This window comes from Catharus ustulatus, chromosome Z, assembly GCF_009819885.2.
Source record: "Catharus ustulatus isolate bCatUst1 chromosome Z, bCatUst1.pri.v2, whole genome shotgun sequence".
NCBI lineage: Eukaryota > Metazoa > Chordata > Aves > Passeriformes > Turdidae > Catharus > Catharus ustulatus.
Window position 1 is genome coordinate 38,199,769 of NC_046262.2, and position 144,179 is coordinate 38,343,947.

At 39.7% G+C, this 144,179-nt stretch overlaps 1 protein-coding gene across 3 annotated transcripts; it reads right to left on the reverse strand.

Moving 5' to 3' along the window:
• Positions 1-21,468: 21,468 nt before the first annotated feature.
• SLC28A3 (solute carrier family 28 member 3) lies at positions 21,469-102,740 on the reverse strand. 3 transcript variants are annotated; one of them, XM_033086052.2, is made up of 20 exons: positions 102,632-102,740; positions 98,504-98,783; positions 86,543-86,625; positions 83,984-84,075; positions 82,378-82,567; positions 80,387-80,531; positions 79,059-79,172; positions 77,627-77,704; positions 74,134-74,214; positions 73,066-73,146; positions 71,957-72,082; positions 71,518-71,648; positions 70,706-70,874; positions 68,884-69,081; positions 66,198-66,279; positions 65,265-65,363; positions 63,458-63,581; positions 39,140-39,204; positions 24,382-24,447; positions 21,469-24,275 (listed from the first exon to the last, which is right to left on the reverse strand). In XM_033086052.2, the coding sequence occupies exons 2-20, from the start codon at positions 98,558-98,560 to the stop codon at positions 24,217-24,219; spliced, it is 2,040 nt and encodes a 679-aa protein (XP_032941943.1). In that variant the 5' UTR covers positions 98,561-98,783; positions 102,632-102,740; the 3' UTR covers positions 21,469-24,216. The 3 variants fall into 3 exon arrangements, with proteins under 3 accessions (XP_032941943.1, XP_032941945.1, XP_032941944.1); XM_033086054.1 differs by lacking the exons at positions 21,469-24,275; positions 24,382-24,447 and adding an exon at positions 36,559-36,617; XM_033086053.1 differs by lacking the exons at positions 21,469-24,275; positions 24,382-24,447; positions 39,140-39,204 and adding an exon at positions 61,635-61,829.
• Positions 102,741-144,179: the final 41,439 nt, after the last annotated feature.

Below are 144,179 nucleotides of genomic sequence, written 5' to 3' on the forward strand. Positions count from 1 at the left end.
TCATCTGCTTATGGATCACCTGCTTCTTTGGGTATCTATGTTGCCTGTGTAAGCTGTAAGTCATTTAGGCTGTATCACAGATTTCATACTGTAATGCAAGTCACAGTTACTGCTGGCGTTAAAATAGTTTTACTGTAGTGACAGTGCAGATGGTAGCTAGAAGAACACTTTTGGCTAGATGATACTACTTTAAAAGCCATGTTAATATATAACTTGCTGCTTTTTGGCAGGTGAATACCAAAATATCTTTTACATTGTTTTTATGGACAAAACTAATACTGATTTCAGCGAAGTTCTGTTAATATAAAAAAAGGCAAAATGCAGGCTTCACAAATACTGTCTGAACTGGTAATACAGCGTAAATGAGAGGGGTGACCGAGTTGGGTGAACTGAGATATTCATAGGAGTTACAGATTAGAGGCCTTACAGGGTATTTCCGTATTTACCAGGGGACCTCTCACAGAGAAAGAAAGAAAATTTACCTCCGTTCTGTAGCTATTCAACAAGTAGTAGGAATTCCAATCCAGTTGACTGAGAGAGAGTATCTAATCTTCAGCTCTGTTGAGTACCTTTGTGGGGAAGTGGAAATTGGAGCTGGGAGTAATAGCTAAATCAGCATCTCCCTGCACAGTCATGCTAATTCCTTGAATTAACCTCAGAGATACCCAATACAGTTAATTTAGCTGGTACAGACCACTGTGATGTGTTAAACAACTTTTTGTTTGCATGCTTGGTAGGTTAGAATTTTCTTCTATGATGAGAATACAGTAATTTCACAACAATAAGACGCACTGGACTATAAGGCGCACCCCCCAGGAGTCGGCAACTTGCGCAACTTTGCAGATCATATAAGGCACACCGGACTATAAGGCGCACTATTTTTTTGCCGCAAAGATCTGTGCTGTGCGCAACAAAGTAACAAATTAGTAGCAGAATCCCCTGTGGAGTTTACTGGTGTGTGCTCAAATTTGAAACATTTTAACAGATTGGTGTAGCCTTTAAACGCAGCCCCAAGCGCCTTCCCCGTAGGCAGGGCCCGGCACTCCCGCCTGCCCCCAGCTGGCAAGGCAGGGCTCATGGCTGCTGTGGTTCAGGGCAGCCACGGCTCACACCTCGGGGTTGCTGCGGTTCAGGGCGGCTCAGGACTGTCCGCAGCTCGGGGCGGCACAGTGCTGCCCACTCCCTCTCTCCTTGTGGGGCTGCCGCTGGCTGGGGGCTGGGCAGTCCCTTTCAGCCCGCACGGCCACTGGGGGCTGGGACCGTGGGCTGGGCGGTCCCTCTCAGCCTGTGCGGCTGGTGGGGGCTGGGAGCGGGGGCTGGGCGGTGCCTCTTAGCCTGCGCGGCTGCCGCTGGCCAGGGGCTGGCCGCTCCTGTCTCCCGCTCGCGGCTCGGACTTTTTTTTTTGCAGCGAGGAGCTGAGCTGCATGCAACAAAGTAACAAATTACTGGCAGAGGCTCACCCTTTTTTTTTTGTGCAGCGAGGAGCTGAGCCGCGTGCAAAAAGTAACAAATTACTGGCAGTTTGCAAACATTTTTCACAGACTGGTGTAGCCTTTAAATGCAGCCCCAGGTGCCCTCCCTGTGCCAGAGCTGGGGCTGGGGGCAGCTCCCTCCCTCCCCGCGCGGCTCCTGCCGGCCATGGCTGCCCACTCCCGCCCCCCCTCGCAACTCGGAGCTCCCGCGGCACCGACCCCCATTGCAGCTCACACTTCTGGGTTTGTGAATTTTGCAACTTTGTGCATCAGATAAGGCGCACCGGACTATAAGGCGCACTTCTGGGTTCAGGGAAAAATTTTAGTCAAAAGGGTGCGCCTTATAGTCGTGAAATTACTGTAGTCTTTTCTGTAGGGGGAAGAAGAGCTCTACAAAAGGAATCTGGAGAGACTCAATCAGTGGGCTAAGAATAGCTTCATGAGGCTCAAAATACAAAGTGCCATATCGTGTGCTTGGGTCACAACCACCCCATGCAGTGCTACAGGCTAGGGGGAGGAGTGGCTGGAGAGCTGTTCAGCAGAAAGAGACTTGGGGGTGCTGGTTGAAGCTAGCTCAATATATGCCAACAGTGTGCTCTGGTGGTCAGGAATGCCAAGGGCATCCTGGCCTGTATCAAGAACAGTGTGGCCAGCAGGACCAGGATGGTGGGACTGTCCCCCTGCACTTGGCACTTGAATCCTGAGTTCAGGATTCCTTGAATCCTGGGCCCCTCTCTTTAAAAAAAGACTTTGAGGTGCTGGATAGTGTCCAGGGAAGGGCAAAAAGGCTCATGAAAGGATTAGAAATGACTTACGGCTGAGGGATCTGGGTTTGTTTAGTCTGAAGAGAGGAGGCTCAGGGATGACCTCCACTGCTCTCCACAACTCCCTGAAAGCAGGTTTAGTAAGGTGGGAGCCAGTCTCTGCTACTGTGCCTGCAGGGAGAGGACCTGAGGAGATGGCCTTAAGATGAGACAGGGGAGATTGAGATAAGATATTAGAAAAATTATTTCTCACTGTTGCTCAGGGAGGTGGTACACTCACCATCCCCAGAGATGCTCAAGAGGAGTCTGGATCTGTTGCTGCAGGTGTGGTTTGGTGATTTAGGGGTTACATTGGTAATGCTGGACAGTGGAACTGGATGATCTTAACATTTCTTGCAACTTGACAATTCTATGATTATTCTATGAAAAGCAGATTATTATTTCTGCTTAAATGGTCAAGGGTTACTTTTATTGATGTTGATAATCACTGTGCAAGAATGAGGCAAAGGTCGCACTAACTGGAGAAGATGAAAATCTGATCTCGCTTTTAAAGCATTGACAGAATAATAACCTTCAAAAGCATTCTTTCAAATTAAAAAAAAAAACCCAAACATTAAAATACTAAGGTGAAAATAGACCTATGTTCAAAGAATCTGTGGTAGAAAAGATTGTGATTTATGGTAATTAAGAGGAAGTATTGTGCTCCACTAACAGCATTTAGGAAATAAATATAATTTCAACCTAAATATTCACAACTGACTTCCCTGCTCCTAGGACAATATATCTTTATATTTACAATTACAACACAATCATCATTGAACAGATGTCTACTATATATAAAATTTGGGCTAGTATTATTGCTATTAAATAACAAATCCACCATTTATCATAAAGAGAAACAACAGCCCCTAATGTTGCTGGCTGCCTAAACACATGCTTAGGTAATTTAATCCCTTGTACCATTACTGTAATTCCCTCATAGTTTCTCTGAACTAGAAAGTGCCATTTAGTAGAAAGTGTAAATAAGGATCTACTTGTAACTTAAAACATTCAAATTATCTCTCATTAGATACTTTTTTTATGGGAACACATATTTTGTCTTAAACCTTTTATTTACAAATGGGTAACTCAAATGCAAATATTGAAAAATTTGTTTGAACTGCCAAGAATATTCTGCCAAGCATATGTGCAGTAAGGGCCTGTATAAATATATTACAGTAATTCCACGACCATAAGGCGCACCGGACTATAAGGCGCACTTTCTTTTTGCAGCAAGGCTCTGCCCCCAGCTCACCCTGCGCGGTTGCTGGCTGAGGCCCCACCTCAACCCGGCAGCCATTGGCCCCCAGCAGGGGCGGTGCCGCAAGCCACCAGGCCCGCCTTCACGCGGCAGCCATGGGCCCCCAGGACTGCCTGGACCCAGCAGGGGCAGTGCCGCGGGCCCCTGGGCCCACCTCCACCCGCCTGCCGTGGCACTGCCGGCTTCCCCCACGGCTCACAGCTCACACTTCCGGTTTGGCAAATTTCACAACTTTGTCCATCAGATAAGGCGCACTGGACTATAAGGCGCACTTCCGGGTTCGAGGGAAAATTTTAGTCAAAAGGGTGCGCCTTATAGTCGTGAAATTACTGTACTTTAAAATAAATGTTAGTGTATGGAAGAGCACTGAAACAGATTTTAGTTTTTGTTTTAGAGGTGATCAGATACAAAGGCAAGCATCTGCTGTTAAGTGCTATGGGATCACGTTGGATAGTGCAGGCAAAGACAAAACAGGAGAAAAGTAGGTTTCTTACTGATGGGGCCAATTGCTATTCATGAAAGAACATGAGGCTAATGCTCATTATATTTTTAAAATCAACATTATCTTTTATATATGACCTTATTTTCTAATACAAGTGTTGTAAAATATGAGTTATAATATTTTAATGTAAAATAAGAAAGGACAGTGTGAAATAATCCTCTGTCTCTAGCCAAGTACTTTATCTACTGACTAATATTTGGTGATGGTTGATGTCTAATCAAGAAACCAAAAAGCCCTAAAATCCAGTTTTCTTCTATCAGGTGACACCAGCTATTGCATTTAAAACTCCTGATTCAGTGACCGTTCTTCCATTCCTATTAATTGATCTAATGATATCTTCATAAAGGCCTTTATAATAATCAGTAAATTAGGCCCTGGGTACATGTACAAAAATAGAGGTAGCATAATTGTGGATATTTACAGCTCAGTAATATTTCTCATGCATCAGTATTGATTGTTAATCATTCTGCAAAACCAGAAACAAGTATACAAAATGCAACATGTCTACATATTTATATGTTTTCCATATTTTTTAGTAGTGATTTATCCATGTGACACAGAATCTGATATTTTTAATTGTATGCTATGCATTGATGAATCTTGTACAAAACCTCTGTTGCTGCTTCTTCATAGACGGAAGCTTTCTTTAAAGAAGTTTTTTTCTCATCTGAAGATACATGAAAATGTGTGCTAAGGAAAATACTGATGTTCTGATAATCTTAAAAACTGATTTAAATCCACAGCTTATGTTATGAAGACTCAGTATTTAGTGAAGTGAATAGTTTTGAATCTAAGAATCCAGTAGTATGTCTTCAGTCTAATTTACAACTTTACATCTTTCTGAGAAATGCTTCCAATACTTTTGCATTGTATTATACCAAGGGTTTAAATGTTTAAGAAAGATGTTTTGCAATGGAAGTAACTGAAACAAATTTTTATCATGACAGAAGTATATTCTAATATTGGGAAATGGTGTATCTGTTTCTGACTTCATTTTGGGAATGTAAAGGATTGTTAGAGAAGGAGAATTTTTTAGTGGAAAAGGAAAGGGTGGTTGGAGAGAAAGTCAGGTATCTTAAAGGAAGTGTATTTTAGCAAGACATTCCCTTACTTGATTGGAGGGAGGAAAAGCAAAAGCTTAAATAAAACAACTTTAAAAAAACCTGAACATCATATACTGGTTTTAATTTAATTTGGTTTCTGCAGAAAAGTCTATTTAAATGAACTAAGGTTGCTGTCCTAGGCAGGGAAGCAATGTGCTTTATACATACAGTGTGCTTGATGTTGCTCTAGTGGTATGCGCAGACCACTCAGTAGCCAAACTTTTATTGGACGCTCTCAGAGCAGAACTCATTGGCCAAAAGCTTCAAGTGGCTCTATGAGTTTTTTTACCATTCTGTAAAATTTGGAATGTTGCTGAAAGCAAAACCTTGTATATTAGTTCTACAGAAGAAGCCTGCAAACTTCTCAGATGCCTTGGGTAACCTCATGCTCTTCAGGCACAGGAAGTGAATTTGTCTGGGTTTTCTGGGGAACAGATTCAGTGCAATTAATTATTTATAGTACAGTTGATGCAGACTGACAATTGTCGTACATTGTGGTGTTGGTATAAAGATGTGTGAGCTGATGTAATTGGTGTAATTTTGCAGAAAGTTGTGTAATAACTCCAGTTAATAAAATAACAACCATGTTGCATCTAAAATTTTAGGTAGAATTTGGCTGACTGAAAAAAGATTAAGGATCTGATAACTTTATAGCTTAGTTCTGCATTTGCTTTAGATCTGTATAAACCATACTGGCCAATAAAAAAAGGTATTAAATCTTTCCTGGCCCTGTTTTCATGCTTGCATACCATCTTATATGGCTGCCTTAAAAGCAATCAAAACCATCACCGTTAGTCCCTGGGTTAAAAATTCTCTGTAGTTGTTGGATTTTAGCTTGAATCAGTTCCCTGAGCTACAAAGGAGGAAATGCTCCAGGGGTGGAAGGAAGCAGGGGGAGAGACAGTGTGCATATGCCAGTGTGTGGGTCATGGCCACTGTTCTGAAGGATAGCAACAGGCATCCTTTGGAGTTAGCAGGAGGAAAATAGGATAAAAATATACAAAGAGGGAAGTCAAGAGCAGAAGGGAAGGAAGCTAAGAGGTAGAGCTATGAATATCAAAATCAGAAAAAGCTTACTGTATCCTTTGTTTTCTTTCATGGACCAGATAATGTCTTTTTAAGGAGCTGTAAAGAATAATAAACAAAGAAGGATGGAAAAAGGGAAAATTATACCTTTCTGTGCTGTTGAAAACTATATGTGATTGTAGAAAGCCCAGTTCAACTGCAGAAACAGCTAAAAATGAAAATCATACATATTAATACTGATTAAAGCTACCACTGAAGATACACAAAATAATTGGAATAAATTGCTTAATTTGAGGGGGAGTAGTATTTTCAGTATGTTTCTTGTTGAAATTTTCCAATCAAAAGAGAAAGGAAGGTACATTATTTTCTCATAAATATTCCCCTGAACTCCAATTTCTTGCACCTGGAAGTGTTAAAGTATATACTGTACTTCTGTGAATGGGTACAACAACAACAACAACAATAATAATAATAATAATAATAATAATAATAATAATAATAATAATAATATGTTTGTCTTTCTGAGAGGTGGTAACAGAATCATTCAATTGTTTAGGTTGGAAAATGTCTCTAAGATCATCAGTCCAACTGTTAACATAATGAAACATTACCTTTAATAAACCTTTAAATAGTCATGAATTGTGCTACTAACATAAATTTTTCCTGTCAGAATTCAGAGGGGCGTGCAATGTAGGTATCACACAAGCAAAAGGAATTGTATGTTTAGGCCTTTACTTGCAAAGAAAAACAAAATATTGTGTGTCTTAGTATACTTTGAAGCTGATTCTACACCATCCTGTTCACTCACTGGGCTAAACTCAATGCCGTGAGTGCAGGGACTGTTGCAGCACTTCACTCATCCTTCCATTGGTTAGGAGCATAGCTTTCTTCTAGGTACTAATTCCTCTAAACTGCAAAAATAAAGAATAAGCTGGTTCTAATTAGAATAAAGACAAACATGCTGAATTTTGTAGCACTATTTACAACAGGGAGGGGGAGCGTGGATGAGGGTTGAGGAAGGATTCTCAGTGCTGACGTTTCCCCTGATATTTTTTAAACAATGCATTTATCTGTTCTTTATTTCTCAAAGTATCTTCTCCGGCTGTGCAGTTGTAATTCAGCACTGTCATGTGCTGTCATTTCTGCTTTAGTAAATAGTAGGACCTATTTACTGAGTAATTATGAAATAACCTCATAATGAAATGCAGGAAAGGGTTCTAATTAAATTTTAAAGTTACTAAACAGCTATTTGACTTTGAATGAGGATTTTTAATCCATGTATCCTAATGAGAATACATTACTACATTACTAAAGTATATAAACGATATGGTAAACACAAAATGTTGTTTTCCACGCTTCCAGTGTATAGAAAACAAAATATACACAAGAATTCAAATATTAACTTATGGTGGAACAGTAGGGCAGCCACATTAAATTTTTTGTACTTTTTTAATATATAACCAACAATAAAGGAAGCCTGTAGAGATTGATATGGATAACCGATGTCCTATATTTTGTCTGAAAATGCCTAGTAGTAGGTGTGGAGGGGTAGCGTGGCGAGGGTAAAGTGTTACCTCCTGGATTCTTTCAGCAATATTAGGCCTGTGGACATTCTCAGCCAGAGGTTGTATCTTTGCACTTAATAGTTCCTCGTTGGAAATCAAGAAAATGAGATAATCAGACTATACCATATAATCAGAGGTTTTAGTGAATATAAATGTTACCATTTAGTTGTTGTCTACCATCTCTGATTCTGGTACTGCAACACTTATGTGCAAAGAAAAACTATTTTTTGGATATAAGATCTTTTCCTAGTTTTCTTGAATTCTTACCTCTTTCTGTTACCACAAAAACCTTTGTCAGGTTAATCTGTTTTTTAAAAATCTGGTGTGTGCACAGTCTAATACAATTTAATGCCATAATCCATATATCATTAGTATTTACTTAATAGTAAAAACAACACCAAAAAACCCAGCAAACAAAAATCTCCACACAAGTCAATCCAAGTATGAAAACTGATTTAAAACACTAACTGAACATTTATAAGTAGCATTAATAATCACAATATTAATTAATAATAATTTGGAATTTGTAGCAAAGTTACACAAGTTGACAATTACTGTATTGTTTGCAAGATCTTTATGATAACAGATAAATTCAGTGAGGATAGATAGAGCTAATCTGAGAAAAGTGTAACCTCTTTCATTGAGGTTAGAAAAGTAAATACACAGAACTAGTTATATTGCTTAGACCAAGTATCTCAATCACACAGAAGCCTTACCAATAATGTAATCCTGTCTTCCAGTTTCTGACTCTACCATTGTGTGTACTGCTCATACTACTTTTTCTCATATTCTTTCTGGTTTTTGTTCTTGAATTGTAAATTCATTATAATTTGTACTACTTTCGTAATTGCATTTTTTTTAACTGAAGTGTCTTACACTGTTTCTCTACACTCATTGGCAGCTTTTAAGTAGGTAAGCATAAAACAAAGAAGGAAAAAGCAAGGAAACATAAACCAACCCTAATAACCCCAAATACAAAACTCTTAACACCCTAAACCAACCTCCATGATGCCTAACACTTAATCCTAACCCTAAGATATTAAATAAGGCTTTGTTTAGAATCAAAGACTCATTCCAGTTGGAAAAGATCCTTAAGATCATTGGGTCCAACCATTCATCCAGCCAAGTCCACCACTAAACCATGTCCCTAAGTTCTACATCTACATGTTTTAAATGCATCCAAGGATGGTGACTCAACCACTTCTTTGGGTAACCTGTTCCAATGCTTGACAACCCCTTCAGTGAAGGAATTTTTACTGACATCCAATCTAAACTTCTCCTGGAGCAATTTGAGGCCATTACCTCTTGTCCTGTCACTGGTTGCCTGGCAGAAGAGGCCAATCCCCATTTGGCTGCACCCTCCTGCCAGGGAGTTGTAGAGAGGGATAAGGTCCCCACTAAGCCTCCTTTTCTACAGGCTAAACAACCCCAGCTCCCTCAGCCACTCCTCATGTTCTGGACTTGTGTTCTGGACCCTCCACCAGCTCCGTTGCCCTTCTCTGTACACACTCCAACCCTTCAATGTCCTTCTGGTTGTGAGGGGCCCAAAACAACGTGCAGCTTCATCAGGGCAAAATACAGGAGGACGATTCCTTTCCTGCTGACCACACTATTGCTGATACAGACCAGGATGCCACTGGCCTTCTTGAGCACCTGGAGACATGCTGGATCATATTCGACTGCTGTCAACAAGCACCCTTAGGTCTTTTCCCCTGGGAAGCTTCTCAGCCACTCTGCCCCAAGTCTGTAGGGGTGCATGGGGCTGTTGTGATGACTCTAGTGCAGGACCACACACTCGCCTTGTTGAACTTCACAGTGTTGTTCTCAGCCTCAGTCCAGATGCCTCTGCAGACCCTTCCTGCAGTACAGCAGATCAACACTCCCACCCAATTTGTTGTCACCTGGAGACTTACTAAACGTGCTCAATCTCCCTCATCCAGATCCTTGATCAAGATATTAAAGAGCATGGTCCCAATACTGATCCGTGGGGAACACCTGTAGTTACTGGCCACCAATTGTATGCAACTCCATTCTCCAACACTCTCAGCCCAGTCATCCAGCCAATTTTTAACCCAGTGACAAGTGGACCCACCCAAGACATGAACATCCAGATTCTTCAGGAGAGTGCTGTGAGAAATGTTTCAAAGGCTTTATTAATGTCCCAGTAGACATGTTCAGAGCATTTCCCTCATTTGTTAAGTGATCACCCCCTTCACAGGGTGATCATAGGGTAAGATCAGGTTGTTCGAGCAGGACCTGTCTTTCACAAACCCCTCCTGCCTGGGCTGTCCTGCAAATGCTGTGTAATGGCACTCAGAATGATCTGCTCTATGACTTTCCCTGGTACCAAGGTCAGACTGACAGGCCTGTAGTGGTCTGGGTCTTCCTGACCCTTCTGTGGATGGACATCACATTGGCTAACTTTCAGTCATCTGAGATGCCCCATTTGAAAAGGGCTGATGATAAATGATAGAATACGGCCCAGGCAGCACTTCCAGGAGCTCCCTCAGTGTTCTCAGCTGGATTCCATATGGCCACACAGACTTGTGTGGGTCTAAGTGATCTAGTAGGCCACTAACCATTTTTCCTTGCACTGTGGGTGGTTCATTCTACTCCCTATCCCTGTCTTCCACCTCAGGGGGCTGGGTAACCCAGTAACTTATTGCTGTCTCCAGCCTGTTGCCCTTTGAGATACAGGAAATCAAGTAGAATAAATTCTTTGTCCAGAAAAATCTGGTGTTCTACTTTTTGGTTTACAATCCTGAAGACAATTTTGGGTGATTGTTTTACAAGATGATCAGAATGCTGCAGTTTTCCATCATGTTTCCTTCCTGTACTAGAATTTGAATAAGAAGTCAATGGGAAAACAATAGCAGGAGTAGAGCAGGTATTTCTGCCCCAAGACGCAGGAGACTTATGTAGCTACTTTTTTATATTGCATCTCAAAAATATTAGGTTTTTTGTTTACTTACTGATATTCAAGCCTGAGGATGCATACTCTTAAAAATTTTTCCACACTAACTTTCCTACAGAGTCAAGGATTCTGGATTTTATTCGATTTCTGGTAACCACATAACAGCTTGAAGAGAGGCAGCACTACCATCTTATTCTGGTATACTCTATATTATAGATACTCTACTGAAAGTAGAGTCTGTGTTGGTAGCCACTTTACACACACAACCCCTGCCTTTAAGGGCACTCTGCTTTAACTAGACTGCACGATGTGTGCTGCCTCTTAAACTGAAATGACTGCTGAGGACTTTCTTTGTAATTGCTGTCACTGGCACCAGTGGCACTCTGGCACTTAGCACAACAGCTAAGAGGAGAGGAGTTTTTCCTGCACTGCAGACCTCAACTTCTGAAAGAGAGAAATGGGCAAATGGAGAGGACTGAGTTTTCAGAAGACAGAAAGTAAGGAAAAGGCAGGCACTAGAGGAAAAGAAAGCATGAAAGCTACAACTCTTTTTTTTTTTTTTTTCCCCCCTGAGTACCTGGACAAAACACCAGGAAGTAAAAGCTGGATGTAAGAGGCGGGCAAGACCCTTTATGGAAATAAATAGAAGTTTGATGGTATAGCAGAAAAGGACAATGAGCCAGGACATGCAGTGTCTATAAGCATAGAGATAAGAGAGAAGAAAGATGAAGAAGGTTGATCCCTTCAAATGCATTTTCTCATGACTACAAAATTATAAGCAGCTCTAAAGTTTTTTCAGGGTCAAAATACAGTATGTTTTCCTTTTGAAGACTATCAACACTTGAAATACTCCTAAAGCTATCGCAGGGTGGATGCAGTTAGATTTACAAAATGTGGATTTAGTTTAAAGGTTTTTTTTACCCAAACAAAAGTGGACCGTGACTTGCAAATGTGCCGTTTTTGCTTATCCACAGCTTTGTAATTTCTGTATCTATCACATAGAATCACCAAGGCACTTTTTGCCAGTGGAGTCCTATTTATGCTGGGAACTTCTTCTGGCCCATCTTCTGTCCCTTAGCCATCATATTGTAAGGCATCTCTGATATAAAATAGGCTTCTTTGCATGGTTCTAATTTTAGGTCTGCAACCTGTGCAATTAATGTAATTTGTTAATTAAAATGTGCCTCTGTAAAATTTATATTTACTGACTCCTTTCTTTTTCCCTAACATCCCAACCAGGTAATTGTGAGGTACCTAGGTACTGCTGAAGTATCCACAAATACTATAACACTGATGTATCTATACCTTCCTCTTATGGTATCTAACTAATGCACTCAAATCACTATTTAGACAACTAACTGATATTTAACATTGATTTTGAATTACTGTAGATAAGATTAATACAAATTTCTGGAAGTTGCAGGTTTCTCTGATGTTTTATAACAGAGCATTGTGTAATGAGAATGTTGTTAACTATATTAATGTTTTATAAGTAGAGCTGCTGCAATTCAGAGAAATAAGCTGGCATTTTCAGTTTTTGTATTTTCTTGGTACAGATCTTAGTTATCCTACCTTAAAGCTGTAACAGTTTTTCACATTTTTGGGAACCTTTGTTTGTGTAACACAGAATTCAAGCAGTTATTCCTGAATAAATTCTTTAATTTGGTCTTGCTATAACATAGCAAATATTTTAAAGTGTCACAAGACATTGCATTTATTGCATACATTCATTGGAAGAAAACAATGTATAAAAGCATTTCAGTTTCCTAGGGAATGTGACACTGCTAGGGATGTTGTTTGTTTTCAGTATGAAATAATGAAGAATACTTAGTTCAAATATGTTTCCTTTTTGCTTCAGGGTATTTTTGAAAATACCTTTTAAAACAAGTTTTTATTTCAATAAAAAACTTAAATCATTGCACAGAATCAACTTCTGCTCCCAGAGCTGTTTTTACTGATGTTATTCTTTTTAATGCAGTTCCAGCAATTAATAGAAATGGTCCTGAGTGGAGACATGTGGAACATAAAGATAATTATGCTGTGTACTGTGACTTGATACAATGAGTGGAGTTAAGGACATGTTTTCTATCTCTCCAGCAACAAAAAGCGATCTATTTTCACATGAACAGTACTGAAAGAAATCTTATCATGATTTAAATAGGACTCTCTATTTCCTATTACAAAACCCCAAACCCTCAAACAATTCTATAAACAAATTTACAGATCCTGGGACAATCACAGAGTAAGTAGTCAGAAGAGAATAGCATATAGTTTTTGTTCCAAAGGAAATACAGGAAATGTTATTTTCTGCTCCTGATGATGAAAATTTATTAGACCTCTTAGCAAATAATTTAGTTTTACAATAGATTACCAGGAATTAGTGAGATTTGTTATGTCCCTAATTATGAGGTTTTTAAAAATGCCCTTAGTCTACTTAGAAAAATTTACAAGTGGAACTTTATTATGCTTACAGAATTGTTTAAAGGAGCATAGTACTCTCCAAATAAGGGTCACAGATGGAATGTAGTAAAGCTAATATAAAAGGTAATGGAAAAATCCACTACTTCTCTTCAGTGCTTAAATTACATGATTGGGTAAATGGATTTCTCTACTTTCTGGGAGTGTGGTTCTGCATTAGTCTAGCAGCAATTAGAGAGAAGTTGCTCTGCCAATTGTCTCCATGAATCATGTAGTTCATCTTATGATTGTGTAAAACGTAAAAAAATTGCTCCTAATCAATCCACTTCAATTTTCCATCACAAAATCATTTATCATCCCTGTTTGGCCTAGAGTACTCCTGAGATGTTTTCCTGAAATTAGGTAAAAGGAGGTGGTATTTTTATCAGTGAGCAGATTATGGCTATGTGAGGTCTATCTTACTGTGGCAGCAACAAAGACTACATTTTTTCCTTGAAAAATTCTTGACAAATTGATCGGTGCTTTTAGAATAATTAGTCCACATTTCAGATGTAATAGTGGTCTCTTATTTGATAAAGATGCATCTCTTGATTACAATAATAGACTCATAGAAAAGAATCATAAAACACCCTGAGTTGGAAGGGACCCAGAAGGTTCATCAAATTCAACTCCTGGCCCTGCAAAGGACCATCCCGAAGAGTCACACCATGTGCCTGAGTGCATTGTCCAAACACTTCTTGAGCTCTGTCAGGCTGGTGCTGTGACCATTTCTCTGGTGAGCCTGTTTCAGTGTCTAAACACCCTCTGGGGAAAGAATCTCTTCCTAATACCCAGCCCAAACCTCCCCTCACACAACTTCAGGCCATTCCCTCAGGTCTTGTCACCACAGAGAAGGGGTCAATGCTGTCCCTGCTCTTTCCCTCACAAGGAAGTTGTAACTGCAGTGAGATCTGTCCTCAGACTTCTCCAGGCTGAACAGACACAGTGACCTCAGCCACTCCTCACATCGCTTCCCTTCAAGGCCTTTCACCATCTTTGTAACCCTCCTTTGGACACTCTCTAGTAGTTTAACATCTTTCTCATACTGTGACACCCAAACCAGCCCCAGCACTGGAGGTGAGGCTGCCCCAGCTCAGAGCAGAGCAGGACAATCCCCTCCCTTGTCTGGCTGTGATGCTGTGCCTGGTGCCCCCCAGGACAGGGTTGTCCCTCCTGGCTCCAGGGCTCAGGTTCATCTTGCCATCAACCCCCAGGTCCCTTTCCATGGCACTGTTCTCCAGCATCCCATTCCCCAGCCCCAGTCCACACATTCAGGGTTGCCCCATCCCAGAGGCAGAATCCAGCACTTTGCCCTGTTGAACTTCACATGGTTGGTGATTGCCCAGACCCCTGATTTGCCAGGGTCTCTGCAGGACCTCCCTCCCCTCGAGGCAGTCACCAGCTCCTCCCCGTTTTGTATCTCTGCAGACCGGCTCAGTACCCCTTCCAGTCCTGTGTCCAGGTCATTTATGAAGATGTTGAAGAGCAGAGAGCCGAGGATGGAGCCCTGTGGAGCCCCAGCAGTGACAGGTGCCCAGTCTGATTCCCTGTAACCCTTTGTGCCTGACCCATGAGCCAGCTGCTCCCATCCCATGATGGGGTTATCCAGCATTAAGCTGGACATTTTGTCCAGAAGGATCCTGTGAGAGTACTGAAAGCTTTACTGAAATCTAGGAACATCACAACAACTGGCTTCCCTTGGTCAACTCCTATGCTCTTTAGAGGACATGCTTAAAAGGTGACCAGCATGGATGGACTCCAGCATCTTCCAAAATATTTTCCCTGTCACAGCACAGCTGGTCTGTAGCTGAGCAAATAATTTAGCTGTTAATAAGAAACCCGGTTCGGCTAGCCTGGTTTAATGAACAGGTGAGAAAGGGTGGGTTGAATTCAAACCTACACAGGGACCCTCAGCCAATCTCATGCAACCCTAAATGCAGATGTATCATGGCCAGGGAGCTGGGTGGTGTGAAGACCTCAACCAATCACATGTGTAAGCATGGGAAATTTGAAGTCCCTGTAAAAGGAGGTGTGGAACAATAAACAAGGCTTTTTTGTCATGAGGATCTGAAAGTAATGTTGTCTCTGTCTCCGACCAATGACCCTGTTGTAATATTTCCCCACAGGACCTTTCTCACTTTTCCTCTGAGCAGCTTGACATCTGCTCTGCCTCTGTCCAGGGTTGAAGTTTTGCTGGCACTTCCAATTGACAGCAGAGATTTTAAACTTGATCACTTTATGGTCACTGTGGCCAAGACAGCACCAATTAGTGCTTTGCTCAAGAGACCTTCTCTGTTAACAAGCAGCATATCAAGCAGCATTGATCAGCTTCTTTAGTATATTACCATGATGTTATCATTGCAGCAGGACTTCTGCATCTGCCACAGCAGAGCTTATCTATTGTTTCTTAACTCTGGGCATCTTTCTCTCACATAAGCCTCAGATGAGCCTTGGTGAAGTAACTCAGTCAGGATAGTTTGCCTTTTAGTGAGTTATTTCAGTGTCACATGACTGATGCTTCCAGCTGACGGTAAACATCTTGCTGTGGAAGCAGATGTGGAAAGATAAGCTGGAGTTTCTGACTGACAGACACTTCACTTCAAAAACTAAAAATGCTGCACCGTACTTTCACAAACTAAAAGTGTCCACATTCCTTGAAATGTGAGGCGTTTTCTCCCCAAAGTCAGGATGCCTACTTTGTCATTATTCTTCAGAGAGAAAGGACTATTGTCACTATTGTCAGTTTGGTGGTAAGTCGCATTGACTCCTAGTTTATACTATTTCTTTGCTAGCTATAATATAGGTACCTTTATGCCATGCACTGTTTTATGTGATCCACTAGTAGTTCTTTTTGTTTTCTCCTGTCCAGTAACTTGCTCTGTTTTAGGCCTTTTGTCTGTTAATCTCCCACCTATTCAGTAAATTAACTCATTTTATAATAGGCCTGATTTGCCACCCTTAAGAACTTGTTAGCAGAGTAATTTAGGTGCAGGGATTTAGAGCTGCTGCCAAAAATCTGATCCTAAATCAGGACTTGTCTAAAGCTCTCACTCAATCCATAACAACCATTCATCTTCTGGATGTGTTTATGCCGTCTGTGTGGTTTACCCAGTTATCATCTGGCAAGCTAACTTGTCCCCTGCCAGGACAAGGATAGTTGATTTACAGGTATTTGTTAGTTCCTAGAATAACTCCTTGGAATTATCATCCTGGCTAGGAGGTCTATAGTAGATTCTCACACTGACATCCACATTATTTGTTTGTTCCTTAATCCTTTTCCAAAGGCTCTCAGCTGTGCCAGTGATAACTTCAAGCTCCATACATTCCAGTTCTCCATAACATACAATGTCACCCACCTACATCACCTGCCTATCCCTCCTTACAATCCTGTAACCATCCAATATGGCACAAGACTCACAGGGCTCATCTCACCAGGATTCACTTATGCCAGCGATGTTATGTCTCTGGGACCAGACTAAGGCTTTGAGCTCCTTTTGCTCTCTGTTTATGCTGCATATGTGTAGAAACATTTCAAAAATGGTTCACTGTAGTTGACACCTCCTGGAGCAGACTGAAGGATGCCTCTAGCACTCAGTTCCACAAGTTTTGGCATGTCATCCCATTCCTTACCACTGGCAAGCCTGGTTTTGTCTCTTCCCCGCTTCAAAACTTGTTTAAAGTTCTACCAATGAGCGCTGCTAGCTCCTGTACTAGAACCCTTTTCCCCACTCTGAGAGAGGTGCATACCAGATGTTGGTAGACCAGGTGTTAAATACACCATCCCATAGTAAAAAAGCTCAAATTTTTTCCAGTTACATCAGACCTGTATCCATGTTTTCGACTGATCAGTCTGCCAGGTACTTTTGTTATTCTTTCTTGCTACTGGAATGACCAAGACAAACACTACCTGTGCTCCTGATCCTTGAACCAAACATCCAAGGTAATGATTCAATACTGAACTGTCTTATTTTTTAAAAAAGAAACTAAATTATTTTGAACTTTCCTACTTACACATAGCAAGTCACTTACTAAATAAGGGTTCTTTTTGACCTCTGAGACTTACAGAGACTTCTTTTGTGAACAGTAGTATTTTGTATTGCCTTAATGATAGTGATTAGCTCCTAGAATATGATATTCATTATGTTCCGGTTAAAGAACAGTTAGGAGACATAATGGGAGGCTCGTGGTTTGTCAGTTTATTAAATCTCTGTATTTTCTGTTGTATGCAGGTGTGGTGTTCATGGTTGGAATATTGCAAGGCCTGATTAATTGCTCTTGAGATGCCTTGGCAGAAGAGGTTCTAAAAATTACTGTTGTCTGTACAAATATTTTGAGTCTAGTTTTGTAATCCTCTGGAAAACAATGATGTTATTTCAGCTGGTAAAAAGCTAGAATTCCATTTCATTGTAACAGTCAAACTTCTCAAGCTTGTTTCTATTCTGTGTTGGAGTAAAACCAAAACTTTCAAAGATTTTTTGAAAAGAAAATTACATTATAGTAGTATTTTCTGAATAAATTAGACAGATTTTCAGTTTCATCTTCTCTCAGCAAAAATAACTACCTGACTCAGGACGTTTAAAACCTTTCCTACAAAAACTTCATAGAGCTAACAATGTCTTATATACACTTTGGCTTGGACAATCAGGATATTTTCTCCAAAACGTGTTTTTTGAAAATGCTGCAACCAGATTTACTGATTTAAATATTTTCTTATCAATTAGATCTTATTTGTGATGTAACTGAATACAGAAACTATGATCTAAAGTTATTCAAATTTGACTTCTGTATCCATTTTTAATTTTGCTGAAAGTAGTGACAACACAAGTAAATCATACTTTGAATGTCATGATGTTCCTATTGGTATGTAATAATCATACTTGAAAGTTCATTGAGATAGCTAGAAGTCTTCTCTAATTGTTTAAGTAAATCATGCAATCATTCTGTACAGTGTGTGTGAAACTAATGCCCACAGCATATAACGGCACCTGGCATCAGAGAACTGAGCAGTGAGCAGGTTCAATTCTGACTCATGGATGGCTACCTGCAAACCAAAATTCACATGGTTTACATGGCCAACAGCATCCATGTACAGGAAAAAAAGCATTCAAATTCATAAATTCTAGATTGAATTTTTAAGGCTAGACGATAGACTGGAAGTCTCTTGGACCAAATCAAAGTTTGTGTTGAAAATTTTCTGGGTCAAATTTCTAGGTAGAATGTTACAATATGGTGAAATAATATTTTTAGGTGAAGGCGTCCCAGAACAACAGCAGAAATTCCTTTATGCTACCAAAATTACCTTCACAGCCAGTGAAAGCTGCTTAGAAAAGCAGAAAATAAATCCTTATCTCTGGAGACCTAATATCTAATACTGATGAAAGTATTATTACTAGTGCTCGATAGGATTCTCAAAGTTATTCTGTGGTCAGCAAATGTGTCTGTGGTTCTTCAGAACACTGGAAGGAGAGATGTGGGCTGTGTTAAAAAACTTCTCATGGTGCTTGCTTATTATATCACAGAGCTTCTGAATTTGGGTTTCAAAGAGCAGATTAGAAATACTATTTATTGTCCTTCAATGATGGTACACACAGTTAGAGATAGGATACTAAATTTCTTGTAAGCGTGTGAAGAGATTTTTCAGAAATATTTGGGAAAATGTGGTGCTCCTGAGTGTAGATAAAGGGTTGGTTGGAACAGAAACAGAATGCAAACAATAAAGGTGTTAATGCCATTAGTGGTACTATGGTGGAAGATTACAGGTCCACATTATCTTGGACCTGCTTATTATAAGTTAGCTTAAGAAAGGCTTGAGAAATAAGAGTTTGTTTCCAGCATTGCAGGCATTTTGAAGGATATTACTAGGTCTTTTGAGATCTTAGATATATAAAGATGTACACTTATCTTAACTGCCACCATGCTTATCATCATGAAAATGTGGGTTTCTGTACATGAAAATGTGAAGGTAGGTGGATCTAGGGATTTTTATATGAATACAACATGTACAGTAATTTCATGCATATAAGGTGCACCCTTTTGACTAAAATTTTGGTTTGAACCCGGAAGTGCGCCTTATACCTCAGAAGCATCATATATATGGACAAAGTTCAGAAATTTGCCAACCCGGAAGTGTGAGCTGTGAGCCGAGCCACACAGCGTGGCAAGCAGAGGGGCTGGGCCAACTGGTGCGGTGGGGGAGCCGTACCGCGCGGTGGGCGGGGGGATGGTGCGGCATGGTGCGGTGGGCGGGTGGGAGTGCCAGGGCCAGGGGCACGAGAAGAGCACCTGGGGCTGCATTTAAAGGCGATGCTGATCTGTGAAAAATGTTTGCAAATTGAGCACTTGCCAGTAAACCCTGCAATTGTGCGATTTTGTTACTAATTCGTTACTTTGTTGCGCGCGCATCCTCGCTGCAAAAAAAAAGTGCGCCTTATAGTCCGGCGCTCCTTATATATGGACAAAGTTCGGAAATTTGCCAACACTCAAAAGTACGCCTTATAGTCTGGTGCGCCTTATACTCGTGAAATTACTGTACTTTTTTCATTTTTTTCCAGAAAACCAGGAGAGGCATGTAGCTGAGTTATTTACCTGTTTGTAGATATGTGGCTCGGAGAGGTGTGATATATTTTGTTTCTTGAAGACTGCAGCCACAACCCCAGTTTAGCATCCCCTTGTAAACAAAACCAACAGCTTTTTTTTCATGCACTTTGATATACTATCCCTGAGACCAAGCTACAGACTATGTAGTTTCCACTCAGAAGAGACTGCAAATGTGATTCTGTGTCTCTTTATCTACTTCCCAATCCCCAAAACCAACTAGGGCTTGGCAGGAGATTCAAGCTTACAGGAGCTGATGTTTGAACTGCTGCCATACACTTCTAGTGTTTTTCACTGGTCTCACAGGCAGAAGTATAGCAATACATATCAGATTTCCATCTTCCTAGGGATTCCTGAAAAAGTAAAAATCAAAAAGGAATGTGTTTTTCCAGCCTCTCTCTCTTATGAAAAAGAACAGAGGAGGAGCATATCAGTAAATTTTGCCTTCAGGAAATTATTTCTCCAAATAATTAAGTCAACTGGCTTTTCTGAAAAAAGGTCTGCAATTCCCTGTGGGGTACTCTCGTACCCCTTGTAGTGGTTTTGGTTTGCCAATTTGAGATTTCTTGGCCAATGTACCAATTTATTTGCTGGGTTTAGTGTTGGCAAAATCACCAGTGCAACTACTAGAATAATTTACTCATTTCCTGCTATGAGATAGGATCAGGAGACAAGTAAAGCAGGCTTTAAATAGTAATAAAACTTTATTAATAGAAACTAAAAGAAAAAAAAAATCAGATTAAAACCTTCAGAACACTTCTCCTCCCTCCACACCCTCTTTTCTTTCACATTAACAATGTACAGAGACAAATCAGTCAGTTTATCACCTCTAAAATAGTCTTTCTCCAATTTACAGTAATTTCATTATTATAAGCCGCACCATTTTGACTAAAATTTTGGTCCACACCCAAAGTGCGGCTTATAATCAGGTGTGGCTTATATATGGACAAAGAACGAAAATTTGCTGTTTTAGTTTGGAGGACAGGTGTCTGCTGAGAAAGGCAGGAGCTTCTCTTTGAAATGGAGGATGTAAAGCCCCTCCCTCCAAATTATTATAATTTTGAAATCAAGGGGCTTTCAGGCAAAAATATGGGAATTAGGAATAACAACTCTTTTCTAGGGAAATTAAAATAGAAATACAGTACTACAAAGGAACAAACTCCAAACCCTGACAAAGTCAGAGTACAACCTGACATCCCGTCAGGCAGGGTGTTGGTAGCAGTCCCATTAAATGATGGTTGCAGTCCTCGTGCAGTGACAGATGTGATTCAGTTGGAGCAGTGCTCCTGTACAAGGTGCAGTTTCCCTCCAGAGGTCCAGTGGTGATGTGGAGAAATCCGGTTTTTCTCTGGAGTCCAGTGGAGAAAGGGGCTCCCTTAGTGTCCCAAAACCTCTGTTTTTATCTTGGTAACAAATGTTGGGCTCTTCCCCCTGGCTGGAGCAACTTCCAATGGGATGCAGTAATTTTATCAGTCACACAGTGGGACTCAATGGGCCATTAGCAGAAACTGACTCGCTGGAGGAAGGATGGGTTGTGAAAAGATAAAGAACAATGGCCTGCCTGGTTTCAATGGATGGCCCATTAGCAGAATATCTGCCGTTGAGATAAGGATCACTGCCCCCACCCTCAACAGATGGTGATAGAATAGATACCTTTTATCACACTCTGTATTGTAATTTGCGGCTTATAATCAGGTGCGGCTTATGTATGGACAAAGAATGAGAAGTTGCCGACACCTGGAAGTGCGGCTTATACTCAGTGTGGCTTATAATCGTGAAATTAGGGAGAGGAGTCTCTGCTGTCATGCTATGGAGACTTCTCCACAAAAAACCAATTCTCTCATGGCTTCAGTGTCACCGTGAATCAGCCGCCAGGAGAATGAAAATCTGATCATTGTGTAAAAGCCGCTCCCCGAGATTTACAGTTTTCCCCACAACTGTTTTTGAGGGTTCAATCTTTGGCTAATGGAGTACACTTTTACGGATGAGCTGTTCAGAAGCAGAAGTTCTCTTCATCTAGCTCTGTGATCAACTTCTTCTCTGGGAGCAGAGGTCTTCTTCTTCCTTGGGGACAAAGGGTTTTCATCAGTCTTCTCTCTCTTTGTTCAAACGTCTCATGATCACATATGCTTCAACACTGGCTTTTTCACCATGGATGCCTTTGTTCATGTCTATGGTTAGAACACTTCATCCCCGCAAATGCATTTCATGACTTATAGGGAAAAAGAGTCTGATGTATCAATCGTATCTTCTCCATAGTCTTAAAAGAGGATTTCAGCCCAAGAGTGAAGCATCTCTACCAGTGCCTTCCATCTGGGACCTTCTACTTCATTGACCTTGATGTCTGCATTTTGTTCCTGTGTGTCTTAACTGTGTCACTTTTCTCTCACTCAAGAGAGGATGTAAGTTCTGCAGGTCTTATCTGTGCACTGAAAGCGTTAATATCTCACCTGAATCCTGCAGATCATCGTGTGATCTCTGCTGGATTGTGGCTGGTGCTGTTTACAGTGGAGAGTTTTCTGCTGCGGTCCTGGGGGCCCAGGCCAGGATAGTGGGCCCATCAAGAAAGAGGACAAATAACTCAGCTTATGGTCAGAATGTAATCACATGATTTTTCAGTGCAAATAAAACTTTATATGGCATCAGGATCGTCTTCTGTGGTGTGATCCTTAACATGGGGCTAGGTACACTTGACAATAAGACTGTTCTGGTTTAGGAATGGTATTCTTCAGTTTAGTAATTGTCCTAAAACCATGCTGACACTCACTTCCCCTCCCTATACCCCAACAGAATGCACAAAAGGCAGAGATCGTGTGTTGAGATTAGAACAATTTACTGTAGAGAGCAATGAGACAAGAAAATAAGCAACAATATTAATGGAAAAAAGTGTACGAAGAGAGGAAGATTTACATATTAAATGCTCACAAAGTCTGAGACAATGAAACATCTGCTTCCCTCCATTTGCTTTATTTGTTCAACTGGAAACCACGCCCTTCTTCCCAGAAACCAGAGAGACCCTAGCCCCATACCCAGCAGTGATGTAAGGTGGTGTAGAACAGCCTTTTAGCCATGCCAGCAGGGTTTCACTCTCCCATGGCTATAGCAAAAATTAACTCTGTTGTAGCTGGAACTAGGACATTATCCACTCTGTATTCTATGCCGTTTACATCATGCCAGGATCCTATACCTTCCAACTATATAGACACACATTTATATAAATATATACCAAGTCAGAAATAATTCACCCTTATGTTGCCAGTCCAGATCCTCCTGAGACATTTTAATCCTGGCAGCTCAATCCACCTGTCCATTGTTGTGATGATCTTCATCAGCCCAACTCTTGGACACGTTCGCATCTCATGATGAACTTTTACAGCCAACTTATCTACCCAGTTATATTGTAATCCCTCTATATCATATGATACAGAACAAAGATGATTTCATGATTTTATTTGCATTTAAATCATGTTCCTTTACATGTCTTTCTTTTTTCTTCCTCGTATCAGTAATCTCTAATGAGAATTTCTTTTTATTTCCTTCTCTGCCCATTCCTTTTTGAAAAACATTCTGGGTTAATTTGACATACATGGGTCAAAAGTTCAATGTTCTTGACAAATATACTATTTGGTATGCAAAGGTAGCATTGCTTTTAGTAACTAAGTCTAACTAATGTTAACTAATTGGCATTTTCATCTGTGCCACTTGTTTTATTTGCAGTCTTAGATGTGAATCTATGGAGGTTGTAACTGCTGTTCTTAACAAATAATCTATTCCTTCTAATTTTGTTCAACATTTCATTTCTTTATAAAATACTGGTGATTTGCAAAGATGACATGTCCATATGTTTCTTTCAAATCTCTAGCCTGGACATTAAAAGGGAAAGGTGTTAAATTTGGAGGCCAACGGCATAGAAAAAATCAACAGCCAGAAGATATCAAACAAACATTATCAGACTTCCATAACTTCAATTTACAGAAGAGGCTGGCTTTGTTTTGTTTGTTTTGTTTTGTTTTTTCTAACTACATTTGAAAATCAGCATGATTCAGCTCTACTGGATGATATCAGCTAGACAAAACAAAATTATTTTTGTCTGGCTATACTCTCCTGCTAGAACTCTTGACCTTGTTATTCTGTAAGCTTGAAATAAACTGACCTTTCACAATTCTTGTTAGTCTTGTTTCAAGTCTATAAAGAAATCTCATATAAACGACACTTTGAGGAAAGGTATGTAATACACAATCTTTAAAGATAAAATTTAAATCTCTCTTAATATTAGTTAAATTATTTTTGTTTCACATTTGCCTCCCTTAAACAGGTGTGCTTGCTGTTGCCTGCTGGAAATCAACATTAATAGAGATGGTAAGTAAATAGGCATCTCATCTTTCCTGTGCCAGATGTTCACTAATTGTAGAACTGAATAATGGATAATAACACATCCTAATGTATTTATTAGTCCACATATCTTTTTTACAATGCAAAGGAAGTAATCTGAGACTTTTGTAGGTTTTTTCAGCTCTTACTATGCACCAACAAGCAGCTGTCTGAAAAGGCTGCCATGTGAAAGAGAGGCCACACTACCTGGAAACAATAAGAGTGTGATATCAGATGAAACAGAATTCACTTTCACCATGACAGGGATACGGTTGCTATCATCAGTATCGCTCAGAATTAAGGTTATACTCACAAAAGGATATGAGGTGAGTTTGATTTAGCAGTGACCCAGCTAGCCTGTTACCCATGAACTCCAAACCTTTGAAAGAAGAGGAGAGAAAAAAATAGTGAGGTGATGACCATATCATTAACACCAGATTTAACAGCCTTATTGCCTGAAAAAAATGCACTGCCATTTTAGTTATCTGTAAAGGGAACAATAACAAGATAATTATCTTCAGAACACATAGACCTCTATTGCACAGTAGAACTTTGAGGCTGAAACCAAATTTAAAACACTAAAAATATTTTTTAATCCCTTCAGGAACTTCACAGATGAAACTAGAATAAGGTCTGTGAAACATGGAATCCTAATTCTGAAAGAACTGCAGTGCAGCATTACAGTAATCTATGAGGGGAGGGAGTTTAGTGTGAAAGCAGTTAACAGAAAAGCAGTTAAGCTATCCAGCTTTGCCCATGGCAAACTGGCTGTCCATCACTGATGACTTTGCACTGCTTCTTGTCCTTGATTTTCCACTAAAGCAATAAAAATGTTCCTGTTTTTCAGCAAAAGAAAACCAGCTATTCAACATATCCTAAAGTAAGCATTGTGCATATTTCTAAAGATTCCTAATCAGAAACAGTAGAGTCTAAAAATTTCTGGTGGAAGGCTAAAAGAGACAATAAAATGAAACATATTTTATTGAAACTATTATACTAAGTGTTATCATATTACACCTGGCATCTGTTTGTCTCTTTTCTTTCTCTTTTCCAGTCTCCTTGCCAAGTGTCTGCTAATAAACAGATTTAACCTGTGCCATCTGTTGTTTTACTGTAGATCTATGTGCTGCAGCCTCCTGTTTACTATAGCACTAAATTTAATCAATTTTTTTGCCAACAACATTTAAAATATACACGCATCCAGGTTAACCAGGCAGCCACTGTTAAGAAGCAAAGAGAACCTCCTCAATCATATGTTATACTACATTCTCTTTCATTAACAAGACTCACTTAGTCCTGGAGTGCACTTGGAGTGCATCTTAGTTGTGTTTGTTTACAGGTTGCTATTTATTAATGCATCTTAATGAAAAGGGCAGGGGAATCCCCATATCGTAAGAGTGAAATTTATCTTTATGTGTTAACTCTTCTGTACTTTTTCATGATTAGATTTCTTTCTTGCTTTGCAGCGTTTTTCTTTGCAAGGGGAAAAGTACTGCTGTCACTTCAGCTCCTGATAAAATAATTCGGACTTTCACAAGAAGAGGAACTGGTAGCACTGCAGTTTCTTTTCCAGAGTAGAACAGTAGATTGTAACTCCACCACCTTTCTGTCCCCATTACAGGAGCAGGAACCTAGCCAAAAGAAGCCTATGAAAGGTGGTGTGCAAACACTGAAAATGGATCCATCTTGCTGACACAATACACAGAGATTAGGCACAAATGAGTAAATACTCAAAAACTCAAAAAAGAGGTTTTTTTCCTTTTCCAAAGATTTTTAGAGCTATACCTACTTGTGTCATGAAATACAGCAATGTTCCTCTCTGGTAAAAAGATAAAATGCTTCAGATAAACAATTTGGGGAAGGTATTGCCATTATAACATTAAAAAATTTTAAATCATTTTAGTGTGGTCAGTGACTTCAAATCTGGGTGTATGGAGAGTGCTCAAATACTTGGGTGTTTTTCTCTTCTGTAAGAGACTACAGTAAGTACTTTAAGTAAAGATGGCCTGGGTTTAAGAAATTCTAAATATCTGGAGGTATTGTATGAGTAAACCAAAAGGGTTCACAAGTACCAAGTGCTATTAAACAGTGAAGATCAAGAGACAAAGTTGCTTTCCCCAACTTTTAAATGAAAATCCTTTGAAGAAGTGATGCTTCTTAACTCTTGCTCATTTCAGGGCTCAAACCTGACCACGAAAAGATTTGGCAAAGGATCTTTAAAGCAGGTGGCCAGAATGATTAATACATTATGCAACAGCACATTTTTCTGTGGTATTTCTGAGCTCAGGGAAACAGAGAGATTAGCAAATCCTAATGCTATTTAATTGTAAATAATTAGTTTCTTTATGTAAAATGTAGGCTTCTCTTAAAGATTTTGTTGTTCTTCAGATGTTCTTTAAAATAATACTTTCAAAGATAATGTAAATTCAAAGCGTGAGTTGTACTTACAGCACAAAAAATCAAAATGTGAATTGATCCTTAAAGATACCTCAAAAATATAGTTACATCATTAAATATTAATTTTAAATGAAAATTCCACATATCTTCCCTTGCTGCCAATTTTTTCATCATCCTGGTGTCCTAGTATTTAAATTCAATTAGGAGTGACACAAAATCTTCATCTATCCCTCCATTTCTTGTTCTTTTATTTGATACTGCATCATGAATCATAGAATTGTTAAAGTTGGAAGAATCATAGAATTGTTAGAGTTGGAAAAGACCTCTAAGGCCATTAAGGTCCAACTGTCTGCTTACCAACACCACCATGTTCACTTCTAAACTATGTCCTCAAATACAATACCCACACACCTTTTAAACACTTCTAGGTATGGTAACCCAACACTTCCTTGGGCAGCCTGTGACAATGCTTGACAACATTTTCCTGTTGTTCAATCTAAACCTCCATTGTTGCAACTTGAGGTAATTTCTTCTTGTTCTATCCTTGTTACCTGGCAGAAGAAAGCAACCCCCTCCTGGTTACACCCTTCTTTCAAGTGGTTGTAGAGAACTGAAACATTTGATTTAATTTCTTTCCAGATCAGGGAATATTCTGAGTTGGAGTGATAAGGTCGCCCCTAACTTCATTTCCCCCAGCTGAAACAGCCCCAGCTCCCTCAGCTGTTCTTCCTCACAGGACTTGTGCTCCAGACCCTTCAGCAGCTTTGTTGCTCTTCTCTGGACTCCAGCACCTCAATGACCTTCCTGAAGTGGTTGACCCAGATCCAGATGGAGCACTTAAGGTGTGGCCTCACCCCTCCTCTGCTCTTGCTGGCCACGCTACTGCTGATACAAGCCAGGATGCCCATGGCCTTCTTGGCCACCTGGGCATGGGCTGGATCATGTTCAGCCACTGCTGATCAGCAACCCCAGGTCCTTTTCCACTGGGCACTGTCCAGCCTCTGCCCCAAGTCTGTAGGGCTGCCTGGAGCTGTTGTGACCCAAGGGCAGGACCCCACACTTTGTTCAGCCTCACAGCACTGACCCCAGCTCATCGATCCAGCCTGTCCAGGTCCCTCTGCAGAGCCTTCCTGCCCTCCAGCAGATCAACTCTCCCACCCAGCTTGGTGTCGCTTGTAAACTTGCTGAGGGTGCACTCTCACCCATCTTGTTGATGAAGACACTAAACAGGGTTGGCCCAAGACTGAGCCTTGTGGGAAACCAGGACACAGGAAGGAATTTTTTTATTTATTTATTGCTTGAGTAATGTATTTTACTAGAAAACTGCAACCTTACAAGGTTCAAAGTACTGCACAAATTTAAAAGGTGAACTCTTCCAAGCTTTAAATTTTAAAAAAATGTGTAAAAATGTTAAACTAAGAACAATCAAGACTGCATCATATAAAAACCAACCAACCAACCAACCAACCAACCAACCAACCAACCAACCAAAAAACAAACAAAAAACCAAACCTGAAATGCAGACATGTTTTTGCTTTAATAGTGATATGGACAATAATTTTGCTGGTGCTCAAAAGCCATGACCATTTTTTAAATCTCTTTTTTCCTATATTAAAATTGAAAAAACCCTGATGCCTATAATGAAGACTAGCAATGTGCAAGGTAACTACAACAGCTATATTGGCTGATGCTCAAGAATTACCTCAAGAACATACAGGAATTAAAGCACAGATGGCAGGATACCTACAAAGATGAAAAAAGAACTCAGAACTGGGACATAAGGGAAGAATTCAAGAGAATGGAGAGAGAGACACTGCCCATAAGTGCAGGAATGGAATTAGGAAAGCCAAAACCCACCTGTTCCTTGGCTTTGGTCTTTACTGGTAGAGCTCATCTTCAGGAATGCCAGGCCCTAAGAACTGTGTGAAAATCTGAAGCATGGAAGACTTACTTTTGATGGAGAGGATTATCTTAAGGGAGTGTTTGAACAGAGTGGACACATGCAAATCCATGAGGCCTAATGGCTTGCACCCACAAGTGTGGTGAGAGCTGGCAGATGTCATTATGAGACCACTCTTAGTTCCCTTTTAAAGGGTGTGGCAAGTGGGAGAGGTTACTGAGGACTGGAAAAGAGAAAGTGTCATTCCTTTCTTCTGAAAGGGCAGGATAGAGGACCCAGGGCACTAGAGGACTCTCAGCCTCACCTCAGACCCTGGAAAGCTGATGGAGAACATAGTCCTGGAAATAATGTCTATGTGTATGGAAGCCAAGAAGGTGACTTGAAACATTCAATATGGACTTGTGAAGGGGAATCATGTACATCCAACCTGATAGCCTTCTAAATCAAAATGACTCTCTCAATAGGACTAGGTAGGCTATCAGACACAGCATCACCAGCCAGCCAAAACAAAGGCTGTAAGGTTTGTCCTGTGAGGAGCAGCAGAGGACTGTGGGTTTGGAGGGAAGGAGGCTGAGGGGTGGCCTCATTGATCCGTACAGCTTCATAAAGAGGGGAAGTAGAGAGGGAGATGCTGACCCCTTCTGCCTAGGGTCTGGTGACAGCATGCATGGGAAGCCATATCAGGGTAGGTTCCATCTGGACATTACAAAGTGTATTTACCAAGAAGGTAGATGAACATTTAAAAAGGCTTATAAAGAGGTGGTTGATGCCCGTCGATGAGTGTTTTGGAGGCGTCTGGGCAATGTCCTTAACAATGTGTTTTAACTGTTGCTCAGCCCTGAAGTGGTTAGGCAAGGGAAGGATAGATGATATATGTAGATCTCTTCCAACATAAATATTCTATCATATTTTATTGGCAGATTTTGGTTCCTGTAAAATTAGCAAATCATATGCTGTAAGATAGCTGGTGATCTGTGTCTTTAAATTTCAAACTAAAGCAGATTTTCCAGCTCAAGCACAATTCTTGGAAGTTGTGTCTGCAAGACTAAGGTGTTCTTAATGCACTCATCTGCTGTGGCCCCAAGGACTTATAGAAAGATACTTAGCTTACAGGAAACCTATTTTTCTTGGAAGATTGAGTCCACCGAACTCATATTTATCTTTTTTTGGATGGCTTTCCCCCATCCTATAATGCACAAATTCTGCCAGCGAAAGAACAATCTGAAAATAACAATAGCTATAAACCGCTTTTTGGATTCTAGCTTCATGGATGCAAGGAAAGCATTTTTCACCAGCTTTGGAGTTGGAATTTTGTAATTTCTTGCATATGTAAATGCTAAGCTTCTAAAGAAAAGCATTGTTAATGTTGTTGCTCAAGTATTTCAGCGCAACAGAGCTCAGTTCAGAAAAGTCAGTACTTAATCATCTGAAGTCCCTGAACTAGAAATGGCTGCTGAGATGGTTTTCCACTGTACCCAGGCACCATCCAAATAAATGACCTAAATGAAAGCCAGGAAAGCAAGAGAGCCCATGAAAATGTAGATGACAAAATTAATTTTGGGTCCGCTTTTCTGAGGATGTGCTCTTTTCAGTATTAACAATATTCAGCATTAAACATGCTACTAAACGTGAAGATTTATTTCTGCACACATTTGAAAGCCTACAGATTTACTGAGCCTAAGACTGCTCCCAAAATATCACTGCCCTCAAAAATATCAGGCAGTCCTATTTGGACAATTTCCAACCCCCTTTTGAAAACATCCAACAGGATATAGAACACCTGGGAACTTTGACAGCAAGGTGATTTGTTAAATTCACAAATGCTTATGCGCAAAAGAAGTGGATAGATTAAACACTTTGTGATGGGATGTTGATCTGTTGCCCTCCATATATGTGCTAAATCTGGTACAGCCGGTCTGGAGCTGAACTTGTGGGTGGCTGTCTAATGGGAAAAAAACTGAGGCAGTCTTAGTTGATGTTCTCATGACAAGTACACCTTTTAGAAGCAGCAAGCTGGCTATGCTAAGAGCTGTTCTGCACAGGGGTGGAAAGTGGAGCAAGGTGAGTATGAGCCAGTGAAGGGGTATTTCTGAACCTCAGTGAGAAAAGTCCAACAACAAGTGGCTTAGTAAGGCATCTGCTTTAATAAAGCAGAATAAGAAGATGATTACAGGTAGTGAGAATAGTCCCCTCAGATGCTGGGCACCCCACGTTTGTGCAGCATCAGGCAGGGTCCTGTGGGTTTTCCCACAGCTAGAGCAGATCCTGTTCATGGGGAAAAACTCTCCTTTTGTGTCACTCACTCACTCATGTATACTTTGCTTATAAGTAAACTGGGAAAAATTATTTAGCTGCATTATGGATTCTGTCTATCCTGCTGTTATCAAGCTTTCCCTGGTGGGTGATTATTGATACAACAGAAAATTCCTGATTTTTTTAATTCCAAAGCTATACCACAATACTGTTAGACTCTGAAAGACAATGACATGTCCCAAGGCAGAAAAAGGGGGTTGTTGTTGTTATAAATAAACAAGATGCAATTGCTAAACATTGTCAGCAATAAATACGCAGCTTTTATACTTCAGGTGAACTCTAATTAATTTCCAATATTGATTCATGCTGAAAGACCACTGTGTTGATGTCTTAGTTTGGAGGACAAGTGTCTGTTAAGAAAGGCAGGAGCTTCTCTTTGAAATGGAGAATGTAAACCCCCTCCCTCCAACTTATTATAACTTTGAAATCAAACGGCTCTCAGGCAAAGATATGGGAATTAGGAATAACAGTTCTTTACCAGGGAAATTAAAATAGAAATACAGTACTACAAAGAAACAGACCCCAAGCCCTGACAAAGTCAGAGTACAGCCTGACACCCCGTCAGGCAGGGTGTTGGCAGCAGTCTGATTAAATGGTGGCTGTAGTCCTCCTGTAGTGACAGATGTGATTCAGTTGAAGCAGTGGGCCTGTACAAGGTGCAGTTTCCCTCCGGAGGGAGGGAAATGTGGTGATGTGGAGAAATCCGGTTTTCCTCTGGAATCCAGTGAAGAAGGGGGGGAGGGGGCTACCTTGGTGTCTCCCACACCTCTGTTTTATCTTGGTAAGAAATGTTGGGCCCTTTTCCCTGGCTGGAGCAACTTCCAAGGGGATGCAGTAATTTTATCAGTCACACAGTGGGGCTTAATGGGCCAATAGCAGAAAATGACTCGCTGGAGAGAGGATGGGCTGTGAAAAGATAAAGAACAATGTCCTGCCTGGTTTCAGTGGATGGCCCATTAGGAGAACATATCCTGCGGAGATAAGGATCACTGCCTCCACCCTCAACAGATGGTGATAGAATAGATACCTTTTATCACACCCTGTATTGTAACCCAAGACAGTTGACTTTCAAATTTTCACCTCTCTTACAGGTAATACATTATAGCTAAAAGAAATGAAAATCAAGCTGGCTGGGAATCTTGTGCTTGAATTTCTAAGAGTAAAACAGAGTTCCAGGAAAAGTATATACTAGTTAAAAGACAATAATAATTTTAATTCTGACAGACACACTAACAGTAATGACATGAGTATTTTGTAATTTAATCACAAATCCTCCAACTAAATGTCTTACTTAAGGAGAGAAGTGGTATTTATCATTTTCCAAATCAATCTTTTGTATTAAAAAAAATCTGGGAATAGTAAATGTCAAAATCCTATATAGTTAGTTAGAGATGAAAAACAGTGTAGTAACTTTGGATTTCTGAAAGTTCTGAGGTTTTCTAATTTTTTTTTTTTTAGGCCATGAACCATAATCCTGCCAGGCCCAACGGTCTCTATACAAAGGGTGATTTGTAGGGACACGATAGGCATGTCCTGTGAATGAAGGTAAGGATGTAGAAGGCTGGCTGCTCTTTATAGACAAAGAGGGTCAAGGTCCTTGTGAGGAGTAGGGAGGAGAAGAAGAATGCAATTTACACAGATGTGGTTCTGGTGAGGTACTGCACGGCCTTAGTTTTCAGCTGTTTTACAGGAGCCACTTTAAAATGGCATTAGACCACTCCACTGGGCACAGCAAATTTACTAGGTCACTCATGCCACAGAGGAGCAATTAGAATAACACTAGAATAACACTAGATTTCCTGTCAGGTTTTTCAGCAAGAAATAAATGGTCTATGGCAGAAGCGACACATCAGAATTTTTCTTGCAACTCTGCAGTGATTGAGAGAGCATGCTATGCAAGCAAAAGTAACTTTTTTACACTAATCACCAGTATTTGTAGTTCTCTAAGTTCCATACAAAATTTTCCACTTGAACCCCTTTGCTCCCATTCTCACAGCAGCAAAATCTTTTTAGTTATCAAGCCCCTGTTATGTTCATTTGCACCAGCAATGTCCTTGTTGCATCTGCTCTCGTCAGAGCAATCAGAGTGACCAGACATGATGTCTTCACTTTTGTTCTTGTCTTGAGTTTTTCTCTCCCACTGCTTCCACTGTACCACAGCCAAGTGGTCAGTGGCACTAACCAGCTCAGCTTCTGTGGCTGTCCGATCTTCCACACACCTCTTAATTCTTGGTGGTCCCATTCTGTGAAAGAATCTGTTTCCTTCTTGCACAAGTAAAATTGTAAGATTCGTAGTAGTTACAAGAAACATGATGAGATCCCCTTCTTTCTCCCCTCATATGCTCCTTCTGTGAGCATGCCCCTCTCCCGGGGCCAAAGTGTAGGCTCTTACCCTTGAAAAGTCTCCCAGTCTCCACTTAGTTGCTGTGGTTACGCTGGTCTTCATCCTCCATCCTGCCCTCAGTTTCTATTCTCCCATGACAGGTTGCAGCTCAGAGATGAGCTCCTGCTCCTTGGTATCCACCATTGCATCCTGCTCCCACGTCACCAAGAGCTCCTGATGATGACCCTGCTAGTCACAGACTTGTGTGATCTCAGCCCCTTTTTGTCTTACCTCAGAAGAAATGGCCCAGTAGGGTTAGAGGTCAGTCACTGAGGACAGCTAATGTCCAGCCTTCTCTCTGTGTGGTGCCTTCTCTGGTGGCTGTTAAGTAACTTCGGATCATTTTCATAACAGAATCACATAGCATCTTCTCACAGCTATTATCTTAAAAGGCTCAGTGGCATCTTTAAAGCCACTATCATCTGTTCCTATGCTTAACTGAAAGATCCACAAGAAAATACCAGAGTCTTCTTGATTACCTGCAAAAGCCTTCCCAGGCTCTTTGGAAGAGGAAGGGTCTGAGCTGCCAAAGATTGCTGAGCTACACTGTATAACCTCCTTTGTAAAAATTAGCTTTGAGGTCACAGATAGATGGAGAAAACATGAAGAAATGTACCTAGAAACTCTTTCAAGAGCCAGCTGACAACATTTGTTGAGTTGTGCTTCGATGCACTTGGTTGCCATTGTATTATTGCCACTTATTTTTGCACCAGTGAAATAAAGTAGGCTGCATACAAAACTGCTTTGCTGGAAATAATTTCCTTCATTTTTCCTGTGCTACAGTCCTGCTACAGATTGTACAGAGGAGGTATATTGTTGCAATAATATGAGAATAGTTAAAAATACTGAGGGTTAGTAATCTTTTAAAGTCTTTGAAAATGGTCTTTGCTGGAATTTTCAGAACTTTCCTAAATATCGTGACTTATACAACAAGAATCCCACTTAAAGGATACCCAACAGTGATTCAGAGAAAAACTTCAGCAAGATGCAGACTCCCTATTCCTAATTAATTAATTATTTAATTAGCTGCTGGAGCACTAAAAAGCTCTTTCAAAAGCTGTTATAGCTCCTGTCCAAACTCAATATGATTTGAGAAATCATGAAGTTTTGCTTTAATTTTACCAGAAGAGTAATTTAGTAAGCCTTAAATGATTTCAGTGAGCCATAAGGAACAGCATTCTGCTAAAAATTTTCAAGATTTTAGAAGACTATATTTTTCTTCTCTTCCTTTTTTCACAGACTACATAAATTCCAGGATTGGACTCGAATATATTAGCAGCTAAACAGCTACTAAGTAGTTTGTCATTGCAGTTTACTTATTTAACTTTTATATCTATGAGAAATATGAAACAAATCTAGACTTCATAATAGGGAAACAGGAACATTGTGCCTCCTGGCAACAGTCCATGCAAATGGTAAGAGCATGCTGCCAATTTACAATGATTACCTCTGCAGGTAATTTTTGTCTTCCTTTATAAATAAAAGAGATTTAGAGTTTATGAATGATTGCACCTTCAGATCACATGCAGTTTCTGTGATCTGAAGGTGCTATAAAAATTTTAGGTTAATTCACACTTGGGTGATCACACTGTATACAGGTAACTACTAAGATATTTACTTTAAAATGAGGCTGACTGCCTTCAACACTTTCTACTTTTAATAGCAGCCTGACTGTCAGGTCAATCAATACTAATCAATAACCAATACCTTGAGAGCATGAGAAGTCTCTTGGGTTTTGGTTTTTGCTAGTGTATGCCACACTCAGCCTGGCTTGATACACCAAATATGCACATAAATACAGACAGGCTGATGCTGATACACCATGACCCTGGGCACACTACTCCTTCAGGTCAGAAGGAGTTTCCAAAGCGTTGTTTGCTCCTCTTCAAGCCCTGACATCCTTACACTCTAATGCCAGGGGAGCGGACACCCACACTCTAGTTCTTATATTTTAATCTTTTCAGTGGTCATGGCAGAACCCTCAGCTCATATCAATTAATTTCCTTTCCATGAGCAGACCCAGCACCTCCAGCCTGGAAAGCATCTCATCAGCTTACAAAACTTGCCACAGTAGCTTGGTTTAATTTCATAAAGCCTGGATCTCATGTTGCTGGTCTTGATTTCCTCAGACTCTCATTCAGTTGGATGGACCCATAATAAGGTTAAACATCATGCAGCTACTAGCTTTGCATTAAGCTGAAGTTGCAAAGCACAGCTTTTTAGTAAGTATAGTGCTCCAAATAATAACACGAGGATTTTAATTGTAGTCTAGATGCAAACTAATCCATTACTGAAGATAAAGAGTATTGGCCAAAGCAAGGCAAGACGAACAATTGTATAAAGGCACTTTATAGTCCCTGAGTTACATTAAAGTAACATTAAAGCACTTCAGAAAATCATAGAGAATGTGTAATTACAGAGATATGAGGGTTTATTTCTCCTGTCTGCCTCATTTATCTAGAAAACAAATTGGTATACATTTTGTTTGAGAGGTTTGCCTTATTTCACCCAGTCCAGCTTTTTTATTTTTTTTTTAATTTAAAACAAAATATGTCTATACATGTTAGTTCCATCTGGTAAAGTTTAACAAGTTCTGAGGAATGGGTCAGCTTGGAAGCTGAAACAGCTGATGGTCAAAAGAAAGGCACAATCCCAAACAGCACAGTGCGGAAACCTCATTGCAGCACTTGGGCTGAACTTCAGTGTATTTGTCCTTTGGAGAACAAGCATTTGACCATGTACTACTGACACAATTGTTTCAAACAAAAGGTCTTTTGAGCAAATTACACAAGCTTTGCCTTCAGGAAACTTGGAGCTGAAGACCTGAAACAAACCCTCTTTTGTATCAATTTCTTTTATTTCAGGGCAAGTATTTTTTGATATAGCAAAATTAATAATGTACCTTTGCCTTGCCCTTTTGCTTTATATTTCCATCAATGCCTGCCACCTGTACAGATTGCACAATTAATAGTTTAGAACCCCAGAGCAGTCAATATTAATTACGCACTTACATTATTGTTTTGAAACAGCTTTTGTGATATGGGGGACAAGTTTTTCTCTCACCTGCTCAATATTTACTTTAAGCATTTTAAACCACCTCAGGAATATTCAGGGCATGAAAACCTTTTTATATTTGAATGGATTAAATGTTCAAGTCCAAATTAAAGCTATAAATTGCATTTACACAGTTCATTTTCCACAAAGGGGAATTTGTTTTGCATGTGTAGCTTTTAATATATGCAAATGAAGATGAAAATATAAAACACATTGCTGATTTGGACAAAGCAGAGTTTTTAGACCATTTCAACCCCAGGCTGATGATCTTTCTTTCAGTAGCTGTGTTTAACAATTATGCAGCATGTACATGTGCTCTCAAATAAAAAGGGTTGTATTAAGTAAACTCAAACAGACCTCACTTTGGGTCTTAGGAATATAATAATACTTCAAAAGCTATTATTAGTATTTTGTTTTTTAGCATAAATAGGAAAAGGCAACTGGGGATAAACGTCATTGAACAGAAGGTTCACTACTGTCTTTCCTTGTTAGTTTGAAACATCTGCAAGAAAACAAAGCCAAGATCAAATACTAATTAGTATAAGGCTTTGATTTAGAAAAAACCATAAAATTTCCTAGAGTTAACCAAAGCACTTAACTATTTTGCTACATTTGAAATTGGTAGAATTTATGTGTATAAATCCACCTGTCATTTTGAAGTCACAGATGCCACTATAATTTTGAAACTATGAAGTGACTTGTACATTTGGAAAGGTTGATGTTAGCAATTTGTTTTGCAAAATAGAAAAGCCTCAATATACCCTACTGCTTAGTTTTAGAAAACCTGCCTTGTATCATACTAACAGCAAATAGTGTTCATGAGTATAAAGTATAGGCACTTGATAAGGTGTTTGATGGCCCAATCTTAAGTGATTTACATTCATTTAGATGTACTTAAGAAACCAGACTCCCATTTTTTCCTCTTGTCAACCAGTGCTAGCTTTTTAGGTCAATGCAAACATTGAAATTATCCTCTTCCTTCTGCCTTTAATATGTTTTTTCATTGATTAAGAAGAGAAACAAAATCCAAAAGTGCCTACAAGTACCTACCTGGAAATCACATAAAATACTTGGTGTCTAGGCATTATTTGAGTGAATTTGAAAGCAATATTGGAGCCAACTCATTTTTTTTAAAGATTGTTGTCTCTGTCTCTTTCAGCATGACATATGTACACAAATTCAATAATTTGAAAAGAAAATTATTCCACTCTTTTACTGATTTATGTCCTACTAACTCACACAGACACATAAGTTAAACTTAGGATGTATGTGGTCAAAAGTCCTTGAACTGTAATTATTATTATTATTATTATTATTATTATTATTATTATTATTATTATTAACCTGAGGATGTATTTCTAGATCCTGAATACTCCTGCATTGCCTTGCTTCAGCCTTGGGCCAGCTTTCATTCACTAGTGACACTTCATCATATGTAATTTCAGTTTTCATTCCAAAAATTCCCTAAATGATCATGTCCCATTAAAATTAATGCAAATTCCTCCCAAATATATAAAAGAAAACAAAATTAGATTACCAGTACAGTGAGGACACAGGCTAGCACTTTGGCACAAAATTTGATGTCATTGAATGCCCTTACACAACACCTGAATGGTCCATGTTACTGGGGCCCCTCTTGCAATGATGCTTGCCCTGGGAAACAGCTCTCATGTTTAAACACGTTTCCACCCATGACTGTGTAGGACCTCCAGTCAGCAACCATGTTCTCTTCTGGGTTTTGTCTTGTTTGGAAAACAGCTGTGGGGGTGACACAGGTAAAGTGTGCAGACACGGCAGATGGGGTCATTTCAGAAAATATACTGTGTTAAACAGAGAGTAGATGTGCTTACTGCCTTTTAGAAACTCTTTGCAATGTCTGCTTTATGTTAGAGCCCACCTCCTCCAGGGAATGACATGGTGCTTTCTGAATCTGGAGGAACTATTATCAGCAGAAAGCACATTGCAGTTTAAGGTCTTTTTTAGCTGATGGGGACCAGCTGAGGATATTCCAGCATGGCATAGGCCCCATCAGAAAGATGTGCAAGGTCTCTCTACAGATGCCTGAAAGGAGGCTGCAGCCAGGTGGGGGTTGGTCTATTCTCTCAGGGAGCCACTGACAGGACAAGAGGACAAAGTCTTAAGCTGCATCAGGAGAACTTTAGTTTGGACATTATGAAGAGGTTCTTCACAGAGAGGGTGACTGGGCATTGGAATGGGCTGCCCAGGGAGGAGGTAGAGTCACCATCCCTGGAGGTGTTTAAGGAAAGACTGGATGTGCCACTCAGTGCCATGGTCTAGGTGAAGAGGTGATGTTGGGTCATAGGTTGGATGCAGTGATCCCAGATGACTTTTCCAAACTAGTTAATTCTGTGATTCTGTCTTCCTCCTTCACTCCTGTGTTGAAGGACTGTTTGACTGAGACTGGAGCTGTTCAAGACCTTATTTAACAAGCTGTAACTAATAAGCACATATTTTACATTTTTAGGGTTTATAAATAGCTCATTGGATAAAAAATGGTTACCAACAAAATCATGCTTTCGTTGTGCTGTCTCTCAAACTGCACAGAAAGCACAAGCTGTGCTCTGAATGCCATTTGGTTTTCTGATCCCCTATGTCCTGCTGATGCACTTACTCTCTTTCTCTGTGCTGTAATATCAGATGGCTCTCCCTCTCAGCAAAACTGCTGGCAGTCAGCCATTTGGAATAGACAGCCACAGCAAGCAGAGAGAATCTTGCTCAGCTAAGTAAATGGATTCTACTGGACAAAGAATCATCAAAAGCTGGATTTTTTCAGGGAAGTGGAGTATTTTAAAGTGGCAATTTCCTCCCCACTTTTTTTTCCCTCTATTCTTCCAAGGTGCTATTCGTTTAGTAATATATTTCTGAGTCCCTCTTCAGTTTGCGAGTTTGCTAAATAGAGCTTCACTTGCACCATGATTGTTACAAAATACTTGTATTTCAGAGAGAATGACACCCCTGCTTGACAAATAAACAAATACGTAAAGTATAAGCTTTCAGTCTTACCTACAGTTCTCATTAAGGGAATGAAGAATGTCTGTATTAGTACTGGATGCAGCTTAGAGTTATATCTGAAAGAGAAGAAAATTAGTGAGTGTATAAACACTGGACTCTCAGGAAATAGTTGGAGATTGCTCTTTGTTCTGTGTGATTTACATCCTGCAGCAAATTTGCAGGAGCACAAGTACCAAAAGCAAGGAAATTCACTAGGGAAAACTCCATTCAGAATAAGGGCTGCAGAAATTACTGCCCTAGAAACCTCAGCAACAGATATTAAAGGGTAGTTTGTATGAGGATGAAGCAAATACATTTGAGTATAAAAGTGTTAATTTCCTGAATGTAATCACTAAGTTCCGTTTAGCAAACATCCTAATCTCTTTCATTTGCCATATCTGGGGCTCATTAACTGCCTTCTATTCCAGATATGCTAAATCATTCAAGGTAAAAAATATGACTATGAACTAAATTGTTTGAGTTGGACCTTCCAAGTGTCTCAGACTTCAAGAAAGGACTTTTGGTTTTGGAGTCTCTGGACCAGTTACTCATCTTTTCAGTAGCTGTTTACACATGAAGAATTTAAACTAAAAAAAAGAAAACTTTATTTTTTTTCTCTCTCCACCTTTCTTTCTTTTTTTTTTCTCTTGTGGGGGGGTGTGTGTTTTCAGCCTTTTTTTTTTTTTTTTTTTTTTTTTTTTGATCAGTGGATCAGCTTTCATTTGACAGCTTGCAATGAAACTTTTGGAGCTTGAATAAGTAAAATAGAAATGCCAAGTAACTCGAAACTGCATCTAAAAAAATAGTGAAAAGAGCATCAGAAAATAGCATACATATTGCATTGGTGTACTACAGACATAATGAGAAAGGTCCAATTAAATTGTTTTTGCTGAAGTAATATTGTTCAAATAAATAACAAACTTTTTCCGCCCCCGTACAACTGCTTTTCCTTACTCTGCTACTGTTGTATAATAACCCTGATCCAAAAGCCTCAGCTACCTATCGGACCCAGGTAGATCCCTTCTATCCTTAAATCCCACAAATTGACCTCTTGAGTCTTCTTCTTAGGTGCTGTTCACAGAATGTGGACAACCACATCTGTGTTTTCTGTTCCAGTCCTAGTACAGCACCCCAAGTACCATGAGTTGCTTGTTCTGCTTTCAGTTTGAAAGTATATTTGTGTAGCCCTGGGAGAAAATAACACACCACAGTATTGCTAACATTTTCAGGGTATTCTCAGGCCTCTGGTCTGAGATGCCCTCTGGTCACAGGGATTTTTAAAGTGCTTTAAGTTCCTGAAGTGCAGGTTATTATAGAAATGCTGACAATTATTGATCCATATCAAATCGTGATTTCTGAAATGAAGAAACCCAAGAAACATTATTGTGGTGGAGGGATAAAGCTTTCATTTTACAGCTTTTACAGAAAAAATTGCCTCCAGTTCCAATGTAGAATATGCCACACATCAGCATATAAGAGAGTAGTACTGCAAAATAAAAAACAGGCAATGAAAAACATCTGGAATGTACGCTTAGAAAATAAAGCAACAATATTAAAACAAGGTCCATTTAAATTCACGATAAAAGAAATAATGTGAAGTAAACGAAAAGATAAAACCTTTAGGCAGGCCTCTAATGATATATACTTGAAAAATTACTACTCAGATTCCATGAAAATAAAATTAATGCACTCCTTAACAGCCTCCAAGTGCCCCATATGCCAGCATACACAAAGGGCTGATGTAGAAAAAGCATTAGTTGAAGAGACCATTAATTCGCTGACTTAAGGGAAAACAGCTGGATTGGATGTTTTCCCATATAAATTCTATAAAATCTTTAAAGAAACTCTGATTTCCATTTACTATGCAACATTCACCATGGTCTTGAACACGGTGACAGCCAAGACGTTTGGCATAATCCTGGTTGAAACCGTACATATCCAACATCTATCTGGAAAGGCATTTCCAGAGGACTTAAATCTGTATTTTCCCATTACTGAAAACCACAGGTAGATAAACTTTTTTAGCAGACATTATTTGTTTAATAATGAACATATTTATGGCTTTCCTGTATTAATTAGAGTGAAAAAAAGGATCATTATTCACTAAGTCTATAAAGTATGTGGCTACAAAGTCTTAACTTTGATACAGTGGTAAAAGGCTTCTACATCCATATAAGCAAATTGCACTAGATTTTTCAAACAAAATTTTGTTCCTTAAGTATATAGAGCCTGGAAATATTCAAAGTACCCCTTTCCTCCCATAAAATGCTAATGTCTCAAACCAAAAAGTTTTTCTGAGGAAACAATCATTTCAACAAATTCTTGAGCTTGAAAAATGTTTGGAGATGTTTCAGAACTATCAAAAAAGTCTACTCAAGATCCAAATTTGAGTCTTTTTCTCCAGTGCGCAAAATACAAGTTATAGCAGCAGTTTTAATAGATTGTTGGAAGTATGCCAAAGAAATGCTTAATTGGGCCTTAATAATCAATAATCTTCAAGTTGAAGAGTAGGGTTTCCAGGCAGAACCCTTTCACTGTATTTCCCAGTTAACAGTTTAGAAAGATGCCCTGTTACACTGAGACAAGCAGCTCCTTCTGGCCTTCTTACTTTACGGATCTATGGATTGCTCATAGCAAGGGACTGAAGGTTGTCATGCACTTTGTGCAGGCCAGAACTGGCCCAAGATTTTCTTAATTGGATCATTTGCTCTCCTTTCGTCATTTTATTTCTCACAAGGAAATATACCACAGAAAGAGGTTTAATGCAAACAGAAAAAATCGTTATGTATAATCATGGCTAGCATTTGTTTTCCTGGGATTTTTAATGATTTAATGTCCTAATAGTTTCTTCTCTGATTTTTATTTCCACTTCATCATCCTGGTCCTATAAATTTAATTCTCCTACTCAATTCTGCAACTTTTCTTTCAGATTGTTCAGTTTCTTTGGGAAGCAAATTAAAAATTAAAGCAAAAGCAAATGAACACAAATGAATCGACTGTTGGAAATTAATCTTTGTCATATTAGAGGGAAAACAGGTGATGTGGTTTTAAGCCCAGCTGAAAATTAAGCTCCACACAGATACTTTCTCAACCTCCACTCTCTCCTCCTTACCCTCTCCCTGCGAAATGGAGAGGAGAATCAAGGTAAGATTTGTAGGTTGAGATAAGAACAGCTTAACAACTGAAAATAAATTTAATAAATTTAAAATAAGATACAGAATAATGCAAATAATAATAATAGCAGCAAAAAGGAAAATGAAAGTGATACACAATGCTCACTGCCCACCGAAGGATGCTAGACCCTGTTCCCACACCTAGATCAGGTGCCGTTCCAGGTAACTCCCCCAGTTTATACACTGGATCTGATGTTCTATGATGTGGGATATCCCTTTGGCCAGCTTAAGTCACCTGTGTCAGCTGTGCTCCCTCCCAGTTTCTTTTCTGCTCCTACTCACTGTCAGAGCGTGAGACACTGAACAAGTCCTTGACTCAGGATAAACACAACTTAGTAAAAAACCATAATATCAGCATGTTATTTACACCATTCTCACCCTGAATCCAAAACAGCACTGTAGCAGCTGCTGAGCAAAAATTAACTCTATCCCAGCTGAAACCAAAAGAGAAAATACTTTTTTTTAAAGGATGACAAAACCCATCAATGTGTGAACTGCACTGTGGCTGAGAGTAGTTACAAGCATTCAGCCCACAAGTCTCCAGTGTGGCAAGCTGCTTGAGAGTCACTTATGATTGTCATGTCATCAACTCCTCAATATAAAAATTACTACAGCTCCCAGTAATGATTTTTCTTTCTTTCTCAATAATATAACTAACCATCTGGGAAAATTCCATTTGAAAATCCTTAGATAGAGATCTCCTTACTTAAACTTTAAAAGATTTGTTATTCAGATATTGATGTCATTCTTTGAGTTTCTTCGGGGAAAAAGATGCAAAACCCAAAGGCTTTAACCACTAATTCAGATGTAAATCAAATAAGGAATTATGTTAGTTGCTTAGTCCTGCATAAACACATATTTGCTGTGGATATTTTCAACCTCACTTCAGAGTGACCTTGGACGGACTGTGTTAAACATCTAAGCCTACACAGTATCTGTTCCATGCAATTGCCTTCCCATCAGTTTTCCCTGACAGCGGCATCTCAAGAACCCACATACATTATGTTTTTTCCATTCATAGGCTTGCAGTTATAAAATGGCCAGTAACTTAATAAGTTTTACATATACAGATCTATTACTTCTTCATTTTACAATAACACATCACACCTCAGCTACTATCAAACTCATAAGTTCTCTGAAATTGTGACTTCCTCTGACTCTGCTTGCCTTTGAAATATTGTTGTGACTCTCTCACACAGCTGTAGACAGGAAAACTCCCTAATGCTTGGCATGGCCTTCTCCCCCTTGTATGGTCAGATATTAGTTACATGGACATTTAATTACAGATATTTACAGTGGCTCCCTATTCAAAAATAGACTAGAAAAACAGGAGAAGGATGAAATTCAGCGGTAAGTGAGGGAAGCCAAGAACTGAGGCATGACTGTGACTGGATGATCCTAACATGCTTAATTGTCAGAAAGGCTGAACTGTTTAACAGGTTTGTGAGAAGGGACTAGAAAACAGAGTGCAATGTAGCTGATGGGCTCAGAAAAAACATTTTAAAAAGTGGGGAACTACAGAAACAATGCACAGCTGAGTCAGTAGGACATGAGTGGAACAAAGTTAGCTTAAAACCAGGGAAGATGAGCAAGGAAGCAATAGTTCAAAAAAAGAGGAAATTTTAGAAGGTGTCAGAAGTTTATAAAGTAGGTGAATTTCCCATTATTCTCAGAGAATGAAGAAGCTAGAGGTAAGTTTTCAATCAGCCAGAGATGATGAAGTGACAAAAGAGGAAAAGTGCCTCTGTGAAAGTCTACATGAAATTCGGAGTGTTGGAATATTCCATTTTTTCATTGAAACTTAGAATTTTCCAGAGATGGGTGCTTTAAGTAATAGGCCTCTTTGGGCTCAAGAATGATTACTGCAGAAAATTCACTTGATGAAAAGTGAGTGCACTTGCTATTCTATCATCTTCTCTCAAATGTTGTGCTTGTCACTTCTCTTGCAAACCTGAGCTTGGAAAACTTACAATTGAATAATAGGAAGCTCAAAGTGAGAAGAGTCATTCCCACAAAGTGGTTGGCCCATGGACACAAACCAGTTTCAAGCCTTTCTTTCTAGAGTGTTTCTCATCACAGTACATATATTCTAGCTGGGTGAAGAGATGTTGTGGTAGACAAAACAAACAAGCAAACACCCATCCAGGAAGTAAAGAAGTTGGCAAAGTAAAAATTAATTCCAACTCTGGAAAACATTTCCAGTCATCCCTCTGTCTTTAATTATTTAAAATTCAAAATTATTCTTTGGAAATCAAGTGACACAAGAACCGAGGAAAATATCAGACAACAAAATTAAATATATACATCTATGAGAGATTCACAATGAGAGATGAGGGAGTCAAATTTTCAACACTGATGGGAATTATTGCACATTTTACTGGACATTTGTTAAAATGTTGTCTGAAAGCTAATTTTAAATTTAAGCCTTTGCCACCTTCTGTGTTAGGAAAAAATACAGCTTTAAACAAATTGGTTAATTAGCAGCAGTGAACCTATCTTATGCCACTTGTGTAGCACATAATAATTTTGGCAGGTTGGCAAGTCCAAACATAGAATGCTAAAAAAAAAAAATTAGTGAAGATCTAGGCCAGAAAATGGAAAACCAAAGTGTGTTCTGAAAAATCTGTCTCAGAAAATAATAGCTGCATGGAAAGTGTACAGAGTACACTGTTTTGAATTTTGTATTTCAGGTCCACATCCCAGGCTTTCTTAACTTTGGGCTGGTGAGAAATTTCAGTTATTTCTGCCTATTTCCAGAGGACACAGTGCTGACAATCCTGTTGGGGTATGACAGTCCTCATCTTATGAACAGTGCTAGGTTCTTGTTTTGCAAAGACAGCTTTGAAATTGGGTGCTCCACATGTGGTCAAAGCCTTCACTCCCATCCCACCTCACACTGTGTCCCATAGCTCCTTGTCCTACGCCCCTTCCTCCTTGCAGCACCCCTTTGCCCTCCTTTTTGTCCCCCAGACGGAAAGCAGACAACTGGGAGGCAGCAACACACTGAAAAAGGAGACAAGGAAAACAGGAAAGCACAAAGAGAGAACAGAAGAGACAGGAAAGTATCAGAGGGACAATGGAGAGAGGAACAGAGAAGCCCCCATTCCACGGATGCTGAGGGGAGGAGCAAGCCCACTGACCATTGGCAAGCTCCTTCACAAAATGGTCAGAGCAGATATGAGGGACAGAAAAGAGGTTTGAAAATCTTAAAAAGAAAGATGCCACATACTTAAAGGAATATCTGCTGAAACCACAAATGCTGAAGTGGGAGAAGGTATCCATTGTGCCTGGAGATGCACATTCTTTCCTCCTCTCCACCTTCTTACTCCTCAGGGGAAGACTGAGGCTCAGAAGCTTTCACAACATATGCTGCAACATATGTCAATGTGTCACCAATGCCATATGGATCATTACAATCTCACAGTGCAAACAGCATGGAGGGGATTTTTCAGATCTTAGTAGTAAGTGATGACTAGAAACAGCTTAAATCCGTACATATGATGGGTTAGTGGTTAGGATCCGTCAGTCGGGAGAATTCAAGCTTCTTTTCAATTGTAGCATTCATCTCCTGAGAGTATATCATTACGATAAATTCCATGGCATAAAGCTTCACGTTCCCTCCAGAAATCCTGTGAATTGCTGCTTTGTCCTTAACTAAAATGGAAATCCAGAGAAATAGGCAGCACTCTCTGCCTAGAGTAGTAGGTATACTTCAGGATACTTTAGGATACTGACGGGTGAGAGGTACAAAGCTGTCACACTGACCTCTCAACCCCGGGGAATGTTTCTCATTCAATCCTGTGTGCCCCATGCTATCATTGCTGGTTGTTTGCTGTTCTGTAAAAGTATTTTCTTTCCTGACATGTTTGGGCAAGAATCGTAGGATTCCAGTGCTCTGGCAGACTGAAGAAACCCTAAAGCCATTTTTAAGTAGAAAAATGCTGATGAGGAAGGTACCTTTGAAAAAACCCTTGGCTGATGGCAGAGACCACCACAGCTCACAAGCCTAAACTCCATGGAAAGTCTTCTTCTGACAAGCTTACCCAGGGAGCAATGTTGGTCCATAGCTAGTTTGGAAAGTGTGCAAATCTCATTTCGGCATCAGACGTACTAGACTCTGGATTCTGACCTGTCTGGCCATTCTGACCATGTGTGCCAGGATGCAAAGTGTTTGATGATGAGCATGTAAAAGTTGCCTGTAAATGAGACATGCTTGAAAAGCTGTCCCCAAACACAGCTCTTCTAACATATTCACAGCAGCATGGCAGCTCTGAGCTTGGTCACTTCTGTTGTTGTTGTGTCCAAACTTCTTGGGAGTGGAACTACAGGACAGCCCTGATATCAGCGTGGTTGAAACATCTAGGCAGGAGTGCTGGCGTGGGTGATCTTCAGAGGTCCCTTGCAATCCTAACAATTCTGTGATTCTTGGAACTCTGTAGAAATGTGTACAGGAATAGAAACAAAGCCTGCCTCTGTAGATGTTATTTTCCTTCTTTAGACTTTAACAGGCAGGTTTTAGCTATTCAAGAATACATTGGAACTTAAGTAGCTGAGATGAAAAACATATATCTTTAAAGACTCAGAGTTTATATGAGAAAAAATAGGATAGATCATGATCACAACTAATTAGAAGGGTAAGATTGGTTCATGTAGCCCCTTTTTTGTTAAATAATGCTGTTAAACAGGCTTGTTTTGTATTTCTAATGAGACAGAGGGCTAGTATAAACAGCAATATTTACATTAGTATTTTTATGTTATTTGTAATTCTTTATTAATAGACAGCATATGGAATTTGTTTACTGTTTTCTTTTTCAGGCTGCTGGGGCATTCAGACCGACTCATAACCTGCATGTTTTCTATAACTGCACATAGACAGTCTGTGGAGGTATTTTCATATACAAAATATGTGAACTCCAGTGGTGGGTCCATTTTCAAGCTTTCTGCATCTGACATGGGGACAGCCCTTGTCTCTCCTCACAGAGGTCAAAGATGCAGCTCCCTACTACCCTAACCTTGTCACATAAAAACAATATATCCCTTCCTGGGTTCTTGTGAGCTGAAACTCTAGCAAGAGCAACTCCATAACTTCGGACACTGTTTTCAGAAGAGCTCTAATGGCAGCACTTATGCTGGTTTACAGTGGTGATCTAGCACAGAGCCATCTACAGCTCATGGGCCAGTCAAGTGCAGAGCTGAACAAGATAGCGTAAAATCAATAAATTCTTTCACTTTTGATCATTATCAAGATGAGTAGTTATAAGCAAACAAAACCTCCAGACAAAATTGCCTCCCATCCCCTCCCTTTACTAACACTTCTGAAAAGTTTGTTTACAGTTTTTCAACCCTGCCAGCAGCACTGCAAGAGATATATATGTTCCATCCTGGTCTATCTAGGCTTGTGGTGAAGAGACCAGGGCTAAGACTGCTTAAAACAAAATACTCACCTGAATAATCTCACTGATTCTAGAGCAATACATGTGTCTTCAGAAGACAGATGTATATAAAACTCAAGTAGCAATCTGAGAGGAAGTGTTTTTCTGTGGTGTGAACAAAGCCCTGTGGGGCCCACCTCTGATAATAAAAGAGACCTTTGTCTCTTATCCATTGTCAGCAATGGAACTGACCAATACTGTCCTGACACATACTGTATAACTGACAATACTATAACTGACCACCTAGCAGTGGGCCACTATATGTTGAAAGCAGGAGATTATCTGATTGCAGCATATGATTTTACCAGTAGTTGAGGACCACACCACACAAATAATATACAAGTATAACACGTTCATACCCTTGCTTAGGAAAAGAGACCTGGTCATATTTGTTTTGTATTTTATATTGCATCATTAGTGGGTAGGTATTTGTACTGCCTTTATGGTAACACTATTATGATTACTACTGGATGCACCAGTGTCTGTTGTTGTCTTGATCTCTACACATGCTCTTCTGTTTCCTCTAAAAATTGGATCAAAAGCTCTCTGTAGTTTGGTCTATTTGTTTCCATAATGTCTGAAAAGGAGGTTAGTTCATTGTCCCTGATAAAGTAAAACACTCAGAATTACGCCGTTTTAGAACATGTTTTTGCCAAAAATAGTGCCATCAGACAGAACAGGAACCATCAACACGATCTTATTTTGTCACAATCAGGAAAAATACACCAAGTAGCTGGTGTTCTGGTGTTTTGATTTTTTCCCCCTTTTTTCTTGTGGTATTGCTGTAGTTTAAGACCAGATGGAAATTAAGCACGACAGAGCTGATTGCTTGCTCAACCCCTAATCTCTCCCTCTGCCATCCTGGTGGAATGGGGACGGCAATCAAAATACAGTTGTAAGTTGAGATAAGAACAGCTTAATAATTGCAAATAAAGTAAAATGCAATTATAATGGCAAATAATAATAATAATAGAAAAGAGGAAAAACGAGTGATGCACAATACAATCACTCATCACCTCTTGATGGATGCCAGACCCTGTTCCTGTACCCAGATCAGCTGCCCTTCCTGGTAACTCCCTCAGTTTATATACTGGCCATGATGTTCTGTGGTGTGGAATATCCCTTTGGTGAATTCAGGCCACTTGTCCCAGCTGTGCTCCATCCCGGTTTCTTTTGTATATGTCCTAAATGTCAGAGCATAAGACAAGAAAAATGACATCTTTGACTCAGGATAAGCATGACTTAGCAAACCCCAAAACATCAGTGTATTATCTACACCATTCTCATTCTGCATCCAAAACACAGCATTGTAACAGCTGCTGAGAAGAAATAAGCTCTACCCTAGCTGAAACCACATCAGGCATGTAAGCATAAGGGGGTCTTCCAAGAATTCAAAATGAGATTACTTTTACAAAGACAACAGTAAGGATTCCCAAAGTCATCATAATAGCTCCTCAGTCATTTGTGTTAGCACTTTAGGGTTCAATCTTCTCTCTCTGAAATGTTTATATTTGCAAAGATAATCCACAAGTGGAAGATTTCTTGTATTTTCAAAAGTGGATTCTTCCACCTCTCCTACCAAAATAAACCAGGAGGAGAATTACCATTCTCTTCTGCTCTGGACAGCATTATCAAGTTTGGTTCAATTGAAGCTTTCTTTGGTAGATTCATGCTTGCCAGATAATGTGTTTGTTGTTTAGTTTTTTTCTTGACTACTAGTGCAACTAAGTCAAATAGTTCTTAGGTATTAGGCTAGCTCTCTCTTTGATGGCTAATGAGTAAACTACCTGACTGGATTGGTGCAGAATATAACAAACATATCTGAGAAAGCATGAAGCATGAAGAGAATGCAGTTCATCAACTGCGGCCATCTCATGCAGTTTTAGTTGGGAGTCAAAGACATTGAAAAGTACTTTTTTGCCTAAGCACAATCAAGTGAGCCTAGTCCAGGATCCATTTTTGCCTGATGTCTGTGTTGTAGGATTTTGGGAGATCAGACCAAAGACTGTGTCTCAGAGAAAAAATAAACCTAGATGCAGCTGAAAGCGCCTATTGCTATTTTAGGGATTATTTAAAGAACAAGGAGGGGGTGAAAGTAGCTTCTAACCCAGAAACAAATTTGGTACATTTTTAGCATCCTATTGAATCCTTAAAGATCTGCAAAGGACAAGGTCTTTATTAGAATAGCAATGGTTAGATTAAAAAACTATATTTTTATAGTTATTGCAATATAGTCAGATGTGGAAAAGAAAGTTCTTCCCCTTGGCATGAATATTTTGAAGGAACTTTTGGAAGCAAGTTTTATGGATAAAAACTACTTCTATTTAAAGTCTAGCATTTCCTTGTTTAAAACAATAGAGAAAATACTGTTGGATAAGATCAATATTTTAGCTTTTTCCTTTTGACCATTATTTGGCAAAGTTTTCTTTGGAAGCAGTCAGGTTGAGGTGTCCAGGGCAGAAATACACTTTTTGAAGCTGAAATTATCTTGGGAGAATATGCTGTCTTTCATGTCCAAGTGAAAATGCTTTTATGAACAATTTTCCATAAAAGGGAGCATTTTCAAAGCTGGGTATGGCTAGTAAGAGCAAACACACCTCTCATCCTGTACTGCTCCTGAGGGCTTCAGTTCATTCTGTTGAAAAACATATAGAGTAGGCTTTATAGAATTACATAAGGAGACATAAAGATAAGCTAAGGCAAGAAAGCCAAATCTATCTAAGCTCTCAACAGTATATTGTTGTTGAAGGGCTTTGAGTCCTTCAAGTTTTCTGAGAGTGTTTTGTGGATGATTCCTGAAGGATAGGTGCTCTTATCTTTTGTATGCCTTTTCTGAAGTTCCCATTAACAGAGTCAGATAGATGAAGAACAGCCCAAAGTCAGTAGCTACTGTCTCATGTTGTTAGATGAAACTTTCCTCAGTTGGAGTGAAAGTAACAGTGAGACCTTGTTATTTAGGTATTGAGAATACTATACCCATCCAAACTCTTTAAGGAGCCTTTTAACTTCTGTTGAAGCTCTTGCAACTCACTGTGAGTGGGTAACTGCTCTGCAAAGGGGATTACTTTGCTGTATTTAGAAGTAAACATTTAAGCTCTTGAATAGTGGCTCTAGTACCTCTGGAAGGCAAGGAAGGCTCATTGTTCTTCCCTCTTCCTTGTAAATGAAGAATTTGCCAGATGGTGTGGCAATTGATACTCCAGAAACAAACCATTTACTTGAGTAAATGAGTACATCTCTTGTCATTGTTTTCTGCACAATGAGTTTCCCTCTCCTTTCCAAGGGTACTGTTTTCTAGGACTTCTGCTCAAGGTTGTGCCATTATTAGCATGTTTGTCTTAACCCTCTCTCCCACAGTGAGATGATTTCTCCTGTTCCCCCTTACCTCTACAAACCAACAAAGGAAAACTACATTGTTGCCTGTGATAAAACACATATCTTTCCCAAACAACATTAAAATTATAAAATATAAGAAATCCTTAATTGAAAGACTTTCAAGGTGAACAATATAGTGATATGCACACATGAAGGAGTTCTTCTGCAATTTTTATAAGGTTTGTTAATTAGTATACCTATCAAATATTGTCCAATTAGAGGAAGAGTTGGTTGGGTAATTTCCCTGTGTGTTCTGCCCCACTGGAGTTATTCTAGGGGGTTTATTGTTGTGTTTTTAAGTTCTAGCGAAAAACCAAGTGTCCTCGTTAGCCTAAAAAGCAAGACTAAGCAGAATTCCAAGAAGCTAGCATAATACCTGGGAAAGTGCAGCTACTATGCTAAAGTGACCAAGAGTTAGAAACTATATAGCTATATATGAAAATCTATAAAACTACAGATACACAAAGAGCACAAAAATCTTTAGCATCAATAAGAGTTTGTGAAAAGCCTTATTGTGTCCAGCAATCCTGAAGGCAGAGGATAAACAGAGAGCTGGGCTGGTGGTGGGGATTGCAATAAAATAGCCTTTGGTACTATTATTGCTGTTGCTATTCTTGGCCATGCATAGTTTTTAGAAACCTTTAGCCCCATATAACCTGCAGGTTAATAGAGTGAGAACTCTGTAGCAGGATACACAACTACCCTCTTCACACTACCACGTATTGAGTTTTTTCAATACATTTTATGCATTCCATATTTCATTCTACTACTTTCTCTAAGAATACTACAACACCCTTAGGGAACTAACACCCTTCACCACAACCTACAATAATGATAAGAAATGTAGGGGAACCAGCTGACATAATTTTAGTAAAAGATGATCTTCAGGAATGCTTATGTGACACTCTGGCAAGTAGAACTGCAAGGTGCCCAGTGTGGCCCCTTAAGAGCAAACTTCTTTAGCCAAAACAAGTCACTTTTTTTTGTAAGAAAAAAAAAAATCCTGAAAACAGAGTAAAAAATGTATTTAACAGGAAATTTTGATCAACAAAGTCGGCCACATAAGTAAAAAGGCTAGATACTTATAACCCTATTTTTTGGTGAAAAGCTTTTGCTGAGTCTCTTCTGCCATCTAGTGATCTAACAAAGGAAAAATTCCAGCACCCTGTTCTGGTGAGTGAAATCAAAATAAAGGTGATCAAAATTAGCAGGTATAGAAAGCAAGATGAGAAGAGTGTTTCTGTAAAGTCATGGAATGATCAGAGGAAAAAATGATGAAGAGAAGGAAACAAGATGCTTCAACTGTTATCTGGCAAATGAAGCCTGACATCAAATCTCAGTCTGGGATCTGAAGTGGTTTTATTATGGCAGTCAAGAAGCATAAGGGGCAAAGTGATAGTTATGGGGAGATCTCTTTTTTTTCCTACATGTGTTTTCAGATGAAGTCAGGTCCCATAATCACTTATGAATGCAAAATATACATAGTAGAGGGTGCCTTAACTGACTTCAGCTGAGCTGGGTGCAAGAATAGCACATAGCTGCAAGGATCAGCTCCTTTCTTGAAATGCCTGAGCATGACTATTCAAAAAACTGTGGAGGATAGATGTCTTCTATGTGGTATTCTAGAACTGAAAATAGAAAAAGGGTTTTTTTTCACTGACTCCTTGGGGAAGTACCTGTGACAAAGAAAGTATTCCAAATAAAGAGTCAAGATACTTCAAAGACTTTCCCTATGTAATAATTATTGTAATATGACCACATAGTCAGTTGTCAAATGAGAGTTTTGTGAGACAACTGAGTCAACAGTTAATGAAACTTGGATTATTTAGGGCCATAAACAACTGTGGGAGATAGGTCGGATGGTGCGATGAAAAAGTAATTGTTTAGTATGGACACCAAATTTGTGTCCCTGCTGCTTTAGCTATGATGCTGCAGCAGTGTGAGAGTTTTTCTTCAGGGAGAGGAAATAACACTCGTATGAACTTATCCATAGTTTTGTTTCTGAACCATAAACCAGAGCTATTAGCTCAGGCAAAGTACCATGGTGGTGAAGTTATATCTGTTTCAATCCATGTATAAGAGACAGAACTAGGCATGTAATGTATAGTTTCTCCTTACTTTCCAGCACAGAATCAGACAGATGGATTTCATGGGTGTATAATCTGGTACCTGCAAGTGCTGCTCTCTCATTTCGGCTAACAACTTTTGTTGTAATACAACTTCCAACAACATATCCAGGTTACTGATTCATTTTACAGATCAGGAACACAGATGAGAAACTTTCCAAAGTGAACATGGGGTACAAAACTCACAACTGGACACAAATCCAGATTTATTATAATAGGTATGGGGCTATTCTCCCTGACACAGGGACTCCAAACATTGTAATGCAATTGGTGCTGAGGTAGGAACACTTCCCTAGGAGTTGGAAAACAAGCAAACAAGAAAAGTCAAATTTCATAACTTCTTACCTATGTTTATTTCTAGTAATAAGCAAGATTTTTCATGTAAAAATTCAAAATTTTCTGATTTCATCTAGACAAATGTGATACTTAGATGTCATCTATATTTGTCATCAGAGAACAAGCAGAATGTTATGTAGGGTGCTCCCATCTCCCTCATATTTCTAGCCACCTGACATCAAAAGCATCAATCAATATAGCAAAAATAAAATATTCACTGTGGCAACCATGGTAACATATGCATTCTGATCAATGCATTATGATGTAATGTACTGCTTGCTAAAGTGAATCCCTATGCTGCAGAATACCATGGCAACAAGAAAACGCTTTTTTTCCCCCCTCTATAAAACAATCAACAGCTAAAGAGTGAACTGTTTTTCACCAGTCAGTTTTCTAGTTTTGCACTCTCATGTTTCAGATTCATAGCTTCACAAAGCAAAACAGAAGCACATGTACAGCTGTACACATACAATAACAATATTTTATTAAATTAAGTGCTTTCACTGGTTTCTGTGCACCGATAGACTTTAAAATCTGCTTGAAGTCAAGATCAAACCTGAGGATACAACTTCTGTCTGACTTACATTGCCATAAGTGTATAACTCCAGCTTCAGCGAAGATCCAAGTTTAGATAAATGCAAATCGGGAATTTGATTCAGGTTCTCAAATATGAAAGCTTTGTGACCTGATGATTATTTGTATGTTGACACTAGAAAACAGCCTAGGATTGCAGCAGACCTATTTATCTGTGGGTCAACACACAGAATTGAGATTGTCCCACATGGATGAACTGTGGCGACAATTGTCACACTCAAGGCTTCACACCAGCTGCTCCTAGGGCAAACCTGGCACTGCAGGTGACTGCCAAGCAGGGCTGTGCTCCCTGTGCCATGTACTTCACAAGGACAGACCTCCCCTTGCCCTGCACCAATGCACTCAACACACATTTATCTTCTACAAAAACTGGTGGGGCTGAGGCTCAGAGACACCTTCACACCTATGTGGCGCTGCTAAGCATTTAATGCAAGCTGTTTCCAGTTGAAATTTGGAAGTCTGTCAGTGATCTACAGACTCACAACTTATAGGAACAATGAATTTATGGCACTGCATATTAAGAAGTAGACTCACTACTGCATAGCAAAAACAGTTTCAGCCTGTAAAAGAATTGTGATTAGCATTCTGTATCCTTGGCATCTTGCCTCTTTTTGTTCATGCCTTTTGTAAGAAACAGGTGGAATCTGGTTTGGAGCACTGATTTGGCTCCATAACTTCCTGTATGTGACATGCCTCTGACCATTTTGGCTGGGATAGGGTTATTTCTCTTCCTAGTAGGTGGTAAAGTGCTGTGGCTTGGATTTAGGATGAAAATTATGTTGATAACACACTGATGTTTCAGTTGTTGTTAAGCAGTGCTTACCCTAAGTCAAGGACTTTAGCTTCTCATACCACCCCAACAGTGAATAGGCCAGGGAAGCACAAGAACTTGGGAGAAAACAGTTCTGGTTCCAGACAGGAGAGGGTTCATTCTTGCTGTAGCCAGAAGAGGGTGTGGCCAGCATTTGGATGTTACTCTCTACCAATTTACTGTTCTATACCACCTCACACCACTGCTAAGGGACAGAGGAAGGGAGTCTCTGCTGGGGGGAAGGGGCTCCTTCGGGTTGAGTAAGCATGGGAGTAAGTGAGGAGCAGTAGGGTAATGCTGATTTACACACAGAGGGAAAAGCCGTGTGCCTCTGGTTCTGACACTGACAGAACAGTTGGGGTGGTCTGGCTGAAGTCAGGTTGAGCTCTCTGGGGACAGCATTTTTGCATGTGAATCACTCTCCCTCTCTTTTGTACATTTTTGCTCTTCATATTGCTGCTGTTATTGCTTGTTTTCTTATCTCATTGTTGTTTCCATTAAGTTGTTCTTATCTCAACCTGTGATCTTCACCTTTTGAGCCTCCAATTCTCCTCTCCAACCACTCACAGGGGCAAGGGGGAGCAGGAGGGGAAGAGAGGGATTTGCAGTGTGGTTTGTAGGGTCTGAGTGAGAGCACTACACTGGGGAGTACCATTCCTAAACGTACGACACACAGAGCCAGGACAGCTGACTCAAACTGTTTGAAAGGATATTCCATGCCATATGGCATCACACTCTGCCTATAAACTGGAGGGAAGGCTGGTTGGGAGTGGCAGCATAGGGACTGAATGGGAAGTAGTCCATGGATAGAAAACAATTGCCTTCTGTATCACTTCTTCTGTATATTTTATTGCTATTATTATCATTATTATTATTATTACTACTACTACTATTATTGCCTCAAATTATCTTTACCTCAACCCAAATATTTTGCTTTTTTGCTTTGAATTTTCTTCCCTGTCCCAGGTAGCAGCAGGGAGTGAGCAAGCGACTGGGTGGTGTTTAGCTGCCTGCTAGTTCAATCACAACATATAGTTCAACTACTCACTTGTTCACAAAGGTGTATAGGTTGTACCAGCTGCTGTGATATGTAGAATTGGAAAGTTTGTTTCTAAAATGTCCTTGTTTTTTCCAGCTGCCACTCATTGCAGCCAATTAAAATAGAAATATTCCTGTTACCTGCCAGACATCCTTAATTAACATATTTCAGTACTTTTCTAAATTGGTCGAGAGAGAACTTTGCCTTACTTAAAGAGTAATTTTCATCGATTGTACATGTTCTGAGCACGAGAAAGGCTATACAGCACATTTCCTGGAACTGCTGCACACAAAACTGCGTAAAAGTTTTCCTGGAATTATTACCAGTGACTTTCAGTGACTAATACCCTGAGAATGGTACAGCACAAAGCTATTAGATATGTGCTGACATCCAGTGGGTAGCTTGTGAGGGTGAGAAATTGAGTCATGCCACTAATGCTTCATTCACTTGTCACCTTCATTAGTTCTAACCTATTGTGCACTGTCATTCTGATAACTTTGAAGAAAGCTAAACTTTTTTTGCAAGACCTTTGAGAAGTGCTACCTCCACACAGACTTCAACTGTTATTCATGAATTGACAAAATGTTCACTTACATTTTTGAATCTATAGGTGTGGAATGTGTACTGGGTTTATGTGGCAGGTTTTGGTAGCAGAGGGGGTGAGGGAAGTATGCTACAGGATGTCTTCTTTGAGAAGTTACTGGAAGCTTCCTCCATGTCCAATGGAGCCAATGCCAGCTGGCTCCAAGATGGACTTGCCACTGACCCAGGCTGAGTCCCTCAATGACAGTGGTAGTGCCTCTGTGGTAAGTATTTAAGAAGTGGGAAAAAAACTGCTGCAGAAGAAGCAGCCTAAAGAGAAGAGTGAGAAAATGTGAGAGAAAAGCCATGTGGGGAGGTCCATGCGTATGCAGAGATCCACCTGCAGCATGCAGAAAAGACCCACCCAAGACCAGGTGGATGCTCAAAGGAAGCTGGGACCATGTGGGAAGTCCACATTGGAACAGGCTCCTGGCAAGACCCATGGCCCCATGGAAAGAAGAGTTGGTGCTGGAGCAGGGTCCTGGTGGGCCTGTGGAAAGAGGAGTCCATGCTGGAGCAGGTTTGCTGACAGGACCTGTGATCCTGTTGGGCATTAACACTGGAACAGCCTGTCCCTGAAGGACATGGAAGGGACACATGCTGGAGCAGTTAATGAAAAACTGCAGCCCATGGAAGGACACAAAGGAGACACATTGGTTAAGTCTGTGGGGGACTGTCTACTACAAAAGGGATCCCACTATGGAACAGGAGAGGACATGAGGATTCTCTTCCCGAGCTGGAAAGAGGGGTAGAGAAAACCTGTGATGAACTGACCACAATCCCAATTCCTCATCACCTGGCATCCATCCCACCACGAGGTCAACATATCACATGTGCTAGCAAGCATTTGATTAAATCAAATGTTTCTTTAGAGGTCTGTGATGCAGATTTGTTGCCACTTGTCTTTGTCAGAAATGCGTTCCTGGGCACTCACTGATAGTTCAGGGTCCAAGCTGCCAGGGTAACTCCAAGCTGGTGAAATGCACTATTCCATTTTCATGTTTGAGAGAAACACAAAGAGCTCAACACTGGACTCCCAGCACCATCACAGGAACAGGGGGAAAATATGATGGTGCATGATGGTACTTGATAGCAATCCCCTCCTGCTTTCACTGCTCTTTCTGCTATACTTTTCGATGTAATGTCCTACATATATTGCCTTTTGATTAAGCAGTCATCAGACCAGGTGGGCAATCTCTTTGAGCAGATGTAGAGAAATATCATATATACTCTGCAAAAATTTCCTTCCACTAATCCAGCTATAGAGAAGTCTTAAAAAGGAAAAGAAACACACTACATCTCCTCTGCAGGAGGAAGTCTGCTACCTTTAGCTATATGAAAGGCTTTTTGAGCAGTTTATGCATGATTGTATTTACCAGTACAAGTAGCCCTTTTACCCAGCATACAATTGTGAAATGGAAAGAGCAGCCATATCAAAAGACTGATGTTAAATTGAATGCGATAGGGAGTAGCAAAGAGGGAGAATGCCAGTGATGATTTGTAAACACAGAACATGGGGTGTGCTCTTCTTGGCAAACTAATATTTCTGATTACAGTAATTTCACGACTATAAGGCACACCCTTTTGACTAAAATCTCCCCCCAAAACCGGAAGTGCGCCTTATAGTCCGGTGCGCCTTATCTGATCTACAAAGTTGCGACATTTGCCACCCCGGAAGTGAGAGCCCGTCGGCATCGGGGCCTCCCCCGCGCGGGGCGGACCCGCCGGCATCGGGGCCTCCCCGCCGGCATCGGGGCCGCCCCCGCGCGGGGCGGACCCGCCGGTATCGGGGCCTCCCCGCCGGCATCGGGGCCGCCCCCGCGCGGGGCGGACCCGCCGGTATCGGGGCCTCCCCACCGGCATCGGGGCCGCCCCCGCGCAGGGCCATCCCGCCGGCATCGGGGCCGCCCCCGCGCGGGGCGGACCCGCCGGTATCGGGGCCTCCCCGCCGGCATCGGGGCCGCCCCCGCGCAGGGCCGTCCCGCCGGCATCGGGGCCGCCCCCGCGCGGGGCGGACCCGCCGGTATCGGGGCCTCCCCGCCGGCATCGGGGCCGCCCCCGCGCAGGGCCGTCCCGCCGGCATCGGGGCCGCCCCCGCGCGGGGCGGACCCGCCGGCTTCGGGGCCAACCCCGCGCGGGGCCGGCCCGCCGACATTGGGACGGCTCCCTTGCGGGGGGTGTTAAAGCCACAGGAATCGGATCGGCTGCTGCGCGGGGGGGGCGAAAGCCGCAGGGATCGGATCGGCTGCTGCGCGGGGGGGGCGAAAGCCGCAGGGATCGGATCGGCTGCTGCGCGGGGGGGGCGAAAGCCGCAGGGATCGGATCGGCTGCTGCGCGGGGGGGGCGAAAGCCGCAGGGATCGGATCGGCTGCTGCGCGGGCGGGGCGAAAGCCCCCGGAAGCACGGCGGCCGCCGCGCGGGGTGGGCGAAAGCCCCCGGAATCACGGCGGTCGCCGCGCGGGCGGGTCGAAAACCCCCAGAAGCACGGCGGCCGCTGCGCGGGGGGGGCGAAAGCCCCCGGAAACACGGCGGCCGCCGCGCGGTGGGGGCGAAAGCCCCCGGAATCACGGCGGCCGCCGCGCGGGTGGGGCGAAAGCCCCCGGAATCACGGCGGTCGCCGCGCGGGGTGGGCGAAAGCCCCCGGAAGCACGGCGGCCGCTGCGCGGGGGGGGCGAAAGCCCCTGGAATCACGGCGGCCGCCGCACGGGTTGTGCGAAAGCCCCCGGAATCACGGCGGTCGCCGCGCGGGCGGGGCGAAAGCCCCCGGAAGCACGGCGGCCGCCGCGCGGGGGGGGCGAAAGCCCCCGGAAACACGGCGGCCGCCGCGCGGGGGGGGGCGAAAGCCCCCGGAATCACGGCGGCCGCCGCGCGGGGTGGGCGAAAGCCCCCGGAAGCACGGCGGCCGCCGCGCGGGGGGGCGAAAGCCCCCGGAATCACGGCGGCCGCCGCACGGGTTGTGCGAAAGCCCCCGGAAGCACGGCGGCCGCCGCACGGGGGGGGGCGAAAGCCCCCGGAATCACCGCGGCCGCCGCGCGGGGGGGGCGAAAACCGCCGGAAGCACGGCGGCCGCCATGCGGAGAGGGGGAAAACCGCCAGAATCGGAGCGGCTGCCACGCGGGGAGGGGGCAAGCAGCTGGAATCGGGGCAGCGGTGGCACGGGGCAAGCCTGCCGGCATTGGGTCACCCGGAGCGCCAGGGAACTCCCGGAACAGCGGGGCCCTGGGGATGCTGCACGGAGCGGCGGTGGGCATAGCCCGGCCCTGCCGGGTACAGGCAGGCCCGGGAGCCAATGGCTGCCGGATTGAGGCGGGGCCTCGGCCAGCAAGCGTGCGGGAGGAGCTGGGGGCGGAGCCTCGCTGCAAAAAAAAACCCGGTGCGCCTTATAGACCGGTGCGCCTTATCTGATCTACAAAGTTGCAAAATGTGCCGGCTCCCGGGGGGTGCGCCTTATAGTCCGGTTCGCCTTATGGTCGTGAAATTACTGTAATTTTCCTTGAAATATTATATTACATATTCTAACCTTACTTGAAATCTAAACCCTGCTATAACCAGAATGCTGGATGAAAATTGTGGATCAAATGTATGCATTTTCTTTAGGATGGGTTCACATTAAATATATGAACATATATCTGTCCTAATCAGGATTATCAACATACTTTAAAACACTGAAAATTGAGGATAGCATACAGTCTCCTAAACCTACGAGGGTGAGGCTAAAGAAAAACACCTAATAATATATGACCAGAGATAAAAAATCACAAGTAGTAGCAATACTTACTGACATTTATAACTTTTCTGGGGATTAAGTTAATAAACTGAGCTTCACAGGAAGCTAGCACTTTCACAGTAAGTTCAAATAAACACCCCCTGGAAATAGCTGTACTAGCAGCTGTCTAAGTTAATGAACTTGGATTTCCTGGAAAAGATTCTGCAGTAATTAATGGAAGATTGAAAAGTTAGTAATTGCTTTACCTGAATAGGCCATCTGCACAATTTTTATTTGCAGAATGTGTCAGAATTTTCCAATGTTCCTGTACTTTAGTTCTGACCTTTTTCCCCAAGCCTTTAGCATTAATGATGTCATAGGGTAGTAATTACTCTCTCTCTCCCCCTCTCTCCCCCTCTCTCCCCCACTATCTCTGCACAGAACTTGTCAGATTTCAAGTCCATGAAAGTTCTGAAGCTTAAAACTATAACACGCTTTCTTCTTCAAGGGTACCCTGTAAAGGTTTCCTACATTAAGCTTGCTTGAAAGGAAATAGTCATGGTATGGACCTGATTTTTCCTGCATTTGATAATGATCAAATGTGTGTAAAAGTTCCTGCTTGGTGACTCCAGGATCAATTTTCACAGTAAGATATAAAAGAATTAATACAGGAAGCTTTACTTGGAGTCTGGACATTTTCATTCAGATGAGTTAAGTCTAAACAGGGACCAGCTTCCTCCACTCCCCTGTGGGCAGAAGAAGGAGGACTGTGGCATAGAGAGGCTAGCCCCCAGTTTGGGTTCTTGAATGGCCAATCTGATGAGGTAGAACAGGTCTGCAGCTCAGTTCATATGCAGCTATAGCTACATAGGCATGTATAGATAGGAATATATATATGTATATATCTACATATATGTATATATATCATTATCTCGGCAGAAAATGCAGATTTCTGAGAAGAGTAATTTCTCTTCATGCAGTAAAGACTCCACTGCCATCAAAAAGGGCAGAAATACTATTAGAAGTTGATGGCAGCTCTGAATATTATTCCTACTTCATAGCTTTCTGCAAGCGGCAGCCAAATCTTCTGAATCTGATTTTCTTCATGCTTATAGCAGTTTAATCTGGCAAATTAGTCTGTTTCAGGGCAGAAATAAAAGCAGGAGAATCAGGCTTAGAAATGTTCTTCTATTCTGATTTGTAGTGGGGACAAGAACTCTACTGGAAGGGCTGTCTTCCATTTATTCCAGTTCAATTTATAATAATTCCAAGCAAGTCAGAGGAATTGGGCTGGTAAGAGTTGAAAAATAAAGACTGCAGGGGAAATTCACACTCATTGTAGTGAAGGAAATTTTTTATTTCCTTTCTTCCAAGGAACATAGTTCTTATTTATGATCTAATCTGTCAAAAAAATTAAAACTTAACCTAAGTGCAATGAAAAGCAGGTTGACCCAGTATTTGGCAACACACTTTCCAGGAATTCAGACTGTAGTTTCCTCCAGGGAAGATCACCTCCGAATGATTTGCACTGGGGAAGGAAATAAAGCAAAATCAGATAAAACTCCTTTTCACAGAATCACAGAATTTTGTCATGGGAATATCTCTGCAGTATATGTACATGTACGCACACACACGGGAACACAAACTTTCTCCTATGCAACTTTAGATGTGTTAAAATTTTCATACAAACAAAACAGAATCCTTTCCAAACACCAGCCAAGTGCCACACCCACATGTTCTCCCTTTTTATCAGGACAGTTTCTGGTTTTCTGTATAAAGCCCTCATGCCTCTGGTATATCTTCCTAGACAACTGAAATGAATGATGGTATCACTTCTCTATTGAATATTTTTATATTTTCAAAGCATCTGCTTAACATTTGTTCTGCTGAAAATAGAGCAGATTCTTGTTCTTTGTAGCAACCTAGTAGAGTTGAAATTAATGTGATGAGCAAAATTGGAGTAATGAAGAAATTAGAATGATTGGTTGTACCCAGAGATGATTTTTTCTGTTTGAGTTCTGTTTTCAATAGCAAGGGGAAACGATGAATTAAGAGCATTTATTTCTAAAGTGATAAGTTGTGAAAATAGGGAAAAAAAGCAAAAAAATCCAAACCAACAACAAAACCAAACCAAACCAAACCAATCAACCAAACAGACAAAAAAGAAAAATAAAAAACAACAACAAAACAACCCCAAATAAACAAACAGAAAAGAACACACGCACACACAAAAGCAAACCAAAACCAAAAAGCACACATTAGGATAAATTTGAAAGGTTTTTTCCATAACCTAAATACATAGAACCTTTGTTTCTTTGTGAGATAGTGTTAAGTACTTCTGAATATATTCCTTATTTAGTATTAGTATTTCTTTCTTCTTTGCCTTGGATATGGGATAGAGATCTGTAAAATACAATTTATCTTTGAATGCATGTAAAGTTTTCAATGTAAATGGGCCTGATTACTATTACCTTCAGTCACGTTACAGACAGAAGAGGGAAGGGAGGGAAAGGCTCCTGACTTTTTTTCAGTTATTGCTATCCTCAAATACTATGCTGACATTATATTAATTCAAATATTTGATTTTTTTTTTGTTAGTATTTGAGATAAACCAAGAATCATCAAGTCCAACTCCTGGCCCTGCACAGCACCATCCCCAAGAGTCACACCATGTGCTGAGAGCATTGTCAAATGCTTCTTGAACTCTGTCAGGCTTGTGCTGTGATCACTGCCCTGGGAAGATGTTCCAGTGCCCAAACACCCTCTGGGGGAAGAACTTCTTTCTAATACCCAACCTAAACCTCCCCTAGGTATTTACAACTTCATGCCATTCCCTTGGGTCCTGTCACTGGTCAGCACAGAGGAGAGATCTTGAGAGGAGATCAGAGGAGAGTGCTTGTCCTTCCTCTCATGAGGAGGTTTCAACAAAGATATTTTGAATTGTCTGTTGGTTCTGTAGGTGCTTGTCATGCAATAGAAAAATTCCCCAAGAAGAGGAAAACAATTCAACAGCACTAAAATAGCCATTCCTCTAAAAGATGCTAGTTGACTGAAAGCAGATGCCTGAGAAAAAAAGGTAAATTTAAAAAAAAAATGGTTTTCAGAGAAGATATGAGCTCACTAAATTTTACTCAGAGGATAAACTGTTCACAATACCTGGTGAAGAGATGCTGGCAGCATTCAACTAGTTCTGTGCTGTTGCGAGGGAAATCTGTGAAGTTGGAAGCATTTTTGAATAAAATGTGGCAAGGAGCTTCCAGACTAGGGACAGTCAGCATTCCTGTGAAGTAAGTTACAATTTTCTTAGTGAGTAATGAAGAGGAAGATAAGACTTGAGAATGTGATTCATGGGGTCATGATCAAATGAAGTATCCTGGCTGACGCAAAATCACCATTTAAGGAGATTGTGTAAAGGCATAAGGTCAAAGCCCTTGAACTGTGGGACTTCTAATTTGAATCACTTTAAAGAACTGAATTAAGGAGTAACCACAACAATTTATATACGTTTTAAATGTAGAAATTAAACTACAGCAGGCTGTCACACTTTGATAATTTTGGTTTTCTTTCCCACTGCTGGGTCAGTGTGTTTTCATTAACCAAAATGAAGCTATGCTGCATTTACTGAAGTGCAAGTAAATACAGAACCTCTTATTTTGCTTTAAATTGACTTTGCTTTGATAGATATTCTCTAAAATTTCCTACAAAAACTAATGTCATCATTCACTAGAGTAATGGAGACACAAAAGTATGAAAGTGCTAACTCCTTCTATATGTAATGTTATGGAACTTCGACACATTCTGAATTTGTTCTTATCCTAACAGGGGTAATAGAAATTGCTTGACTTTACTACTTTATCCTAAGCGTAAGGAAAGCATTTGCCATGGCAGGAGTGGGTGGAATGTAATTTTCTTTCCAAAGCAGATTTTATTATCTTGGAGAGATTTTCTCAGTGGCTGTTCACAATATTATTCTTAAGATCAGTATTGTGAAATGACACATTTCAGTAGGGCTTCCTGGTTCCTCAGTTATGCAGAGTAGTGTAATGTATTAAAATATTATGGATGCCTGTGAGACTAATGTTATTTTAAGTGTGCTGTTCTGTAGCCTTCAGAAAATAATGTGGGCTTATCTTTAAAATGTTTATGTTTCTGCTGCTACTGTGAACACAAAGGCATAGAGAGGTTGTGGTAGAAAGAGACATTGTGGTTTTAGCTACATAAACTACTAAGATCTTTCTTTGCTGTTGACATATGAGTGCTTTAACCTTCATCATACAATTTTGTATATCACATGCTCAGGAAGAGAACTGGAAAAGGGATTGTTAAATACTGAGGACACCGACTGAAATATATAAATTAATTAATCTTTTGAATAATTAATTTATTGTTTTCAGGTTACTCCCTAAAATGACTGTTGGATTGTGATTCTTTGCTCAGATTGAAGCTGAAATATTGAAACAGCTGTGGAGTCTCATTTTAGGACATTTCACTAGCCTAAGTGCTCTGTGGAAATAATGTCCACTCAAAATATTGGCTTAACATTATGACATGGAATTGTTTTCAGATTCTCCCTTACTCTTTCTTTTTTACACCTTTTCATTCCACTTTTCTGTTTCTTTTCCAGAATTAATTCTCTATCCCTATATCTAGTGGTGTGGAGGAGGGATTGTAATTCGTCTATACATGCTTTATTTATGAGTCACGTGTTCTGCGCAGACAAACAAGCTCGTCCATTAAAACACCATACCACCCTCCCAAAAACACAGACATAATGGAAAAACGAAAATCTTTACATCTTTTCATATTCTAGTTTTCAAGAACCTTCTGTCTTATATCAACTTTTAATCCTGCCAAGCACAAAAATTCAAGTGTTTGAGTGAGAGGGGCAGGATACAGTATGGTGCTGGTGCAGTGCCACGTGGTGGTCACTGACTGTAGGGGACACCAAACGCGAGCACTGTACCTGCGACACAGGCTGTCATGAAACAGGCCACAGTTCCTGCAATCATTGCTCTCAAAGCACTGTCGGCTATTTCCTTCTTTTTTGAGGGAGCAATGCTTGCTACAAAGAAAAACAACGTGTATGTCAAACAGAAATACATATAAGAAAGGTGAATCTCCCAGCTTTTGCCCCCATAGGAGTTATTTACCACCCTGCATTTTAAACTAAGAGAAACATGGAGGAAAAATGTCACATTTTTTAATGGGTTATTTGAAGGCCAAGGGCCAGTGTTGACTCTCTCTGTTAAGATGGTGGCTTATATATAAAATGCTAACTTTTGTTTGCTTTGGCAGTTTGCATGTCTGTGCTGGATAACTGTGCCCTTCAGAAGAGTTTAGCCCCATCTCTGGGTCTTGCTCCTCTATCCTGCCCCATAGCTGGCACTGCAGAGCCCACTGTGGCTACAGGGCAAAGAGGACTGCCACCAATTCTGGTTGCCTGGTGAGGAACTCAGGTGGTTTTTCAATTTTTTTTTTGTTCCATTAAGATCTGAAAACCTTCTTTGTTAATTATTTCCCTATAAGCATACTGTATACATGTGATATTTTTACAGGAAACAGCAAAATTAATCTTTCAAACCAGCATGCTGTGGAGTTGATCTGCTCCTCCTGAAGCTCATGGGTAGTAGTAGCTCAGGTTCATGTTTGAGGGCTAAACAGGGAAGGCTATCAAAAGGGCTTGGTTCTTTCCCCTTGCCTTCAGCACCTCTTCCAGTACTTCCACACCAAAACTTGTACCCCTCTGGGTGCCCTTCCATTCACAGTTGAGTGCTAGGCCTTGACAGAGCAGCTGCTCAGGCCCTAATATTAGCAAGCTTCACTCCCAGCCTGTTCCTTCAGGTGCTTTCTTTGGGATTCGCTTGACTAAAAAATTGTCTGTGAGAGTGCTTCTTACTCAGGCCTCCTATTACCAGTCCCAGGGAGCCGAAGTTGGCAAACCCACAGAGAGCATAGGTGGCGATGACTTCAGAGCGAACCTGAAAAGTAAAGACATGCCCTCTGAGTGGTTTGAAACAGCTCATTGTGATTTAAAGCCCTGAAAACATGGCATTGTGGCTCTGAGTACAAAAATAACAGTTTGGCTTGGTTGGTGCCCAAGGTGTGTCTTTCATAAAGGCAGACTTGTTCCCTTGTTGAAAGTCACAAGCTTTTACACCCACTGCCCATGTGAGGACTCACAAATCATGTGATGATTTTACCTTGCACGTATATTGTTGTGCCTTTTTGAAGTGCGTACTAGTAATTAAAGACAAAAAAAAAATCTTATCGTACTAGTGGCAATTTAGCTGCTGTTTTCTGAAAGTATGAGTCAGAGAGCTATAACTCAACTTGTTTTTCACAGCTGGATGCCTCTATAAAGCTCTTTTGAAACCTCAAGTTTTGGTATGCATCCCTGACTTCTTTCTCCCTGAAGAAGCAGAGGGCTCTACCTACGAAGCTGCTTTATGCATGATCCACGCTGTGCAAAGAAGGCAAATGGGTCTCCTAGGAAGAGGATACATTGATGTTTTGACAGGCAGGGAGGGACATTATGATTTTGGAATACCCATCAACAGCTTATTTCCATACTGACTTCTGCCACCTTTTCACCCTTAGTGGGTAACATCCACTAAGCCTGGACCTCAGAGCAGAGACAACACAATTGCCTTTGCCTCCATGGAGGGACCCCTCACAAGACACAAAATGACTTTATATGAAATCAGGCTACAAGCCTTCAGACAAATGTAGTTTAAATATTTTGAGAAAGGAGGCAACACATCTCAGCAAATAGATTTTTGTCCCCCTGGCAGCTCTGAATTCCTATTTACTGTGGTTAAGGTTCAAGCTGAAAAAGAGCGAGTGTTCTAGCAGGTTTCCTGTTTATTAGAAGTTTCTCTGGTTTAATTCCTCTTTTATGAACATCAATTTGGAGATACTTTCAATCAACCTGTACAAATGCAGAAAAATGTTTTTCAAGTACCCATTCTATCAGCTTTTCCTAGAAAAAGCTCTGTGTACTCTGATTTCCCTGCTTTCATTTGCACTTTCCTAGCTCCGAAAACAGGAAGCCATGTAATTAATGACTCAGGCAAAGACACTTGTTTGCTCAGTCTGAGTGAATATCTGTGTGTGGATGAGTTAGAGAGCTCTGTCGCTGAAGAGAAATTAAAAATGGAAGCCAAGCACACCCTCACCTGAACCTTTGTGCTGTAATTATACTGGGTACCAGGCAATTTTTACCAGCATTATGAATCAAAATTGTTTATGTTTCTCAGAGCTTTTTGCCATGGAAGCTAATACAGCTTTTTATAGGTACTAGAAATGAACATGAATGTTCTATATATCTTGGGGGGGGGGGGGGCGGGGAAGTGAAATAAAGCTCCTAGGATCTCTGTTTTAAGGCTGCATTCCACACTTAAAAACTCTTATTCACTCATGCAGGAATTCAGTGTCATATTCACATAGTAGAAGGAAGCACAGCAATAGCAAGGCACATCAAAGATCATTCTAGCCTAGGGCTCTATTGCCAGGAATTTCAGGAAGGCTAGTAATAGATGCTCAGGCAAGGGTGTGAATACTTCATCAGACTATCTGGCTTTATATCTCCATATGTGAAATATGTTCTGTTAATCAGGAATGCAAGTGGTCAGGAATTTGGTTTTGGTTTTTAATATGAGGTATTCACAGCATCCCATCTGATTCCAAGAAACAAGTAAGTGCTGTACAAAATACTTTCTAATTCAGGGTTTCTCCACAGTGAGAGAAAGAAGGATCAATGGAAATGCAAAGTTGGATACCATCTTTTTTGTTACCTGTGCTCAGGATGAATTCAGCATGTGCTGTGTGTGTGAATGCCGGATAGTGGAGCAGTCATGTCTGCAAAGGTCAGTTTTGAGCACTTTGCCATGACCTTTAGCCCCGTGCACATGTGCACAATGCTCTTAGCACTGCCTTCCTCGGGGCACTGTAGTAGGATCTGTTGCTTACCCAACAACTTATGTCTGTTGGGTAAACTGTGAACGAGAGGTGGGACAAGGCTGGAAAGCTTGATTGAGACAGACTGGTTAGACTCAGTGTGGCAAGGGAGGCGTATGCCATTTAACACGTCTTTTATTACTGCCCTCTGCAGAGGAAACAATAGCCTACAGCAAAGATGTGCCAGTAATGCCACCTTCTAGAGCTTGCTACATGCCTCTTCTAAGTTTAATGCTTGGACAAACCTCTAAGGGCAGGAGGCTCTTCAAGCTCTTCTTCAGGATTTCCTTGGGAGAGTATAGAAGTGCTCATATACAAGTGCTAAGAATCAGGTAAGAAGAAACTTGCCTTGAAGACAGCCTCTGTCTTAAGTGTGGTGTCCTGTGGGACGCTGCATGTTTCCCAAACCCACCCCCTTCTGTTTCTATGCTTGTTCAAGACAGGTAGGACAATGACAGCAACTGCATGGACAATTTCATAATTGCACTTTCATAACTGAACTCTGTTGTTCAAAAACACATCTTAAACTAATATGCAACCATTTTATGCCCGTATTAAAAATAAGTTCAGTTTCAACATTGGAGGACTTGATCAAATAAATCTGTAGAACAGAAAATGATACTTACTGTCATATACTGTTTCACACCATTAATGTACATGCTTCCACCCTTTTCTCGGTTTTGAATCAGCTTTGAAAGGCGTTCATAAGCCAAAAATTCATTGAAGAAAGTTTTGTAACCTAGTAGTCCACCAACAATAAAACTATCTTCCCAGTCTACTCCCATCATGAAAGAGAATGGCATGAAGACATAAGCACAAACGTTCTGCAAAATGTAGAAGAACGTCAAAAGACATGGTCAAAGAACAATAGCAGGCAGTAAGTTTTTTAAACTTAAAGTAAGATAGTTTTATTTTAGCAGGGGAAAATTGGCCTTGACTTTTTGCTGCCACAAACTCTGAGACAGCTTTTAATTGTCAGGCATGCTTGAGTAACTTTAAAACATTAATCCAGACTCCAGATATAACAAAATATTATTATATGCAACTAATTTTATATCTAAAATAAAGCAACGGGTTTTGTGCCTTCATTTGCCTCAATAATGGCTTCAAATTAGGCACGGTGTTCGACAAAAAGAAGGAAGTTTGAACAAAAAGAACTGATAAGAGAAGTGACGATTCTAATTCTTCTACTGATTAAATCAAATGTGTTAATGAATATGCTTAATTATCAGGTTATTGGACTCCAACTCGTGTAAACAAAAGAGTTGTCTCTGCATAAAATCTGTGCATCTGACACAATTAAAGCTGTACCTATTTTTTCCTGGCATTACAAATTCATGCAAATTGAAAAAGAAATCCTATATCAGAGTATAGCTTATTTCTCTATGAGAGAAAATAGCTCCAGATGTGGAAGGGATCGGTCAGATTGCCCTTAGGGAATGTAACAGAGGTCTTTAGGCAGTTACTGTTTCTGTCTGGTTTCTCTTCCCACAAAAGGTTACACGCTGGTGTCTCTCCTAAGCGAAGATTGGCTGCATGCATCATATCTGTGTGTCTCAATTCCTTGTGGACTATCTACCTGTTCAAATCTTACACCACCCAGCAGTTATGGAAATACAGACCCCAGCATGAGTATGATGCCTGAGGCATGCATACTTGTGCCTTTCCTCAGCTGTGGGTGTCTGGGGTGCAGTGAGGTATTTGTGAAAGCTCGGCAGGATAATAACTTAATATTGCTGAAGCCATATCTGTTATGAATTCATCTTTGCAGCACCTTTAACACAAGTTATATCCATGTTTCTCACAGGGCTTTTATTAGGGTCTTGCAAAACAAAAAGGCCAAAACCACTAAAACTGAGTGATTGCATTGGATCAAAAATAACATATAGATCTAGGTTCAAACAGAAGTCCTGTTTGAAACCCATTAGCTCTGTTGAGTGATCTGGGTACAATTTTACATTTTAATTGTATTGAGAACTAAGCCTGGTTTCAGACAAGTCCAGCCTTTCCCCACTGTCCCTGGGTTCATCTAAGTGAACCTAGTGAGCATTAGGGGTTTGATGGGACCTTCTGAAGCTAAAGCCACTTTTATGTTTAGCTGAAGGAGATGTTAATGACTTGGCAAGTGTGTAACTAACAGATGGGCTGCACTGCTAAGTCAGAGAAGGCAGGTGCTAGCCTACTCTGTATAAACATACCCTGAGGGCTGGCAAGGACACCACAGAGGGAAATTATATGCCAACTAATAGATATAGAAGTACTTACATGGCAAAAATTTTTTACTTTAAAAAATTTTTCTGAACATGCAAATAAAATATGGGTTTAGATAATGTTAAAACACAAAATGAGAACAAAAAAACCCCGACTACAAACAAACCACATGAACACTTAAATTTGAGAAAGACAAATTATGCACGTATGTCAGCTGGAAGAATCTGGAGACCATACCTCAAAGGTCAGCTGTGGATAGTCAAACAAGTTGCCCACCCAAGAAAGGGCTGAATCAAGGAAGCTCAGCAGGGCAAGGAAGGAGATCACATTCACGGCGATGTTTGCTACCAGCCCGATGGAGGTAGAGGCACCCTGACTGGCTGCTTGCAGCAGATTCTTTGATTCACTTTGCCAATGAAGAGAAAACCAGAGTGTGAACATCTTTAAATTCAAGAACAAATGACAGAACTAAAAGGTACACACATTTCATTAGAATTCTAGTACTGAAGCTATTTGTACACTCATAGAGAAAATAATGAAGAGGATTGATGACGTGAAGTAGGCTTTTCCTGTCAGTCCTCAAGGCAGACACTTGAAGTGTGTGCTTGTAGCGCCCTGAGGATGAATTCTGGTACATTCAAGATTGGGCAGGATATGGATCAGATCTCAAAACCGTAGCACCGCTAGGACTAGGCAGCAGTCACTGCTCTTCTTCCATGCAGCCCTTGTAGAAAAGCCTGGGCCATTCAGGAGCACGTCCTTCCAAGCCTTTTTGCTTTGCCTGTCATTCTCAAGAGAAGTCTCCCCACAGACGGGCAACAAATTTGCTGCTGTTGTTGAAATGATTGCTTTGCCTTTGCTTTTTACATTTCCTTCTTTATTTGGAGAGTTTACAGTTTGGCCCAGGTCCTCGGCTTATGTTAGATTGTAACACTCACCTGAATTCATAAATCAACCATATTAATTTGTTGCTTGCACACCTACAACATAATTATTTTTCCAGATCTCATTTTTGCAATAGTATTAACTAGTACCTAGGATCAGCTTACCTTTTTGCCATTTGTATGCCACTTCTCAGAGTTACCAGAGGCTTTTCAATTTCAGGCCAGAATAATTTGGAGACAGCTAGTGATGCTGGTGCTGACATGACGGAAGCAGTCAGTAGATGGGAGGAGGAAACCTAGAATTCCAGGTGACAGAAAATACTTGACTATAACCGTATTATGCACAAACATGTAGGAATGCAATTAAATTATTTAGTTGTTTGAATGATTTTTCTACAGGAGATCATTAAAAGCTCATATTGCTTGTAAGAAAAGAATGAGCTGTCAGAAGACCAGGGATTTTTGTGGCTAATTCCTTCAGAGACAAAAAAACCCCAAACAGTGGAAATGATTGAGGGATACTTTTAAAGAATTATAGCTGGGCTAAATACTTCGAAGATTTCAAATAAACCATGTATTTTCTAGTTCTCTTCCCCTGTCTTACCCCAAAAGAAATATATGCTCCTAAGACACTTCCAGCAATAGTTGAGAATCCTGCTGTCATGACTGCATGAAGTTCAGATTGGGTGATATATGGTAAGTAGGGCCGTACCAGGAGAGGAGACTCTGTCTGGAAGTGAAAAACAAGCACCAAATTCAGAAATCCCTCATAAATGCTCAAAGATTTCTTTTATTAAGGGCAGAAAAATGAGTGTCTGCATCACGGTCTCTTAGGTATCTTTGACTAGTTAAGCCTAGCGCTAACAAGTGCTCACATTTCAATAGACTAGGGCTTTTTTATCCCAAGAAAGAAAACGTCTGAAGACAACTCTGGCTGGTTTGCTGTCTGCCTGGAAATCACAATGAAACTGCCAAGAAATTCTATTCCAGTTCTGAGTGACTTAGAGAGAGTCACAGGTCTTAACCACAGATAAGGCTGTTAGTCAAGTGAAACATGTCCCTCTGGCATGTGTGTGAAGCACATTTTGGAGGCAGTGTCATGCAAATGTATGACTCTAAATCTTGAAGCAGTGTGATATGGTGATGCACCACTGCTAAATATTATGCAAATAGTGCATTTGGGCTTGAACGTTAATTGTTGATCTTTCTACATTGTTTTTAAGCTTGGGACAGACATTGTGGGTTTAATGCATTTCCCATTAAAGTGGTCTTTTAAATGCTGTCCACTTTTTTTGTGAATAAGGCCTTATACTGCTAGCCCTGGATCTCAGTTTTCTTCACTGTCTCTCTCCTGCCCTTCCCTGTTTTGCTTGCCATCTTTTCATACCACTTTCCTGTTCAACTGAAAAAGAACCCTGAAATTTTTATTTCTTCGTAGCCTTGGAGTAATCTATCAGGGAGATCTATTATCTACATTTTTGCTTGACCTTCTGCAGGGAAAACATATCACTTCCCAAATCCTTTCCACTGTGCGTCACTGCCAGCATATGAGCATACTGCAATTTTGGAAATCAATCATCAGACTTGCTGAAGTGGAATCCTAGCATTATAAGAGATTACTTTTATATTACACAAATGCCCATGAGCAACATTATTTCCCTATATTCTGTAATGTTGTTATATGTTAGTATGTTTTTCTGTGCTCCAACTCACCTGTCCCACAAATATGTTACCCGCAGCTACCAGAGACTCAACAGGAGTTGTCCCCATGAAGAAGTGCATTATCCAACCAACCTAAAGTGATTTTAAAAAAAGAAACAAAAATTTGTTCTCCCTGTTCCATGCCCTTCCTGAGTTAATAATATCAATCTAAGAGTTCAGAGACGTGTTACAATACTTCCTGAGTTAATGATTTCAGCTTAAAGGTATAGCAGATTCATGTAATTGTTACATGCTAAAATAAGACAGAGGAGGAGTAATTTAACAGAACTGAAAGTACTCCAGGTTCCTCCTGGGTATAAAAATGCTAAACTAAATTAAACTAAACAGATATTTTGATGTGTTCTTATTACTTACCTTCTTGCCCAAAAAAACTTGGATCGTAACAAGAGAAGAAGTGTGAAATTTAGATTAAGGATAAAAATGCCTCATTGCAATTTTAGCACACAATGTCAGCTAGGTGGTGTTCATGGTTCCTATATAACAATCCTGTGAGTGTAAAGGGCAAAGGTTTAATTTAAGAATATCTTCAAATTAGGTTTAACTACCACCATAGAGGAATATCTTTTCCCTCATATGATAGCTTTATTGGACAGATAGGACAAAAAGTGGACTTGATCTTATCTTAGCAGACAGTAGCACTACACATAGATACTGACAGAAATGAATACTCAGAGAGTGAGGTGATGAACCTTCTTTGATCTTATCTGGGTATCTGTGATAGGAAGGTATATGCAATAGCTACTGAAATGCTTAACAGAAATCCACTGTCTGTGGTTTAATCTCCATCTTGCACTTTGAGGGCTGGGAGAAGGGCAGGCAGAAAGGAAGATTTAAGCAAGTATGGCATCTGAGGAATGCTAAAGCTAGCCAGGCAAATCTAACAATTAATATGACATAAACAATGAAACCAGCCTGAGAGAGGGAAAGCATGTTATGTGATGCCAATTAAGATTTTGCAATGGTTACATTTGGAACTATTTCCAGGCTACGGTTCTTCTGCACTTGCTCAAAACATTTCTCACACTAGCCAAATGAGCACCTAATTGGAAAAATGCATACCTTTCCAATAAGCCACTGCATGAATCCAATGTGGTAAAGCATAGACATAACCGTACTGAAGAAGACCACAATTGGCAGTACCTGATTGGAAGACACAAGATCATTAAAACTTCTACAGTGGTTTCCTGTCCTTTAGGCTATTTATTCTTTGAAAAAGAGTCATGTTTTTGGAGTTATACTCACGGGTATTGAAAACTTATCATTAAGTCTACACTTGTGCTATAAAATTGTTGATCTTCCTGTTTGTGATGTTATTAAATAATTTTCATTTGTCCACATATTTTTCTAACACTGCTGCAATTGTTTGGAAACAGTTTAGCTTAGCACAATATACATTAGTTTATAGCCATGTTTAAGTCAATTCGAATATTTGCATCCTTTTAAAAGAATCTATTTAAAGGTATATACTTACTAAATACAAAGAGTGAATACAGGTCTTTTACTGTGGTGACTGAAAAATACTTTCATTCAACATAATTTAAAAGAAATGCATGAATGCCTAACCCACTCTCTGATGGGCTATTAAAACCACTCTGGGTTTTCATCCTGAATAAAACTGATATAACTTGATTTTCAATTATGTGAAATACACAGGACAGCCCCACTACTATGCTAGTGTACAACAGAAAGCCACCTCCCCCCACCAAAAGGTCCAAAATTAATCAGACAGATTAGTTACAGCTAAAACAGTACAGTACCACTGTCATGTGAAAAAGGGAGGCTTCCTTGACCCTTAATGTGGAGAGACTTAATTTGCCCTTAGTCTGTCAGTGTCCCCAGGAAAGCTAAGATCCTTGTACCTGACCAGTCTGTCACCATGGTTTTTGAGGGCGGAAGAGTCCTTAAGTGAGGAGTCCTGCTGGATTGGAGTGTGGTTTGACTGTATTTGGGAAATACACCACCAGTATAAGGGAGACCACTCATCAGGTGTGGAGTGTGTTACCCACTGCCAACTGCCAGCATCCATACAGGATTCACATTAATGATTTAAGGAATAACACTCTTATTATTATAAAATTGTGACAGCTTAAGGTTTAGATTGTTGCTGATTGTATCTGACTGCAAAAATATACTTGAAGGAAGACACAGACAAGCTCTAGTACCCAATAAAAGTAGTCAGGGTGCAGAGAGCCTGGTTCTTACCCAACAGGCATCCCTATGGGAAAGAAGACAGGTTGAGCCCATTGACTGATCCCAATTGTTAAAATGGAGTCTTGCCACCATTCTCAACTTACTTACATAAGTAATGACTCTAGTCATGCATACCTTTGTTACTAATTAGTGTAAAAATTCTCTCCCTTTGCTTTTAAAGATACAGTCAAAAAGAATGTAAAGTACATTCCAGTAAGGGTTGGTCATACAGTGGGAGCAAGTAACTTTGACATGGAGGTGTACATTAATATTATTATTAGGCTTTAATAAAGCAAGCTTGTCTAAGGAGAGGGATTTTGCCACAGTTGCTGGGTCACAGGTGGGGCATCTTCCCCTCCTTCCCTGGGTTGACAGTGGATGTGTGGTTTATCAGGTACCACCGAGTTCCCTTCCCTTCAGGGATTTCCGAGTCTGGCCATGGTGCCTCCACTACACCCTCCATTCCATTCCCCTTAGCAAGTGATGGGGAATCATCATGGAAGAGGTTTCAAGTCATCCAGCAACCATCTTCCATCCAGAAAGCAGCAACTATGATTTACCCTGTGTTATAATTCCAATTAAAGTGCAACTATAACCTCAGTTTCCTCTAAGCGTATCCCCAGTCACCAGTCCACAGGATCCACAGTCATTTTCCCACAACCACTAAGACTAGGAAGCTTACATGTGTGTTCACTAATGACATAATGCATTATAAATAAAATCAAGGAACAGAATGAAAAACAACAAACCACTTTGTTACTTCAGTTATTTTCAGTACATAGACTATGGCTTTCTAGGAGAGTTGGTGCTATCAACAATTTTGATAAATGTTTAGAAGCTCAATTTTGATGGTCAGAACCTTTCATTGAAAGGACAGAGTGCAATTAACCAATATTGTTGTGCTGTTCAACAAATTAATATAATGTTGCTTTCTCCAGTTTGGTTCCTTGATCCTTTTTGCAGTTCGGTAGGGATAGTTTGCCATGCAGTAACAGGAGACAGTTTAGTTCAGTAAAATTAATATCTTTCTCCCCTGTCTTTTCTTTTGTTATTACCATACAGAGCAGGAAGGAAAAATAGTAGGCTGCTCTTAATTCCCCTCCTATTTATGGTTTGATGTTTAACTTTTCCCCTATTTTCGTTTAAAGAAGTTGCTATTTAGGTTTAAGAAACATCCTGCTTATTCACACACTCCTAAAGTGACCTTCAAAGCAAAGCCTTTCTCAGGGAACCATCATTCTCCTGGTATAAAAAAGAAGCTACAGACTTAGCAGAAGCCTAGTTTCTTCCTTGCTCAAAGCAAACTTTGTCTTTTGTAGTCAACAGGATAGAAAACTCAATATTGAAGTATTTTTCATCTACATAAGTACTTTTTCATTTACTAAGGAAGTGCTTATTTATATGGGCAAGTGGGTTTTTCAGAACTCTGAAACTCTGCATCTGCCTGCATAAATACACATTTAAAATAACCTGGTTTATACATGCAAATGCGTGCATTTTAGACTAATTAGTACTTCCAGAACCGTGTGTTCAAAGGCACTGGGGAACTGGTAGAACTGGTCAGATCATATACGAGTGTGCATATACACATATGGGATGTGTCTGTTCTGGTTACATGTCCACTTCACCTGGCAGAAAACTTATGTGTACCTGCATACTGCTAGGGATGCACTATGGATACAACTGGACTCTGACAGTTTCCTGAAAATATATCCTGTCCCTTGTCTAATCTCTCAGGAGCTAAGCATTGTCTTTTGGAGAATGCTTTAAAACATCTTGGGGCAAAATTTGGAGAGCTCATCACAACATGCAAACACAGCACAATATCTGAAAGACACAAAAAACCACTTTGGATGAACTTAATGTCTAAATAAATGACAAGTGTTTCAAGAAAGAACAGGCTGGCTGTCACTCACTGTTGGAAGAGGGAATTCCCTGCCTAGAGGAGGAGCAGATGGAGCATGTTTTGATATTGCTGTGCACTTGTCTACCACTCGGTTTACTAAATATATATATATATATATATGTATATTTTCCTACATATATGTAGCTTTGAAAACTAATTTGTTTTCTTGTTTTTCTTTGTGAGAATAATCTACTTGTTCCTGCTACCATCTTCTAGAAATTCCATGGTTTTTCTGGCTTGAGCCATAGGATAAGACTGATGGATGGACTCAAGTGTATTGGCAGGGAATGAAAATGTTACCAAATTTTCTATTCAGAATATCACATAACAAGGAGTAGTTTACATATTGATTTCTCTAGTTACTACATAGGTATCACAAGAAACACAATTTATTTCCCAGCTATACTGTTCTTCTTGCTGTTTTTCTGCCACATACAGCGTATACAACCATCTTACCTTAAAAGCAAAGAAATGATCTGTGTACTTGTCACCAAACACAAACTTGGCACCTGTATCAGAGTACTCCAGAAAAGTCTAGGGACGGAAAGCAAAGTAAATTAGCCATAAGCTCTGAGTACCGGCCAAAACCGAACAAAATGTTGCTAGTTGTCTTGCAGAGATATTGTGAGGTCCAAGAAGCTTGGCCTATGATTTGTAGGCGTCTAAACCTTTGACTATTTGGCTGAACTGAGGATCTCTGTTGTGCACAGCTGAGTATCCAACAGAGGAGTTCCAGCTACACTGAAAAGCACATTTACTTTTCAATCCCAATATTGTTGTGCATTTCCATGCTCCAATGAATTATGTAGCTTAAAATGGAGATTTGATGGCTGAAGTAATGAGTTTTGAAAGGTGTAGCTAAGAGCTAGCCTGAGGGAATCTTCTACTTTTAAATTTTGACCCAGTGCATTTTTATACTTCTGATGCAAAGATATGCATTACTGTTACAGTTTAAAATGGAGTTAAAATACAGTTTATAATAGCGACAGTAATTAGTTCTGACAGGAGAGACTGTAAGACATGAAAATATGAAGCTAACAAAAGGGGGCACCAAACCTGCTTCAGTCAGAGACTGAGAACCTGGTGAGAAAATCCAGATGACTCCCATTGCCTGCAGATTAGACAGACATCAGATCTGTGCCTTTGCTCCTGCACAGACAGTATATTCTGCACTGTCTAGTTTTACCTGTGCTTAATTACCTGTGAAGAACAGCTGTGAGAATAGTAACCCTGAGATGAAAGGCTGAATGTCCTTCAGGGGGTACTTTCTGATCTATATTTTGGATATTGCTTATTCATTACTTTAATGAAAAAAGTAACAGTCTTTTAAAAAAACTTTGTGTCTGCAAGGATACCTGTGGATAGATCCCATCTACTTTCCAGAGATCCCTTACAGCATGCAGATCTGGCCACCTGTATGCAGCTAAATTAATTTTCTTATATGTCATGGGGACTATGAAATGTTCCTGATGCCAGGAACATTGCTGCTCTGAAGATAATTTAGGCCTGTGCCCTAAATCCCAAGGCTTTTCAGCACATCATGTTTTTTGCAAGGATGATTTGGAGTTGAGCCATTTCTAAGAGTTCCTATGAATGCCTTGGCACAACAGTAATTTGTTTTTCAAGAATGCCAATTTATAACTTCAGGCCAATGATTTTAAAGCCATCAATAAATGGGATTGCTCTGGCCATTGTATTAACTGAACAAAAAAATAAATGAGAAGGTTGAACTCAGGAAGTCAACTACCTTTCTGAGAATCTAGTTTTCCTCAACAGAAGAAAAAAAATCAAGGGGCAAATGGATCCTTGAACAGCCTGCTTATATAATGTAAGACTCTCAAGACAGAAAATTATATTAAACAAGTGAGGATGTTGCTCAATAACTTACCTGGATCTGGATGCCTAGCCAGTTAAATACATCAAAACCCACTTTGGTCCTCAGAATAAGAATCCCAAGAAGAAACTGCATTCCTATTCCTGAAAATACTGGTCTCCAAGCAACCTAGATAGAAAAATAAAGAAACTGTTTGTTATTTAAATAAATAATAGTTTACTTTGAATGTTTGTTTAAGCAGTATCAGTGGATTGTCTGACTATACTGCAGGATGGGAGCAGCTGCCAAAACAGGTTTTAGGGGACTTGGATCTTCATATATCTAGACAGAGGATAAGGAGATTTTGCTAGAGGGCTTGTCCTTGGGTGATTTCAACTGTTTCTGTCCCCTAGATTTAAAGACGTCTGATAATTGAGAACTACTCAGTTTTATGTTGTGATTCGTCGTGTAAAGGCAGTCATAGGAGAAACCATGGCTGCCTGTGATGAGCGCCTCTTCACTACACTGATGATTCCTGTTCCCCTGCCTCAGAAAACATCTTTGTTTTGTGAAAATTGAATCAAATCCCTTACAAAACAAAGAGCTGAGATGGCATTCTCTAATTTAATCAGATCATATTTGTGTAACACAAACCAATTAGATGTAACAAGGGCTCATGGGAGAGCATGAGCACAAAGCATTTGGAGTATGAGTTTTCACTCAGTTAGAGACAGAAGCAGTTGCAAAGGATAGGGCAAGTTCATTAGTCTTTGCTGAGAGGACTTCACCTGTTAAGAAAGTCTCAGTACTGACAGAAGACATGAAAAGTGTTGGGAAAACTTGGTGACCTGGACAATGGGTGTAATTAATGAAAGCATGCAGAGGTATGTGAGGCATGCAAACAGGAATAATTGTGGTGGCTAAGCCCTTTGTAATATCACAGCAAAAGAGTGGACACTGAATTTGCAGTGGGAAACAAACTTGTGAGGGGTTAAGAACTACACAAGTCTATCATGTCTCTGGTTCCAGGTAATTTGTATTGACATGATGACTGTGTCCTCAAATAAGTGACTGTGATGTGCTGAGGACTGTGGTGAGGCTCCTGTGTGTGAAAGCACGGAGGAGGTCTATCTCAGCTTGAATAGCATCAGGGCTGGAACAGAAGATGGGCAGCAGCTTCTCAAATAGTGAGAGACAGGTGTTGGTACAGCCCCATACATGGTCCCCAACAGCAAAATTACTTTCCTCAGAAATTAAATACAGTGCTTGGTCTCAGACAAGCCTATATTCTTACTTTCCCACGTTTTGTTACTCTTACTACACTTGGTGCTAGGGTCGTGAAACAGCTTTTTTACACACAGAAAAACAAATTCCCAAAGATCCACCATGGAATGAATACTCACTCTGGTTGGATATTTGGAAAAGATAAGCATCAGGAGAACATACATCACAAGCCCACCAAAGGAGATTAGCTGACGGGATCCTCGTTTTGCTGTGTCAAAAATGAGCCAGCAAATGATCATAATAATAAGAGTTGCACACAACACCCTGAGAAATAAAAAGAATCACGATATCTTGTAAAAGACATTTGGGATATTCCTTTCCCTTCCCATACCCAAAACACTTGCATCTCTATTTGTGAATAAACTCTTTGTACAATGTATTGTGCTGAAACCTGGAGCTCTACACAAGCAGGAACCTGCCTTTGCTAATGCACCTCTGGCAACATCCCTTGGTGGCATCTGGAAGAAATGTCCTCCAAGCCAGAGTATGGGGGTAAACCCAAAAAAACCCTTGAATGCCTCTTGTCTTGGTGCTATTTCTATTAAATGAGGTACCTTCCTTTTGCACTTCATCCTTCTTTTTGTTCCCTTCCTTCCCTTCCTCCCTTTATTGAATCTTTCTTTAGTTTTGAGCAAGTAAAGCTGTGGCATTTATGACATGCACTGTGTTGTTTAGCTGGTGGGCTGATGGAGTACCCTCTGCTGAGGAGCAGGCTATAAGTGGCTCATTTCTTTGTAGTCATTTGTAGTCTCTTCAACTATCTCAGAAACAATAACATGAAGTGTGTATATCTGTGTTTCAGTGTTTCTATGGTCACCTCTACAGAACCACATTAAGCTTATTTATTGAAGGTAATTATTGTAACAACTGCCTGGAAGGCAGCAAAATACATCATTCCATACACAGGGAGGAAACAAACAACAGTCCCAAGTCTTTAATGTTAGTTTTGTCTAAGACTAAGCTTTCACTGATTTCAGTGGCACTTAAATTCCATCTTTAGATGGGGATTAAAAATATTGCAGGCAAACTCCACAAAATGGCTTGGCCATTGCAATGCTTTCTACACCTGAAAAACTTTCTGTCTCTTGGAAGAAAACAGTTGAGCACCTAATATATGATATGTACAATTTAAAGATTGCAGCCCAGGTAATATAGCACTTAATGCCCCCAACTTGCTCCATCTGCTTGTCAAGGCACTCCTGCTCCTTTGACTCTTTCTCCCAGAGAGGCTGCCTACTCCCAGAGATCATCTAATGGAACTGCCTATGTGTGATTGCTCTCTAATGTGGTTCCTGGGCAGAAGGACCACAATCTTTATAGCACCTTTCTTAGCTGTTTCTTACTCATAAGAATAATCTGGGATATTTTCCTGAACTGAGAGTGCCTCCTTCTTAAAGTCTTTGTCAGATAGTAGGTGACCTAGCTGAAACAGAGGGTAGCTGGACAATTTAATTTTCCTTTTTAAAGATATTTACTTTGTTTTTTCTTTGGTCTACAAGGCTCCTTTGTCTCCTCATTTTGCTGGGGATAACTTTGATATCCCCAATCACTGCTCAGGAATACTTGAAAGGTAAGTATCTGACATGTCTAATTATCTACCGTTTATCTACAGGTGAATGTCTACCATCCCAAATTAAAGTCATACAACCTTATTGTGACCTTAAATCTGGCTGGCATGTTTTTATTCTTGAAGGTCAAGTAAAAATTGCTAGAGGGATATGTGGAAAAGCAGTGTTTAGATAATATACTCCAGTCTTAAGTAATTTGCAAGTGTTAGAGTTAAGGTTTTTATGAACCTAAGAGCTCTGTGAACAGTAAAGCGCTTTCTGGTTTGCAGAATGAATGCAAAAAGTTCCAACACAAATGAACTTTTGTGAACTTTTCCCATCTCAATTTGTGGTATTTTTCTATGCTTTCTCCAAGATTTTTGATCCCTAATTACTGTATTGAAATCCTGAATGTGTTTCTGATATCTGATCAACACTGAATTATTCTGTGATTTTATTGAGATATGTATGTTCTTATGGGGAAGTAATGTGAAATAAAATCATAGGGGTAACTTGACTAGTGCATTGTCCTTCTACATAAATAGAAAGTAATTAATATTTACCATTTCAGCCAAAACCATTGTTTTCTCAGATATTGATCTCCAGGGGAAAAGAATGCAGCAATTCTGTCTTCATATTTAGCTATTAAAATATCCCAGCAGATGAAGAAGATGGCTAGGACAGTGAAGACAAAAAGTGGCAAAGCTCTCTGAAAATTCAAACTGCAGGCTGCAATAACTACTGCCAAGTATGCTGTCACAGAAACAAAAAAATACATGTCAGTTAGGTTGGTCTTTTTAGAAACAGAATCGTATTTTAAGTTTACAAGAGGTGATCAGAGTCAGGCCTGTGTTTGTCTTTTTGGTGCTTTTCTGACTCTCAGCCTAAATACTGAGAAATTTTGCTTGTGTTGTTACTTATAATATATGCTCATTCATATGAAAGGTGGCTTTCGTTCTGTTGAAGCAGATTATATGCTTTTGCCAATATAAGTTCATATTAAACATGTTAATCACTCAGAAAAATTAAACATATCTACAAGAACTTCTTTTTCCTCTATAAAGAGTGTGAATTAAGAGTATGAGTCTTATTCCTTTTAAGAAAAGAGGATGAGTTTATCCAATATTAGAAACTGTCCAAAAGTAGAAATAAAAACTTATATGTCAACTGACTAATTTGATGACCTCAAGTAACTGTGAAGCTTAAAAGTAATTTATTTAATAAAGTAGCTATGAAATTATTACTTGACTGGTTCATTGCTGGTAAATGTTGGCCTAAACATATTCAGTTCTTTACATATTCAGTTCTTGTAAGGAATTATTTGATTTTGTCTATGGAAAATAAAGAGGAAGGACTACTGATTATTGTAATGAAAGTTGGTTTTTATGGAATTAATGTTTGAAATCCTGACATATTCTTGGAACTCACTCACTCTCTTGAACCAGAATATGTCTGTACTATGGCAAAGCAAGACAAAATGATGTTATGAGGGCAGGACAGTCAGCATGTAAGCAACACTTTTATAACCACCTCCTGGTGTGCTGATGCCTGTCTCATAGACATATTTCAAGTCTCTGTGTTTCCAGTGTTCAAGGTAGGAAGATCTCAAGAACAAACTTGGTGAAATAGAACAAAACAAATCAACCTACTAGCTAATTAGGAAAGTGAGAATATCAGAATGATTTTGCAGTGCATATTGTTCTAAGTACATTTACTCTAGAAAAAAATTTGCAGTGAATATTGAGTGATATGGGTCAGAAGAGAAAGATTTCATTTCCAGCCTGCTAAGTTCAATTCAGTATTTGGTGCATAACAGTTTTTAAAATTATTTCATGGTTTTAGACAAGTTACTGAAATTGTAATTTTGGAGTCAGCTGGTAATGGAGTAGACACAAAGTCTGAACTATGCTGTTATCACAACTGCAATTGCTAGTCAGACTTTAAACATGCCGGAGAAGCAGTTTAGCAAGATTTGTGGTTTTGTTATGTTTGGGAATGAGCAGAGATTTTGCAATCTGGGCTTCTCTCTGGGACTAAATTCTTTACTTTGAAATACATCATTAAAGACAGTCAAGAGTTTTTATGTCAGACAAAGACACAGTACAGCCTATAATCTATACAGGTAAATAAATAAGGCTTCAGCAATCCTGGATGTAAGATATACTGTACCTGTTATTAAAATTCCATAGACCACATAATGAATTCTGGTTTTATGTTTCTTGCAAAATTCACAGACTTCATCGTATTTTTTTTCTAAATGCCTAGGAAAAAAATTAACAAATAGAAACATAAGCTCTTATGGAAGAAAATTGTGTTAAATTTGTCAAAATTCCTCCACTAATGTTCACAGAATTAAATTTGGATCTTAAAGTGCCAAATAAAATTGCCTTTTGAGAGGGACTTGTTGATGTTGGACAGGTTGAGAAGAAAATATGGCAGATATCTAATGGAACAATCTGTCATCTACATAATGGGCCAAATTCATCAAGCCAGTTCTGTTACAATCTGAAGTACAGCTCTTCTGTAAAGGTATCTGTCAACAGGGTTAGTGCAAACTGAGTAGGTAGTTACTAGACCCACAAAGTCTGTTAATACAGCCAGCCCAGTGTTACTATGTGGAACACAGTGTTGCTGTAATTGTGAAGGCATAGAGCTGCATTTGTGTTTGTGTAAAATAACCAGTAGCCCTCTAAAACACCATTACAGTGTGCATAGATGTTTCTGGACTTTTTAAAATTTGGTTGTTATTACACTAACTTTTTATCTTATCTCATGGAATTTAAAATTATTTGTTATATTTGAATATCATGCTCTACTATCAGTTCCTCCAATTATAACATATTTCACTTTCTTTGTTTTCCTCACTGAAGGTAACAGCATGATTTCATAAGGGAGATTGAAATTTAGGGAAATAGCAGTTAAGGGAGTTAAATCAACACAGATTTCCAATGCCAATTATGCTGGTGACGTGGATGTATATCAATTACAGAAGCAGTGGCTAAAAAAGCACCTTCATATTATGCAAGCTGGAAAAAAATTACAGCTATGTCTCTGTCATCACAGAGGCACTGCTTCAGAGTGGCACATCTCTGAAGCAGTCTCTCACATTCCCAGTCCATAACAGCAATGTTATATTTATAAATGCTAATTATCCAGGCTATACTTGTTTGGAAACTAAATGCAGCTGGAGTTAGATGCACACTGAAATCCAGCACTAATACCCTTCTTTTCTGCACTCAAAAAAAAATTCAATTAATTTAAAATAAACTTCTGAGAAACAAAATTATTAATTTAAATTATATCAGTACACAGAAGAACCGAGCAGGAGCACACACCTTCACAAGTACAAAGAGTAATAGGTTCTCAGAGAAATCTTGATTGCTTTTGATACTTCAATTTCAGTTCTGGGAATTCCTGTTGCTTCACAAATCATCACACTTTTTTTTCTAACTTGTGAGAACATTAGGTTATCTATCCAATCTTAGCAGAAAGATCAGGTACAACAGGATGAGATAAAATGGAGAAATGAGAGACAAATAGATGAAAAAGGAAGTTACTTTATCAAATTTATGGTTCATCTAGCACCCAAGAAAAGGAAAAAATACTAACTACTATCTGTTATTGCTACTTACAGGTCCTTTGGGACATAAAATTGTTACTTTCAGATTACACTTTCTTATTATTTCTTCTTTTATGTAACATCTCTCTGTCTCCTTTTTATTTTATTAATTTAGACTATTATGACATTGGTATACCAGAATATCTTAAATATTTAAGCACATATGTCATATATATGCAGCTCTGCTCTGAAAGGTGGCAGAAAAAACATATTCCTTATGAAATAAGGTTAATTTACTAAGGAAATATTCTTTTCTAAAAGTTGATCCTATAGGTTTGAAATGTAAATGAAGATGTTGAAAAGACAGATCTCACTTTACCACATTAATGTGAAACATTTCTGTATGTCAAAATTATTCTTGCTTGCTTTTTGTAAGTCAGAAATCAATTCTCTCGTGCATGTACTCCAGAAGGGAATGTTAAAACCTTGCACTTGTAGTGAACCTGTGCAGTCAACAGACTGATCTTCAAAAGGGTTCTGTCTTAGACCGCAGACTATTCAGTCCTATCCTTTGAAAGAAATCAATGAACATATGAACATTTAGTGTGATTTTAAGTAGTGTCCTAACTTTTTCAATGCCTTAAACAGGGTTTATAGTATTCACAAAAATTTGGATGCATGTTTTCACTCTGTGATCACTTGGAAGTAGTGCAAACACAATGTAATACTTCTGCTCCATTAAAATGGCTTTCTTCCACAGCTATTCTGTTCTTACTTTGAGCTGGAGCAAACGGCTATGCAAAGAGAAAGACATGTGAATCTTTAACTTCCTGAAAGAGACCACTCTTTAGGACCTCTATTTTAAAAACACTGCTCTAGAAATATTGGAAAAGAAGTTATTGTACAAGAAAAAAAAAATACTGCTCCTTTAATTTGCAAGGCTTTAAAAGTCTCGTTTCACAGTCACAGATGTCATTTGTAAGGTATAAAAATTTTAAACATGTTGTGTTTCTGTATTAAAAAATTGGTAGGCAATACAAAGGTCTATGTAGCATAGGGGTATGGCAGTGAAATTTAGAGCTGTCACTCCAGAAGCATAAACACTGGCAGCTTTTTGCTTAGGCCAGGATGAAGTGAGTGGAAGACTTACTCATGCAAAAATACATTACCCTTTCAAGCGTGGTTGCTCATCATCTACAGGGGCACGTTTGTTTTCATGCAGATCACTCTCAATATTAACGTATTCATCCCCCTGGAAAGCAGATCAGTGCCGAGGTTGTCAGAGAGGTTTATGCTCCTTAAGTGCAAAAAAGCATCCCCACTGGCAGATGGTTGAAGCAGTCTCTAGACTTTCCTGTCTGCGTTGCGTGCATGGCTCCAGCTCTCCCATCTACCACCAGCTCTATGATCAGTGTTTAGACCAGCTGAGGAGTTTCCCAAGCCATTTACACCATTTTCAATAGGGAAATAAAGGGAGGGGAAATACTGGTTACTCAGAGCTGAAGAGGGCAGGGCCTGCTAGATAGCACTACTGCACACGGAAGAAAAGGGCAAGCTGTGAATCAGCCAGCTTGCCAGGCACTTCCTGACACCAGACACCCCCTGGTTTCGTTGTTTCTCTCTTTGCAAAACTTCATTATAGTGGAACTTTTGTATATGGAAACTGGTTAAACTGGGAAAGGCTTAGTGTTTTAAAAAATTTAACTGAGCCAATAATTTTATTCTTACGAAAAATTGAAGAAAAATTGTTACCTGGGTCCATATAAGCATGGCACTGGTAATGCTTTTGTGTGAGTAGAGGCTGCCCTGCGCCCTGTGTGAGGCAGCCTGGAGGGGCACAGCCCGCGGAGCTGCTCAGCACACCTGTGGGGGCTGTCCTGCCCACGCTATGCCTCTTCCCCATCCCACTCTGGTGGGGACAAGAAAGGCGCTTGTCCCATGGTTACTTACCTCCATGCTGGTGGTGAGGCCTGCAGAGAGGCCAGGGCCCGGGGCAGGTGACCATTGTGCTCAAAGACAGCAGTGTAGCTGTATGTGGCCCTCACGCCTCTCCCTTTGAGCACCGTGCCAGGCACTGTGACCCTGGAGTCATACAGTCTTTGCCCGGCCTGCTGGACATGCCCTACCCTCTTCAGAACAGTGGCCCACAGTGCTCAGCCACTTTTGGAGCAGTGACAATCTGCAGGTGAGTTCACCTGCGGGAATACAACTAGAGAGCAGAACTGCTAGTACTGCTCAGCTTGTCACTATCGATGTGGATCTGTTAGCCGTAGTAGGCCGCCAGCCTTGGCAGGAGTGAGTAGGCCCAAGCCTTGGCAGAAGAAAGCAGGATTTTGGAGAAGGAATGCAAAGATAAGAAGGCGCTTGGTACAGAGTGCTTAGCCTGCAGTTTCTATGGGGATTTACGGGAAATATTGTATCTACTTGGCTAGTTTAGAGAGGCCTAGATTGAGCAATGTTATCTAGTTACAAGTAAGCAGTATACCTTAGTTACACGAATATTATTGGTGCGCTATTTTTAGTAACAATAGAAAAAGCGTATAAACTTTGCTTTGTGGATCAATAAACGGCTTCATGACTCCTTGCAAATCATGAAGACCCCGTCCCTTCTTTTCCATCGCCGTCATTGACCTTCTGTTATTCTGTCACTTTTGTTTATGCTAAGTCAATTCTCCAGTCTGCTGTCAAAAGCCAGGCCCACCACTGACCTTACCCTGGCCCCTGTATTCTGTCTGTCCAGGTGCTGCCAGAAGCCCTGGAAAGCTCTCAGTTAGTTGTCAGGGGGAGACTTGGGCCACAGAGTCATAGAATGGCCTAGGTTAGAAGGGTTAAACATCATTAAAGACCATTAAAGATTTCAAACTCTGCCACAGGAAGGGAAATCCTGCACTACACCAGATTTCTCAAAGCCTCATGCAGCTGGGCTTTGAACACCTGCAGAGATGGAGCATCCACAACTTCTCTGGGCAAATTATTCCAGGGTATCACCACCCTCACAGCAGAAAATTTCTTCCTAATATCTGATCTAAATCTATCCCTTTTCCATTTAACGTCAGACCCCTGGTCCTATGACTACATGCCTCCATAAAAATTAGCGCTTCCTTATTTTTTTGTAAGCCCCCTTTAAGTGCTGAAAGACCACAGTGGGATCCCCGGAGCTTCTCTTCTCCCAGCTGAGCAGCCACATCTCTCTCAGCCTGTCAAGTGTATCAAGAGTTTTATGATCTCAAAGGCAACAAAACTAACACAGGGCAAATCCAGAGGAATAGATACAGAGCAGAAACCTGTTTGTCCTCTTGGCTGCAATTTTTAGAGCGGGGTGCTGTGTGGAACTGCATTGCAACATATGACTGCATTTTCACTAAGCTCAATTTCTTTGCATCGTCAGTCTTGACTGTGAAATAAAGCAAACCTGAAAAATGCCTACTAAGTTACTATTACTTTTGATAACTGGCAGTACTCTTCTCAGTGGCTGTACAAGGTAGGCTTCTTATCTGAGGGACACTGAGTAGTGGTAATATGTAAATATAATTTATTCCTGAGCCTAAGATTGGAATATATTGCATACCAGCGCTTCTCACAGGTTTTTTTAACCTACATTACAAAATCAGGAGTCCCAGCCTTCTGGGTGGAAGTGCCATGCTTTCATGTTTGCAGGTAGCTACACACCCTTTGGCACTATGTCAACTCTCCTGGTCAGACCTTAAGATCACGTCCTACAGATATTACTTTCATCCCCACCATCATTCCCACTGCCACCACTTCATGCACTGCCTAGGCCAGTTCATGGTCTCTGATCTCTTTTTCCATACCACACACATATCTCTAGATCACCCACATCCTGAACTCTGTCTCTCTGAATTTGTGAAATATATAGTTTGTCTTGGGAATATAGCCTATTTTTCCTTTTGCATATTTTAATCACAAAAGCATCAATCTACATCTATCTTTTCACATTGCTTACAATGTATTTAAATATGCTCAGAATATGCTTTAATTATGGTTATTACTATGTCACCCTTTTGTTGTTACAAATGCTTTCCTACAATGATATTAAAAGGTGAAAAAATCTGAAATCAAATCCAACTTTGTGTGAAAGTGTGTAGATACAAAAGGAAATTGGAAAATGGATGCATGACACCTTTTTGGTTTTTTTTCATGGTCAAACATGGTAACAGGTCTGGCTTGTGGGCAGTCTTGCTGCGAGTTACCTGAGGGCTGTGCAGAGCATGTGGACTTCTGCCAGCAAAAGGAGACATTGCTAATGTGTCTTCGCATGGTAAAGACACTCAAATTCTTTTCCCTCGGTCACCGTGTACCTGAGAAACTGTTGGTGCAAATATAAAAATCTCTGATACTCTTGCATCAAGTAGTGGCAGAATGTTCTCAGATTAACCTTTTCAGTGGGAAACTGGTTTGTCTGATAAAAATCAAGCTTTCGTAGATGCTACTACTTTTCTCCAATTTTCTACAGTTTCAGTCAGTACTGTTTGTTTGTTTATTTGTTTGTTTAAACAATTTTCTTTTTGTCAGCTTTTTTGAAGATTATCTCCTTTTTCTCCTAGGATCTCAGATTTCAATCTAGTTCCCAGGAGTGCTTATCAGAACAGCCTAAGCGATCCTTTCCATCACTGTATATCTGGAATTAATTCAGCTTTGAGAGCAGTGACAGAGACATTACTTTTCAGCACATCTTTGCTGCCTCTGATCATATCCAAGAAAACAGTGAAGAGAGAAAAGAGTACCCACTGCATCAAGTATTTCTTAAATGCTGCTTTTGAGTACCATCACCAAATTTGGAAAGTAGATATGATTATGAGAATAGAATTTTTAGAGCAACAAGTTATGTCTGGAGTGAGGATGTGAAAATATTAGTATTACCTGACAATGGTAAAATACCTGTGGATTTTTTAAACCTGACTCTCATGTTTTCATATGGGATACTTACTATGTGAGTTTACACATACAGATAAAAGAAGTCAAAATGAATGTGTTTATTATTACAATAATCTGTATTGTGCTCTCTTCTCTATTTTACACAGAACCTGTTGCCTTAAGTTTGTGTTTGTTTGAAATTTTCCCTATTTCAGATGTTTATTTAGTAATTGAATATTAATTTATTATTAAATACTTAGTAATATGAATTCTTTGTCTCACTGAAAGATTATATCTCTAAAACCAATAATTACAGATTCTTCTTTTTTCAGCTTCTTATGAGAAAATGCTTCTATGTCAACTCCTCATCCTGAGTCTTCCCTCAGATTATCATTTCTGATCCCTCTTTTGTATCTTACCTTGTACAAAACCATTATGACATTGGAATACATTTTTTCCTGAACCTACATATGTAGCTTTGTTTCTTCTTTAATGTATTTTTGAGAACAGAACTCACTTCCCTCTCTATTTATACATTTTAAATTATATTCAGATTTTGTTAGAATATCTGTCTTGGATATACTATTACATTGCTAACATTAACTCTGAGGTTTACTAATTTTAATAAGGTTATTTTGAAGGAAAAAAAAAAGAGAAAGAAAAATATACCTGATTAGTATGCACCATTTTCTTATTTTGCAAATTCTTGATTCTCTGTGAATTGTCTGCAGGGCCTTTCAGATTTGTATCATTCATACCATCATCACTGTCATTCTAGGGCCAGAAATTAGACTGGTTCAAATCAGAAGCTGAAAACCTTTCTCTTGTACAGTAAGAACTGATTTATAAACTGATGCCTGGACTGCCATGGAAGCAAGTGAATGGGTGGCAGGAAATGGCCTCAAATTGCACCATGAGAGGTTTAGATTAGATATTGGGAAAAATGTCTTTGCTGAAGGGGTGGTCAGGGATTGCAACAGGATGCCCAAGGAAGTGATAGAATCACCATGCCTGAAATGTTCCAAAAACCTGCAGATGTGGCACTCTGGGGACATGGTTAATTGGTGAACACGGTTGTGTTAGATTAATAGTTGGACTCAATGATCTTACAGGTCTTTTACTATCTAAATGATTCCACAATTCTCGGTGTTACTTTACTGGAACAGGGAACCCAAAACTCACAAAGCTTGGCTGTTCAAGTGACTGCACTGTTGCACAAAAGTGTCTTCGTCACAGATGGCGTTCAGCTAATGTGAATCTGCTGTTTTCTTGACTAAACTCACATCTCCCGTAGTGAATTGTGCTGCTCATTGTCTCAGGACTGGTTCAACAAGTTTGTAAAAACCAGGCCTACTCCTCACCAAGGGCAAAATGGATTATTAGGGGCCTTCCCCAATTTTTATTACCTTTGTTCCAGTATTTATACTCCTTACACATGTGTAGTAAATGTGATCATGTACTTGTATTGCTCTTAGAATAAAACATTCAGGGTATCTTTAAAGAGAGGAGCTAGCTTTACCACACTGATACTCTGAGGTATATATTTTATCAGAGATTAAGACAGCCATAACCAGCTCAACTATTTCTAATTTTTCTTTTATTAAATCCCGAATCTCCTTTTTCTTGTTGCTTGATGTTTGGAAGGGTAAGTTATCTTTTTTTAACGGTCCTAGAACATCTGGTTCTTGTTCTTATAAGAAAGCTGCTTAAACAAAATCCCAGGTAACTTACATCTCCAATTGCTGTGAATACTTTGTATTTCAGTGGTTTCCTATGGCAGTTACAGTATGATCATTTCACTGGGTTTTATTGCATGAAGTATCTCATTATTTACATGGTATAAAATCAGTAAATTAGTATTTATGAAATCAATAATTCGTATCAATGCAAACAATCACTTCCACAAGAACTATACAAAATAACCTGAATCATAGTAAATTATGATAAAGACAGGAACAAGCACTTCTACTAGAAATAAATTGAATTTTGCCTCTTGGCAAAAACATGACCTTAGAAGCAACTAAAACAATGGTTAGTAACATTTTTTTCTTAAAAATACTTTGCCTCTTAACTTCACAAAAAATCAGTTCCAGTCAACTGTTTCTGTAACTGTGTGTCTGGAAAAAGAGGGGAGTCACAGGAAGCTGTTTATTCAAGTGCTGTGGCCTTGACACATCAGTTTCCTCACTCATAAGTGAAAAGTACCTTTTCTTTCCCTTAAGAGAGCTACTTCTCTTTCAGAAGCACTTGTCACTTGTTTGCCTCCTAACCATGCCATTATTGGAGTTTGCTGTAGCTGCCTCTGCAGCCAGCAACAAATGCAACTACTCCATACAATTTAAAAAAACCCAAACAAACAACAAAACACAAGAAGCAGAGATTTACTGTAGCATTGAGATATATTAAAAACACTACAAAGGACAGCATAGTGAAGTCAAAGTGGTATAGTTCCCTAATTCACATACACAGACACCCATACACTCCTGAGAATGGTGTCTGAAAATTTCTATTCTTGTTGCTGAGGAAGAAAAAGCAGAGATTTCCTAGAACTTTTGTCAGTAAATGTGTGAAAAATTATGAACATGCAAGCTGCTGTCTATGAAATACACAAGTAAAGAATAATCTGTGTAGAAAGTAATCTCTGGAAGTTACTTTGGTGAACCCACTGCTCAAGTGCAATAATTACAAAAGAGTTTCATTTATAGAGTAATTAAAATATATGAATATATGAGTAATGTAACAAAACCAGTAAGAGCATTACACAGGGAATTCAGTAGCCCAAGCTGCAGATTGATAGATTTGTGTCCTTCTCTGTGAACATAAAAAAATTATTATTTCAACTGATCATATCACATTTCTGGATTATTACTAATTCAGTAGAAACTGGTTAATTACTGTTGATAACAAGTTCATTTTAGAAATACTTCTGTTAATAGAGCAGTCTTGGAATGAGTACCATGAAGTTGAGTAATTTTCTTATTTCATGGCTGATTTTTAAAGTGCTGTCTCTTCATTCTCCCCTTTATAGAATTTTTTGGGTTTTTTTGGTGAAAACACATTATTTAACCCTAAAGCTTGAAGAATAAAAGCTATTTTTAAATTTCTAATAAGAATAGAAATCTTCAAGTGGCAAAACTGCTTATTTCCCTTTCCTGCTTATTTAGTGTTGAGGTGCTGAAGGAACTCCACAACTAAATGTCAGTCTGCGCTTATTGCCTGCTGTTGCTGATTGCAATGTAAGCAACTCAGCACAGGCAGAAAACTTCTGCCTCATTTGCTTAGTATCCTTTTCCAGCTCCCTGTAAATATCTGGAGAACAAAACAGTGCAAGAGAAAATAGGAGTTCAATCCTTAGGAACTACAGTTAGCACAGTCCTGTTATGAGCACAGGCCAGTCCAACAATATGTAGAGTGACTTCTGAACCCACTCGACCTCCAGGTGACATGAGAGAGCAGGAAGCTTGGATGGGAAAATTCTCTTTGCTTTATTGCACAGTTAAAGAATTACAGAATTGATCCATCTATTTTGAATGTTTGCAATACAAAAAGCATTTTGAAGTTGTGCTTCTACTTTCACAAACTGCTTTACTTTAATTGATTAGAATTCCCCTCTTGTAAAATATTTCATTAAATGACAAGGACATAGTGGTCTCAACTGTGTAAGTGAAATGCTCTTTCAATATTTATTTAGCTCCTTCTTAAAAAGCTGTTTCATGACTACATTCATTGATCTTCCCTGCCATCTCCTCCTTGATTTTGAAGGAGGATGGATTTTGCAAGGAGCTGATGACTTCTATTGTGCTTTTAGCAATAGCAGACACCGTGGCATAGATGGTGTTACACTCATGCTAGTCAGGGAGGAAAACAGACTAGTCAACACTGCATCCAGGCAACTGCTTAACCGTTTGTGGTTTAAGGCTGGCTCCTTCCATTATGTAGGAAATTACAAAGAGGATACTCAAGGAATTCAGTGAAAAACAGATGCTTCAAAAGATAAGAATTCAAGTTACAATGTTGGATTTTGTTGCATCTCATTAGATTTTTAATTATATTTGCCCAGCAGAAATGAAGCTTACAGTTCAAATCTTGCTTTTTAAAAAATATTCAGTGCACCTGAACACCATTCATCTAGGTTTTCCCTCGTGTACTGTCTTTTGTTAGACAGTGCCATGATTCTGAAGGAGTTTAAATGCATTTTAAATACTGAGGAGAAATTTATTTAAATTAATAATCACAGAACTCATAAATACCTGTCAAATTGTAGAACTCAGTCTAAGGTAGGAAGGATGAATGTTCATTATCCATGAACTAAACTACAGTAAATGAGCTGTAGAAATAACAGATAAGAAACAGGTTCTGACGGATTTAAATTGAGCAGGCTACTGTCTTCATGGGCTCTTTTGGAAAGGACTGTAAATAAGAGTCCCCACTTCTGAGTACACTGTTTTCTTAAAAAAATTAGGTTGTCAGGGTAGGATAGTTGGATAGTATCCTGAAATGTAGGGAGTTTTTATTTAAAAAACCCCGAGTATGGCTTTGGAAAACAAGCTTTAGAAAACGTGGAAAAAGGATTGCATAATTTCCTGTCTGGATCTGGTTAAGTAATGCAGTGCAACACCACCTTCATTTCCAAGGGTAAATATAACAATGATGCTCATGAAATATAAATTCTTAATAGCATCTATAGTCTTAATTAACCAACCAGACAAGAGTATCTAAGAAGCTATGGAAAATGGCAATAAATAGAAATGGTATTTTTTAGGATATGTTTTAAGCTTGTTTGAATGAAATGGAGTACAAATACTGCATACATTATAGGAATACCAATGCCCTATGCACTGTGAGTAAAGGGCAGAATTTTAAAGGGATTCTTCCCCAAGTCAACTTAAGAGTATGGTGTGCTCTGCCACGAAACAGGTACAGGTTATTTAATGCATCGTAACACTAGGAATAGGAAGCAAGTGAACAAAAAATATTTATTAGCTGTTATCTTCCTTTTGCATTGTATTTATTTTATGTCTGCCTCCATGTTGCTTGAAACTGTAGGGCAGTTTAATCATCCACCTAACATTCCTTTTTAAGATGCAGCTTTTATCCTTCTTTAAAGGAGAAAGTGTGACTTGATGCTTAATGTTATCAGAGATCAGAATCATCAGAAGTGATTAGATTAAAAAATTGCCTCTTTGATAAGGGTTAAAGACAAGACAGGTAAATCCAATCTCAGTTTTGGGATTATTGTTAGTGATACAGGGTTTCTGAACAGGAAACTGTAGGCAAGTGTAGAGGTCTTACAGCCAGCCACTACCATGTGTAAGAAGTTAAGCACCTTGAAGGCAAGAGACACAGTAGCATTTCCACACATTATGTATGACATTATTGTAGCTATAGATACACAATCTGTTATGCTGGCACATAAAGATACTTAGCAAGAACAATTTTCTGAATTGATGATAATGATTTAAGTTCCTTAAATTACGTGACATTTTTAAGATAAAAAGAAATTAACAACCTGAATGTCTCATTATAAACAGTGCAGCAATCTGTTGATTCTAGCTATGAGGCAGCATCCAAAGCATGTAGGTCTTAACAACTGCATTGGGTTTTATTAAGGTAAATACTTTGTTACTGGAGTGTAAGAACATGGTAGGGAAGACTAGCAGTATGGGTATAGAAATCTTAGGAAGTTATGCATCTTAAAACCAATAGAAAAAGCTCACACATTGTAACACACCCAAAAGGCTTTTGGTAATTGAGGTGTTCCTAATATCGAAAAGAGAGCAATAAAGAGAAAAACAGCAGATGTGTAAATTTGGGGTTTATAATTTATTTTCTTTTGAGACCATTTTGAGCTCTTAATAAGGGGAAAAATTGCTTCTGGGTCTCCCAGCTATTGGTATTTTCACAAGGTAATAATGCAGGACCTGCAATTTCAATGCCATGTTCAAGCAGAAACTGCATAGTATATAAAAGAAGCTGATATTTTGCAGAACCAGGCATTTTTAAAAATGCAGTTACTGGTATTAATATAACTTTGTGTTACATGGATGCATATCATATCTGAAAGTTAACATTGGTTAACTGAGGGTGTAATACAGTACCGTTGGAAATGGTGATGAAGTGAAATGCTTCTGTGATGCAATGCAAATCCTATCACAGTACAGATGGATGTGTGTGTTTACATGTCAATAGGAACTGAGAAACTGAGAAGAGCTCATAGTTATCTCCCTTTCACCATTTGTGTGGCAAACCAAAAACCAGATTATATTACAACTTCTTCATCCTATTTGATCCCTTTGCAACAGAAGGCACAGTGCTTCTCATTCTTGACTTAATAAAGATCTGATACGACCCTTCATCCATCATTTGCTAACCTTGAGCTTCTTTGTATTACATTGAGAGCTGTTTTACTAAGTTAGGTACTTTATAAAACAAATTGCCTAACTCATTTACTTTGTCCCTCTCTTACTTTATCCCTGTGGGCATTAATCTTAAAGTCGTTCAGGTGCATCTGAAGATACCTATGAATACTTAAAATGGTGCCTACATGGATACAGAAAATGGTTTAAATTACACCTTTTCGAGAACACTTTTATATTTTGTGGTTTAGGTAAGATACTCATTGCTTAATACATTAAGACACATTTATTTTGGAGAAATTAAAGTGTTCAGTTTTTGTGCAAGAAAAATACAAGAAATAGTGGGAAATTATGAGATTGTTTATATACAGAATTTTACCCATTTCCTTCTGTGTCTTATTTTCTCTAGCGAGTGACTTACATATTGAAAGAGAGATAGACAGTGTAAAAGAAAATTAAAATGACCCAGGTAAGCTGGCTGCATAAGGCAGAGTGTTAACCCGGATCATTGTACTATGCTCCACAGGTCTCTGAGGAAAAGGGTGATTTTCAGCTTATGCCATTCGAGAGAGTTCAACACCAAACTTTTGCAGCTAGGGGCTCCACTCCTCTTTGAGTTTGTAAGCACCGATTTAGGAAGCTGATTGCACTAACTTAAGGACGTATTTTGTGTGAAAACACAGACGGAATAAAAACCTCTTATCTCACTCACTTGAGCTGAGGGAGACTCAAGTTCAAATTGCTTGTCTATCTGCTGCGAAGCACAGATGTGTTAAGGGCGCTCTGAGCATCCAGGAGAAAGCCCAACCACTGGGCTATCATGTTTTAAGAGTTATCTCACTTGTCTACATTCCGTAAATATTCCGACGGGCTTGTCTGTCCGTATAGCGCAATGAATAAATATACAGAGCGGTTAAATGTCGCTGATGTTATGTACTAGCTCACATGCTTAGTATTTACAAAGACTTTTCTGTGTTATTTGGATAGTGTCGGCAGATACCCACGTTCGCTACCCACTTCCTGCTAGGTGACATCAGGGGTAGCGTAAGGATCGGAGATTGCAAAGGAGAGCAAGGAGCTGCTTTGCTAACACAACCTTCCTCGGAGTATTCCACAGCCTCTGACTTCCCCCGACCTATTCTACTTTCAGCAACAAGCGCAGTGAGCCAGCCCGGCTGCGGGTTCGCAAGTTTCTCTTTGTGTTTGCTTTAATTCCAATGGAAGCACAGGGATGCTGGACACTGAGAAACAGTAACTTACTTTTTTTTTTTTCCCCTTTTTTTTTTTTTTTTTTTTTTTTGTGTTTGTTTGTTTGGGGAGTTTTGTGCTTCCGCTTATGAAATCTGCGTTTTCTAAATGGCTTTTATGGGTAGAAAATGCTAAACCTTCTGGGTGGCTCTTTATCTTTGTGATCTTCTCGAGAGAAGACAATTGCACTTACTTTATGCATAGAAGAATGATATGCCCCACTATGATTACATTATTACTTTATTATTTTTCCCATATTATTGAAATACATTGCTTTGATGTCTGCTGCAAAATGCAGACCTGTACATTTCTGACAGAACTGTAAATGACCTATCCCCAGGAAAAACCAGCAACTCATACAGTAGGTGAAAGCTGTGAGATCCATCATCCCATGAAATATTACCAAGTCAGGACACTTTTCAAAGACAGCTGTATACCATCGAGTAGAGCATACTCCTGAATAAGTCAATTGTGCTCAGCTTTTTTACAAGAGCCGTGTATTTTGGCAGAGTATCAGCACGTAGAATGTTGTAAAAAACCTGCAGGCAGAGCGCAGAAAATACTTTTTCTTTGTTCAGGGTCTGAATTCAACATTGTTCAATGTTTTAAAGCCCTTCCTCTTCCCCAGAAAGCAAAGGAAACCACACTTACCTGGAAGGCCAAATTGCGCACTCCTGAGTGATCACGGTTGGCCTCCGTCAGCTCCATGTTCCTGTTATGGAGTTCTGGGTGAATGTTGGAAGCTACTTGCAGCACAGGGCAGAACCAGCCTGATTAATCCATCCACAGGATCGGTATCACCTAAATCGGGTTATCTACAGACCTTCTCAGGTTACTCTTACTACCACTTGGCTCCACCTTCTCGCTCCATTAGCACAGCCCCTTCGGACCAGCGTGGGAAACGGCCTTCAGAGACAAGAATGAAGCATACCTGCAGGCCAAGAAGCATATTTTACCCAGTATATCTCTGGGTGGTCCTGAAGGCAAATGTGTGTGCTTATATGACTTCTGTCCTACTTCCTGTCCTCCTTGCGTGGGAGAAAATCTTCCACGTCCAGATTTTGAGAGGCCAATACATTTTTCATTCTTTTTCTCAGGTATTCTCAAGTCATTATTTTTGTGATATTATTGTAGCTTAACTTTCATAGTAATTGGGGACTTCAACTAGCAGGAGATAAAACGAGAATGTGAACAACACTCAAAACTCTGACAAGTGCTGCTCAAGACACTTTGAGTTGGCATCCTTTATTTCTTGGCACAGAATCTCTTGGTTATCTGTCCACAGATTGCTCACCTTTAACTGAAGAGTTTTTATGGTGCTGTCCAGGCTTGCTATTTGCAGTATTGCAAACAGATGTTATTAAAGCTATCAGTTGGGTCTCTTGCCCATGTTTTGTGTTGGCTGTCGGCTTTGTGTATACAGCTTCTTCTGTAAAAGTCCTGAAAATACTAGCGCTATTACAGACACCAATGTCAGACAGGATTTGTGTGAATGTAAATTTTGCCATTAAGAGCAGCAAAAATGACAGTGTTCTGTTTCTTGGAAATACAGCAAGGTGTATTTATGAATTCATTAGCTGCCTACATTCATAACTTTTTATATGCAGATGGAAAATGTCATGAGTTATGCCTCACCCTCTGAAAAGCAAAAAACTATTCCCTGTTTTACGTATAAGACAAGAATGGATTGGCATGACTGAATATATTATTTGAAATAATGAACAATTACATGAAAAAATAAGATGATGCATCTTTCTGAGTAATCTTCCAACTGTTTTACTACTCTTATAAATCACACAGTTGCAATATGTGCTTTCTGAATATTGTAACTATTACTCAAAAAGGAGGAGTAGCTGGGGGGGTTTTTTTGCCAAGGAGTGCAGGGTTTTTAATGATTTTTAGGTTTGCAGTGTTCAGAATATTTTTGGCGACCCAGGTTTTGAGATCATCTTGTTTATTGGTAATTGCATTTACCCTGTGAGTAGGGAAATATTCTAATTTCTTCTCTCTGCACAATAATCTTCAGCAAGAAATAACTGCAAATATCTTTAATAATATCTTTATCTTATTTTATAAAATTGCCTGCTGATTTCTGCATACCTCAGCTGCTTTCTCTTCCTTTCTTGCTTCCCTCTCCCTTCCAATTTTGAACATGCTATTACTACAAGAAGGTAGAGAAAACAAGGCAATGAATCATTTTCAAATCCAGTGGATGCAATTTTAAAATCTGTAATCTCTGTAATCTTCATTTACATGGTTGGAAGAAAGTTCTACCTTCCTAACAATTACAAGACACAAGTATTTTCTGCTATTGTTCCTCATCTTTGGGCAACCCATTAGATAATTTTAAAAATGTTTCTCTCATTGAAAAAAAAATCTCAGAATAACACTGACTCAATAATTTCAGTGTGGTTTTTCTTCTTTGAATTATATTTTATGTTAGAAAACTCGCAGTGTGTTTAAAACAAAATTACCCACAGATCCAAGAAAAATCCCTAATTTACTATAAAAAAGTATGAAATATTGCCATTTCTCTGTGGACAGACTACCATATATTTCAAGAAAGTTAGATAACTCACTGATATTTTTTGACATTATCAGTCAGAGTTATATTTAATGTTTGATTTACAGCAAACCCATCCTGTTTCTGATTAGATTAACACCTACTTCAAAATATTTTATTTTATACCAAGACCTTACATGTCTGAGGAATATTGCATTGCACTGTTTCAACTGATACAAACCTGGATGTCTGTTTTCCTCTTATGTGATTCCTTTGGCTGTAACAAAATGCTAAAGGGTCACATTCCTAAATTTTAGGATGTTTTTACAGCAAAAGATTAAAGACTAGGCTGAAACAAATATGTGTTGCCAAAATTCTACTAATAGCAGAGAAAAAAAATTACAATAATCTTTTTCCAAAGAATAGTGATAAGAAACCATATGTTCCATCACACTATTTCTGCATAAACTCTAGAACTTCTTCATCTTATTTTGAGTAAGACCAATTAAAAGGCCTTTTTATCTCACTGAATTTCACATATAAATAAGATCTATGTTTTTTCCAGTGTGAATAACACTTAGAGGAAGTTTATTTTCATTTGAAGGAATAATTTTCCCAGGTGCTTCTTACTTCCATTTTTAATGGTAGAAGTTTTTGAATTTATTTAAAGAATGCTGTTTTTTCAGTTGGCAGGTCTGAGAAACTAGGGAAGAAAAGCATTTTATTGTATTAAAACAACAATCTGGAAAAGCAGAAACTACTTTTCATATACAGACTCAGGAAAATTCAATGTTAATGCATAGGGTATTTTTGCAATATTAGGCAGAGTTCACACAGTGAACTACTGCAATTTCATCATACCTATGACCAAAATATAGAAAAGGAATAAACTTTTGTAATTAATTTTTTTATACAGTTTTGAATATAACCAGCTTATTTTCCAGAATCCTTTTCTGAAAACATGTGAAAGGTGGTTTTAGTCATTCCCCAGAAGGTTTTTAAGGAAGAGGAATGTTATCACATTCTCAGAGAGATTTTCCTTGTATTCTAATGCAGATGAAGGAAGCAAGAAATTTTGTTAGTAGGAGAATCTTACAGCAGAGCTTTTTGCTGAATGGCAAAGAAACAGAATGCTGTGTCAAGTAAATAAAATATTTTGTTAGCAAGTGAAACTTTTGCACTGCTATATAACTGCCATGGAATCCTAGTCACATGGTAAAGCATTCAGAACCTTTTTGTTCCTCAAGTAACAGCAATGCTCAATTTGCTCTGAAATTGGCACACAGTCTAATGAAAGCTAGAAAGATTTTTTTGAGTAGTATGAAAGTATCAACCAACAGCACAGCTTACTGTAGACACAGCAGGCAAATATATAGCAATGTGATTCTTAATAATTTGCTAGGTGCATAGAGAAGATGAGCAGGAGTATGAAGAAATGAGTAAAGTATCTAAAAGAGAGTAAAATCATTCAGGGTTTTTTTCATTGTTGAACTTGAGAAGCACTTCATAGTTAGAACCTATGAAGTTAAAAAATTTAAAATTTTTACATTCTTAACAGATCCTATTAATTATGTGTAATTTTGTTAATATTACTCAGGTGTGATTTCAAGAACACTTCAGCTAAAATTTTCAAAAGCATTGTGATAATCAAATCCCAATTTTTCATACATGCTCTGAGTAAACTGCACCTCAGAGGAAAGTTGAGTGAAAAAAACATGGTTACCGTTGACAAATGGTTGGCAAGTAGAAGATTGCTTTATATTTTGCTATATATCCTAAAGTTTATGTAGCCAGTCTTGCTTATCCCTCTTCTGACTTCTCTGAGTAAAAAAGGTGTCTTCCATATTTGAAAAGACATGGGATGAAAAGGTATTTTTTGTTAATGTGTATAACCTACAAGATTCAGGTATTTGCAGTATGGTCTATTAGGTTTTTAGAAATATTTTCATACCAGTGTCAAAGATAAAGTATAACTTTCCACATCATCTTGAGAATAAAGGGCAAAAGGAAGAAGGTACTGTCTTGGGGAAAAGAAACAAAATTTTTTTATGTGTGTGAAATTGTCCCTCAACACACACATTTCTTGGAAACTTTGACGCCGGGACTTGTTTTTTATGAAAAGGGAATTTCCCCTCCAAATTCTTAGGTGTGGCTCCTACATTTTTAAGGGAAAGCAGACAGTGGAAAGCTCTTAGTAAGATAAAAACAGTTAAAAAAATCAGATTGTTGTCAAGTTTGATGAGATATGGACACAAACCTGTTGTAAATTTACTTACCAAAAGCAGATAGGTTAATCAATAAGGCAATTTATGAGTTCATTGATAAGGAACAGGCAAGCAGTGCTGGGGACATGGGAGTCTGTGGTCTACCAACACATCCGTTTCACCTTTTGTCACTGTCCGTTTTATAAGCAGTTTCTTGGTGGGCTGTGACATGCCCACCGTGCTGGGGTACAAGTCTGAGCAAGCCCAAAAATGTTGGCTACGAACTAAGCAGCAGTGGCCACAAGTCCCCACTAGGTCTGGACAAGGCTCCAACACGTTGCCAGGTTACACTCCTAGCAATAGGTACCGGCAGTGACAAGTCTGCTCCTGCTCACACAAGCCTGTGCGTTCTCATACATAAAAAGTGGGTGCAATTCATGATTACAGTGGCAAAGTAAAAATACATAAAACCAAAAAGTACAGTAAAGTTATTTCAACAAATATAATGAAATCATTGTATTTTTCTATGGTTTATGTGCTTTACTTTGAATTCGGTATTCTTGTTTATATTGATTTCATGGTGTGTTTTTGTAATGACACGAATCACTATGTAACATCTCACAAACCCCTGAATCTCCATATTTAAAAATCATTTATGTTTGTACAAAGTGACTGTAAATGAGGTGGCTGAGTGTCCAGAGGCTGCCACCATTTCTCCTAGGTTCTGCTCTGAGTTTAGTTTTCAGTTCTAGCCGGTCATAGACTCTTGCCCAGTAAATCTCCGGCTCTTACTCTGGCTTGCGGCTCTCCCTCTGAGATCTTTTGAAATCAGTATGAATTTGTTCTTCCTTGTTTCTCTTGTTTTGTTCACTTTCTCATTTTTCTGTGACTGTAGAAATGAAACATTTTTATACTTCCCAGTTGAACTAAAGTTGCCCCTTCACCGGATGGAAGCACTGCAAAAGAAGCGCATGTTTAACAAAAACAGTTAGAGGGGAAGGACTTCTCAGAATAAAGTCAAAGGCTTTGAGGGCTATTGCGTTTTACCTTGTGGCAAATACCTGTGTAAAGTTAAAGAAAAAGGAATCCTGGACAAGTGTTCATTTTTACTTTGCAATAATTTTGCCTTTCTGCAAAATTCCTACTCAGTTGGATGGAATGCTAGAGTGAGTCAACAAGACGGCAAATCGCTCCTGTTGTGAAAACTGGTGTGGAAAGTGAATTACAGGTTCCATTACTTGTTGCACTTCCTGCAAAGGCAGGTATGACCAACTTCTGGGAAATCAATTTATAATAGTGACAGAAGGAAGAAATTCAAATGCTTGATGTAATTCTAGTTGTGGTGTAGCTGGCAGGCTTTGCAAGGACTGTGTATACAAAGGTGTGCCTCTGGGCGTACCTGTAGTACTTCACGAGAACTTCCCAGCTTGTTTCTGCACAGATGAGTGAGTGCACTCATTTGTGACAAATTACTTCACTGAGTTTCTAGCTTGCTTTGTCTCAAAGCAACTGCCTAGTTGACACTGGATCTCCCCAAGTGCGGGATTCCCAGAGGTGCCAGGCGTTGTGCTGGCAGCCCACATACAAGGCTAAAACAATTTGATAGGTGTTAAGTCCACATTGAGATGTGTCAATGGATACCCTGGTGGAGAATCTGAGTAATCCTGGGAGCTCCTCCGGGCCAAAATGTGCATAGATAAGAGAATTTGAATAGCGACTAGAAACTGTCCAGCCTGTGTAGGAATAGTAAGGTAGAATAGCCTTTTGTCCACTGCAAAGATAATTAGGATATGTTTTGCAGGTACTTGAAATTAGCCCATAGCAATTTATTACGCTCTTATTAGGGTAGTTATCCTCCTTATAGCACTAGACTCTAGTAGGATCACTAGAGTTGTAAAAATTTGTCCCAATCACACAGTTCAGGAGTCTGATCTGATCCAATGAAGATGCCACTGCAACGCTTGCAGGGGAGAGTCCTGCACCCTCTGCATAGTGACTTACTGTTTGAGAAATTTGGTTCTCCATGAAAGCATTACCTTATCAGTGCAAAAGATAACAGGAAATAATTTTTGCGACTAGCCTTGGTCTGTGAATGTGTGTACAGGTCAGAGAGAATTCTTACTAAAACAAAACAATCGGGTATAAACCAACATAAATTATTACTACTTGTTTAAAAGTGAGGTGAGAATGTGACAAATTGGTAGTTTGTTTTTTTCTTCAGTGCTTTTTGTGTATCTATTTGTTGCTATTACAATCCAAACAGTGCTTCTTATCCACTTCTTTTTTGCATAAGTAAATAGAGATATCCTGCCAGTGCAGTATGAGCTCAAGCATAAACTGGTTTTCAAGGTCCAGCAGCACAAATTAACATTTTCCTTAAGATAAAATAGTTCAAAAGGATTAAAAATAGGATGGATAAGAAATCTAAAAAAACTGAGCAAAAGTTCTGAAAATGTTTAGATGTTTGTTTACAAGAAAAACTATACTCATGGAAGAAAGCTTATTCTTCTGCATGATTATTGCTTTATTTGCACACTTAATAGGGTTTCTGCAGCTTGGAATTGCAAGAGGATGATGATATGCAGGAGCTTAAACCAGTCAATGGGAGTCCTCACTGGCTGGGAAATGAAGAGAAAGTCACAAAATATTCTGTACTTACATTCCTCACATTTAATGACAAATCACTCATTGTTATTGGGATCCAAGGTAATTTACTGTGAATATACTATGCTCAGTGTGGCTCCCTGTGGAGACACTCATTATGTAGTCAACAAAGATTCACTGCTGTATAAAGGGCAGCCAGCACTGTTGGAGCTGTGAGCTGGAGCCTTTGCAATGAGGTTGAACATTTTTACGAAAAACTGTACCTTCACCTACAGTCCAAGTTACTTAGATTTGAAAAGCAGCAGCACCGATGAGAGATTTAACCATGAAGTCTCTGTAAGACTGTCTTAACTGCCAGCAAATGGCCCTATCTTTCCCTTTTTTTAAAACCATCACCTGGTCACATTGGCAGTTCAGAAACCTTCTGTTTTTCGAGTAACAGACCTAAGGATTATGCTCTAATTTACTGCACATCTAGTGGCAGGGGCTCCTTAAGAACACAAAAAAAGCCGTTGGAGGTGGAGGATGCATGTTACTTTGAATACCTTTAATTTAGTGTATTAGTACTAGAAGTACTTTTCATCTAGGACAGATAACAAGGCCTATCCAAGGACATTAAATACTATAAAATATAAGCTCTTCTTGGACAAATGTCTTACTCATTAACTTTTAGTTTTTGTTCGTCTGTCTGTTTTTATTGAGTTTTATTTTGGTTTTTTGCTTGTGTTATGCTGATACTTTCTCTGAGAGAATGGCAAATACACTACCCATGTGCTTCCACTAAACAATACTCCTTTAATTACATACATAAATTTTGGTGGAATGGATGACTTGGAAGCAGGGCAAGCACACTCTGAGGTTTTGAATTGATATGCCACAGGTCTACAGCAAGAACAAATCTTCCAAAATGAGACCAGTATGAAGGATAAAGTCTTGAAGACAAATGAGGTTGAATTGTAAGTTAGTGTGCTAAATCTCTCCCTCATACTGGTTCCCTAGGTGCACTAGAGATTATACAGCATCTCTCTGCTTGATGCAATGGGAACACCCAGCATGACTCTATTAAAGGTCATCTCTCGAGTGCTGAATGCAATTTGGAAGAAATAGAAGCATGGAAACCTTTCACAAGAAAGATTCCTACCCTTTGAATATCAAGAAGTTAGTTCGTTGAAATACTTAAATATGATTAAGCACCGTTTTTATATTTTTCATATGTGTGTAATTTGCATTTACTGACCAGATGCAGAAGTCGAAGTAAAATATACTCCAGAATAAAAAATAGATTCTTGGTTTTTGAAACACTATACCAACCAAGGACAGCATATGCACTCGATTTGAACTCCAGGGTATTTTTCAAAATTGCTGCCTCCAGGGGAGGGAGAAGCACTATTTAAAATGATCTTTTGAATTTTTAATGGATATTTAGAAGTTTAAACCTTTGCAGCAGCTGAGAAGTGTTAAGGGACGAGGTCAACAGTGGCTAAATAGCACTCTTAACATACCACTGTTAACGCAGCTAAAGCTGTTATCATCCTGATAGTTTTCAGGGAGGAGCCCGTTTAGAGAACAATAGAGGGACCTCTGGATTGCCCCGGCATTACAGCAGCGTTGCCCAGACCAGTTCTTCCACGTGAAATCTACTGGGTGTTGGAGTCTGGAGGTGTTTGTGCGTCCTGCTGTCCCAGCAGGACCATTTCAGCTATTTGTCTGGGAAACAGTCAAACTCATTTTGCAAGAGAGACAGCCTGGAATTATGCCTAGAACATATGTTCTAAGCACAGTTTAATAGAAGGAGCTGCATTCTTTCTCTCCCCACTAAGAAATTTGGGATATTGATTTAAGGTCCAAGAAAAACAAAACTACATCTTGGCTGTCAAGGCAAAGGGCTTAACAAGGTAGAAGTGGATTTAGACAAACAGTACCATAAATTATTGATCTTTTCGCCTGTGAAACGAATCTGTTTATATTTGCTGTCTCTTTTTTTGCAGCTCTCGTTTGACTGTGCATAAAAAGAAAATCCAAAGCTTATTATAATGTTTCTGCACCGCAGGCTGTTTGTAGTGCTGTTTCATTAGTCCACTTTCAGCTAAATATTTCATGACCTAATGACCTTTTGAATTTTAAAATATACTGCTACGTGTTAGAGTAACCTGTTCATAAAACTGACACAACATAACCTAAAGACGTTTTTTCATTATGTTTCAGACAGAAAAAAAGGTGCTCTATCTCACTTTACCCTATCACCAGCTTTTTCAACAACAGAGTGCTCTCTAGCAGATTCATGTGACTTAGATCCAGAGATTGATGACACACAACAATGTTGGTGCAGAAGAACTAGTTACTCTTTGTTTATCTAGCTTGAACTAAAAACGCTTTTGAAACTTGGCGATACATATGCACGAAGCTTCTACATAGAGCATCGTGTTCATTTCAGTCCCCATATAGTTCCTTTGAATTTTGGCAGATCTCATACAAGTTACAATTTCTGTACGTGTCTTTAAATTCCACAGGTTTCGTCCTATACAGGTCTATGGGATCCTTGAACGTTACTGGTGAATAAATGAGATCCTTTTAAGAAGTAGGTGAGAATGCACTAAGAACAAAGTGGAAATCTATCCTTCCAGGATCCATTTCCAAACCTTTGTTGTGTACCAAACACAACACAGTAGACTGAGTCAGGCATATTCACTATGTATAAGAAGGCAAATCTAGCTTAAAAGTAGTGAAGAGCCAAATTGTTTACCGTTGGACTAAGAAGTACATAATTAGTTTAAAAACAGGAAGGAATTGCAACCTGAGGGCAAGATGTTCCAGTTAATTATGTAGACCATAATGAGGGAAAAGATATTGTGTTGCAGAAAACTAGCAATTGCCAGTCAAATAGTGAATACCACATGGGGGAAAAAAGTAAATAGCTTATCACATCTCCCTTTAACCACTGAATAAATACTTGCTACTTTTTTTTCGGTTCTTGCCTTCCTTTGTGGACTTCTTTCACTTTAAACAGACTGTCCATTGATACCCTCTGGAGTTGCTAACTACCATCCAAATCAGACCCTCTATCAGAAAAGCTTACTCTTCAGGCCATGCCTAACCAATAAGAAAAACACAACACATCTGTTTCTGACTGACTAGCCAAGTCCTCTAAGGACAGCTCTAACTATACGTGATGGATTATTCATTTTACAAAGTTTTACACTTAAGTGCTTTAAAGTAGATTCGAAAATTCCGCTGGAAGCAAATTGCCTTGCAGAGTTGTCTTGCACCAACTGTATATAAGATTAATAGTTAGGCAGCACCAAACCACACTGTGTGGGAATCATATTACAGTCCTCATGGTGATTGATGTGTAAAACTACGCAGGGTTAGGTGCACTTCCTGACCCCTTTCTTTCCTGGAAAGGGGAAACAAGCGCTAATAAATTATGTAATTTTAAGAAGAAGAGTAACATTTGTTGGTAGCAGAAATACAATATATGTGTGGTGTTCTCCAGATAGGCCACACATCAGACTGTCAGAGCAGGAAGTCTCTGTTTATCCTAAAGTGACAATGTTAGTAAGCACTGGTCTTTTGAGCTGTCTTTCAGGTTTGAATAGTGAATGTAAGCATTATTCTTTCTATTTCTCGTACGTGATCATTCATATGTATATCCTGATTCCCTGACAAAATAATGGAAAACAAGTATCTGGTCCAAGCCTACTGACAGATGCATTCTTTAGTGTACATTCATATCTGTTTTCCTGCCAAGAGTCAAAGTTTGACTTGAAAGACAATGCTAGATTCCCCTGCTGCTTTTGAGAAATTCCAAATGGATCTTTGGTGCCTTGTCCTCTGTGGAGACATCGGAACAGTCCGCTCCCTGCCCACATCCTCTGATGACACTGAGATCTTTCTGTTTTGTTGTGGTGTCTATACTTCTTGGATTAACTCTAATCTTACTCTTTTCAACACTTACATTAAATCACTCCTCTCCTGTTTGTATCTAGCCTTCCTCAGTAAGGGTTTCTTCTCTTTGTCAATATAAGGATCCCAAAGCTCAACTATGGCCAATAGTACTAACTACTATCATACTGATAACGAATACACACAGAATTAACCCACTACTGCCTATAAAATTATATTCTTGTTAAGAGTCTTGGATTCCATTTAGAGACATTGATTATATGATTATCTTCCTATTTTATATTCAGGCTTTTAGTCTTCATCTTTATGCCACATGTAAAATTGAAGCTATGTATTCTATTTAATATCTTCTGTGTTTTTACCTTGGTTGTTCCATATTGTCATATTTCTGCTTTAATCTACAGCTTTATTTATTGAAATTCTTCATAAATTCAGTTGGCTTTCCTAGTTCACCATTTAATTTTAATTTCACTGTTTATTTAATCTCTTTCTTTGCCTTTTAACTTCCTACACCTTGCTCTCATACTTTCTAAGCTTCAAGAAGCTGCATAATTTCTGCTCACCACCAGTCTCCTTCAAGCGTCTCTGAAGATAGTTTAACCAGACAACTTTCCTGCTCCTGCTTTTTGTACTGATATTGTTGTTTGAACTCAATTCTCTCAAAACTTCTGTTTGCATTGTTCATATAGAGAGAGTGAAAATTAACATGATCAGAGGAGACAGTTTTTTGATGACTGCAAAGGATTATTTGTACATTACCTGCTTAAAAAATAAACAGTGAAAAACTGAAGTATAAATATTTTTAATGAGAAGGCATCTGTTGCCTACTATTTTTATGAATCAGCCATCTCACAAGATTAATAAGAATAAAACTCAGCTAGGGTTTCTCTTTTTCACTGGAAATCACCAATTTTTAAAAACTACATACATTCAGTTAGATTTTGCTGAAATTGACCAGTCAGAACAAATTATAAAGAGGAGAAAAGGGTTTGTTGCCAGTGATCAGAGGGCCAGGCAGGCAGTGCGGTGTCAACTCCCAAATAAAAGTGAAGAAGGGATGAGGCCCAGGAACTGGTTCCTGCCTTCGGGTGGGCAGTGCCCTGAGGGTACCCAGTGGGGTGGGAGATTCTTCTGGATGTGGTAGGGTGCTGTTGCACTGTGGTCAGTGCATTGACCGAGACACCCACGTCGATGGCAGTGATCCCACATGTTTGAGTGCACTTTCTCCTGAAGCTCTTGTCAGCACACCTAAGTACTGAACTAAGAGAAAACGTTTAAATTCAATTTTGAGGCATTCCAGGAAATGGAATAAGCTGTACAGCTACAGAAACCCAGACATGGAGAGAATGATTTCCCATCCTGGCTGCACTTTTTAGACTCTAATGCATCTCTGTTGCTCCCGGGAGGATGGGTTTGTATTGACCTGTACATTCAGATTTGTTAACCATTTGACATCGTACCAGAGAGGATTGTATATGAGCATTCACCACCAATGGATATCGTGCGTTAACACCCTCATCTCCATGTGCAGATGTAGACGGAAGGGTCTGCACTGCAAACAGGTCTGTTGGACACTTGATGGCAGTATTTGCTCTGGGTTCTTCCACCAGTAACTCCATCAGTTTTGTTTAATGCAGTCTCTGGAGAGCTGAAGGCATTTTGGGAAGGGGGCGCAAGGCAAATGGGAGGCACAGAAGAGGAGTGTGAGGACAATAAATATGATTTAGTCTCTTCTGTCCTAATGCCGCAGATGTCAAAAACTGTTTTCCTTTAACTACAGTAATTTCACGACCATAAGGCGCACCGGACTATAAGGCGCACCCCCCGGGAGCCGGCACATTTTGCAACTTTGTAGATCAGATAAGGCGCACCGGTCTATAAGGCGCACCGGGTTTTTTTTTGCAGCGAGGCTCCGCCCCCAGCTCCTCCCGCGCGCTTGCTGGCCGAGGCCCCGCCTCAACCCAGCAGCCATTGGCTCCCGGGCCTGCCTGTACCCGGCAGGGCCGGGCTATGCCCACCGCCGCTCCGTGCAGCATCCCCAGGGCCCCGCTGTTCCGGGAGTTCCCTGGCGCTCCGGGTGACCCAATGCCGGCAGGCTTGCCCCGTGCCGCCGCTGCCCCGATTCCAGCTGCTTGCCCCCTCCCCGCGTGGCAGCCGCTCCGATTCTGGCGGCTTTCCCCCTCTCCGCATGGCGGCCGCCGTGCTTCCGGCGGTTTTCGCCCCCCCCGCGCGGCGGCCGCGGTGCTTCCGGCGGCTTTCGTTCCCCCCGCGCGGCGGCCGCGGTGATTCCGGGGGCTTTCGCCCCCCCCCGCGCGGCGGCCGCCGTGCTTCTGGGGGTTTTCGCCCCGCCCGCGCGGCGACCGCCGTGATTCTGGGGGCTTTCGCCCCCCCCGCGCGGCGGCCGCCGTGCTTCCGGGGGCTTTCGCCCACCCCGCGCGGCAGCCGCCGTGATTCCGGGGGCTTTCGCCCCGCCCGCGCGGCGACCACCGTGATTCCGGGGGCTTTCGCCCCCCCCGCGCGGCGGCCGCCGTGATTCCGGGGGCTTTCGCCCCGCCCGCGCAGCAGCCGATCCGATCCCTGCGGCTTTCGCCCCCCCCGCGCAGCAGCCGATCCGATCCCTGCGGCTTTCGCCCCCCTCGCGCAGCAGCCGATCCGATCCCTGTGGCTTTCGCCCCCCCCGCGCAGCAGCCGATCCGATTCCTGCGGCTTTAACACCCCCCGCAAGGGAGCCGTCCCAATGTCGGCGGGCCGGCCCCGCGCGGGGGTGGCCCCGAAGCCGGCGGGTCCGCCCCGCGCGGGGGCGGCCCCGATGCCGGCGGGACGGCCCTGCGCGGGGGAGGCCCCGATGCCGGTGGGGAGGCCCCGAAGCCGGCGGGTCCGCCCCGCGCGGGGGCGGCCCCGAAGCCGGCGGGTCCGCCCCGCGCGGGGGAGGCCCCGATGCCGGCGGGGAGGCCCCGATGCCGGCGGGTCCGCCCCGCGCAGGGGCGGCCCCGAAGCCGGCGGGTCCGCCCCGCGCGGGGGCGGCCCCAATGCCGGCGGGGAGGCCCCGATGCCGGCGGGTCCGCCCCGTGCGGGGGCGGCCCCGAAGCCGGCGGGCTCTCACTTCCGGGGTGGCAAATGTCGCAACTTTGTAGATCAGATAAGGCGCACCGGACTATAAGGCGCACTTCCGGCTTTGGGGGGAGATTTTAGTCAAAAGGGTGCGCCTTATAGTCGTGAAATTACTGTATTTTATTTTCCCAGTTATTGCTGACTTTCTGCCTTGGGAACTCTCACTGATGCTATCTGTTCGACCTCAGGACAAAAGTTATGTAAACAGATTTGAAATCTATCACAGTGCAACTAATAACATCGATCTGATTTCTATTGATTAAAAGTGAAGGTAGTATTGCTATGACAGCATTAATCCCCAATAATTATTTTCTTCAGGGGACTACAATTCTTCTGTAGTGGCTGAAGCACTTGTCAACTTGCAGGTTCTGTAGAATATGTCTAAACAGGTGAGTAGGTGAGAGTAGTCTCCAGGTGTAATGAGCAGACTCCTACACAGCTTCCTGATGATTCACCACTGGTGATAATTTTGGAAACGATTATCTGAGAGTGGCTCCCCTATACAGATGACCAAACCAGTCCCCTGCTAATGCTGCACAGAAATGGCAGAGGTAGAGGGGTATCAGAAACCATCCGGGGCCTGTTGGCAAGTGCACCCCGGATCAATACAAGGACTACCGTGACGGAATGTATAAAACACTTTAGCACATATATACCAGTACCTTATTTGAAACCATTTTGTGTTCTGAAATTTGCATCAAACTTACCTTATTATCAAATAAAATTTGAGTAAATGTTTGTGTTTCAGTTTTGGTTTAGTTTTGTCTGTTTTTTTGTTTTTTGTACATGTGAACAACAGATTAAAATGGTGCCGTTAACAAAAGCTACATTCTGATGCTCCAGTAAAACTGAGCAATGAAGTGTTCTGGTTAGATATTTTCTTCCCTTAATCCAATCAGCTTTTTACAGTTAATTAGAGCAAAAATATATTTTAAGGTCCCCATCCTCCCAGTTTCAGTTCTGCTTTTCCTGGTTGTTTCAGAGGAGTGAATCTGTCGGTCTCATGAGATAGTTTTTACAGTATGCAATAAATTCATGTTATATTATGGCTTTCTTCACAATGTTCAAAACTCTGGATTTTTGTCCTAAAAATGACGTCAGGATTAAAAAAAAATGACACTAGAGAACAACTCAGTCTTCCTCAAATGCTAAGAGAGATCTTTAGCTGATATAAAGCAGTATATATTTAGTATTGCTTTTACAAACCTGATCCACTTAGTAATAATTTTAGTGATGAGACTGGGGGATTTTCATGTCCAGCTGTGTCATCCTTCCATATGTTTTCATTTGAAAAACAATGAAGAGAAATTTTCCTTTCTTACTACATGGGAAGTTCAGTCTCGTTCTGGTAGTTGTTTTTATCAAGTTGAATTATTCCTCATCCCTTTGAAATTCTTGATAATAAATTAATAATTTATGCTAAGTGAAGCAGTACTGCTGTGAGCTGAGCTGGGAGCTGACTATCAGAATTCAAAAGTTACAGGGCCCATTGAAAATGTTTGCTGGAATCACTATGGCTCCAGGAGATGTGTGTGTGTGCATGTGCACACATGTGTTTGGAAAGAGAGGAGAGCTTTGGCCCCTTTTTCATTTCCCAATGGAATGCTAGATTTAGGGAGACAGCAATGTGCTGAGTAATCTTGCTCAGAACACTCTGGCGACTGAAATTCGCGTTCATGGAAATTTAAAAGATACTCTGTTCTCTTTGGAAAAAGTAAATCAATTTTACAGCATTTTCAGCGGGATGAAGAATTTGAGGACTTTTATTTAGCAATGATTAAAATAATTTGTTTAGGGTATAGTTGTAGAAGTCTTTTATTATTTTCTTTAGGAATCCACATTCTAAACTCAGTGACTTGGCAATGAGTCTCCCAGGGTGAAGCTAGCTGCTCTGAAACCTACAGTTGAGGCTCTCTCCAGCTCTGGAAACCTAGTACAAGCATGATACCATCCTGCAACTTTGACCTGTGGTGATTCCAGTGCTTTCCCTGAGCTGACTGGTAGAGTCCAGAGACGATGCAGACATGCCTGTTTTGTTGGATTCTGTGCATGAAATACTTCAGTTTTCACAGAGTACAGATTAAAAAATTATGTGAAAGCCATTTCCCACAGAATCTCCAAGCCAACTGTTTTCCATAGACAGGTCAATACTGGGTATACTGGAAGGACAACACAAAAGCAGTGGTTGCTGTTGTCTCCCAAGGCACCACTTCTGGAGAGTGGATTATTGCTTCATAGTGGAACTCTAACGACAATGGCCATTGTGAGACAAACCCACATAATTTATTAAGATTCATTATATATTTATACCCCAGTATATTGTGCAATCATTCCTGCTGTCCTCCCAAGTGAGTCTATGAAACCGAGCCCCTATTGCCCTGGATTGCATGAGTAAAAGCTGGGTTGTTACAGGTCCTGAGCTGTGCATTCCAAGGTACTGATGTGTTCCAAGAATGAGCTGTAAAAGCTGAAATAGCTATAATGTAATGTATTTGCTATGGGTGACAGGAATATTTTTGTGAAATACAGTCTTTTTTCAATTTAGTCAGCTTCTCCACTTTCTAGTAAAACAGGAACTCTTCCCCCAGCTCTTAACCCCCTCATCCTCCTTAAGACTCCAAATCACAGAAAATACAAAGCTGCTTACTGAGGGAAAAAAAAGTAATTGCTCTAATGAATAAAGAATTAGTCAGGTACCAGCAGATGGTGCTCCAGAGTATGTAATATGTTTGCTGCTTTATCCAAACAGAAAAAGTCCATTGACTTTTTATGGTAAAAGAAACTTTTGGAGAGATTGTCCTATTATCTTCTTGAGGGACTGTCCTTTTATATTCTTGAGTACGCAGATGATAATGGCTTCATTTGGAAAGATGCCCACTATATTCAGCTCCCAGTAATTTAGACTAAAAGTGCAAAACCCATTCATAAAAAATGGCTGCAAGTTTTTAAATGTCTTGGAAAACTTAATTTACTCTAACCCAGATTCTCTTTAGAGCCTCTAGAAAATATAAAAATAATAATAGAATTGAACACACACCACCCAAACAACAGAACAAAAACAAATAAAGCAACCCAAACAGAAACAATTCAGAAAAGAGTGCAAATATCAGTCCTGAACTACAGTAATTTCACGATTACAAGCCACACTGACTATAAGCCGCATCTCCGGGTGTCAGCAACATTTCATTCTTTGTCCATACACAAGCCGCACCTGAATATAAGCTGCTCCATCATTCGCAGTGAGGACCCGCGTGCAACAAAGTTGCCAAGTAGTAACAGAATCGCAGGATTGCGGGGTTTACTGGCTCGGCTTGGTCTGTGCGGGCACGGGGCTGCCGACAGGGCCAGGTGGCCCAGCTCGGTGGGGCTACTCGGGGCCACCCGCCGCTGCCATCAAGCTCGTTCGCCCCGGCCTGGCGCTGTCCCACGGTGGCAGGCAGGGACGGAACCCGCTGGCACCTGCGGCAGTGGCAGTAGGCAGGGGCGGGAGCCCCCTGCTTCCCCCCCGGGCTGCGGGGATGGCAGCACGGAGCCCCCCTGCCTTCCTTCCCGCCCCGCGCTGCCAGCATGGAGCCGGCCCCACCCGCCGTGCAACAGAGTAACCAATTTGTAACAATCATGCAATGTAGGGTTTTACTGGCAGGTGCTGGGCTCGGCACCCTGGCTGGCACTTTCTGAGTTGGAAATTTCAGAAAATTTTTCACATATTAGCCGCTCCTGAGCGTAAACCGCATTTCCGGGATGGGAGCAAAATTTTAGTCAAAATGGTGCAGCTTATAATCATGAAATTGCTGTAGTTCTTTGCTTTCCCAATTTCACAAACAGAAAATAATTTGCAGATTTAAAATTATAAGGGGTTGTAGTTCTTTGCTTTCCCAGTTTCACAAACAGAAAATAATTTACAGATTTAAAATTATAAGGGGTTGGGTTTGGGTTGCTAATTTTTGTGAGTGGTTTGTTTGGGTTTTTTTGTGATTTTGCAGGGTTTTTTTAGATTATTGTTGTTCTTGGTGGTGGTGGTGATGATGCTGTTTTGAGTTTTGGAGGTTTTTTAATGTATGTTGGGTTCTAGTTTTGGGTTTTGGTTTTGGATTTTATTTTAGCTTTAGAGTTTGCACAGAGGACCTAAACCAGCAACGAGCAAGCAGAAAGTTTTGTCTCCCTTGTCAATTAAAAGCTGATTTGGATGAGCAGAGAAGAATTGTGTTCTTGCAACCATCCACTCACCTATTCATCAGCACATCTATACGAATGGCAAGGGCAGAGCTTTTCTCCTCATACAGACTTCACTCATCTAAAGGCGCCCTTAGTAGTCTGGTTAATTAAATTTTATAGATTCCCTTGATCTTAGCTGTTAAAGGAGCTGCAATGTTGTTGAAATGGTCTAAATGTCCAGTCTAAATGTTCAGATAAAATATTGATCTGAAACTTGACCAGGATTTTAAAGCAAGTGTAGTTCAAGAGATGCTCATCCTAGACTTTTCTCTAAAATAATTTAAAATTCTAATCTGGGTTTTGTTTCCATTCTACATCCAGAGCAGTAGGCTTGATTGTTTTGATTTTGACTCGTCCTCAGCTACATATTTTAATCTAATGATAACAGTTAAACAATATTTAATTGTTTAATTGTTTAAGTGTTCTCTACCATCATCTGCCCCATACAGCACTACAATTTTCAATAATAAAAGTTGAAATATTTGATCTTCATAGTGTAATTTCAAAAACAAGTTCTTGAAGCAGTGATCAATCACTGAGTTACTTACATATGTAAGTATCAACTATGAAACTCATAAATGGAATCAGCAATGGAATTTGCTCTTGGTTTGAACTTCAGGAGAAAGCTTTGAGAATATTGAGTCAAAAGAATATAAAAATCGAAGCAATGTACAAAAATTTCCTTATGTGAGGCTGTGGGCCTTTACCTTGTTACGAGATCCTTCTAATTCTGATCATTGCATCTCTGGTCCCAGTGATCTCACTGTGTTTGATTACCAAGGGCTTACACAAGAAGTAAGACAATGTTTTGTATGAACAAGGTCATTGCAAGTTTTCCTGCAACTAGTAGGAATTTCCTATAAATGGTACCCTAATCTTTCCTATGGATCCCATAGCTTCATTGACACACAGGGATTAGTTCTCTCCTTTTTGTTCTATGAAATTCCTTTTGCTCCCATGTAAGAGGATCTCTTCAAAACCTAGGAAGCATAAATCCTCTTAAAATAAGAAGGAAAAAAACCCCAAAATACCAAACCAAAAAAACCCAAACAAAAATAGGCTGGAACAAGCTTCTCTCAAACTGTGTTTCCATGAGATGTCATTTTGATTTGCGGTACTTGTATATGGATCAAAAAAGCTGCACTACTATGATAAAACATACCAAAATACAGTAAATTTGCCTTCCTCTCCCAAAGTGGTTTTAATGTAGTTTGTTTGTGGTATTGCAGGCAAATTTTATTTTGGAACAAACATTATTTGCCATAACTTTCTATTGGATCAGGAATTGTTTGCTATGATCAATTTGATAAAAATGCAGTTATATATCTACACCTGTTTTGAATAAAATTAATAATATCTGGTAATTCAGCAGTTTAAAGCTCTATGTATTACTGACTCTGAAATTGCATTTTATTTTATGGACAGATGTCCTCTTTTGAATGCAGCAGCATCAGCTGAAGATGTTATTGTACGCTCCCTCTGGCTATCTTTCTTGGATGGTTTAAAATTTCCACCTCCCACTATTGTGTCTTGTTAAACTGGTCCTGGAATACTTCCTAATTCCGATCAGGAAAAATTAACTAAGTTCATTCAACTATTAAATGAACTGTTGAAATCAATGCAACCGCTTTGCTGGCAGTGAAATAGGAATCATTCACACAATCTGCTGCTGCAAGGGTGGCAGCCTCCAGCAAGAAAGAAGTTGGTGGAAAAAGACAAATCTTTAAGTAGCACATCTGTGAAGAGTAAAGGTCTCTCTGCAGTTTTTGTCTTTATTTGAAGGATTTATCACCTCATTAAAGACAAATTGTAAGTTAGCTGAATGCTGAACCCAGTATGAAATAAGGTGCTAACAACTGTAATGTTCACATCAGATTACTCTTGAAGGATAGACTGTTTAGTACTCCTGGCATATTCTATGAGCATACTATGATGAGCTGACGTGATGCCACTTAAAATTGAGAATTCAAACCAATAAATATGAAGCTCTGGAAGTCATAGGTGTGGTGTGGGATTGAAATAGAAACCCTAGAGCTGTAGGCCCTTCTCTCATTTTATAGTATGTAAGGACACCATATATCAGAGTGAACATATCCAGAAAATTTGTAATCTGAACAAGTCAATTGGAAATACCTGAAAAGCAGGGATATAGTGAAATTTTATTATTTTGAAGAGCTGAGGAGTTGGTAGGGGTTATGTTAATGTTAGACTACCCTCAGTGCTTGATCTTAAAGCGCTCCTCCATGTAGACAAGTTTGCAGGAATAGATCTTCAACCTGTGCTCCTCAACTTTTTGCTTGTCTTCAACAAGTTCTTTTCTCCTGTACACATATAATGATGAAGTAAAACCTGTGGAATTCATTGCACCAAAAATATCTTACTGTTCAAACTGGTAGGAGAAAGAGATGCCAATTCATATTCCCAGTTTTCTCTGTATCTTTTCTGATGATTGGGTGTTAGGTGTTTTCATGGCTTGCATCCCATCAGAGGAGGCTTACAAACTCATTCTCTGCTGCCTATGTAACTGCTTTATTTGCTGACTTATTTAAAAGATGGGGTGGCCTCTTTTGACTGCATTTTGAGAGAAAGCAGTGAACAAACTTTGGCCAAAGTCTGTGTGTAAGAAATGTATTGCAACGTCCAGGTGGACAGGACTTACCAAGAAACTCTTTCTTGGATGCTTTTGTGACAATTAGACAGTCCTGGTCAAGTTTAGAAAGAGAACTGATAACGTCTTACAAATTTTCAGGTCAAACAGGAGCGTTAATATACATTTCCTAGCTTCATTTTTACTTCAGAATGGAAATTCAGATGTGGAGGCATTCATTCCAGATTCTGGCTATAAATCCTGCTTAAGCATTGGAATGCTTTGCCTGGGGAGGTGGTGGAGTCATTTTCCCTGCGTGTATTTACAAAAAAGACTGGATGTGGCACTTAGTTTCATGGTTTAGTTGGGGTGTTAGGGTGTGGGTTGGGCTTGATGATCTTGGAGATCTCTTCCAAACTAGTTACACCGTGATACTGTGATGCTTGTCATATCTGTAAGACTGATACCCTAACAAGAAGGTTGATTTTATACTAATGTTATGCACTTTGAGCTGAGTGAGATGAAAAAATGGCACAGGTATCTTGTCTCAAAGAGATATTTGCGGCTAGAATGTATATTGTACACTTTTACTCTTCCCCCACCCCCCATGAAGAGTCTGTCATGACTATAAAATCCTTTGATTCCTTGTTTTGTGTTTATTAGCTTTTCTTGAATTGGAGGTTTTCCATACCTACACCTGCTCTGCTCTCTTAAGAAACTTTAAAACACTGTATTAAAATTCTGAATTTATAGTTGTTCATGAATTTCAAAGTTGGAGATAAATACAGTATAGTCTTAAAAGATATAATTGTAAAAATGTAATTAGTAGAAATGTGGAGAGATTACTGATAAACCATCAGAGAAAAAAAGAATTATGTTCTACAGTATGTATAAATAATAGCAATAGAACTGTATTTCAAATATTAATAGATTATTGTCGTGAATAAACAAGGGTATCAATCTCATATACTTACTGTAAATTACATCCATTAGATCTTTCTTTCTCAAGCACATAAATCCATACAATCTGAGCATGTATCAGTTTTTAAATCCATAAATATATGATGTAGCAGTTCTCTTTGAGGAGATAATGCTTTGTTCAATATTCTGTTAAAATGTCTCAAATGAAGTAAATGGGTTTCTAGAGTCTTATTTATGAAGGCTCAATAGTGCAAAACAAAAAACACTCAAGTAAAAACACTTACAAGCACAGAGAACACAGCACCATACTCTTCTAACCAAACTGAGAAACTGGCTGAGTTTCTAGATTCATGCAACTCGCTGGTGTCTGAGAGAATCCTGACTGTGTCAGAAACTTGACCCTACCAGAAAAAAGAAAAATATAAAAATGTTACTTTAAGAAAAATAATTTTTTACCTCTTCCTGTGGTATTATTTTGCTGTGTCCTGGTAGCTGAAGATGGCATAAATTGAATTTTATATCCATCCACATAGGAGTTAGGACTTCTTCCCCCTCCAAAGTGACAGGACTGATAGCTCAACTGAAGTGCATCTGCACCAATGCATACTGCATAGACAACAAACAGGAGAAGATGGAAGTCGTTGACATAGTTGCCATCATGGAAACAGGATAGGATAACTTGCACAACTGAAGTGCTGCAGTAACGCATCAGAAGGGATAGACAACGGTTGAGAACTGGTGGGATAGCCCTGTTGCCAGAGAGTGTTTTGATATTCTAGAGCTTAATGATAGTAACAGTAAGGTCTAATGTTTTATGGGGGAGGATCGGGAGAAGGCCAACAAAGCAGATATCTTAGTGGGAGTCTGTTAGAGGCCTTTCAACCAGAATGAAGAGGTAGATGAAATATTCTCTAAACAAGTGAGAGAAGTCTTGTGATTGCTGGTTCTTGTTCTTGTGGGGGACTTCAACTTACCAGATGTGTGCCAGAAACAGAGAGAAACAACAGATTAGAGAGGAAGTGGTCTAGGAGGTACCTGGAGCATGTGGAAGATAACTTTTTAATGCAGCTTGTGAGGGAGCCAGACAGATAAGGTGCTCCACTAGACGCACTGTTGTTAGTAGACTGGTGAGTGATGTGGTAGCCAGCTTAGGACAGCAATCCAAAATGAGAGTTTTTGATTCTTAGAGAAGGAGAGAGGTCAGCAAAGCCACTGCTTTTGGAGGGCACACTTTGGCCTGTTCAGGATGTGGTTGAAAGAATCCCTTGGAGGCAGCCCTTAATAAAAATGGGTTCCAGGAAGATTGGGCATTCTTCAAAAAGAAAATCTTACAGGCACAAAAATACACTTGTCCTCATATGCTGAAAGATGAGATGCTAGAGATGAAAACTGGCTTAAGAGAATAGGGAAGTTTCATAGGAACACAGGGGAAGAAAGAGGATTTACTAGCTTTGGAAGAAGGAGCAGGAACTCAGGAAAACTACAAGGATGTTGTTAGGTTATGCAGAGAGTAAGTTAGAAAGCAAAAGCCCAGCTTGAAATTGATTTGGCCAATGCTGTAAGAGATTATAAAATGTGTTTTTACAAATACATTGGAATGGAAAGAGGACCAAGGAGAATCTCAATCCTTTAGTGGATGCCGGGGGAAACATTGTAGCAAAGAATGAGGAAAAGACTGGGGTACATATTGCCTTCTTTGTGTGAGTATTTAATAGTCAGGCCAGTTATCCTCAGGGTACTCAGCCCTTTGAGCTAGAAGGTAGAAACAAGGGGCAGAATGAATTCCCCATAATCCAGGAAGACACAGTTAGTGACCTGTTGTTTACTTAGATGCACACAGATCTATGGGGCCAGATTGGATCCACCCAAGGGTGCAGAGGAAGCCATCAGAAGAGCTTACCAAGCCATTTTCAACCATTTACTAGCAGCCCTGGCTAATAAGGAAGGTCTGGGTGATGGGAAGTTAGCAAATGTGACATCTATCTTTAAGAAGCAACAGAATAAGAATGCAGGGAACCATAGGCCTATAGGTGTGACCTCCAACCCAGAGGCGGTCACAGAGCTGATCATCCTGAGTGCCATCATACAGCACATGGAAGCCAATGAGGAAATCAGGCCCGGTCAACAGGAGTTTGTGAAAGGCAGGTCCTTCTTGACCAATCTGGTCTTCTTTTATGAGAAGTGATCTGCTCAGTGGACGTGTAAAAGGTTGTGGATGTTGTCTGCCTGGACTTTATTAAAGCTTTTTGTCATGGGAATGGTATTCTCCAATTTAGTATTCCCGCTAAAACTATGCACTGCTTCCCCTTCCTCCCCAGTCCCGCAAGCTGCCCCAAAGGCAGACATCATAGGCTGAGATTAGAGCAATTTACTAGAAACAGCAGTGTGATAAGAAAACAAACAGTAACATCAACAATGTTAATGATAAAATGTATAGGAAAAGAAAGGATTAACATGGGAAGCCTGCAACAGTAACTAATTACCAGATGGCTTCCTCCACCATGCTTTCCTGACCAGAAGGAACCCCTTCTCCCCAGAAAAGTGTCTTTTCTCCCCACACAGACAATGATGTGAGGTAGAATACAATAACCTCCCTCCTGGTTACTGCAAAAATCAACCATGTCCTGGTCAGACCCAGGACACCTTTGGCAGCATTTTTCTGGATAAAGTGGCTATTCATGTTTTAAACAGGTATAATCTTTGATGAGTTAGGACAAGAGGAAATGGCCTCTTGCCATGTCTGGAGAAGGTTTAAAATTGATATTAGGAAATATTTATTCTGGAAAAGAGTTTTTTAGTGTTTGAACAGACTGCCTAGGGACAGGGTTGATGTGGTTAAACACCATTTCTTCAGGTATTTAAAATATGTGTAGATGTCACACTTGGGCATGGTTAAGTGGTGGATTTGGCCTCACTATAACAGCTTGCCTCTGTAATATTAGAGGTCTTTTCCAAGCTATATGATTCTATGATTCTGTAAATTAGTAGCTGACCTGAAATGGAGATGCATTTTCACTGTTAATGCTTGGTGTTGTGTGAACAGTAGAGATTGCACCAGTTCTGGTGTAAATGTGACTTTAAGATACACGTTAGCCATGACACAGTGAGGTGAGCTAGGAAATGAGTTGAGCAGAGCACAGGATTCTAATGCCAAACACGAAGGATTTTCTAAACAGTCCATTTCTTTATGTATGTCTATAGAATACAGACTCTCTTTGCTTGCTTGCACTCATAATAGATAAGCAATACACAGTAATTACACACTTTCTTTCTAGTATGTGTGAATATTACATCAAATGTTTTGCTTTCTGTGGCAATAACATCAGAATTTCCAGCAAGATGGTCAAATGCAGGCTCCCATTGAAAGGCCTGCAGCAGTTTTTTGAGAATTTACTGACAGATTATGTAGTTAAGTGTTTCTCCAGCCAAATGCTATCACCTTTGTGGTTATATCTGGCTATGTGGCAAACGAAAAAAAAATCTATTTAAATAAGCATTATTTTTTTACCAGCTTTGTTCCCTGCTCTGATTTGATTATGCTGGAAAAGGACATGGGGTAGTCTTGGAACAAACTGGAAAGCATGTATCTGGAGTGGAGAAGGAGAAAACCAGTCACCTAAGGTCTGCTCACTTCAGCTAAATATGTAGACCTGATTTAAGAGCTGGGAGAACACATAAGAACACAACTTCATTGCTGGGTCCATCTCCAGAATGACCAATGTGCTGCAAGAGAGCAAATTTTTATTTGCCTCCCCTAATAATTTCATAATGACCCTAAGCAGGCTATTGGCTGTTCCTATGTGCCGTATTAACCATATATAAAAGTCACTGTTGCTATGAGGATAGAAGCTCATAGTAATAATGTAGAATCATAGAATGGTTTGGGTTGGAAGGGACCTTTAAAGACGGTAGTCCAGCGTCAACATATTTCATTAACCATTTTGTTCAAAGCCTCATACAGCCTTACCTCAAACACTTCCAGGGATGAGATACCCACAACTAATCTGGACAACCTGTTCTAGTGTCTTACCACACTCATCATAAAAAAAATTCTTCATTATATCTGATCTAAGCTTATCTCCTTAATCTTAAAGCCATTAGTCCTTGTCCTGACATTACAGGCAGGCTCAGTAGAAATTCTCTGTCTTTCCTATAAGTATTCTTTGAAACACTTCTCCAGACTTAAAGATTTGAACCTGATCTTCAGCAATGGGAGGGACTTCATCCCCCCGCAAGCCCTGTCTAAACACTCATGGGCTTGAGACATGGGGGAAAAAGAGATTACCATTGTAAACTAGGGAAAATTATTTTTGAGTACGAATCACATTTGAGTTTTCAGTGATGGTTTTTTCCTCTGTACTGACCTGGTGTTAGAACTGGAGCAGTGAAGTCCCCTACATGTCTGGCCTGAGTCCCCTGGGGGCTTGGCAGAGCATTTAAGGGAGGCCCTTAAGCTCCCAGCAGCCGATGGAGGAGGAATTGTCCCCTCCATAGTGTTCATGTCAGTTGTCACCATCTCTCCTGTCTTATTTTTCTCACATCCACTGCCAAATCCAGCTCCAGCTGTGCTTATGTGATCCAGTCCTTATACATCCAGGCATCATCCCTGTATTATTCCCAGCATACATGCCACTGATTCTACTGCATGTGCATTTCTTTCTTATACTTTGAGTAGGAGGGTCTTTCTGACCCATGCCTGTCTCCTGCCCTTTTCACCAAATTTCTTATGCACGGGAAAGAGGGTGTTTTTACTTTAAGAAAAAAGTCCTTAAAGATTTGTCGGTTCTGTTTACTCTGCTTGTCATCCTGTATCCCCGAGGGCAGGTTCCCAAAGGGTCCCATTCGCTAATTTATAAACCAGCAGTTTATGTCAAGTTTGTATCAAGCAAAGATATAGTTCACCTGCATATTTGGATAACACAAATAAGACATGGTTTTGCAGAGAAAACTATGGGCGATCCTGATCAGATAGTCTGTTTTTGCTTCCTTGCGATATGAGATTTCTTGCAGTCATTTTACATTCTGTGGACATGGTGTAAATTTCATTGAGCTTCAGCAATGATGACTAGATATCTGACTGGAAAAATTCCCAGTAGGCTGTTGCAAGCATATAATTGACCATTTAACCCCTGGATCATATCTGAGTTGTGATACAATTTTGATGATGCTGGATTCCTTCAGGAACTTACATTTTACCTGCCTTACATAAATCCATGAAATTTATTGATGCCTTACAGGATGAATTCTGATTACTTTTGTAGGTATTGCATTGATTGTTGCTCATCATATACACTTCCACCTCTAAAGCATGCTCACAAATTGGGTGGTGACATGAAAGTAAAGAAATTATTAAAAAGTATTCTTAATGAATTTTAAAATTCTGGTTTCTACATTCAGTCAAAGTTATAGTGTATCTTGGGAGCTAGTGGGAATGTTGGTATCTATTGAAGTCTTCCAGAAGCAAATAAAGTCCTCAGTTTATTCTCGTTAGCAGTTATTAGTTGGACTTGGTCAGCTAGGTGCTAAAATAAACAAAGAAACAAGCAAAACACTGGTAGGTCCACTTCACCTGTTTTGGACCTCTGAAAGCACACTCATTCAGACCAAGCTGAATTTACTTACCATGACATCTGTAACACAGAGGACCAAATGTGGAAAGCAAAACATGGAGAATTATTTTCTTCATAATAAACCAGCAACAGCCTGTGCTGTCTAGAACGGGAGAGGAATTGTAATGAGAAATGAGGAGTACTGAAGATCTCTGGTGCTAAGTTCCACTAATATAGTTGTAGAGCTGTCACTTGGCATCAATAAATACATGGCATCTATAGATTTTATGGATTTGTGTGAGGAAGACAAAATCCATGTAAGTACCTGAAGGAATCCAGCATCATTGAACTTTTGCCACCATATATCTGTTGATGGCAACAATGCAGATTTAGGATGAGGCAAATTTTTAAAAAGAGGTAAAATATTTGCAAATTTTAGGGGTTTTTTTGTGAAGTTTTCTGCCCCTCATTTTCCTCAGTTATAGAGATTCAAATACTCAAAAGTGGAAGAGTTATGAACAACTACCTAATCTTTAAAATGGATACAATTTCAGGCATATCTCATTGGACTGTAGTTTTAATACTACCATCTAGGAAACAGTATCCAATTTCTTATGTGAGGGAAAACATCCCTCCATGTTACCTCTGTAAGTGAATACTAGGATAAACTACTGAAACTGGAGAAATTTTAGCAATGTAGAACTAGTATGAGAGAAATATCAAACCTCTGCTTACACAGAAATCCCAACTGCCTGTCATCACAAGGTACAGATAAATTATACTCCTGTCTTTGCAGATATATCACTTTACATTCCATAATATCAGCTTAATTTGATCTAATGGGATATGAATAGCCTGTAATCCGTAAAGCAAGACCTTAATGTAATGCTTTAGAAATCACATATGACAAGACCCTCTCCATTTAGGAGGTTAGTGTGAAATATGGATAGGTGCAGCTGTCTTCTTAGAATACCTGGAACAGAACATATCAAACTGTAAAAATGCCTATATGTAAAAAGAGTTTAAAACTTGATGACACCTTGCTGTGTGACTCATGAGAACTGAATTAAATGAAAGAAGACAGGAAGAGCCAGAAATCTAGCCTGTGTTTACAAAGAGCTCTCCAGTTCTTGTAATTTTCCTTCATTGCTTAACATCTGTGTAAAAATCTTCTGGTTTTTTAGAAGGAAAATGTTTCTAGATTTGGCATGTAGATCTCACTGAAGCCTTAATTCTTAATTTCAATATATTAACTATTATGCCACTGAAATGGTTGTATTTTTAATGAGGGCTTTGATGAATCAGGGCAAAAATATCCCAAGTGTTTTACTCTTAGAAGTAAAAATTTCTTACATCTTCATTAGACAGCGAAAGCACAGAGACTGCTGCAAAAAGCACTTGAAATAAAGTAATGCACCTTGCCTAATTTCAAGATACTTCAATCAGCCAAGGGAAAACAGTATTTCAAAACTGTACTGGGCAAAGGGTCCAGTATTTGAATGGGGTTGGTTGAAGCAGTTGGAGCAGTTCCCACTGCTGAATCTTTACATTTCACAGCTCAGTACCTTTTTTTTGATTACACAAACCTGTAATTTCTAGTGATTTCATTGCTGTTGCCTGAGAAGTGGTCATCATCTTTACAATAAGGATGGAATCTAGGAAGCTTCTGCAACACCATAGCTTAGGATTTTCTAGCCCATGGAACTGAGCTGTAAAAGATACTTAGACTTTGCAATCCTACGATCTTTCTTGGACTTGCAGAACAAAGTCTTGATCTCTCTTCCCATCCCATAGCACTGTAAATCATAGAATGGAGTGGAAAGGGGAAGAGCTAATCTGAAAAATACTTAAATAAGTTATTCTGATGTCTTAACTCTTTGCCAGCATCAGAGTATGTCCTTAAAGGCAACTTTAATCTGTGGCATCCTTGTTATATCCATTCAGAAAAGATTTAGCTACAATCACCATCAGTGGAAGATTAATTTAAAGCAGTATAGAGCTTCAAATCAGGTAGGGAACTAAATGCACATTGACTGAACGGGAAAAGAAGCTCATCAGTGCTCCAAATGTTCTGCAAGGATAAGGTACTGGCTAAATAGTTCTGGCAAAGATTCTGTACTTTGACTTCAGAAGCTTTTGGGATAGTAGCCTGAATGTGGTATTGTCTCTGACAAGCAGAGGTCAGTGGGAGGTGGACTTTGAATATTAAGATATTCTGGAATTGCACCTAGTGAAAACATGCAAGCTTGTAAATTCACTTAGGCTTAGACTGAAATGGATAAAAATCTAGGCATCAGTGAAAGGGTATAATGTTTGCAGATGCATTTCATGCAACATGTTGTTCTTTTTCCTGAAATTTTATCTGTGCCCAGTTTCATTATTTGACGGGTAACTTACTAATGAATGGATGCAGGTCATTCAGCTCACTAATCCTGAAATGTCCTTGTATGACAGGGAAGAATTAGAAGATTTCTAAGTTTGGAATTAATCTGGTACTGCCAGTGTACATTAATTATGATTTCATTTATGTTTCAAATACATAATGCAAAGCATTCCCTAATAACCACATTAGAAATTGAACCTCATACATCAATCAAAGCAATACTCTTTAAGTTTTACTACCTTTGAATCAATAGGGAAAATGGTAGGATAGTAAAACATTTCAAAGAAAACATAGAAAGTTCATGTTTTAAGTGAAGAATTATTTTGGCACAGTCTTAATTTGTAAAGTAATATGCATATATTCAACATATCATCACCAAGAGGCAATTAGCTATCAGTGGAAAAACCCACTGAATATTACCAAGAACAGATACTAATTTCTCTTACGGAGTCATTAATTTGCAAAAAAATCAAAGTAGTATTTAATACATGGAAGTTATTTTAAAATATGTCCTCTCATGCTATAAAATATTTGTCATTTGGATAGGAGTCCTAGTATCAGTCAAGGACAGGGTTAATTTTCCACAGTAGCTGAGAGGGAGTGGAGCCTGGTGCCTTGTGGGTGTGTCTGCATTGTTGCCCTGTATTGCCTCATGTCCTTGGTTGGGAGGAAGTAGGGGATTCTGGATTTTGGGAAGAAGAGGACTGTGGCATCAGCAGGAAAAAGAAAAGATGCCAGGCAGGGAGGTCATTGTCATTTTGCTCCTTTAAGGTCTTCTCTGTGTTTTTCTTTAAATTTTTAACTGTAGCCTATTAACCTCAGTTAGACAGAGTGGTGATGAGGGTCTCTGCTGCATTAGTATGAAAATTACAGAGCTGTAATTTCCTCTTAAGTTTGATTTTTTGAGATTTTTTTTTCCCAGAGGAAAACTAAGGGACAAGGTTTGTTATTGTTCCTAACCAATAAAAGCAATGGTACAACAATTCTTTCCTTTGAAAAGGAAATTGCTCTTTGGGTAAATAGAGAGATGAGTCAGGCAAAGAAATCATGAGATTTCTGCAATGCATTATTCTACCATATGGAAATAAGTTATGTTGAAACAGCTGAGGCCAGCCAGTTTCATTCTTCTGCTCTACAGAATACACTCAAAACCAAAACCCTCTTCCTTTGCTTTTGTCCTACTCTACTTTTTTTTGAAGCCTGTTGTTACTTTGCTTCTGTTCTGCACAGAGATGTATACACAGTTTAGTATACAAGATATCTTCATATTTTGAGTTTTGGAAATTTTTACATAAAGACAATTATCCTCAGGCTGCCTTTTCAGATGTTTCTAATGTACTTTTCTAAGGTCACACCTAAATCCTTCAAAATTACATAAACAACTTCTAAACCACTTCCAAGGCTGGTGTGTGGAATTATTGAATATACGTCCCAATTTCTATATTTTACACATGCAACATTCCTCTGTCTTTTCAGCAACTGCCCAACACAATAACATGCATGCAGCAAGAAAACAGAAGGAATATATATGCTGGTTAATCAAAGCAATGGTGACATCTTGATAAAGAGAACTCCAAATAATAAGTTGATCAGACTAGAAATAAATGGGGAGGGTCTTAACAGAACCCTGTAAAGATCAGAATACTATCTATATGACAGATGCTAGATTTCATTTAGTTACTTTAGGAGTGGAATTACTGTAACCACAACTACAATGTACAAAATAGCATATGCAAAAAAAAAAAAAAAAAAAAAGGGCTCTTTTGTTTAGAAAGCTTCCTGAAATCTATATGGAGAAAAGGTCCACTGGTGTTGTGAAGCCCATTCTCTTTTTGGTAGTCCTAAACACAGTTGAATGTGTATATTTATAAATACCATGCATTTCAAAATCTTTGTGCTATAAATACATAACTAACGTATTCTGCAGCATGGCACTTTTATTTTCTGATAAAAGGAGAAAAATCTGTTTCAAAAAGGGGAGGCCTGAGGTATTTATTGCTAAGGTTACTGACAAACATGCCATTTTCTATAAAGCTATGTTGGTGAAGTTCAATTCCCCGAGCTGTGGTCACACAGCCCTTTTAAATAGAAGGCTGAGCCCTTTCCTCATCTGAGAGTTCAGGTAAACAGTGAGAGCTGTTAGATCTCAGGGTAACAAGAGCAAGCCCTTCTTTCAAAACTTGCCAGAAATAGCAAACTTGGAAGGCAAGTGTGTCAATTATGGGAGAAATGCAGAAAGATTCTGTTCAGTGGTAGTCTAAGAAAAACCCATAAATGACCAAGATATAGGCAGTTTTAACCAGTTCCTGAAACAGACTGGGACTGAACTTTGATGGTGCTGATTATTAACAGTTCTGGAGTTTAATAAGTGGAAGCCAAACTTTTAGAAGAGGATGCATTTTTACTTTACACAATGTTCACACTGGGTTTTCTGATGGGAAGAAAATATATCAAACATAACAGCCAAACCTGAGCCCATGCTAGAAATGAAAAATAGTTTCAGGGTCCCTGATAGACCTGTATACCAGTAGTTGTGTTGGACTCTGTACATCAAAACTGGCTTGGAAATTCTTCTGTATTAGGAGTCATACTTCCAGTATAGAGACATAGAATTGTGGAATAGTTTGAGTTGAAAGGAGCTGTATCATCTAGCTCCACCCTGATGACATGTGCAGGGACCTCTTTCACTAGACGAGGTTGTTCAAGGCCCAATTCAGCCCGGCCTTGAACATTGTCAGGGATGGGACATCCACAATTTCTCTGGACAACCCGGTCCAATGCCTCAACCACCCTCACAAAAAATAACTTTCCCCCATATTTATTCTAATCTCTGCTCTTTTAGTTTAAAACTGTCAAACCTTGTCCTATAACCTGTGTATATTTGCCTGTGTATAAAATTGCTCTACGCCTTTTTTTAACAAACTCCAGTTAACTGCTTAAGACTGCAGTGAGGGCTCCCTGTAGCCTTCTCCAGGCTGAAAAACTCCAGCTCTCTCTGTCTTCCCCTGCAGGAGGGGTGTTCCAACTATCTAAACATCTTAGTGACTCTCCTCTGTACCTATTCTAACAGGTTGATGTCCTTCCTATGCTAGGGACCCCAGAGCTGGATTCACTGATGCAGATGAAGTCTCACCAGAGCAGAGCAGAGGGGCAAAATCCCATCCCTTGCCCTGCTGCCCATGCTGCTTTGGATGCAGCCCAGGATGAGCTTGATCTGGGCTGCAAGCACACATTGCCAGCTCATATTTGGTTTTTCATCCAAAACTACACCCATGAAAGACTTATCCCATATAAAACACACAGACATATCTCACTCCTATATAGACATATATAATATAAACCGCTTGATATAGTCAGATATAACTGTGTTATAAGCATATGCCAGAGACTGTTTGGCATGATTACTCATTTGTTTCTGTATCAAGTGTGAGACTAGACCTTCAAGAAAAATAGTAAAATGTCAAAAAATCTTTCCTTGACACCTCCTCAGGTGAAGCTGAGCTGATCAGGGAAAAAGTGTTCTCTGCTGCCTCTCTGAAGGCACAAATGTGGGACAGCCTCACACCACATCACTGGAAGAACACAGAGTCTGATTCAGTGTTAGGCAAATGTATTAAAGTCATTGCAATAAAACAGGATTAAGCAAACTAATATTAACTCTGCTTTCCACAGAAAATAAGGAAAGAGTCAGTGAATCAGGTTCAATATCTACTGGTTTACTTTTTAGAAGAGCATGACTCTTCTAAAGTATGAAGGAACTAGATGTGTGTTTTATACAGAACCAACTGCACCTGACACAGTTATTCATATTTTGAGGTATCAAGAAGTCTCAAGATGCTGTCTTTACCAGGTGTAAACACTTGTCAGGCTTTTCACAGCTGGGAATTAATCTCTATTGTGCATACTGCTATTTATGTATATTATTTGTACAGTCAGCCTGTCACACTGCCTCAGAGTGTTTATGAAAACTTTTACCAACTCTGTAACATCTCCTAATGAACACAATACAGTGAGAGACCATTTCAGGCATATTGGTCAACCGTCTTTTTTTTCCTTGAGGTATGACAGGAGTAATGGCTCCTTGCATACTAGCCTTTGATTGGAGGTCAGTGACCTCCAAACACAAAACCTGCTCTTGTGGTGTTCTTGTCTTTATCCAAGTGGAACAAATCAATGCTCTTGACCTGCAAGGCCAGTTAAATTACCATATGAAACCCTGCTGAATCTGCAGGTCTTAGAATTGTATTGCATTAATGACAACCAAAGGGAATTCCCATACTACAGCTTCATTGTTGTAAAGGATCCTAGCTAAAAAACTGTGAAGTAATACTATTAGTTGATAATGCATAAGAGATGAAGTAAGTACATCACTGTAATTCTCTGCAATTTAAGGGCAATCTTCTAAGTGTAAAATAGCCATTTTCAGACTTCAAAGGAGATTCTCCAAGGTCACTGGTGGGATTTAGGAGGCTAGTCATGGTTAGATTTTTGATAGAAATTAAACTTCTGAGGCTCAGATGCCTATTAAAAATATAATTTAAAATATAATTAAAAATATAATTGGTACTAATGCTGAAGAGCAGCTAGGCTTCTAAATACTATGTATGTTAGGAGCCTTTTTCTGTAACTGCAGAAGTGCACATTCAACAGGGACAACACCTCTCTTGTTAGATCACTTATTCATTTCATCCTCCACATCATCATCATCACTTGATCACCGATAAAAAGCCAAGTCCCAAACTGTGACTGCCTCCTTCCTCCAAATTGAACGCCAGATGCATGCATTGTTAAGTTAGGAAAGACTGAAAGTACTCATGCTTCTGGTTATTTGCAGCAGTTTTGTAGAATTTCTGACTATTGAGCTACCTGTAATACGTACCTTTAGCAAGTAGTTATAAATTGCAAATATTGATTATTTTTCATCACTGACTTGTCTCACCCATAGTAGTTCTGCTTCTAGAGCAGGTCTGAGATATATTTACATGGGAAGAAGCTCACTTCATTTCCTTAGTAGGTAAAGGTGACTTCAGTTGCAATTAAGTCCACTGTGGTTCATATGCACAAAGTTCAATATGTGAATGAAAAAATGTGAATGTGAATGAACAAGACAATTTGCTGAAGAATTTCACCGTCCTGTGAGGTGTCTGGGATGACTTTTTTGTTGGAATACATTGTAAATCTTATTAATTGTCTGTGACAAAAACCCCTAAAATGTAAAGAATGAGCACTTGCAGGTGCAAGTGCAATGGTTCATACCATTCTTTTGAGTGTCTGTATTTCATGATTTCTTTTAATTGTATGTTTTTCTGTCACCCTGCAATTACTCACTTTGATTTTTCTCTATTACTTACACTATTTAATTTCTACTTTTTGCCTGAAAATAGATTATTTTTTAAATTGTTTTGTCCTTTTCCTATGGGTTCTCCTGGGCTTGCTGTTCTCATTCAATTTAGTTTCTATTATTTGTAGCAACCACTGTCATAATAGTGGCCTCAGATTTCTAGAAGCTATTACTCTCTTATATAAAAGGACACTTCATTGATTGTTCTGAATGTAACATGTTTCAACGGTAAGATTGATAGACAAGAAATCCCAAGATGACAAATTGATGAGGCTTTTAAATTAAGGGGCTGTGCAGCTCTGTGATTTCTTTTTTAATATACAATTTGAAAAGCTTGACAGAGTTCACAATTAAAAAATTAGGCAAGAAAAGATATTAAGAATTGAACACAGGCTTAGACCCTTCTCTTTGTAGGAATCATCTCAAACATCTGCTTTGTAATGGAACATAAGTACATCTTATTATTTTGCAGAAGAAAGAGAGCCAAGTTACTGGAGAAGTATACTGACATGGTCCCTTCTTCCACACCATGAAGAAAGGCTCCATGTTTCTATTGACAGAACTGTCAGACCTTACCAGGCTTTTCAAGTCAGAGTGGCTACAGATGAACTGGAAGGTAGTGGAAGTTTTGGAAACAAGAGCTCCTCAGGAAACAAGCTCTCAATTTTATTTTCTAAGGCTGAAAAGATATTGGCAAGCAGAGTAGGACACTACTTTTGCTTCTCTGAAATTATTTGCTGCATTGAGCTGTGGTCCATGTTTAAACTGAAACTCTCAAACAAGACTCTGATTCGCACACTGGGAGTCCATGACCTTACCTCTGTAGTGGGCAGGTGGCAGAGAGCATCGAATCTAAACAAGTGCATCATCTGTTGTTCAATGCAGAAAAACATTTGACTTCCATATTTTATTGAGTTCTTTAACGCTGTGTGTGAAGGAGTAGGGCATCTGTAAGGACAATTCAATATGAACCTATTGCAAAAATAGCTGTCAAGCAACAAAACATAAAGGAAAATCAAGATCTCTTTTCAAGAGAAAAGTGTATGCTGACCAGTATGGAAAACAATAGCAGAGGTGTGTAGTGGCTTACCTTCATCTGCGTGTAACAGTAGATTCAGCATTTTCTACATAGTCTTGATCAGGTGTTAAGAAAGCATGCAAGTGGTTAAAATATTAACCACTATTAACAGGTGCTTTTTCTAACAGATGTAGAAAACTCATCTTACCAGAGAAGAGGAGTAAGTAAGAGGTGATATTTTAATGCATACATGTTTAAAATGGTAAGTGAAGTAAATTAGATCAGGATTCAAGAATATTTGATTTCTCTAGGAAAACTTGAGCTATTCAATTTTACAAGAAAGTATAAAATTCCTAACTGATAAAAGCTGAACTTTTCCAGAGGTGTAGTATATTGAACCCATGGAATTCATCACCACAGCAAGTAATCAAGAACAATAATCCAGCAAATGCAAAAAGAAAATAGGTGGTTATGGTCTCAAAATTTAGTTGTAGGCACTTAGAAAGAAACAGGTTTGTTAGAGAGAAACTCTAGAAGTTAAGCTGAATTTTAGCTACTAGAACTTAGATGAATACAGGACTTTTATTCTACTGCCACTCCTGTAACACTCTTACACGTTCCTCTGAACCATCCAGTGTTGGTCAGACTATGAAATAGAAAGATGGATTAGGGGGACTGAAGATCTCATTGTAGAACAATTCTTACTTTTTAAAGATAATATTCCAACTCTCTGCTTGCATGTAAATACCCTGGTCAATATAATTTAGATTGCTTCATTCCAACACTTTTCCTACTGTATTTTTAGACTCAGAAGTAATTTTATTTGCTGTTTTGTAAAATGCAAATGATGTAATAGTGAGTGATGGTAATAACTACATTGGAAACAAACTCCATGTTAAGCTGTCCAATACATAGTGGACTGTAAATTTATTATACAGCTACTATAAACAGAATTTTGTATTTAAGATGCCTACAAGTGCTACAAAGCCAACATTAGCAATTATAAACAATTCATACTACAAAGGCAGGGAGTTTACTACATCAGCTAACGTGCAGCAGAAGGCTACAATTTAGTACAGGCTTATAATGAAGAGACACAGAAAGAGTAAGTTCTTTTGGCCTTTGTTACCGCAGCAAGTCAGAGAAAAGTGATCTCTGTAATATAGCTGTGTAATAATTTCATATTATTATTTGAAGACAAGAGAATGTATCTAAGCAAGCATCTCCACCTTTCTAGTCTACAGAGCTTACAATTTCAGTCACAACAAAGCATTAAAACTCCTCTCAGCTGGATCTGTCTCAGATGAATACACATCCCTTCACATCAACTAATATCCTAAATAGCAAAGTTGTACCACAGTAGAGTGTGCAACGCATAAGGGAAAGACCCTGAAGCCATTTGAGCTGAAAGTCTAGAATCATTGTAATTTTTAATTTCATGGCACCCTGTGTTGATCAGTGTCCTGTTGTGCAAAGCCATGTCTGAATGAATAATACAAAAGCATCTGAGCCCCAAGAATTTACATTTAAAGAGGGGATGCTGTTGACTGAGGAGAATGATATAGCACTGTGTATCCCTAATGTGATGTCCATTTATGAATTATGGCTGTCTTCTAAGAGCCCAGAAGTCCTCCAGCACCCATCACTGTGACAACATTTGTAGCAAGGCCATACCAGATACATAATGCATGGGGGTTTTAATTTAGAGTTGAGCTATGTTTTGAAGGGGAAGGGTTTGTTTTAAAAAACGAAAAACAACACAGTGAGACTAAACTGCCAGACTAAATCTGTGAGATTAAGCTGCCAGATCTAAAATGCCTGAACATATGGTGTGCAAGATAAAAACTGACATTTTTATTTTCCTGCAGATCCTTGAAAACTAAATGCACAACAGATGCAAAGAATCAAGGTGCCTGAACACCATTTTTGGGTCACAGTGCAAGACCATTTAAAGCTCTGCAGTGCAATAAGCAGAGAGCTCATACTTATACAAGTTGTCAGAAGTCACTTACATATAAGCAGAATTGCTAAGTCTTGCAGTAACATAATTTTCCTTCTAATATAATTTCTCATCTCCATTTAGAAGGTATTGAGTAGGGCACTGGAGGTCTGTGTTTATCTTGTAACTGAGCCAATGTCCCATGTGTCAGAATCATAAAAACATAGAACAGTTTGGGTGGAAAGGAACCTTAAAAATCATTGAGCTCCAACACTTATCCTGTGAGCAGGCACTTTCTACTAGACCAGACTGCTCAGAGCCCCATCCAGCCTGGTCTTCAACACCTCCACAGATGGGGCACTCGCAACTTCTCTGGGCAGTTTGTTCCTGTGCCTCACCACCCTCACTTCCTAATTACTAATCTAAACCTACTCTTTTCCAAGTAATTTCCCCTTTTTCTCTCATTACATGCCCTTGTGAAAAGTCCCTCTGCAGTTTTCTTGTAAGTCCCCTTTAGGTACTGGAAGGCTCCTGTAATGTCTCTCTGGAACTTTTTCTTCTGTAGGCTGAACAGCCTGTCTTCATAGAAGAGATCTTCCAGCCACATGATCAGCTTAGTGGTTCTCGTCTGGACTCCTTCCAACAGTTCCATGTCTTTCCTTCTCACCAGTCCAGTGGGGTTCTCAGAAGAGCAGAGTGGAAGGGCAGAATCACATCCCTTGACCTGCTGCTCATGCCTGTTTTGGTGCAACCCAGGATACAGCTGGTCTTCTGGGATGCAAGTATGCAGACCTGAGTCATATTGAACTTTTTTCTGCAAACACCCCCAGGCCATTCACCTCACAGCCAGTCTGGATTTATCCTCCACCCAACCTGTGAGTGTGTTGGGGATTGCCCTGACCCCTGTGCAGTAATATTACAGTAAACTGTGAACTTGTGTAAGTATGTACTCTCACGGATTGCAAACTACTGAAGCTTCTACTGAAGAGTTCTGTTGCCATATGCCACAATATTTGAAATCTTGTCTGTATTTAGGACACTCAATGATCTGTTCTCAAGGTCTGTATGTACACTTTTTAGGCAGCAGTCCAACTTTTCCTCTTCCTTACTACTAGACTTTATGAGCTATTCCATGTTGTTATTAGCGCAAGAAGTGAATTCTCTCATATCTTCACTGATTTAATCTTGTCCTGACTGCATTGAAACCAAAGGCAGCAACTTCTTTTCCAATCTTTTTGCAATGGGTAGGACATGGTAAGACAAGTTATGTTTCTGAAAGCTTAAAGTCTTAGAAACTATTCCTTGCTCCTTTTCTGTTTATTATATTTATGAAAAATTGTTCAAGTAAGCAAAAGCAGGTTGGGGATTCAAAAGTACATTTTCTTTTCCTGAAACATTCAAAGTTAAAAAGACCCTAAGCATTTAGAAAGAAATTGGCATCATTACTGATTTGGTATCTTAGTCCAAAACAAATATTAATATCTGATTAATATCAAAGACCACAAAGTACTTCCCAAGAAGTCTGATTAGTAATGTCCTGATACTTAAAATCCACATCTGAGCACAGAGAATAACTTTTGAAATAAAAATTTATTTTTAGAGGAAATCTGAACTGAGGTATGAGATACCACTGTTTCTGCTGTATGGTGGAACGACTGGGCCCAGGTGTTTTACATCTCTTGTATTTCACGTCAGGGCCTGGAAACATTGGCTACTGGGACCTGGAACCAGCTCATAGGATGATTGTGTTCCTCTAGTGCCATGGCCTTTCAGATGCCCTGCAAGGAGGCAGTGGCCAAAGCCCCTCCTGCCTTCTGAGAGTTGATTTTCAGACGTACCTTTTTGCTTTTAGGGTTGCTGTTTTGTTTCCTAGTTTGTGCGGTGGCACAGCCCTGGCTGCTGGCTCTGCACTATCCCCTCAGGGAGCACCCACAGCTGCTGGTCTCCAGGGGACAGCCAGTAAATCCCACCTGAAATGATGGCACTGTTCATGTACCACTCCTTGAAAAACTCCATACTGGTGCCATCTAGAAGAAAACAGCTTCTCTGCCAGCAGCAGTGCATGGATCAGGCAGACCTTGCTTGAACAATAAAGACCAATTTACTTCACCATCTTTCAGCTCTGCATGTAGGAAGAAGGGCATCTTCCAGAACAGCTGCAGTGACAGGTCAAACCATGAGGATAAAGGCCCCAGTCTGCAATTCTACAGGAAGAAGGAAAAAATCAAAATTAGTGTTCCAGGTGGATGCTCCAGGCTTCAAGCATCTGTTTAGTATCATCTACATGGAGTTAACCTTGAAGTACTTGTGGAAGTCAGAACTGGTGCAAAGCATCTCAGCAGGCAAGTTAAAAGGTCTTCCAGAATTAAGTAGGAGTAAACTTGCAAATCAGCCCACAGGGTGATTTGCCATTTTTGTATAAACATTTTGGCTTTATGAAAAGGGAGGACATGCCGAGCACTTCTGTGCTGCTGCTGTGCTCCCGGCAATCCACAAAGGCCTAACCCCAGCATTAGGTTACCAGATGCTCAGTTCACTAATCCACTAGCTATTACACCTGCATTCCAGGATTTTAATAGGAAATTCTACAGATGAACCCTTTATATGCTTCTTGAAGCAATGACATCAGCTGTGTCTTCTTCCCTCCAAATTGTCAGGAAAGTTTTCCCATGAGATATGCTCATGCTGGAAGAAATATATGTAACCTTAGGCTTAAATCCTTAGAAGTTCTTGTAAAAGGTGGAAGGTGGAAGTGGGTATGGTGGTGGAATTCTGCTAACACCGCAACTGAATGTTGCACTGTTAGCTGTGTTCCTCTTTGCTCTTACATCCTCCATAAATGTTCCTTTAGCTTAGATTTTATGAACAATATCATAGGAAATGTATTCTCAGGTATGTTGGTTTATATTCTAAGTAGATGTTTCCCCAGGTAGATGGTTGATATCATGTCTTAGAGACAAATATGAACTCGTGGTGAAAGAATCACAAATCCTACTGCTAACCTAGTGGCAAAAGAGCGTAATGCTCAAGTTTTTTCCCCTCAGATTTCAGATGTAAGTCATAACATTAAACTGTCAGCATTTTCTCTGTAAGAATATATCTGCAGTTTCTTCTGGACATTCTAGAGTATGCAAAGGGTGATATTGTTTTGAATTTTAAAATTCTGTTGGGATTCCTTACTTACATTGTAGGGAATGCATTTGATGTCTGAAGTGGAATAATCACCTGTTATTATCAATCTCACATAACTCATTCCTCATCTATAAAATTTTTTCTTCTCCTGATATGTACTTTTGTAGTTGAAAGGTAAAGGCATTAATAATCAGAAGCCTGCATAAAACATGCCTTCCTGCAACCTGATTACTCTGATTGATTTCCTAAATTGCAATGCCCTGTTTCTCTTCTCTGGATGGACAACAAATAGAAAAAGTCCTGAGAAACTGAGTAGATCTTGATTCTATAAAAGAGAGGCTATAGGGAGTTTTTTTGACAAAAAGTCAACAGAAGAAATGAGTAATTATGTCTGGTAAGTAAGCTTAGGAAAACATGAAGCCTTTTCAATAGCTTGCACCCTCTTTTATTTTCCAGAAGTAAGTGTATTTGTTTATGTGACATTCATTCCATCTGTGTATCTAATCACATCTCAAGTCACTTTTGAGGGGGGGCTAAGTAAACAGTGATTTGGGTAAAATATTTATCCTCATTTGTGATGGATTTCTTGATTTTTATTAAATAAAATAATAATTAAATAAAGTAATAGTGGAGTTTATTGGCCCTTACTCCCAAGTTTTGACTGCAGGTTCCAGGAGGGAATGGACTGGTGCATTTGGAACATTCTCTAGTACTACAGTAGAGAATAACACCAAAACAAAGTCATACATGCCACCATTTTATCAAGTTGCATGTTTGTTGGTGAACCACTGAGATTTTTCTTTTTTGTCAGAAAGCATATGATTTATAAATATGCTTGGACACTTGCCGGGTAGGATACTGAGTAGGTGACAGTACCATGACAAAGCTTAGGATTCTTCCAGGTTAAACATGTGACAAACCAAAGGTCTTCACACTCACCTATGAAGGAATTACTAGCACAAAAACAGAACATGAAATGAAATAAAGACATCATGAGTCACCAAAAAGTTTCAATATAGTTGCTACAGAAATATATGTACCTTCCATTACCTCATTTATTTTTACACTAAATTCTCTAAAAGCAACATAGAAATAATAGTGACATTTTGGACTTAAAAACTGAAAACTTTACTTTTGCCAAAATTTTATTTTTACATAGTTTTTTTCAAAAGTAAGGAATTTAATTTCAATATTTTGAGTAATATGACTGCTTAGGCATACAGAGACTTGAAAACACACTCTCTAAAGCAATACTGAAATATAGGAAGTTTATGTGTTTTGGCCTGGACAGGATTGATTTTTCACAGTAGCTGGGAGGTGGGAACATCTGAGGGTACATGATAAGGACCTAAATGTCATTCTAAACCACCTCATCATTACTAGAGTCAGGGGGAAGGGGCACTCTGTCTCTGGGGAAGAAGAGTAGGGCTTCCAGTAGAAAAAAACATGTAAGGCAGGTGGGAGGCTGCCTATCTTTTTTCATTGTCAGGGTCTGTGGTGACTGTTTTTGTATGTGATTGATCCTCTTTTTTTTTACTTTTTAAACTAATACTGTTGCTGTTACTGTTTGTTTTCTTATCTCATTGCTGTTTCCATCAACGAGATAAGAAAACAAACAGTAGCTTATCTTAACCTGTCATCTTCACCTTCTGTGCCTCCAATTCCCAAATCCATCCTGCTCCAGTGGGAAAGAGAAGGGTGAGAAAGTGGCATGTGGCTTGGGACAGTCTCAGTGGGGGCAGTGAGTTGGAGAATACCATTGATAAACTGTGACAGCTCTTACAAATAAGAACTTAGAAAGCAGAGGCAAGTTATGGAGGGCTGCTGCTCTGTGGTTAACCATTTTGTACTCTGAGAGGTAGGATATGAACTTCATTAACCAGATGAATTTGGGGACCTCGAAGACTACAGTGCTGCCACAGAAGACTACTGCAACGAATGCAATTAACCACACCCACGCTACCCTGCAGAACCCCATCCACAAAACATAACAAGCCGAAACAAACTCCAGCTAGACTTTGCTTTTCCTGCTTTTGTAAAATTGAAGAATTGCCCTCCATTCATGCTGTTGAACAGTTGCTCCACACTTAAAGACAGTTTCAGAAAAAGTAGTGTATTTGAGATTGTGAATTCAGTCATATACCCAACACTATTATGTAAATACATTCCCTGTTTTATTTTCCTGTCCATGCTGCAGAACTCATTAGAATCAAAAGGTAAATACTTTCTATCTAGAGCATCTCCCTGTTCAAAGTTAGAAGCAGATGATGTATGCTCCTTGAGAGGCATGATTTTATATCTAAATGTTTCCACAACCTTTGTTGAAAAGGAAATGTTTTCTATTTGGGAAAACTTAAGCAGGCTTAGGAACTGCTAGAGGTCTGAGACCTGTTTCCTCACTCATTTGAGTTGGTTATGCCAGTATATGATGCTTAGAGACCCATCCAGATTGCTGTGGAAACATTAGTGTATTGTCCTAAATATCCCCCAGGTCACTCTGCTTACAAGTGGTGAAATACCTTAATTTTTCCTTGGTGATAGAAAACCTTAGCAAGTGTTCAAAGGAGCCCAGTATATTTAGAAATGTGTTAGCATCCTTGAATGAAGACCTTTCACTTACTGATAGTTTTAAAAGCTACATCTTTCCCCAGGGATTTAAACTCTGAATTTATTCATACATCACTGTATATGGTAGTAACACAAAGAACACACATATTTTAATATATAGTAATTACAGAGGAGACAAAAACATCATATCATATAATAGCACAGGATATCATATCCTCAAACATGCTCAACAAATATACACTTGGCATAATACATATCTTTCATTTTGGCACAGGAGTAGTGAAAAATCAAGCTAAATGGGGAAATGGGTATTTGATGTTTTAAAATTTGATACAACACGATTTCTTTCATCAATAATAAAGTAATATTTTTAAGGCAGTTGTAAAAAATAAGTACAAAAAGTCATATGGATAATCTTGACTAATTCTGACTACTTTAAAGCATCTGTGGCTCAGACATACCTTATAATAAAGTGATTGTATGGTTTGCATAGCACTACTTTTTCAGTATTTGTCTTTCTGTCCTTGCCTTTGAATAATTTTCTTTTTTGGAGTGCAGAAAGTTATTGGTAACTATTAAAAAATAAAGAAAAAAACCTTTTTCTCCATTAGAATACCTTACTTTTGTGTCTAAACGTAGATTAAAATTCTGGGGAAAGTGTAACTGTAGACCTTAGTTCTGCAAGCTTTGTATTTGAAGTGGAACAGTTTTCATTCCAAAGACTTTCGATGGATTAGAAGCACTCATATGCATGCCATTGAAATGCCACTGACAAATGCTGGAAATGAATGGAATGTTTCAGCAATATCTGTGATGTTATCAACAAACAGTTGAATGGAGTTTTTAGAGCTTACAGTTCTGTCATCAAAATCTTCTGGATAAAATGAGACATGTCCCTGGACATGGAAAGACATGGAATTCTTCAGGCTTTGATGTATTTTATATTGTAATGATTAAAAGGTCAATTTTTGCAATGCCAGGCCATTGGCAACACATATCCAAGCTCTGAAAAAGCTGAAATCCCAATTCCACTTAATTTGGTGAAGTGCCAAGATTCAAGAGGAAACTCTGCTAGTATGTTCATTTGTTACTGACCAAAAGCAGTGGTATAACTGGAAACAGGATGGAAATAGTTCACTAAGGAAAATACCTTACTGAAGAATTACTGAAAAATAATCCTGAGATCATATAGAGTTCCTAGGGTCTTCTAATCAAAAGGTTCTTAATTTCAAGTATCAAATATTGATTATTAACTGCAGATAACAAAAAAAAAATATCATCTATCATAAACATAATGTAAAAATTAAATAAGAGCTTTCTCTAACCATCTTGGAGACAGAATACAGAAAGTTTTGGCTTTAAAACAGAAAATCACTTTTCAGGAATATTAAGCAAGTTTTGTTTTCAGATGATCACAGTAAGTGCCTCATTATTCAAATCACAGGACTTAGATTCTTGTGCAAGTTCAGTACTTTTTGTATTTGGTTGTTTGGTTGTTTGGGGTCTCTTTAAGTAACAGCCTCAGGCTAGCTGAGATAGAAATTCATGTGAATTCTAGAACATCAATTTGTTGGCAAGATATTAATGCAGAAAGGATCAGTTAGTTCTTGAAACACCACTAAACCTAATTATTTCAGGGAATACTCATAGAGTCAATAATAGGAGAGGTGAGAATAACTATTTTCTAGTCGTCATCTGTTTAAGTGGCAAATCTGTCTTAGTGGATGGTAGCTACCTAAAAGCCCTTTGACAATAAATCTATGCCATGAAAAACCAAAACACCACATGTTACAATGAGATCTTTCTGATTTTACATGCATTTAAGGGATATTTAAAAAGCACTGACCTTTTTCTAATTTTACATAAAGAAATTAATATATCTATTAATTAATATATCAACATTACATGTTGGTAATGTAGGCTCCCAAAAGAGTGATTTGCTATGTAATTTTTGTCACATCTGGTTTTGTCACATGCAAGAAAGCTGGCAGGGCTGGATGACTCTGCTAAAAGCTTGTTTATATACCCTTAAGGAAACACATGCTGCTAGAGATGACCAATTTCTTTTATTAATTGCCATGTACAAACTTTGAACTGCACCAGGCTTACTGTCCTGGCACCCCTGCTATAATCAGATGGCCTTGGAATTCTTGCTTGCATATTGCATTACCTGCTAAAAAATTGGCAAAACACCTTCATGGCCATTTTAAGCCAGCATATCCATTGAGTTGCTATTAGCCAGGGTCAGGAGATTTCTGGATTCCAGGAGGAATCAGGTTTCCAAATCACGCTTTAGTAATCAGTTTTTCAAACCACCTTCATCCAGATTGTCTAGGACAAAGGCAAATG

Coding starts and splice junctions, on each gene's coding strand:
- SLC28A3 (XM_033086052.2), bottom strand. CDS start 98,560: ATGGAGCTGACGGAGGCCAACCGTGATCACTCAGGAGTGCGCAATTTG. Junction 70,875..71,517: donor GGCATACAAATGGCAAAAAG/GTAAGCTGATCC, acceptor TCATTGGCAAAG/TGAATCAAAGAATCTGCTGC. Junction 63,582..65,264: donor CATGACAGCCTGTGTCGCAG/GTACAGTGCTCG, acceptor CTTACTTCACAG/GAATGCTGACTGTCCCTAGT.